A 120429-nucleotide genomic window follows, 5' to 3' on the forward strand; every position below is an offset into this window, starting at 1 on the left:
ATTTCGTTTTCCAAACTGGGAAAAATCACCCCGGTGGACAAAATCACTCCAGATAAACGGTATTCTCTTTGCGACTTGGACTTTTCAGCAGATATGGTGAAATCTGTTATAAAATTTTGTTTTTTAAAAGACGAAAAATTATGCATTGAAGACTTGTATAATGCAGCCTAAGTTTGCTTCATAAGCTACCTTCATCGCAAGTGATAAGTTTTCAGAATTTGATGTCAAGCATGATGTAGCCCGATGATTTTCAACCCGAGCTTACAGTAGTTTTCGCGGCGCAAAGGATTATGGGAGAGAAGGTCGGTGTCGACCACCAATCTACCCGAGAAAGATGGGATTTTTTTATGAGCTTCCCTCCCACCTTTTTTTCCCCTACGAGGGGAAAAAAGTTGCCATGCCGGTAATTATCACCAAAGCGACCCCTCCAATCTCGCACATGTGAATGGGGCTTTAGTGTCATTGTAATAACTGACAGTGTTCGGCTTCTTATTTGTGCTGTCATCTGCAGAAGCATTCGTGCGTATGGTGCTGAGAGAATCACAACATTATTTTTTCCTCCTGCACCTATATATCGTGTGATGTTTTGTTTACATTTCTCAGTGCAACAGTTAAATATTGTGGCGTTTAAATGTCACGTGCAAATTGTGGTTTCCTACGCAGAAAATTCGTCTTCAAGTTTTAAAGAAATAAAATGTCAGTTGTGACAATGATTAGGAATTTAACTATGGGTGCAGTAATTTCAGCACCACTCTCCCGAAAATATGCATTGATTAGCCACTGTTTATCCGTGCCCGAATATGGTTTGTCATTCAAGACATATTTAAATTTCCCAACAGTTGCTAACCAGAACTTGGTGACAAACTTGTCTGGTTTATTTGTCATGCATTGGATAAATCTGCATCGTTATTTGCATGCAGCAACTGTTCATCAACAGTTATTTCTGATCCGGGATTATGCGCTAATAAGATTTTTGTCAGTTTGTACCAAGTGTCTAAGGTGAGAACCAATGTATTAGTAGCCAGGCGTTCAGCTCTGATGCTTCGGACGTCAAGTCTCAGATACCGCATAGGTGGTCCCCAATTCTTATTTCACAAATCATTCTTTAGATAATTATTTACTTAAAAATCGGCCAGTTTCTTATGGGCATCAAAATGACACCCTGTTGCCTGGTATAGGTAATAAGGCTATAGTTATTTACTTTAATAATCAACATAGAAATATAAAAATTGGTCACAGCATATCCTGAAGTATTTTAAGAAAAGTCAGAAAATATCAGCTTCGACATTCCATTGTGTGTTGATATACTGCAGGAGAAATTGAGAAAAGGATAAAAATGACACCAACGGCACCGCTAACGCCAAACGTGTAAATCGTGGTAGAAGTCACGCCCCCGGAGGAAAAGCTATTCCATTTATTGACAACCCAATTAGAGGAAAAACTCCCTGTGACACCACAACTCGGAAGCTTCCCTTACTAAACGATACTGGTGTCCGCTTGTCTAAGTAGTTGATTGACGATATATTAATAACTCGTGGTAAATCCTATGCATTCCGTTGAAAATTTAGAACACTTCGATCTTATCCTCCGATGCTTGCGTTCCTCCAATGTAAATATAGCGCATACAAATTTGTAAATATGTGTTTCCAGGCGTAACATTGTTTTTTTTTCTTGTTTTACGTGCGCTAGATTCTTGCCAAGGGATGTAAACTTTGTAATACCCAGACAAAAAAAAGTTGTATTAAAATAATCTTCTCTGAGGCAGGGCGGGTTGGTTTTAGGAGAGTTAGATAAAGTGACTTGATTTCGGAAGATCACTTTTGTTGCGAGTTGTACCGGTGATCTCAAATTGACCCCTATTTGTTCAATCTAAAGACGCGAGTAGTACCTTCACCAAGCCTTTTGTGCTGGGTGCGACTGCTGTCGCAATTGTGGATCAATAGAATTTTCCCAGATGCCTCCAAGGTGGTCATGGTTGGTATCCAAACTTAACTAGCACCAATCCGTTTTTTCTTTTTCTTTTTTGAGCATGTTTCTCTTCTCCGTCCATAACATCCCTAAGCAAATTCGATTTTTATTTACTGCAATACAGTCAGTTTGGAAATTTGTGACACTTTCCTACATTGGATGGTTTTAAATTGAACCAACCATATTGCTACAACACAGAATGCTCATAATACTGTACCTCTATATATCGGACACCTCTCTAACTTGGATAAATTTTAAGTAGGTGTCAAACTCAGACAGATTTCGCTGTAAAATTGAATTAATTTCTCGACACGGCTTTCTTTTGTCTTAATAAATAGCAATCCGTTATTATTATTTATTTCGTTTATAATACGGATTGCTAATAATTAAGACAAAAGAAAGCCGTGTCGAGAAATTAATTTAATACAGACAGACAGACATGACCGCTGACCGCCCAGAGAGACCATCTTGGGAGCGCAAACCATCCCAAGATGGTGTCATTATATGCTGAAAATTATTCAGTGAAGGTCCCTAGCAGTTGTCTTACTGGCGCAAAAGCTTCGCGGGAGCACAAAATGTTAGGAGTCCCTGCTTTAAAGGGGCCATTTATGGTAATGAATTAAAAGAGGAAACATAGAAGGTCCCTTCAATAGGGGCCCACATAGAGCTGCCGAAAAAAAAACCAGATATGTGGAGGACCCGTCTCTATAAAATGTTTACACTAACTAAACTTACACATCAATTCATTAAGTTGGTAGTCCTCACTTCTGGATGTTGAGACCCTGGTTTAGAAAAGGGTTCACAAGCAGAAAATATGGCCTAAAGGGGAAAGGGGCATGTGTGAAAAAAAAATCTCAGAAACCACTGAATTTAAGAGCAAGACACATAACTCTTACGATATTAATAGCTATATAACATTCAGACGCTCGATATCCACGGAATTTTCATCGTTATTAGCCAGAGAGATAGCTGATGAAGATGTTTCCTTACAGCTCCATAAAGCGTCCAGGAAAAGAAAATAAGGGCTATACACCATGCAGAAGTACAGCTATGTCAGAAACTCTCCGAGATTCGAGAGCGTGACGTCAAAAAAGGGAGAGCCCAGTCATGTTAAGGCAGCCCCCACAAACAACACATTCCTAGCTGTTTTATTGCGACTCCGAAATGGTTAATGAAACTCCGGATCCTGATATTTCACAAGGAATCCTTCCGTAACTAAGATAATAAGACGATAGGAGAGAGAGAAAAGGAAAACGTGATACGGGACAAGAGTACGTAGGAAGAGAGTTGGGGGCGCATCGCCATAATCGAAATAGTATAGTTTGCTGTATGTGTGGGGACGCCCGTCATCCTTCTCCGCCTCTCTCTTGGGGATGCCCATATCCTTTCCCGGTACTGATGGGAATTCCCAGCTCAGTGAAATCTTTGTGATGACACCCTCTAATGAAGTTTTAGTCGTCGTCCGCGATGTTAGTAACCACCCCCTCCTCGTCTCCCGTCTAGATATTTCTTGCTTTTGGGTACCGTGAACGACTTCTTTATGTTGGTATAACAATATATGATGGGGGACCCAAGGAAGATTGAGAGATTTTGGGTAAGTTTTTTATTAGTATTAAGAGTCATGATTACTGTAGTCTTTTTTATGATTCGCTTAAAATATATACTATTTTTATGTTTGATCAGATACATACCGGGTGTATAAAACGTCTAATGATACTAATTAATGATAATAATGATTAATGGAATGTTCTGAGTTGTGGAATATATAATCTCTTAATTATATATTACAAAGGAATGATAAATAAATTTAGAGCACAAAACAGAGGTGACATACATCGCCAGAGGGCGTTTCTGTGCAAAATGTAGTGCGCATGCTAATTTTCTGAAAATGTGTGATCGCTAGGATACTTAAAAATTTCGTATTAACGAAATACGCGATAAATGCAAAATTCACGAAGTAAATGCGATAAATGCAAAATTCATCGATTTTTGACGAATAAATGCGGAATTCATCGATTTTTGACGAATAAATGCAAAATTCATCGATTTTTGACGAATAAATGCGGAATTCATCGATTTTTGACGAATAAATGCGGAATTCATCGATTTTTGACGAATAAATGCGGAATTCATCGATTTTTGACGAATAAATGCGGAATTCATCGATTTTTGACGAATAAATGCGGAATTCATCGATTTTTGACGAATAAATGTGGAATTCATTGATTTCTCACGAATAAATGCAAAATTCATCGATTTTCGACGAATAAATGCAAAATTTGATTTTTTACTACTTTTTCGCGAAATCTAGCTAATTTACACGTTTTTTTTTTTTTTTTTAAGTGGAAAAGTAATTTTGGTCAGTACTTGTGATCATGCTTGAAAAGGAAACCACAAGCGTCACTTTTTGCTCCTCTGACATTGTGTTAGATGTAAATACAGTCGAGTTCGGTTATAACATAGCCCCTAGATGATTCGAGAAGTGTATGTAATAACCGACGTGTGTGTTATAAGGGAAGCGTTGAAATTAGCTTATGTAGCAATAGCATATATGCATTATGAGATTGTCAAGGACAAAACAAGCTTATGCAGCACGTAATTGGAATATAGCATGAATATAGTTTTTGTCTGATATCTGGAAAGTTTAGAAACTTATTAGAAAACGAAGATATACAACAACATGCAGACATTTTTGGAAATGTTAATGATTTTTATTTTCAGTTTATACTAACAGTTTTCTTCCTTTGATGTTGAAAATATTGTACAATTTAAAAATTCAAAAAAAAAATCCCATTGACGTTTATGAATTTTATAAACACGTCACACCAATCAATAATACACTTGAATTTGCAGAGCTTTTCAACAGTGACTGAGTTGATTTGCAACAATTGTTCTTTCATCACCGCCACCAATGAAAAAATCACAGGGTAATAAAAGCAAGTAAAAATTCAATAATTCGAAAAACACAGAAGACATATTTTTGCACAGAAAGACAGGATTTTATTAAATGTCAAAAATATTATTGTAAAAACTACAGGTGACGCCAAAGTTCATTAGTTGTAATATCTGTTCATGAGAAATGTAACTATTCTAGCCGTGTAATTTCTCGTTTATTGAACAAATTCAGGGCTTTTTGTGAGAAAACGTCAAGATATCACCCGCATGCAATGAATGTTGCACATAAAAGGCTGTTTTTGACTATATTTTTTTAGGGGTTTCTTTTTGCAGTATGTTATATCCGTATTATTTTCTTGGTTAAGGAGGTTCGTGCACGCAAATTCTGCAAAAACTAATTTTCGACTTTCAATTTTCAAATACTACGAGATGTTTTTCGTCTAACCGTGCTCAAGGCTTAGTTCTACGTGAACTAAAACTATTTTAAAATTATTTTAATATAAACTCCTGGCAGGCTTGTACTGTACATGCCGTTTTCCACTAAACTGCTCTTTTATTAAAACTAAGTTTTTTGTCAGATAAGGAACATTTGTTTTCAAACGCCACTCATTCAATTGCCTTGAAACTCTGTGTGCATTTTAACACTAACGGTGTTACATATTTAACAAGCGAATTTTTTAATCAAAATTATTTTTTTGAAAATTATGGAACAAAATATGGGTAAATTTTGATGATTTTTAAAAAAAGTTGCATGTTGTTGCGAAATTGAAATTCTGTTCTATCCACGGTTTATGTTATATCCGGGTCATATTATAAGTGTACTCGACTGGAACTTTTGGAAATTTCGGAAAAAGTTTAGTCTTATTTTTCGAAAATAATTTGAAAAATAAGGTTAAATTAGGAGAATGTAGAGATTACCGCAATGTTAGCTTTCAACTAAGTACTTTTAAGTACTTTAGCATTTACCTGTAATACGGTAATACGGCCGGTTTTCTTTTAATGCGAAATTTTTGATTTGAAGTGTGTGTGTGTGTTTATTTTTTTATAATATGAACGAATATTAAATTTTTCATTTGAATTTCGTTATTGCGAATAAATACGAAATTTCTGATTTAAATTTTTTTTTTTTGCGCAAATTACTTATCTTTAGTGATCACGACGCTTGCTACTACGCATAATCGCAGATAAAAATAGTAAATTGTTTGAGGTTTATCAAACGTATTAAAATGTTCGGCGATTATGCATAGTAACGATTTAATGCATAATGGACCGGGTTTATCATATTTCCATAGCATATATGCTGAATAGTACTGCGCGACTAGGTGTTTATGTCGATACTGATTTTTGGAAAAATTTCCATCTCTGCCTGTTGTAGATGCTTCTATTTATGGTAGAATTCGTCCTGCATCCGAGGGACCCGGCTTCGAGTCCCGGTAGAGGCAGAGATGAAAGTTTTTGAAAAACCTGTACCTCTACAGTTTTCACTATATCTTGATTCAAATTATTGTTTTCCATTTTTAATGCATCGATTATTTTATGTGATTGACTCCTAAAACTGATTTACAGGTTACGCATAAATTACAGCCGATCCCTGTTCAGCACTCCATCCAGGTTCACGGGAGAAGTTCCGGATCCCCTCCATCCATCACGTTGACAAGCAATCACGGCTGCAATAAATCGATATCGGCATTTACATGAATTAGATATAGTTGCAAATGACTGTTTCGAAATAGAAATTACAAAAGGAAAACACAGGAATATATTCGTCATATTATTAACCACCATTCCTATCATTCACTGAGATAGCACAGCTCAACTGGACGGAGATCATTCATATTTTGGAGCACGTATACAACTTGCACTAAGCTTTTCTAGACGCTGACTTGACTATAAATACTGATTTCCACTGACACAACGCTTCAAGCTGAATGGTAATACCCTACCGGGGTAAAATGAAAAATTACCGGCACGCTCATGACCAAGTATCTTATCACGTGACTTCACGAAACGTATGACAAGAAAGACGTATACACGATGAAATATTCCACTGACTTCATCTCGGATAAACAGGCAGGTGATACGTTATGGTAAGAAATACAGATATTTCCCCAAAAAAGATAGAAAATAATAGAAAATAAACATAAACGGATACATTGTATGTTCAGGGAATTTGATTTCGAACATAAAATACAATTCTTCTATCCATATTTTCCATATTTCATACGTAAATAAATCTATTTGTTCAAATGCATAGAAACATGTCATCAATTTTACATCAGTTTTCATTTTATGCACCGTGTGTATGTACATATTTATTTAGACTATTTCAACTTTATATTTTGAATTATTTTCCGATTTGATAAAGTTTTATAGATATTGATGATTGTATTTTGATTTGTTTTTGTTATTTAAAAATAATTTAAATGGATTTCTATGACATGATGCGGATCTCCACTTGTTAATGCAAGATATACAGAAAACTGGATGTTGTGAAGATATTTATCTTTTTTGAGATGTTGTGTTTTTTTTTTAAGGAAGGAAAAAATCTCGTGTTAGCTTATAAACAATCCTTACATTTCTAGCTATATTGCAGAAATTTAGCGCATTGTGATTGGACATAATGAGTGACGAACCATTACGTCATTCCTGGTGGAAATTTTTCATGTCGACGTTTAACAGTAAATACATTTAATTGTGCGGGAAGCCAACATCCACCGTTGGAGTAATGGTTACATTCCGAGATTCACGTACAGAAGGTTGTGTGTTCGATTCGGTTTAAAAACAATCCGACTTTTTTTCCAATCTTTGCTGTCATTTATTGATTTACTCAAAACTGTCTTCACTTTTGTTTCTAATTTAATAAAATGTGGTTCACGTGCATTGGCGTACGCGAAGTGGGAGGGGGGTTGGGGTTCTAACCCCCCCCCCCCCTCTTGTGAAGGAAAAAAAACGGAACCCCCTTGAGAAAATTCTGCGTACGCCTATGTTCACGCGCATCGAAAAGACAATAATAACGGTTCGCGAAGCTGTTCCCAGTTATGATTTACTGATTCAATAAAAAAAAATGCTTTCATTTTCGTCTATGAACTTTGAAATCCAATGTTTCGTCCAAAACTCTGCCTCTCGTGACGGGTCTTACTAGTTTTTTTTTTGCTCGCAGTAACCAATCACCGGCGTGATAGTGCTCCCTGTGTTACTAAGAGAGTAGGGATTCTAAGAGATGGGGATCGGGACGCCTCCCGGTAGAGGCAGATATTACTTTTTCTCCTTCCTTAAAAAAATCACCATCTCAAAAAAAATAAATATATCATCACAACATCCAGTTTTCTATATATCTGGCATAAATAAAATTCATCTTTACAAAATCGTACCTTTCCACAATCCCAGCAATGTCCCGCGAGAGATCGACGTGATGACTATCAAATTATATAACAATACCATTTTGCACAATGATCTCTGTAACCAGCGTTATGAGCTCTCTAGTAGTTAATGCGATTAAATATCATTTTATATTCAACAAAAGAGCACCAACTCACAAATTTCGACATGACAGCACGTATCTAGACGATGAATAACCCAAATATGTTGTGTTTGCGCTTGGTTCCAGTATTACAATGGTTTGTTTTGAACAGCCGCTCTTTATTCGAACGGCTTTTATTAAATGCTTGTTGATCCTTACAAATCAATAAATACAAAAAGTAACTGTTATAAACATTGCTCAGGATGATATTGTACCAATTTTCCTGGCAATGAATGTTCCGTGATGAGTTTACGGATAACATGTACGTGATTAGAGTCTATTTCTTATCTATTGATTACTCATTTATTTCCCATATTTCATTCTATTGTGGATTTAGTAACAAACATAAGTATCTTCGCTGGGGGGGAAGTGCGTTTAGTTATACGTTTAAAAATTGAAATGAGTTGGCATCTACTAAACCGTACCTGCATCTCGTGCAAATTCCTCTAACGAAATGGTACATACCGGAATGTACGTGTATATGTGGTGGGTCTGACTTGAGGTTTGTTTCTGTATAATGCTTAATGTGTGTAGTGAAGTGAAATGATTGAATAATTGTACCGTTGTAGGCCTGTGACTCTCTTATGATAGACTGTTTAACGGTGAGATCGGATCGTACTTGCGTCTCGAGGAATAGTTTACACCAGAAATCAATTCCAGCCGACCGACACTATGGCGGTGGTGGGGTTCGAACCACTATACCACCTATAGAAGAAAACCACCGCACGAAGCTCGTGACGTCACTACTTAGCCACACATGCACCTCGTCCATATTCCTCTGCGAAACTTCTAACGATTGATGCATGTTGGATTGTGTGTGCACCCGACGTGAAGTTTTGTTTCTGTGTAATGCTAGTTATGTGCAGTGCTGCCATCAACGTTTCTCACTATGACTGAAGTGTAACGATTGCATGATTTTATCGTCTTAGGCCTGTTGCTCTTTGTGGCGAGTTTTTTTTTAACGGGAAGATCTCAGCTCACATTCACGCCTTGAAGTTGGGCACACTCGTGACGTCACTGAAGATAGCAGGCCATTTCACCTAGTGCCATTGGATAGAGGAGGCCGACGTGTGCGATATCTTTACCCCTTTTTGTATTATATTCAATGCACTATGCCGCTGTGCGGTCGTGTGGGCATCGTGCTGGCCTCTCGTCCTGAAGATCCAGGTTCGAACCTGGTGATCGTTCGGTGGTGGTCGGCGGAAGTTGGTTTTCTTTGGTTTTAATTATGTTGCTAAATGCTTAATAATTAGATTCTGACTACGCAGTTCTGGGTTCGAATCCCGGTTCGATCATAGATGTCTACTAACACTAACAAATTCCCTGGACAGATCGTAAGGATCTCTTGGGTATACGTGCTGATCATATATTTGAAAAAAAAATGTTGTCCATTGCTAAATAAGTCTTTTGCTAAATGTTAAATAAATCTGTTGCTAAATGTGCTAATTAATTCGGTTGCTAAAGGTTAAGTAATTCCATTCCTAAATGCTGAATAATTCTGCTGCTTAACATTAAACGATTCTGTTGCTAATTGCTAAATAATTCTGTTGCTAATTGCTAAATAATTCTGTTGCTAATTGCTAAATAATTCTGTTGCTAAATTGTAAATACTTCTGTTGCAAAATGCCAAATAATTCTGTTGCTAAACGCCGAATTATATTGATAAATGTTAAATTCTACTGATAAATGCTCAAGCCTATTGCTAAATGCTAAATAATTCTTTTGCCAAATGACAAATAAATCTATTGCTAAATGCTAAATAATTATGTTGCTAAATGCTTCTGTTGCTAAATGCTTCTGTTGCTAAATGCTAAATATTTCAGTTACTAAATGTTAAATAACTCTGTTGATAAATAATTATGTTGCTACATGCTAAATACTTCTGTTGCTAAATGGTAAATAATTCGGTTGCTAAATTATTATGTTTCAAAACGCCGAATTCTATTGATAAATGCCAAATAACTTCGTTGCTAAACGCCGAATTATATGGCTAAATGTTAAATTCCATTGATAAATGCTAAATTCTATTACTAAATGCTGAATTTTATAATTAAATTCTATATATTAGTGACTGCTATTTTTTAAACTTCTCCCATTCCGGAAACTTCGACTTAATAGAGGAAAACTTCGAGTTAAGCAAAAAATTTTAACTCTAAAAATATACAGAAAAAGTTCTGGGGCCGAGTGAAAACTTCGACTTAAACAATACATTCGAGTTATCGGAGTCCGACTTATCACGAATTCACTGTAAACCAATATACCATCAACCTTAGGCCTTTATTATTATTATTATTATTTTATTTTTCCGCCATCGTCAGGAAAGAGATGGCGCTGGACACCGGAATAAAGATCCCGCTACCAAACCTGGGATTTACTCGTTCTGAATCATTTCGAGCACTTGGTCCAGAGGGGAAATAACGTTCAGAGAATGAGGATCTCTCTCTGAATCTCTCTCTCTCTCTCTCTCTCTCTGTGTGTGTCTGAGTCTGTCACCGTGTTAGTCTACGTCTAAAAGAGAAAAAAAAAATACATTTCAATAGGAGAGGTTACAATACGCGCCTCATTAATTCATCGTACAATAAATTTCTCTATTTAAAAGAATGGATTTTCTTACTAAAATTTTTCGAGACGTGATATGATGGGAAAAAAAATCATGTGGAAAACTTTCCCGAATCGAAACAAAATCATGTATTAATATTTGGAAAATGCTTTGAGGGAAGTTCCATGATCAAGGTAAGTGTGTGGATTCATTTTTGTTTTTTTATTTCTGACAAAAATACGCAGCTATCTCGTGTATTTTTGTATTGTGTAATTGCTGGTGCTATATGCCGAAAGCTATATAATATCATTGGTATGAAAATGATTTGAATATAATTGTGAGAAATGGTGGAATTTCGAGTTGTGGATTAGCTCTACACAAAAAAAAATATATTGTGCTTTTTGGTCGTAGTGGAAAAATTGGGGATAACTAATAATGATTTCACATACTTTAGCACTAAAAAGTAATTTACACGTGATATATTAGGACTCTAGATACGAATTTTAGTTTTCAGTTCCTCAAATTTTAATTGAAAATTTATTTGAAATTGCTATGTATCTGAATTTTGCTCTAGAATTCATATAAAATAAATTCCTTCCATAATTTAGATAAATGATCTTAAAAGTAATTTATAATTAAATATATATATTTAAAAGACTTATGGCTTCGAAAATGTTGCAAGAAAATGATATTCCCATTATATTAAATGATACTGGTTTGAATTAAATATGCAGATAAATGTTTTCCTCAATGGAGTTTCCGAATCCTCACTTGTTTTCAATATTAAAATTTCAGAAATATATTAAGTATATTTGATCAAAAAATATATAACCTCCCTTATAATTCAATATATCTATTTCTTCTTTCTCTTCTCTTCCACGTGTAATATTATTACAATAATGAACAGTTAATGTAATAATTTTAAATAATTGATAAATATATTATTTTTATTCTCACTTTTTGAGTGACAACAAAATAACTGTCGAAATTCCTTTCAAATGGGAAATTAGAAACATTTGTTAATATGAAATTAAGAACTGAATATCTAAATGTTTAATGAAAATTTTAATGTTTTTAATATTGAAAATTTACATAATTATCCGGCGTTTATCTCAGTTTTTAATTCCATACGAATCAGACTTTATTTTCTATATGGATAAGAGTGCAATTGTTTTCTGTTCTGGGGCCAGTTGTGATAGAATTTCTGTCCGACTACTTGAGAACATTCATTTTATATTTCTACGCTGTTCGTATGCTTAGTGAGTGACTTTGGAATATTAAAATAGAAATGATTGAGAAATTCATTTATTTAATAAAACCTTGTTATCTTGACCCTCTGATATAGTGTCGAAATTCTGTGTACCATACTCATTTACATAATTTGATGAACATCAATGTTCATCAAATTATAATGGGTTTCCAGTGACATATTTTTAAGCGATTTTTGCTTTCAGTTTTTCGGAAAATTCGGGGAATTTAATTTCCACCATATTGATGAAATGCATCCCCGTCTTATATATAAATATCTACGGCAATAAAAACTGAATTATTTTAATGGTTGCCGATCTTTGTTCAGTTACCATCGCATCACTACAGGGTTTGGATTCCTAAACTTTGTGTATTCATGCATTATTTATCTTTGCGAACTTTGTCTTGTTTGGAGGAACTTCTGAAATTCACGTTGGAATCATTTTTGCCGATTTTTTGATCAAATAGTTTCGAAATTATTTTTTGCATATCTCTATACGACGATATCTGGTGATTTATATATTCCTACCTCATTAAATTACGGTAAATTGATAATGTCATAGTTGATTATGCGTATATTTTGAAGCAAAATATTAAAACTTTAACGTCGTTTTCAATCGTGAAAATATATTTCGATTGGAGAATGCAAGATTTTCAGTGACGTAGAAGTCAAAACACTACATCCTACTACATCCTACTTACAACTACTATTAAGAGAGATCCATACTTATTAATAAATTATTAATGTTTTTTATCTGCTTTTTATCGAAGTTTTACGTTTCATACGGCGCAGACCCCTATATTCTGCTTTTGATGTCAAATCAGAGCATATTGATTTGCCATATTGTTTTGCTCAGACTCTATATATTTTTATAACTTTCTATCTCTCTCTCTCTCTCCCACTTTTGGAAAAGATTAATTTTTTTCCTCAAGTTTGACATATTTAGTGAATGAAGTTTAATTTAAAATATAAATATAAAATTGGACTTTGTTATTTTTCAATAAAACTCGGTTGTCTAGACTCCTGATTTTTATTTCTATAATTTCTGAATTTCACCTATTCCCATAGAGAATAATTTTTTTGAACATTCGGCGCTTTCAACGCCAGCGAAATGCTACCTCAAATATAACACAGGACACGCATTTCAGTAATTTCTACTTTCATTTTTTTAGCGTGTTTCGAATAAATTTTTATAATTTTCAAGTTCACCCACACTAATGAATATTGCACTTAGGCCTTTCATATTAATGCATATGTGGCAATTAAAACTAAATTCTTTACAATGTTGCCAGTCATTTTTCAGTCTTCATGAATAGTTTCTGGAAGTCGTGATTCTCGTGTGCGTCAATACAGAGACGTGAATCATAAACTCTGTTTATTACAGGCATTATTCATACCTTTGGAATTTTTCTTTGTAAAATGAACATTTTAAGGCATACGCACGATAACAAGCTATCATTCTTGTTGATGGTGACTTGAATTCAAATTTCGAATTTTTTCTTGGCATTTCTATATGCGATGATCATATTCTTGTTTATTTCTACCTCATTTAAATTAGTGTGTAATAACGATTGCATTGATGTATCTGATAATATATGTAACTGAGAAAAATATTTTAACAAACCTCAACGTCCGTTGGTTTCAACAATATATCGGTTATTACGACAAAGTTTTACGGTCTCATAAATATTGCAAAAACCGAGTAACCATACCGTAAAACCATATGACGGCACATGTTGTGGTATTTTTATGAATTGTAGTATATTTTATCCTGTATATATATTTTTTTTTAGTTTTTACAAATTCATTTTTATTTGGGTTGTTGCATTTTAGAAATATGTGAAATCCATATTTGTTATGAGAATTTTTTTTCTCAGCTACCTCGTTGGGCATTGTCTGTTGTGGTTTCGTATTTGTATTTATACTTCACTGTATTAGAATACATTATGTTCCTGGTTATACCTATTTGGTGGTGGTTGCTATTCGTCGCAGATGTGTGACATTAGATTCTTCGATTATGTATTGATGGAAGACAATATGTATGAAACCCAAAAATTTTGATTTCGCGCGCAATTCTCATTGACGAGCGGCTTAGGTTTACTGAACATTATTCAGCCGTGATCAAAAAAATCGAACAGATGATCGGTTTCATTCTGAAAGAGGCTTATTCTCGTTCTCTTAAAGTGATCCTTCCCCTTTTCCGGGACTTAGTTCGTCTTGGACTGGAGTAGGTCTATGCCATAAAGTTCTGGGTACCATACCTCCAGAGGGACATAGACTTGGTTGACCGTGTTCAGAGAAGTGTTACGCGTTGCTCTTGCTGGCATACAAAGTCTTCTATGAAGAAAGACTTGATTTCATGAATACAGTAGAACACCCATTGAACCAAAACTTTTTTTGCTAATGGAGAGGTATGATATACAGCAGCACCTCGTATATACGACTTCCACATTTATGCGACGTTATTCTTCGATCGTAATTGGTTTCTATACTATATGTCACTATCTCTCAAATGATACACCGGTGGTTATGCATAATAGAACATCGTCTCGGTGTGTGTGAAGAAAAATCAATAAAATTCCTCTACATTTATAAATTTTACTGGTAATAATGCATAATTCTCAAATGAGGTTGGAAAGTCTGATAAATATGGAAAAACAATGTCTTCTCTTCATTATATAAACCAATTAATGATTTTTACCTGTACATGTTACGTGCACTACACGTATTTTGGAATAAAAATCAAGTTTAAATAAGTGTGATAAGGATAAAAAACATTCATAACAATATTATCAGTCCTGTAATGTTGGCTTTCTTCTCAAGGATCAACAAACACAATCTCAACATTACCATTCGAATTCGTCATCATGGACCATAGTTATGCTCAGTTAATTAAATAATTAATTGACGATTTATAATATTTACCAATACTAGCTTGGGATTAAGCATAATCTTGTTTATTAATTCTCGGTCCATGATCAAAACTTAATAAATTAGGGATTGGAAAAAAATAGCTTGATATTATTAGTTATATTTACATACAAATTAAAAAATATGTAGATATATATATATATCTATCTTGACTGCCATAATTTTGAACGCATCATTAAATAATGACAATTTTGAAACCCTAAAATTATAACTACATTGAAACAAAAAAACGATTTTAAATAAAGAAGAGATAAATTGAAATTTTCTTGGAATTAAATTGCAGAAGAAAACGAAGGAAAACGATTTTAATTAAATGCATTTAAATTCCAAAAAATATCATGAAATATATACTCATTCCCGAATAAAACATCTCTTTAATTACAAAAAATACTAAATTATTCCGACATTTTTTCCCTGTATTAATTTTCATTTTAAACTAAAAAATAATTACATAAAACCCCATTATGAAAGAAGGTGGTGTTTTTTGGGACAATAATATTGAGAGAGAATGATTCTTCAAGAATTTCTTCATTATTCTTAGAAAAGTATTTAATTGTAATTTAGGATTGTCTATCATCACTTCATATAATTGGAGGAGAAAAGTTAACGAGATGTTATTAAGGATGAATTAAATGTGATTTATAAATATTCGTATAAATTATTTCATCTCAATATTCCTTCTTGCAATTGATTTTTGTCCATTCATATCGAATAATAATAAAAAACCATTAATTATTTTTTACAACTATTTTTTATAAATATCACACCCTGTATAATTTTTGAAGCTGATTTTACATTAATGATTTGAATCGATTGAAAATTATAATGACGTAATAATATACGTTTATTTTGTCTTACATTTTTATCTTTTTGCCGTATAAATCTCACTGAATCCGGGTAATTCTTGTATTTCTGAGAGAGAAATCAGAGAAAATCTCATTATTTGTATTAAACCAGAATGTTTTCGTTCTACTGATACTCGAATTCTGCTAAATGAATGATTCCAGTTCCCTTAACATTGGCTAATTCTAGTACTGATCACATTAAAAATTGAAACGAACCAATTTTATATGATATTCTTCCGGTCCAATTCACATCTTTTACTGAATGCGATGGTCAGTGATGCGATTTTATATCTTCGTTGTTCTACCTTTTTTCGTATTATAAGCATAACAATGTTAAGTGGTATATAATTATTAAAAAAATAGGTTTTTTGTTGAGGGAGACAATAATTTTGAAATTGATTCTTTACTAATCTCTTAATTATCCTTGGAAAAATACTTAATTGTTATTTAGGACTGTATAGCACTTGATGTAGTTGAAGAAAAAAGTTAATGAGGTGTTATTACGAATCAATTGAATGTATTTTTCAAGTATTTTTATGATTTTTTCACTTCAAATATTCCATCTCACAATTTATTTTTGTTCATTCATATAGAATAATAGTAAAATTCATTAATTATTTTCGAAAAATGGTCATTATATTTTATAAATATCAAGTCCAGGAGAATTTTGTGAAGCTGATTTACATTAATGATTGAAACAGATTCAAAATTATCAAGAGGTTATTAAATACTACAGTATTATTGTCCGATATTTTTATTTCTCACCGTAATGACTGCCGTAAGATCTTATTTTACGTAAGAGAAATCAGATAATCAGAAATATTTTCATATTTGAACTCAACCAGAATGTCTTCGGGCTACTGATGCTGGAATTCTCCTATAAATAAATTATTCTGGTTCTCTTAACATATTGGCTCTTTGTGGAATTGATCCCGGTTCAATTATTCTCATTCACATCGTTTATTGAATATGATGGGCAGAGAGAGTGATGCGATTCTATGTCTTCGTTATTCTATCGTTTTGATAACATAAGCATAACAATGTTGACTAATATAAAATGATATAAGATAAATGTTTTTGTAGGGCACAATAACTTTTTAATCGATTTTTCAAGAATCTCTTCATTATTCTTAGAAAAATAATCATAATTTAAGGATTGCATATCACTTGATATATAATTCTACGAAACAATTGGATGCGTCAGCTCTAATCATTCGGAAATATTTGTATCAATTATTTCATCTCCATCCGATATTCTGTCTTCTAATTGATTTTCGCGTTTATTCTTATTGAATAATAATATACCCATTAATTATTTTGAAAAATGACTTATCTTTCTTTTAAAATAAATACGTCAAATCGGGGAGATTTCAGGAAAAAAAATGAGACTGATTCACGCGAATGATTGAAATTGATTCCAAATTATCAAGAAGTTATTGAATAATATACGCTTATTGTCGAATATTTTTATTTTTCATCGTAACAATTGCCGTGAAATTCCTATTAATTTTGGATAAGTCTTGTGTTTCTCTCTGAGAAAGAAATCACAGATAATCTCATTATTTCGAGCTAAACCAGAATGTATCCTTACTACTGACTGTGGAATTATCCTAAATAAATGATTCTCTTAACATTGGCTATTTCTAGCATTGATCCCAATAAAAATTTAAAATAAATCAATTTTATATGATTCTTCCGGTTCAGTTATTCCCATTCTCATATTTTATTGAATGTCATTACAGTGGCATGATTTTACATCTTCGTTATATATTCTATCCTTGTGCTATCACAAGCATAACAATGTTAATTGATATATAATTATTCAAAAAATGTGCTTTGTAGGACAATAATTTTAAAACTGTTTTTTCAAGAATCTAATCAATATCTTGGGAAAAATAAATGAACTTAATTATAATTTAGGATTGTATACCACTTAATATAACCCTTTTGGACAGTAATGCCACAAATGTGTGACTTCATTTTTCTCACTGTAGAATTTTTTTCTTTTGACCTCATGGAGTTAAACCCTAACCAAAAGAATTGTGTAATTTTTGAGTCGGAAATATGGTGTTTATAAACTTTGGTGGTTTCCATCAGGGGGCAGCACTTGAAGTTTTAAGGAAGACTTCAAGGAGAAAGTGCCTCCGGGAAAAGTGTGATTTATTACATAAACTGCAGATTGTATCACAAAAAAAATTGTATGTGAAGATTAATATACCATGCATCATTATGTTCAAAAGTTAATTGTTTACTCGCAAAAAGGAATGAAAAATTGAAAATTTGAAAGAATAAAAAGAATGTTTATTGACATTTATGTTTTTAATGCATTTTTGGGAATCAAAAATGGAAAAACATTTTGAAGATTCGAAAAAAAAATGAATGTTCGGGTTTGAAGGAGATAACTGGACAAGAAAAAAGTTGATGAGAAGTAATTACGAATCAATTGAATGCATAAACTTTAGTCATTTTTACCGTCAGAGCGTTCCCATCGTCCACAGACGATGAGCATAGTAGACTGCTCAATCATCCTGTGATGATTCTGGTTTTTTTCTACATGAAATTCTTTAAATTACGTATATACAGGTTGATTATAAAAAAACTATCCCGACATATGGGCCCCTAACTATCATACCATTCACAGACACTGAATGAAATTTTGGCATAAGGTATTTTGATGTATGCGCTCAAGAATGATATGGAAAACAACAGTGTCACTCTAACAGTTACGGTTACAGTGACAAAATTTCGAAAATATCAAATGGCAACACCAAGTTTTTTGTATTGGAATGTGATCTCCATTGTGAAAAACCCTAAATAGCGTTCGAACGGCAACTGTAGCATGAAAATCACCGGCGGTAGATAGGCTAAAAGTGAGGACAACCAATAAGGACAGAGAAGCAGCATAAAATAAAGCATTTTATTGTGTTTCACAAATTTTCCACATGACCTTGTGGAGGACTAATCAGGCTGGGATCTCAGCCGAATGAAATGAACATTAATGCTCTGGTGCAGGGCAAAGTCCTTTTTACTTTTTCCTTGCCTAGCTCCGGGGATTTTCGTGCTACAGGTGCCATTCCAACGCTACTTAGTGTTTTTCAGTATGGAGATCACATTCCAATACAAAAAACTTGGTGTTGCCATTTGATATTTTCGAAATTTTCTCATTGTAACCGTAACTGTTAGAGTGACACTGTTGTTTTCCATATCATTCTTGAGCGCATACCTCAAAATACCTTATGCCAAAATTTCATTCAGTTTCTGTGAATGGTATGATAGTTAGGGGCCCATATGTCGGGATAGTTTTTTTATAATCACCCCGTATTCGAATTCTTTTATATTGTCTCTATTCCGTGGTAGGTTTTCTTGTATTATGTATAATGGGATGTATATCGGGTTGAGTAGTGGTAGAGTGTCAGGCTTCAATCTCCAATGTGTAGGTGAATATGGGTAACAACCCTGATTTTGCGTTTGTATCACACTTTCTTGTGATTGTATTCAATTTGCAATGTTTGAGTTTGATAGCTATTTATGTTTCATGAAAGAAAACGGAAAAAATGTAATTTTTTTTTTACTCCCGTAAAGAGAAACATTTTTTCTGAACGTTTCGGACTATTCCCGCAACCAAAGGGTTAAATACCCGCATCACTTATTTTCAAATCAAATCAAATTTATTCATTTTCACAGATTTAAAATTAGTTTTGTAATACGTATTTATCATCCAGAGTCTGTGATGCCTGTACCGATGATTGAAAATTTACATTAAAAAATCTCTATTAATTAATTGAAAAAAGTCTATTATCTTCATTAGATACGTCAAATCGGATATCGTATAGAGAAAAGTGAATCTGGATTCACAGAAAATATTGAAATTTATTCAAAATTAGCAAGAGATTATTGAATAATATACACTTATTTTTGATTATTTTTATTTTCTGCCGTAATGTTAGCGTCAAAAATCTTATTAAATCTAGATAAGTCTTATTTCTCTGAGATATAAATCGGAGATAATCTTATTATTTGAATTGAACCAGAATACATTTTTGCTACTGAATTCGTCCAGGTGACTGGAATTCCCATAAATAAATGATTCTGGTTCTCTAAACATCGGCTATTTCTAGTATTGATCACATTAAAAATGGATAAAGGACCAATTCTTCTTATATGAATCATCCGCTTCAATTATTCTCGCTCGCTTCTTTTATTGAACGTGATTGGCAGTAATGCGATTTTATACATCATCGTTATTCTATCCTATTTGTATAAATGTAAACTGATTATTGCCTGAATGCGTAATATGAATATTATTGCGTAATCATTCGATATTATTATGAGCATTGGAAGAAAACAGTTGCAGTAATTTCTGGAAGAAGAGACATGTTTAAAAATTCTAGCTGCACAGTATGCGACGCTTGTGAGCAATTTCTTGTTCGAAAAATTTTCCGCGATAATATTTTGATATATTAATATTGTTAATATTAATTAAACACTACTAGTCAAAAGAGAAAAGTTTATCACTCTAACATTTTGTTGATGTATATTATTTTAACTATTCTTTATTTTAATATAACTATTATTATCAAATGCTTTGCATTATTGAAATTATATTGTTATTATTTTATGGTAAGTAAGAAAAGATTTCTGAGCTTCAATTATGAAAATATAAAAATAACTCTGTCTGGAGTTATAGCTAGTGAAGGACAAGTTTATATTTGATTGTCCAGGGTTCATCCAAAACATGGGGGCGGGGAATACAAAAATATTTGCTCCGGGTGCGTTTTTTTCTCTAGTTGTTGGCCAAAGAGACCCAGGGCTCAAAATCCAACCGTTGGGTCGGGGTGGTAATTTATTGAAGGAATTCTGGAGTTATTTATTTGATTTATTATGTTGTTTTCATCGATTTTGGGAATGTTCCTCTCATTATATATTACTACATTTTCATCAATTTTTAAATTATTTCTATTATTCATTCTGAATTACCATAGGTGCATGAAATGCTTCTACCATTAATTCTGTATTTTCATCCATTCTGAAACTATTCCTTCGATCAATTCTGAAATTGATTGCATCGAAATTCCACCAGTTCCGAATTTTCACCAACTCTGAAACTTCCCTTCATTTACTCTGAATTGTCATCAGTTCCGAAACTATTCCTGTCATTAATTTTGGAGATATGCATTGATTCTCGAATTATTTCTTCCATTTTGAATTTTCTTGATTGTAGAAATTATTTATTCAGTTATCAATTTTCATAGGTTAACTTGACCTAAATCAGAAATCTTTTTTTTCCATCAATTCTGAAATTTTGCCAAAAACGGAATTATTTATTTCGTCAATTATGGAATTATTTATTTCGTCAATTATGCAATTATTTCTTCGATTAATTTTAAATTTATCAGGTGCTGAATATACTTCTTTCGATATCCTATAACATAGTTTCCAAACCTTTACTGTCCCATCTCGCCCCTTCTTCAGAAATTTTTTTCTCCCCAGCGCCCCACAACGCAATCTAACCCATAGAATCCTATGCTATACCCATAGAATCTTATGCTATAATCCATAGATTCCTATGCTATACCCGTAGCTCCTACCGCTTCCCTGGAACATTCCATCGCCCCCAGGGGGCGTTAACACCCACGTTGGGAATCACTGTCCTATAATAACTGTACTTTTTAAATTATTTTCAATTCATTAATTCTACATTTTCATTAGTTCTCAGAATTCTTCTTTCACTAGGTCCTAATTTTCATTTGTTTTGGAGTTATTTCATCGATTTAAAATTTTCTTCATTACTCAACTTCCCACAATTCAAAATTTTGATAAATTTGCGTAATTGTACTACAATTTCTTATGGATATTCTTCAGAATTCTTGTATATCCCACACCCGGACTTTATTTTATACGATAAAACAATAAAAATTTTCCTTTTTCATTCGTTATAACAACGAAAAACAAATATGAACTTTAAAACAACTTCTAGCAAATAAAAACAATTAAATTTGCATTGTTACAAAAATTTGATGAAATTTGATCTTTTATTTAATGATTTTTATCTATTTTTATTAAATAAATAGATAAAAAAAATCATTTAATCATAAAATCATAATTTAATTTGATTGCTTTCGTCTTTTATTTGATTTTGGAAACAAAATAAAATTAAAAACTATTCTAAATTTATTCACGACCTCATTTCAATCATTTCCAATAACGATTTTTTTCCCGAAAAAAAAAATTTAAAACAATTTTCTTGAAAAACAAAATGTTTTTGAAGGAAAAAAAAAAAGCCTTTTGTAAAAAAAAAAATTCTAAAAATTTTTTTTTGCATATAAAAAATTGACATATGCAAATTATTTTTGATAAATATCGTTTTAGAAAGGAAAAGTTTGAGATGATATTGATGACTATTATTTTTTAAATATCCAAATATTGATCAGTGCATGCAGTTTCTTTGTCATGTTTATGATATGCTTTTCTTTACGTGAAATATTCTATCAGATAATTGCGTTCTTTCAAATCCCTGAATTTGATACGGAAAATGTAATAATAAGGCACAATTTTGATAAGCTTATTTTACTATTTATTTATTCAATATTGCTAGGCTGGCAGTCAGGCCAGAGGCCTATACAAGGAAACCTATGCGGTGGTGAAGTTTGACAGAGGAAGCGGTTGATGTTTCAAAATAGATCGGAAATTGTTGTATAATCAAATAATGTTTAATGGAGATGTTGTACTAAACGGTTATTGTGTGTTCTAGGAAAGGAAACTAAATTTGAACCAATCTGTGGATGGTTTTAATAAATTTCACTAAATTTATCACTTTTACCCGCCATCATGCATAATAATTACCCAAGCGCCACTGGCGAGTTTGATAAAAACTGAAAAAAATATTAGTTTTTCAGGCGATTATGATATAATACCCAAGCGTCATTGGTAAGCATGATAAACTGTATTAAATCCACACATTGGCTGGATATTATGCATAACCCGCATTTCGTATTGGTAAATGTGACAGATCGGTATCATTGCCGTTACGAGATTCATTATTTAGCTGACCGTACTTATAAAACGTTCCCCTGAATCCTTATATGACAAAATCTGCAATCGGACCCTCGATATAGCGAACACCTAATTAACAAATTTGGCGAACGCTTCCCGATAAAATAAACTTCTATTTAACTAATTTTACGATTGCACCCCGATATAACGACTTACATTTAAAAACATTTTCTGATTCAACGAATTTGTATATAATCACCATTTTAGTCCTTAAATCATAAAATTCATAAGGGAAAGTTCGTTACATCGGGGTCCAAGTATTTTTATCAAACATATTTTACTCATCTGGGTATTTGTTTTCATATATTTCAAATTAACCAATGACACTATGGTATTTTAAGCATAATCACGGGTATAAACGATGAATATGTTTAAGACCGGTATTATGCTATAAAAGTTTCATTAAAATTATTTTATAAAACTTGAAAATATCCAATCGATTAGCGTATTGGTTACATCCGAGCGAATGTAACCAACAGGATTATTTGTTGTTTTATTCAACTTTTGTAAAAGATCTTTTATCGGACTTTTATTGTGTAAATCCCGGCTTAAAAATAAAAAGGATAAAATAAGTTTATAAGTATAAAGATATGAAAGTATGCATCAAAAATTAACAAGTTACGCTTGGGTATTATGTATAATCACCGGTAAAAGTAATAACTCGTCTTAGTGATAATCAAATTTAGCAACAACTACTTGGGTATTTTGCATAATAGCCGTTAAAGTGATAAATAAAAACGCTATATGCAACATGAACAAAAGGAAATTTCTACAAAAATGCGCCACTTATTTACCTGGCGGTCAAAAATTGAAAAATTTTTTATTGCATAAATCTCTCTCTCGTGGTTTCATTAATACATCGTGAACATTTGGCTGTATTCGGATAAGCAGTTTTTGAGAAATATTACTCAGAGTGCGCGGGAACTTTAATTATAATCACCCTGTTTAATCCAAAAACATAGAAAAGTATATGAAATGTACCGCGGGCGGGTTTTGGATGCTTACGGATAAATCTCATTCAGAAAAATCCAATGGTATCTCCCTGATGTGCATACGCCATCTGGATTTTGTATCATTATCATAACGAAATCACTCAAGATATACAGCAAGGGTGCTCAATCTTCACCAAAGTGCGAGCCACTTCACTGGTTCGAAAACCTGTCGTGGTATACCGTAGTCATCTGGAACAGCGCTGCAGGTCCATTGCGGGATCTGGCATTTCGCAGACGTTTGCAGCTGCGACGGAGATTCTTGCGACGATTTTTCAATTGTACCAAACACAATGTCCGCCATTTCGGATTTCGTAAACTATTGTATGCTCTCCGTACGCAATCGAATTTTAAACGACTAGCGCGACATTTCAACCGCAGCGCTGGCGAACAGCGCCCTCCAGCGGATAACAGCGCCGTCAAGCGTGCATAACTGTTAATGTTAAGAACTGAGCACTTGTTGTGAAACTTAACGTGCACACGTATTGTTCTCGTGTAAAGTATCGCTAAACAAAGCGTTTTTCCCACCCATTATTGGATTGTCATTTCTGCGTCTTCGTTTATCCTCCAGTTGATCAGGTTGGGCTTTCCGTGCAAAGGTTCCGGATTTCAATACATTCCTATGTGATTCTATTTTGTTCTTTTGTGTTTTCTACCTCCCCTAAAGGTTTGTGTGTGGGTGGAATAGAAGTCAGTGATTTACAGTTACATGAATATCTAGTTCTAATTCAACTTCATTAACGTGAATTATTACTTCAAGTTTTGGTTACTAGATCAGCCACATTGCCGTATCCAAGGATGATGCCACTCTCCCCTATCTATACGAAAATACGAAGGTTTTTATCAGTTGACTGTTGTGAAATGAATTTAGGAAAATGACAAAATTAAACTGCACATAGATTTTTAGAATATAGATATTCAAGAAATTTCCAGATATCTGATCCAGTTTTCCGGAATGCTGTTTTCTCTCGCTATTTCTCGGCATGCCTGCTAATTCGAGGGAACGCCACATACCAAAAAAAGACACAAAGGATTTCTCACAACGAAACAACAATTTTAAGCGGAAATGATTTTTATTGTACGTTTCAAATTGGATGATTGCGATGTATTTTGACGTCCCGTTCAAAAACAATGAGGATTTCCGTTGTTTTGAACTTGACCTATTATTAGACGGAGTCTCAAGTATATTATCAGTACATGAATAGAGCACAAATGACAATTGCATTTTCTGGTCATGTTTCACAGGCACTTACTCCTTTAAGGTTCCTCGTTAACTTTTGCCTAAAAAAATACCACAATCTCTTCAAGAATAGACTATATGAAATTCAAATATCACCAAAAACCATAGCGTATATATATATATAGCGTATATATAAGTAAGCAGATTTTCAGTCATTTTTGACCCACCCCCCTCCTTGTCAGCAAAAGTAAGCAAAACACTGACCACAGTGAGTATGTAGTGTAGTGTTTGATTTTTCAGTGCTGCAATCTATATTTTAGAAGTGAAGTGAGTGATGTGTTATGATTGAATTACATTTGTACTGTTTGTAGGTCTATTGCTCTCTGCGGTAAGACAAAAACGATCTTGCGAATGAAGTTGGGAACCGCAGAAAACCAATTTGAGCCGACCACCACTATGGCGACGGGGGGGGGGGGGGGGTTCGGACCCGGGACCTCCCTCACTATGACCACTCGCCCACCAACAGGGCGAGCTTAGTTAAAATGTGAATTTGATAACTTTATTTCTGGTGCCCCTTTTTTCCCTGGTGTCTTAAGCACGTGCTTATTTTGCTTAATGGTTAATCCGGCCCTGTGTGTGGGTCACGTACAAACTTAGTTCTATCGCGAGAAAGATATTGGCTACTTTATACCCAGTGTACAGCATACTGCATAGCTAATTGCAGGCACCGCAAATTACTAGCAAACCGTTTTAGCCATTTTTGACCCCCACCCCTTGTCAGCAAAATTTCGTCAGCAGCTTAGAATATTTCATATCTTCCAAAAGGGTTGGTTGATGACGTAAGCAACCTTCAACCCCTCCCCCCTTGTCATCAAAAGTCAGCAAATCCGAAACCCCCTCCCCTTCTCGATGCTGACGTAATACTTGAATGAACCCTTATGCTGTGCTTATTTTTGGGCTTTTATTTTTTGACGTTCTTTTTCTGACAGTCACACTTAAGCCCATTCATTGGACAGACCAATACGGTGTAATAAAATGTAAAAAAAAATAATAATTAACATTCGCATTATCAATAGTAAAAGAAAAATTGCAAAAAATAATATTTACGGTACTCCATAAAAGATTTCAAAAAATAAATAAATTCCATTCCCAATCCGTGTTGTTTTATTCATAAACAATTTCAGGTAATAAAAAAAAAGCCAAAAAATAGGAGAAAAGCATATAATCCAAGATATACAAGGAAACTTCTGTGGTATTTCCAGAAAAGTAGATATATATATACAAAATTCCTTCAAATGTTTTTCCAATAGTTTCAAGACGGAAAAAAGAAATGAATCCCAAATACCGTTCTTATATATTTTTATTTTTAGATTCCAAAAGAAATATTTGTACGAAACGTACGAAAAAAAAGAGACTAGAAAAGCATTGAGAATCGAAGTTATTATGAAAGAAAATAGTAATAATAAAGCACGTATATGGTATAGGACCGTAGGAAAATTAATTACTTTCGGAATTATTTTATTAAAGCAACGACTTTTGTTGGAAAAGAATAGGATGGTTGGATTTGTGGTGGGGGAAATAACTGTGTATCGTATTTGTCAGAGCTAGAATGTTATATTAATTTAGTTTTCGACCTCTGTATACGCCCGTGTATAACACACTAGGGTTTCTTCTTAGCGAAAAATTCTCCTTGTTTGAATGGCTTTTATGGAGTGCTTTCGAGCCGTGGAAATGAAAAAAAAACCCATATTTTATATTAAAAATTGTGTTTGTGAGTATATCTTCTTCATTGATCGATACTCACTAAATATGCTTTAATATAAATAATAAGAATAATATTATGCTAAATTTCTGGCAATCGATGGCGGTACATTTTTAGTACTGGCAGCAAATACAATTGGACATTGAAGGACCGGACGCACCCCGCTTCCCATCTCAAGGAGATATCAAAGCGTTCCCGAAAGATGGGTGCATCCGGAATTTTATGTCACTAGTCGTGTAGGCCGTACAACGACGAATCGATGTCATGTTTGCGTCACATGTCATGGTCCAAGTGTCCAAGTCAGCCAATGTTCGGACACCCAGATGTTTTAGCTCATTCTAGGCACACATTCCTGTTCCATAAGCATCCTACGTCTTAATTCTCCTGGGCAATTAGGAGATTTTCATCATTCCCGAAGCTACATCGGCTGGCTAGCTGGATTATGGGTGGCATTGATTCAGCTCATTAGCATGTTAAGTGTTTGTAGTTTCTCCAATGAAGTTCGCCGTTCAACGACGTATCAGTTTCGTGAATTTCCAGTACCCCTACGTGGCCGCAAGTTGTAGACTCTCCCTGGTATCAGCTTTACTGGTTTGGAAGGCTGAAATTCATCCTGCTTCTCCCGTAGTCCACCCTTCTTGTCGTGCAGCAAATATAGGTTACGGTCTAAAAATTGAATCAAATTTTGAATGCGCGAGAAGTTCATCGGAAGCAATACAATTGCTGGAAAAAACAGAGTAGTCAAAAGATAGATAAAAAATAGTAGTCAAAGATAATTGCTGGGAATTAAGAAGATCCTACCCGGATCTTCTTAATTCGGACTTTTTTTAATGTAATTTACTTCGCTCTTACAGTAAAACCTCGTTAAGTCGTCACTCTGATTAAGTCATCGTTTTTGTTCAGGCCTGTCCAGCTTTCATAGACAGCAATGTTATTAAACCCCCTCGTTTGCTCGTCGCTAATTTCGATTAACTCTTCACAATGAAAAAGTTTGAGAGAGAGGAACATACGATTTATATTTCTTCCTTTATAAAAAATAGCTTGTTTACAGCATTGCCATATGTTTTAAAGTCACCATAAAAGCATTATGTACCGAAACGGAACAGTTCTAGTAACGAAAATTACGCTGGGGAAGTTCATTTGCCGACTAAAGTTTTTGAAACATTAGGGACTGTTCGAGCTAGACCTGATTTCTGTGCATGGGCCCCCATTAATCTAGGACTTCAAATTTAAACAAATTATCTTTGTTTAAAAACCAGCCATTAGGACTTCTAATGTGCACTTTTCTCTGTTCAGGGCCCTCCACAAGTCCTTCAAAGTGGACCCTGTGTTCAAGATTACATTGTAGTTAGTATGTGAAAGATTGCCTTATAGTCAGTGCGTGAAAGATTATCGTGATAAATTTTACCAAGATTACATTGTAGTTGTTTCATGAACTACTGATAAAGAACTAAAACACTGAAACTAAATTTCATGTATATGGGGTAAAATTGATGTGCAGTAGTTCTGATGTGAAAAAAAGCTAACTATTCTAAATGTTGCTCTAATTAGTCTGAATTAAAAATTACTGTATAAATCAAAGTGTACCAGTACATTTTAACACAATAAGTTAAGTATTAAGAACTCTGAAAAAGTGAAACTTACACAGTTTTTCTTTTACAATCATTTATTAATATATATTGTAATTTTATTTCATATTTTAATAAATGTTATATTACTTTAATTTTATACGATTTTCACAATAAACATTGAAACTGACGGCACTCCGCTTAAGCCGTCATAATTTTCCGATAACATGACGTGAAGACTTTTCGAGGTTTTACTGTATTTCGAAAGTGCATATCCGCGTATAATGAGATATTTATCTAATAATTACCCTTTAGATTCAAAATGCAACACACATACGTAATTAATTTCGCAATATAATTCTACGGGGTGCACTAAGTGACACTGCAGCAACATTCTAATTGAATTTTTGAGCACAGGGTGTTCATATATAACTGTACAACCTATTGAAACGTGAATGACGCATCTGTGAGATCTACACGTTATTTGGATTTTTTTTTTTAATTAGAAGTATGCATCTAGGATCAACTGTTCGCCAGTAAAAGGGGGCAAGGGGAATTATAGAACCACACTGTATGTTATTTCAATAACTCGTCATTTTTTCAGATTTTCCTCACACAAGCTCACTATCAGTACCAATTCGGGCTGAAAGTAACTTACACTGCAGTGATAAAACGTACATGTATCATAAAATATTGATTCACCTACGATTTGTACGTTACTTCAATGCAATAAACAGTTGCGGCTTCAGAGTATTTGTGACAGTGGAGACCACATTGTTGTCATGAATATTTCAGAAAAAGCGATCCAATCGTGTATGAGAAAGATGACGATCTTGGCAAGAAAACGTCATTCTCGCAACAACGCCATTTTACGCATTAGCTGAACAGGACCAGTGCTGGGAGGTGTTATGAAAATGGGATCTGGTTAACATTTTTGAGTACAAGCACGTGAAATGGTAAGCTGGCCAGGTGTGGGCCTCAGACAAATCCCTTTGTCAAAAGGGGCCCAATACGCTCTTATAAAGGTATTCCTGTCTGTCAATTGGTTCCTCGAGCTCATAAAAGCGATCAAAGATACAGAGACTTATGAAAGACAATGGAAATGATGCTCGAATACCCCTCACATTCAAGTTATTTAGTCCATTGGAAACCTATTTACATGTCTGGGTATTAGAAATAACCGCTGTGGTGATCGAGTGGTCATAGTAACGGACTTGCATTGCGGGGACCCGAAATCGACCATGACTCCTGCTCTGTTCCCATAGGGGATATAAGCTACTTCACCAAATACCAGCTCTGGCCTATCCATATTGCAATATCACTATATTGTAATTTGCTATCATTAATGAGTTGGGTTGGAAATGAAGGGACAATCTATCGGTGGTCGCCACAAGGTCGCTAAGGAATCTTATGAATATTCAATATTATGTATATTTTTTCCTGCTAAAATCTATTAATTGAGACAGAGTGGCGGACCATGATCTCTGGTTAGGAGAAGAAGGAGGAGATATGACAGGTCTGAGCTAAAAAGAATGGGCTAGACTTGTTAGATACGTTTTCAACGGAAGACCTACCCATGCCTGCGGGATGATTTGAACATAGTTCTTACGAATAATATTTCTTCAGGTGAAATCCAATCTTGTACAAGAAGCATAGTGTATCCTGTTTTAAAAAAACGGAATTTTTTCAATCACTCCTTGAGCTCGTAAAAGTGATCAAAGATTCAGATACGCATAAAAGACATAGGAATGATATTCGAATGCGCCTCTCATTCAGGTAATTTAGTCTATTTGGACGCGGATTTTTTGTTTTTGTTTTGGGGGTCTCGGGAGAGACAGGACAACAACTTTCTAATTGGGTTTCTGAGCGCAGGGTGTGCTCATTTCAGTAAATGTACCACAACTTCCAACATGTATGACGTATCTGCATTCTACACGCTATTTGGATAATTTTCTTTTTATAATTGCGAGTATGCCTCTAGGATGATGTTTCCCAACGTGGGGCCCACGCTCCACAAGGGGGCAGTTTGACTTTTTTTGGTGCGGGGGCAATATGAGAATGATTTTTTGTGTTATGACTGGGAACTTTTCAGAACCCCTACCATTTTTTATATCAGTTCAAATTCGTACGTTTTAAACAATTTTCCTTCAAATGACTTTTAATTTTTCTCTCAATGTGTTCTTTGGAAGTGGTTTAATCAGAGACGCTTAACGTTTTGTGCTCCACGGACGATTTGAGCCAGTGATATGAAGTCCACGAACCCCCCGCGCCAATAAAAATAATAAATATACAAGCTTCGGACCCCACCCCTTTACAAACTAATATTCAGTATGTAGCGATGTAAAACCGATGAATTCATTGTTATCTCATCCAAGCTGATGAACCCAGTGAAGTCTCTCCAAGGACCCGTGATGAAGAACCGCTACTTTTTTAACTATGTAAATAGGTTTTAGGCTCCCTAAACGTGAATGGGACTACTTTTTGAATAATAAGGATTACAAGAAATGCGGGAAAGAGAGGGAACTCGGGGGGGGGGGAGGGGTAAAGCCTGCAAATGAGGATGTAAAGCAATGTTATGTGAGCGTGGTAGCCCAGGGCGATCAGATACTCGCCTAAATTACCAAAGGATGTGCAGAGGTGTCGCGAGTTCGACACCCGGTTCGTCCTTGTCAGAAAACTTTCCTAAGACAGGGGTACAACAAAAACGGCCACATGACCACAGAAAAAAGTACTACCGCAGGTACCCCCATCGAGGGGTTAGCGCACCAACACCTCGACGAGTATAAAAAACAAACCTGCCGTTCGGAATCGGCAATAAATTGCAGGTCCCGGTCTAATTAGCCCTCGCGTGCAGAAAATGACCGTGGTGCGACAAAAATGATCAAATGAGGGGAAAGGGTTAAATCAGGATTTGAGAGAAGCTTTGGTGGGGAATGTCCTAAAAAAGGTTGGGAACAAGTGCTCTGGGATCAATGGTTCGCGAGTAAAATGCGATAAGGGGAATTATGGAATCATCCCGTATAACTAAGTGCGAAATTAGTAACGTATGTATTACATTTTTTTAAATCTGAAAGTTAATTCTACGATAAATATCTCATTGTACACGGGAATATGGACTTTCGAAAGATTAATGGAATGTATTACAATGAAAATCTGAATTATGGACAACTAGGAGACTTCTTTGTTTTTTTAGCAATCGTAGCTGTTCCCAAAAACCAAAAAGGAGCCGCAATAGATTGCCAGAAACTAATCCTAATATTACTGTTAATTATAATAAAACATGGTCAGTAATTTAATTAATTGGAGACCTATAAATTAGAACTATCCTGGATATGGGAGATCTAAGATGGGGTGGGGGGGGGTGTACACTAGAATCATCATTTATATCGTCATTAGAAGTGGGGGAGTTTGATTTGATTGATCTTTCTAAAATCGTTGGGAAAAGGACAGGATAAATTTTCATACACTATTGATGCAGGTTTGTGTAAAAATAAGCTATAGATTTGAAGTCTTAATCCCGACCGTCCACTGGAAGTGACAACATGCGGATAGCTATGCGAGTAGGAACAGCCGACATTAAGAGTCCAACGACAAAGGGCGTCTGACATCGACCAATGGAAGTGACCTTAACACGCCACTCAGTACGCTACTCCACTCCATGAAGACGAGCGTGTTCATTTTAAATAATTATATTGAAGAACTGAAACTTATGAGAAAATTTATATCAAGAGACTGAAATAATACTTCGTTTTAGACAAATTTTCGTTTTATAAAGTTGCAAACCAAAGCACTAATCATTGAACGGACTATATTTTTAAACAGGTTTAAACAGGTTTCCGTCTCATACAGTGTCCGTCTTAGGGCGGTATTACACTGTAAAAGTTTTGTAAAAGTGCTTTGATAAAACTTGAAAAATACAACCAATAAACTGATCGGTTGGATAAGCTTGAATGTAACCCATCAGCTTATTCGTTGTATTTTTCAATTTTTATACAAGCACTTTTATAAAACTTGTATAGTGTAATACCGGCCTTAGACAGGTTTCACTGTATACTCACTTTTGAATCACTTTACCTTTCCTTTCGTGAATTTATTAGTCTTCACAGTTTTCGAGTTCCAAAAAATGGCCTTTCACCGTCACATTTCGTCTTCATAGGGACCAATAATTCGTTCTGAGCAAATCTATTGAGAAAGGTTTTGAAAATCACACTGAAATTTGATACTAAATCGTTTCAGTATCTATTCGTTTTTGTAAAGATAGTTTCCTAAACCATAACAAAAAACGATTTTATTATCAAAAGAACACGCGTTTTCTAATAACACTTTGGAAAAACACGACTTCAATCTTAACTGAAGTTCACGCATCGATAAGTTCACGTGCATGGGTTGAGAAGAAGAAGAATCCACAAGAAATGGGGTCTGTTGGACCTCATGCATACGCTGTTTATGGATTCAATAGTCTTGAATACTAGTTTTTATGTTGCAATAACCATTAAGGTCACGCTAAGACACAAATTGGTCTCTGGTGTAGTAGCTTATGTCAGTCTCATATTGAATTTAATGGTTGATAAATTTCATTTTTCTCAAGTATCATCCACCTTAATGAGCTTTACGTCTATTGTGACCTTCCTTATTTTTGCTAAATCATATCAAAGATGGAGAGAGATTATCTATATATTTTCATAGAAACCTTCAGCGTCATAATGAAATACGCGATCAATAAAACACTTCAACAGCAAGCAATCGGATTAGGGAATTTATAGTCGCTGTTTCTCCGATAGGATATATAGGCAGCTTTTGAATAAATATTAATAAATAATAATAGTATGTCATATACAGAGGGGTCATAAAATACCTTTTCCGGTTTGTGAGCCTCTAGCTGCCGCAAACGAATGCAAATGAAACCCGATGCATGGGTGTTTCAGAGTAGGCGTTCGAGAATGAAAAGAGAAACAAATCCCTAGCTCAGTTGCGGTTAATTTCGAAAAATTCAAATGGCAACATTCACTTTTATGCATCGCAAAGTGATCGGCGCAGTAAAATACGACGAATATCGGTGGAACGGAACCAGTAGCATGACAAAGGCCGTCGTCAGACGCAGACAAAGAAACATGTTGAAACAATTAATGCAGATCATATTACTACCACATTAAGGCCCCCCCCCCTACAGAGAGTTTAAAGCACCCTGTGATGAGATGTTCTTTCTTTGCCTGCGTCATGCGCTGATGCTTATGGTGCTGTAGCTACCGTTCTAACGCCATTCATGGTTTTCCACTGCGCCGACGACTTAGCAATGCATAGAAACTGTGTGAGTCACGTTTGAATTTTCTTTTTTTTTAAATTTTGTAGCTGCGATCGCATGGGCAATTTACTACCAAGTGAGTCGCGTAGTAAGTGTATGTACGTGTGTACCTAAGAGTCTGAGGATTTAGGTCCGGGTCTTCGATGACGACCTGCTTATATCTCTTCGTTGAGACAGAGCAGAGGGCCATGATCTGGTTAGGTGGAGGAGCTCACTCACTCATACATTTGGCGTATATAGTGTTGTGTCTGATTTTTCAGTGCTGTCATCTATATTTCAGTGAAGTGAGGTGAGTGAAGAGTAATGACTGTGAATACGTATACTGTTTGTCGGCCTGTTGTTCTCTGTTACGAGACTTTTTAACGGGGAGATCAGCTCACATTTGCACCTCGAAGTTGGGAACCACTGAAAATCAACTTCGGCCGACCAACACTGTGGCAACGGTGGGGGTGCAATATTATTCTGAGGATCTGGTATTTCTGAATAGCACCTATAGGGTGGTGATGAAATAACTTTGCCGATATACGAGTCCCTCGCTGCCGCAAAAATCAAACAATGCGAGGCGTGTTTCGGAGTATACGTTCGAGAATGAGGAGAAAAGCAAACCAATAGCTTTTGTGGTTGCCGCTGTGGCGATCGAGTAGCCGTAGTGACGGACTGGTAATCGTGGGGAACCCCGAGTCCCCACGATAACGAGTCGTGAGGAATGACCCCCATTTCTCTTGTGACTCCTCACACCTCGCATTGTTTGATTTTTGCGGCAGCAAGGGTCTCGTATATCGGCAAAGTTATTTCATCACCACCCTGTATGTGCAATTCAGAAATACCAGATCCTCAGAATAATATTGCACCCCTTCAATACCAACAATAATTCTAGGAAAGGCATTCCAACATCGATATACTACATACAAGGTAGATATGAGCTATCCCCGCAATTACCTCGATATACACACAACCTGTCGAGAAACATTCTTCACCCGAACGAAAAGGGAAAAAAAATGACCATAACAACACAAATAATAATAATAATGAACCTCGAAATGGATCCGCTAATGAGAAAGTACCGGGGGACCAGAAATGACGTCATCAAAACAAATCGCTGTAATGAAAACTTCGTTATCAGCCTCTCGGATCAATAGCCTATCATATCTCGTACTGCTGATGAGGATTAATGCTTCCAGCAATTACTGGCGCTCCGAGTTATAGAATTACTGCTGAGATACGAAGGAGAAATATCACACGGGAAAAGGAAAAAAAAATCGGAATGAACAAGAGAACAAATGCGAGAAAACTGTAGTTTTTGCTGTCATTTTTCTTCCGGGATCTCGAATCAGTGATAACATTTTTTTATTATTATTATTCGGTCGAAAAATAACGAAGCACAGCTTCACAAGCTCCTCGATCCAATAAAGGCTTCGCATCAATCCAAAGGGAACCAATACCTGCTCTTAATATAACGTCGACGAAGTTATCGGTCGTCGCAACACCGACATTTTTCCCTATCTCCGCATATTTCTTTTTCGTATATATATTCCCTATATCATTACTTTCTAAGTTTTTCTTTTACGTTATTTATTAATATTTTTCTTTCGGGCGAAAAATTTTTTTTCGGAGAGCCGTATTTTATGTATTAAAAGGGATAGGAAACCGACATTTGTCGATAAATGTCGATGTCTGGATTTTTTTTTTGGCTATTGCAGTATGTCTGTTCGAAATATCTCGAGTATATTTATTATCTCGAGTATTTCATTTTTGAGAAGTACCGATATTTTCCAAAAAATTTGGGTACATGGGATATAGCAATTTTGAAATATATTTTTTGAAGGTATGAAGTTTCGAACTTGATCGATGTTTTTACTTAAGTATATATGCAATTTAATACATTTCAAACTTTCTCGAATCGATCCTACTTCGATGTCTTACCGAAGGTAACTAAAACTTCATGTAGCATCGGATATGCCACTCTTTTCGTCATTTACATGCTTGCCGAACATCTGGGCTACTCCCATGCTCACACACACATTTTTTCTAACGCTTTTGGGCACTATTATTCTTGCACACACTCTAGCTCACCCTTTTGGTCGCTCACTGACCTCACCCTTAAAGGACATTGCCGTGCATACACTCTATCTCACTCTCTTGATATATCACTGGCCTGCTTCCGCACTCTATATGTCACTGTTTTGGTAACTCACATGCTTGCAAACACTGTAGATCAGTTTTGGGTTGTTAATAATACTCACAGACTTCAGGTCACTATTTAGGTTATTCGCATGCTTGCACAAGCCCTAGGTAAATCCTATGCACCGACACTCCCGAGGTCATTCTTTTGGTCACAGGGTGTTTCTAAAAGAATCACCCGATTTGAAATGCGTATATTACGAAAAATATTGAACACACACATAGACACTTAAGATTAATTTTATATTACATGGTTAATCAAAGTTTTTTTACAAACCAAATTAAAGGTGCTCAATATGTCCACCTTGGGATGCACGGCATATGTCTACACGGTAGTCAAATTTGTCCCAAACTTTTGCGAGCATGTTTGTATCCCCTGCGGCTGTTATGCGTATCTTCAGTTCGGCTAATGTAACTGAAGGGGAGGAACATAAACGTGGTCTTTTATAACCCCCCCCCCCTCACACAAGAAGAAATCTCACACGGTCTTGGAAGCCAGTGATGTTTAACTGAATCGTGAGGTCCCGTACAGCCGATCCATCGTTTAGGAAGGCGATTGTTCAAAAATTCTCAAACGTCCAAACTTCGGTGTGGTGGTGCACCGGAAAATGGTGCTGCTGGAAAATGAAGTCATCCAAATCGGTTTCTAACTGTGGGAAAAGCCAGTGTTGTCAAACGCTTAAGTGGCGGCCGAATGGAGAGCGTTAGCGCTATCTGTCGGCATTTGCGTAAAATTCGAGATCTCCCCTCTTTTTACCTATACATTATTCGATCAAAATGGATTGAAAGTTAAATAGTTATGATTTTTTTAAATCCGATGATTCTGAAACACCCTGTATATTTTTACAAGATGACTATGGACCGCCGAAGACATTACCTCGTCGCAACTAAAGATGCCTACAGTAGATATAGATCGACAGTGGATGTAGAACTGTGTATTTCTCCCACAGGCGATAATGCATAGCTTTTGTGTTGAAATTTTTTTTTTTTTTTGATTTTCATTCGTCATTTTAAATTTTATATTGCCATCCTGGTGCCTAAAATTAAAAAGAAATGAAAATAAAAATGAATATCGTATAAAAATTATACGATTCAGTACGACTAGAGATTAAAGCAGAATGACGCAAAGAATAAATGATAAAAATAGTTCTTAAATATGAAATCAAATGTTAAACACAAGAAAGCCAAAACGATAACTCTTTTTACCTTTAAAGACTTTTACGGTCAACAGAAATTTTGGAATATTACATCTACGAATAAGTGACATGCCTTTCAAGTTTTCTGAAAGCCTTATTTAAGAGGTTTGCATTCTTTAGGAAATGCCCTACATCATACATGCTCAACACGCAACCCGGGAGCAAATCTGGCCCCTCAGAGTCATTTGATATGCTCTATGACTTAGATCCTAATTTTGTGAAATGTGATCGGTTTCACAATATTTTGCCTTTCCCAATATTCCTAAATCACTCAAAGTAGGCATTTTCCGCTAGATTTCCCAGATCATTATCAGATCACTTGAGTGAAGTATATACTCGCGGCATATTTGCAGCCCACTTCAGTGACCTGGGTTGAAGTTCCAGAACACTTTAGTGACCCCACGACTTATTTATAGATCAATTCAGTGTCTCGCTGCACATTCTTAGAAATTTTAACTGACCAGCTCCACACATATGCATTACGGATAACCAGAGCACTCAAGCGACCGCGGCAGATTTAAAGATCTCTTTAATGACCCGCGGCGAATTTACAGATGACTTAAGTATTCTGCAGCGCTGTTCTAGACCACCCAATTAAGTCGTCCGTAAAACGTTTTGAAATCAATGCACTGGCCCGCAATCTCCTAAAGATTGAATAGCCTTATCCTACATGCAATTGGTTTCCATTTCTGGAAATATAAAGTTATGGAAATAGAAAAAAATACAAAAAACGAATGCATCATAATCTTATCAATTAGCTTAAAATGAGGAGAGAGAGAGAGATAAATTGAATTATTGAACTCTCTGCAGAATTTTTCATCAATGTTTGACGATTATTTACTATCAAAAGATAAGATTATATGTAGAAGTCAATCCTGGAAAAAGTGCAGTTCAAACGTTAAGCTCACGTTTTCCCTCTCACTGTGGTTCTTTATTCCGAAAAATATGGTACGTAAAATAATCCCTAATGCTCTAAAAATTAGAAATTCGAGAGTGTCGGTTAACTGCGATCGTTATAAAGCAATAACCATATGCGTCAGAATTTGTATAGAATGGTTTATTTCTATTTATAAACTAGAAGAGCAAGTCGGACAGGAACTAATACTTCAATGAGAATTCCGAATGATTTCGTAATTGGGATCGTTATCCCCGGAATCCCGACTTAAGCCTGTTGAGCGTCATTAATGTATTTAGCAGCAGATTAATTTGCTGATTTGAAATTAAATTGGGTTGTACTGGTACATGTCGGGATGGTTAGTCGTCCTGTTTGAAGTACCAGTATTTCGGCTGATTTTCGAGTTGATGTGACTTACAATAATCCATACAAATGAAATTACAAAGGCCATAATAGGTAAAGTGCCCAACGAGGAGGCTGAAAAACAGATGGCCATACAAATATGAATGTCAAGCATATAAATTACTAGCGCAAATACCCGGTGGTTCCCAGGTTTATTCAATTACTGGGAGGATTGAAAAAGTGACAAACCATTATAAATGAATACTGGCCCCATCAAAGAGAAGTGACAAACCATTGTAAAAGTGTGCATGTCTATAACGCATTGATAGGGAACCACGGTAACTGAAGTAAACATTCCGAAAGTGACTGTTTGGGCCCAGTAACCATTGTTGCCCGACGGGTTTTTCGCCGATTTCGGACATTTGCCTAGCTCTGACGAACGGTTAAAGTAGTCTATGGTTCAATCCCGGTCCTATTTGGTGTATTGCAAATTTTGGCGACGATCGGTCCAAAATTGTAGATTTGTGTAAAGAACATGCATGCATACTTTAGCATTTATATATTAGATATCAAAGTGCATCAACCCAATGATAGCAATAAGGTGAAATATGATACACTGCCCATAAAAAAATATGGTTGCCTTATCTAAGTATGGATGGCTACTCGATTAATTGTAGCATGTTTATTGTATTCCATTTTGCACCCAGGGGGCCGTGTCAATTCGCGGACCCCTGGGCAGGGCTGGACCTTGAATATTGCAAACTACGCTGCTGCAGAATGTACTAGTGGAAGAGGCCGATATTTTATGGTTCTAACAGAACTGGGGTGATTTTCTATTACCAAAATATAATTTGCTTAGACTTGAAAAATGTCTAGAACACTGTCCCCCAGGGTAACTTTTATTCACAACGCTATAAAAAAGAACATCCCTATAATACCATAACCTACTTTACCAAACACCAACTCCGGCCATGTCGCTATGTTGCAATTTACTTCCATTAATGAGATGGGTTGGAAATGAAGGCGCTGTCTATTGGTGGTCGCGTCAAGTTTATCCTGCCTCGTGCTCGAACCCGGGACCGTGACAGTATCTTACCACAACGCCACTCGGGCATAGAACCATAACCTTGAGTTGGTGGCCCTCCTTGTCGAAGCAGTCGATTGACGGTGTATTAATATCCCAAGGTTCGTCCCGTCCATCTCGTTGAAAAATTTTAACATTTCAATCATATCTGCTGAAACCTGCGTTTCCTTGAGGGACTCCATTCTTCCCACCTGTCCAATCCGAAACTGTCCCGTTCACTATAATCCGTTGCGACCTATCTCTTAACCACGATTCTATCCAATTTAACAAGTTGCCCGCAACCCAATCTCATGTAGTCGCTTCAAGAGTTAACCAGACCCGATCGAATGTCTTCTGGAAATCAAAGTAAACAATATCGACAGTTTCTGCCTTTTCCCAAAGCTGTGATCATAGCAGGAAAGGAGGTTGGTTAAGCATGGTTCATCCGACAATACATAATTCTCGTCTATCCACTTCACAAACTGCCTTCTGATGATAATTTCCAAAATTTTCGAGAGGGAACTCGTCAAACTCACTGGACGATAATTGGACACCACTTCTCGACTACCCTTCTTAAATATCGGAACAACATTAGCAAGTTCCCAATCCCTTGGGACGATACCCTCAGCAACACTGCTCCTATATATCTGTGCGACTGGCCCCAACAATTCATTAGCACATTCCCTGAGGACCCTGGGATAGATATCATCTGGTCCTGGTGCTTTGCTTGCACATACATTTCTTAGAAGATTCGGGACCTCCACGTCTTCCACTTCCCCTTTCTAGACAGATGCTGGTTTTCCGGCAATATATTATTCTGTTCTATCCGCTTCACCACTTACCTTTCAATAATAATTAGCAAAATCTACTATACTACTGGTCTGCAGACAAACACGTTTATGGTGATAACAAATATTCCGTGACATTCTATCGTTATAACAGAAGTTGGTTTTATCAAAGAATTTTTGTTCCATGTAAATATAATCAGATGCAATCGAATACTGTCCATGAAGCTATTATTCCGTTCTGTGATTAAGATTATCATACCCGAGCGAGGAAAATACGAGAAAAATTAGTATCGTAATTACGGCACATCGCCAATACTCGCAAAAAATGTTGCCAATAATTGGCGAAATCAAATATTTCTGATAAATCCTTAGAGTAAAATGCAACAACACGTCTGCACTGATTTAAAATGTGCTTCACGGAAAAACAAATGGAGCACTTAGCAAATATGTGAGAGAAATATATACAGTGGAGTGTGAATAAAAAAGAATACCTCGTTGAAAACCGGGACCTGAAAGAAAAAATGTCGGGAAAGGCAAAATCACCGGAAAATACGGGATTGTCCCGTATATGGGTGATGTCGAAGCGTCTCCCATACATTTTTTTTTAGTGAGAGGTGTCAATAGAGCAACAGATAAACATTGATCAATCACATGAGCTGTGATTTTACGAATTTATTAGGAAAAAAAGTCATAAACACAGAAGAAAATGCGTCGCTATATCCGAGGTCGTCGCGTTCATAAAACGGCATTACATCATCACGTAATCTGTTAAACAAATTAAACAAATAATTAAACACTAATTAAACAAATAATCGGGGGTGAGCTTTCTACATTCATAATATCGCATTCAAGACACCAATTTCCATGACTAAGCCCCAAACAAAATTGATTAAACAGATATTTAGTAGATTTCGTCAGCCCAAATCAAATCATGCCTAATGTTCGTAAGCACTAAATCAGCAGATTCTATTTTACTTGGTACTGTATAATGTATGAAAGATAGATGTATACTCTTCAAACCCTTGTCATACGCTCAGCAAAACATGAATATTAACACAGAAAAAGGAAAATTGTTCAAAACGGAAAACGATGTATAATCCGTGCATGTTTAACCAATATCAGGCCGAGAGAAAAACCAATTTATATGTAAATGAAATTCTTTAGGCATACATACTTACATATTTATGCATTTATTTACCAGTAGGAGGAGGGAAAAAAGCCATCGTACAATTACGGCTTGTTGGAGACGGACATGCACTCAAGACATGTTTTCCTGTTTCCATGAAGGTGTTCGCTGGTATATGAAAACGGGGTCGTAGTCTAATCCTTCCTCATCATTCACGTTGTCATTATCGATCTTTTCCCATGCATTATGAGTGCACATTTATTCCTTGCCCACTTCTAAAACCCCTCCACCTGGTCTTGATAAGCACTACTACATCATGCACTCACAGACACACAGCCCTATTAATAATTCAATACTTTTCCTAGGCGTTGTCGACGCAAACATCGCCAGGAACCGATGGTTATCCAAAAAGGTGGAAAAGCCGGAAGGTGCAATAAAGGAGCTAGAGCTAGAGCTCTCTTGCGCCTGAGCTCGTTTGAGCGATGACCTTGCCTATCGCTTCCCTTTAGGAGAATGAATCCAGTTTCTGTAATTAGTTTGTGGCAGATGTTTAAATACACAATTGCGTCTCCTGTTGTTATCTTCTTTTATTTTAAATATCATTGAATTTTGGCGTCTGATATTAAACTGTACGTGACTGAAGTAATTTTGACACCTTTTGTTTTACGTCAGTAACTTAATTATGTTCTCTCTATTTTTCCGCCTCCACCACTGCCGAGTTTCAATTAACGTGGTGTATTTTTACGTGATATTCATTCTCTTCCACGTGCTCAACTCTTTTGCTGTCTTTTCGTTTCAAGTTGAGAATACGATATGATAGCTAATGAGCTCTTGCACCAGGGTGCTCAAACTCCGGCCCGCGGGACAAGCAGACAAACTGCAACCAAAAGATTGTCAAAAGAAAGGACTTGTAAACAACAGCCAAAACATGTTGTCAAAATCAAATAAAGTTTTCGATTACAAAAATATGCATATATAGAGTGTATAGCAAACAGCGGGTATGGCGTTTTACTTGCAAACAGTTGATCCTAGAATGTACTCCCAATTAGAAAAAAGTTTCCTAATAACGTGTATTATCAGATATATCATTCATGTTTCGAAGGGCTGTATAGTTATTAAAATAATAATAATAACTTTTCATATAGTCCCCGTGTGCCCCAAAACCCCATTAGAAAGCTGCTACCCTGCCTCTTCTGATGCCCACAGAAAATTCCATGTCTTCAAATGCTATAGTCACTGAGGTATGCGAATTCTAAAAACGGAGAAATCGGGGACGGGGGAATAGCGTTAAATGTTGTTAAAACGAGTTTTCCGTATTTTGAGTTGTTTTTTTTTTCTCCTAAATTACCTCGTTTTTGGAATTGGAACATCTCAGTGACTATTGCACTTAGAAACATCTTTTTGTTGGTATCAGGAGAGACAGAGCAACACCTTTTTAGTTGGGTTTTGTGGAACTCTGGGACTGTATAAAAATATTGTTTGAGATATCTCACACAGAAATAAAACTATTGATGCTCGACGTCTCTCATCAATGTTTTTGCTCTTTATTTACTTTCAAGTTTAGAATACTATACGACAGCCAATAAGCTCTAGTACAGACGTGAATGACATACGGCTTGCGAAAAGAATCCATCCTGCCCGCGAAAGTTGTACGTATTGATACTTTTCTATCGAAACAACACGATAAATCCCTAGCATAACGATACTTCCTAAATAAAAACGCGACACATTGTGATCCATACGAGACGTCAATAACCGCTAAATAAATGTCAAAAACAAGTGAAGTTTTCAATTACGTAGGGAAAAAAAATTGTAAAATTCAAATAGAGTTGCGAATTATATCCAGAAAAATTATCAAAAGGAATTAGTGTTGTCAATTACTGTCAGAAAATTTGTCAAAAAGGCAAGTAAATTGCCAAAGGGAAGTAAATTTCCCTATGAAAGCAAGAAAAAACTAGTCAAAAGCAAGTGCAGTTGTGGAATCCTTAAATAAATTGTCAAAGCGAAATAAACTTGGCAATGACACCAAAAATAAAATAAAATAATATATTAACTCTCAAATACAGATAATGTTACCAATTTCATCCAAAAAATTGCAAAAGCAAGTAGAGTTGTCAATAATAGCTGCAAAAGTTGTCAAGCTTCCTTGCTGTCTATTAGTTTGAGTTTGAGAATAAGATACGATAGCTAATTAAGCTCTAGTATCTTCTAGATCTGCGTATTTATTTAGTCGTGGTTGGTCAGTTCTTGTCACTATCAGGGCTTTATGCTAACTATATTGACAACATGGAATTGCCATAGATTCTTACTGATCAATCTTAAATATCAAAATAATATTTGGAAATTTACACTTCCACAAAACTCACACTGGGTTTCCAAAAGTTGCGCACGCGAAGACATGTATTTGACATAACACCAACACTTTTATCTTGCCCCTCTAATCGAGCGGTTAATTGCCCTCAAATAAGTATTACTCGGGCGTAATATTCCTTCACGTGGAGCCTTCGACGCACAGTACTTGTAACTATTGTCTTACCAAGTAACGCTGCAGACATGGATGCAATAGTTGTGTAGGTCGCTCGTGGATTCCACGTGAACCTTCTGATGATCTGTGTGTAAACCCGTCAAATGAAGGGACTGTACGCCTGAGTACCACGTGTTTGTGTTCCACTTACAGTACGATCAAAGCAGCAACATTAAAGTAGTGTCGTCGTGTTGAATAATCCCGTCACGTGCTCAACTTTTGGAAGCCACAGTGTAAGAGTTGAATTTCTCTCTCATTTGCAATTATGCTCATTTGCATAATTGCTACAGATTTGAATTCCGAATATACCCGGTTTTTGCTTAACCCATTTGCATCCACAAGCGGAATATTCCGCGAAATTTCATTGTTTCCCCCTATCACGAAGTCCACAAAATGATAATTGCTCCTTATCATCGAAACGGAATAATCTGCTCACGTCGACTGTCGTTTTGCGCCAAATGCGGAACAATTTTCGATTGCTTCTGAAAGTGAACAAATATACTTTGAAGTAATAATTCGAATGGTTTTAACGACAGCCTCCTAAAATATCAGGCTGATTCATTGGCGATCTTTGAGCAACTAAGTTTCAAAACTCTTTGAGCGAAAGTTTATAATCATAATACGCGATTTGTCTGACTTAAAAAGAGAAGGGAGGCTTCCACGGAAGGAATTTATAACAAAGTTCATACTTTTCGCGCTGTCATGCCGTGTTCCGGCAACACCTATTAGAGATAGAAGCCATCCGCAGTCTGCTTGTGACGTCAGCAAGTAGTCCATTTTCCCTCAAAATATTCAGGGAAAAGAATTCCCTGCTCATGCCAGTATTATCGTTGTGCGGAAAAGAAATGATCGGGCTCAGAATCGGCGATTTCTATGCCCCACATCCAATCACCATGCGGTATTTGAAAGGCAATTAGGAAGATTCTTCGCCAAAATAAGAAGAAGAAATAAGAAAGAATAAAAAATAAATAAGAAGAAATAGGATGCTGTGTTTCAAAATGTTGCACACTTGCTAAATAGCCTGAATGACGTTTATGGCAATCCGTGCGGAGGCCTTCTGTCTCTAGCAGGTGCTGGTTCCCGGCTTCTTTGACGCAGATGTTTCGTCTAATACGGCCGGCGGTGGACATCTTCAGCGCAGTTTTCGACAAGCGAGTAAACGAAACGACTCATTTTGGATGACTGTTATCCAATGACGTTTAGCTGGAGATGCGGCAATATTAACCTCGTCGTTGTGACGTCGAACAAGTGGCGTGTCGATGTTGATGGAACTTCGCGGCATCTGATTGGGTAGCTGGGAATCGAAGTCTCCAAATTTGAATGGGGGGGGGCGAAATTTGAAAGAGTTGATTTCCTTACCATTCTAATTTCTGGTCCGAATTGCGATCCCCGTCCCATTCAAATTCAAAGAGTATGACTCGAACCAACCAAACCAGAAGCCGGCGCGGCCATCAACATCAGCACGTCCTAATCGTTAATCTTTCCGCGTTTCCAGCAAAAGCGTCAGTTGTTAACGGGCGTCCAAATAAAGTCATTTCGTCTCCTCGCTTGTCGGAAACTGCACTGAAGACGGTCACCGCAGTAGTGGACGAAACATCAGCTTCAGACAAGCCCGGAACATGGCATGAGAGCCCGAAAAAGTATAAACTTTATTAGTGTTGACTTAGCATAAGGTTCAACTAATTCGTGTACTTCACGTTTATCACTATTACTTGAACTCGGCACCATTGTATTAGTTCATGTAAAGAAACTCCAATATAAACTGATTTCTTTGTACCCAGAATTCTAGCGTAAGTCAAGTTTAAAAATAAAATGATCTGTCTATTGAGTGAGTTTTTTCACTCGTGCATCAAATCAATTCTAGGGGGGAAAAAAAGGAGTAAAACTCAAAACAAAAATGAACTTCCACAATGAATAATTACAACCCCCCAATATTCGTGTCAACCTTTCATCAAATCATGAATAACAATCGAGCGCATTCATTAATCGTTCCGAGCATCCAAAGTCCTTATTAATAGTTAACTTAGGGTAAAATGATGGCAGGCACGCGAAATTATGCATACATACAATATTCAAATATGTATATTTGTATATATTGTATGTTATATATGCATATACATACAAATTTTTCGCTGTACCTCGAATATATTTCGAAACAACGCATTCGGTATAAATACTGTACATTCGGAATCCATTCTGACAATCCTGACGGGGTTCATCCACAATGGCACACGGTGCATATAATTTGCATAAGTGTCACGAGATTATTTCCTCCAACTCGATTTTGACAAGTGTGTTCTGCTTTATTTTCCAGATATACTTAGTATGTTACGTCTATATACTCTGAATATACCTAATAATAAATACACTTGTGGTACCGTTTCCCTTTCCGTTTTTTTTTTTCCTGTATACTCTCTGGGAACTCGTTGGAGCGTATGGTTATGGAAAATAGCCTGTCAAAGTTATGGGTAATCTAAAACGAGTGCTTTTCCCAATAATATATATATTTTTTTTGCTTCTCTTTCTCCTGTATTTCTTTCCAGTTCCATGCTTAGGTGAGTATTTGTTGGAAGTTTGTTTCTATACCAACGATATCAGAATAAAAAACGGAACCGGGTGAGAAAAAAGGAGACGGGAGAAGGATTTCCTCTGGTGTGTTTTTTTTTATGGGATATACTTTGGGGTCGATCATAAATTGCGGTCAATATTTCTGGATATTTTTGTTTGAGAAGGATAGTGACCTGGACATATATCAGCTTCGAAGGGCATTCCCCGGTGTCCCCGGGGTAATTTTTGATTTTTCTCAGTCGAACATAATCACGGTCAGATGTTTCCTCTAGATAATTTTATCGTGACTAATTTTTATCCAGGTTTTTTTTCTGATTCTGATGTCTCCATACTTAAAGAAGGGGCTCGATTGATATAGGTGCCACTTGAGTGTTTTGAAGTGTTTTAGACAGTATAGACTTCCATATGCAAGACTGCATATGGAAGCCTTAAATGAGCGTTGTCATGGCAAGGGAGCCACGTGGGTCAAAAGTTTGAGGACCACTGAGTTTTCATCGTTTGCCGTGAAATATATTGACCAATCTTCGGCATCTTGGACTGTGAATTTGTTTTAAGTGTATGTATGCTACATCATTCAGACAGTTGGGATAGTCACCACTAAGTACCGTCCAAAATCAATTTGAGACCCTCAATGACGTGCTAGAAGAGAATTGGGTCGTTTAGGGTGACATGTCTCTATCAAAGTCCCATGGTAAACAACTAATGCGAATCTATCATAAAGTGTTGAATCTTTCATGAAACATACTTTGTCAATGCGTGTTGTATTTCGAGCTGCAGGTGGTCCCGTATTTGGCCAGTCGGTGTATATCAGGGGGGTGCACAACTTATTCAGTCCGCGGGCCAGATCCCTGGTATGTATGAGGTGGCCATGTGACTCGTATTTTGCGGGACAAATCCGTAAAATGTATTGTTTTTTCCATATTTTCAACGAAGCTTGAATGTTTATTTTTACTGAAACAAAAGATTGAGATTATTTTCATAACTTATATAATTTATATGATAATAATTATGACTCGAAGTATCATAACTAATTACAATCAATTTTTTGTTAATCACAATTTTTTGTTTCTCAGAAATATACATTTTTTGTAAATAACATTTTAACCCCTTATACGATCAGGAACGTAATATTGCGTCCAAACGTCAGTGGAATAAATTCAATCGAGCTGACTGTGTTCAACCACTTTTCACCTCATCGTGAAGCTTTATCATTACCCTATGGAACAAAGTTGTGCGTGTGTGGTTCATCCCTCTCTGTTCTCTCACCACCACCATCGTGATGCCACAATGAAATAACGAGCAACTGGGATAACGGTGGTGGCGGCTCTTTCCAGCTTTTCGCCCTGCTCGTTCTCCTCGTTTCATTACGCTCGCTCCACACATACATATAACGCGCACGCGCGTATTCTTCTCAGAAATAATCCTTCTATTATATACTGTGCATAGTAGTGAGAAAGAGAAAAAAGTTAAAAAGAAAACCAACAAAACAAGTTTGTAGGTGAGGGCGAGAAAACAAGGCATTGTACTAATGCTCTCTTATCCAATTATCACTGTACTGTTCCTGTCCACCCCCCTTATTTATTTTTCCTTTCTTTCTTTTTTTCCTTTTGTTAACGCGAACAAGGCTACCACATTTATCACCTATACGTCAAATACAGATCATTCAAATTTATCACAAGCAACTTATACGCGTAGGGGTCTATCATGACTTGCAGTAACCCCTCTTCTCCTCCTACTTATTTCTTGCTATTGGCGATTTTTCAGCCATGTTAGCGTCAGTTGGCACCTTTGCTTACTTACCTTTCACAGTTTTTTGGCGATAATTGACGATGTGGATCCCGATTTCCCGTAATTTTATGAGGGGAAATATGATAAGATTTCACTACTGGTACTTTTCTCTACGGAACGCCTTTCGCGGACCAGATGAAACTCCTTCGCGGGCCCCTTTTGGTTGAATGGGTTGAGTGTACCTCCTCTGTTGTGGTCCAGTACCGCGACTTATAAGAATCACGCATTTGGTTCCTACATTTTGATTCTTCTAAGCGGTTGATTCTGATAGTCAATGATCTCAGATTTAAGCAGTGTTTTTTTTTTTTTGCCGATATGATTCTTATCAGTGGTCTATTCCTATAACCAGTGTTATTATACGTGATGGGTAATCTATATGGTGTTTAAAAGATGCAGATACAGAGTCAAATCTCGATAAGTCGAATGTGCAGCTGCCGTCGAGATATTGTTAGTCCGACTTATCGAAAATTCCGATTTCAGAGTAGGAAAAAGAAAGATGTATTAAAATAACAGCGATATTTACAAAGATTGCATCAGTAAAACATCTCAAACTTCTGGAGATGAAGAAATTCGGAAGGATAAGTTGCCCTAATGTGATCATAATCAATTATTCAATGAGAATATTTACAAATGAACTATAGAGACGTACATAATGTATTATGCATACGGACGCATAACTCGTATAAATGAAACGAATTATAAATAAAGTGTATACAAGATTATTTTCTGCAAAAAAATTGCAATTTTTTTTGTCATTCTTTTGTGAAACAGTCATTGACTTTTTCGCAAGCAGACAAACGAATCCCCTAAATCAATCGGCTAAATTCGATTGCTAAATGCTAATGTTTAATCAGTACTCTCAAATGACAATTCTATTTCTAGATGCTAATGTATTCAGTACTCTCAAATGCTGAATTATATTGTTAAACGCTGAATTATATTGCTAAATGCTGAATTATATTGCTAAATGCGCATTCTATTGATAAATGTGAACTCTATTGCTAAATGCTGAATTCTATTGCTAAATGCGAATTCTATTGCTAAATGCGAATTCTATTGCTAAATGGTGAATGATTTTGTTGATAAATGCTAAATAATGCTGAATGATTTTGTTGATAAATGCTAAATAATGCTGAATGATTTTGTTGATAAATGCTAAATAATGCTGAATGATTTTGTTGATAAATGCTAAATAATGCTAAATAATTCTGTTGATAAATGCTAAATAATTATGTTGCTAAATGCTGAATAATTCTGTTGCTAAATGCTGAATAATTCTGTTGCTAAATGCTGAATAATTCTGTTGCTAAATGCTGAATAATTCTGTTGTTAAATGCCGAATAATTCTGTTGCTAAATGCTTAATAATTCTGTTGCTAAATGCTGAATAATTCTGTTGCTAAATGTTAAATAATGCTGAATAATTCTGATGCTAAATGCTGGATTCTATTGCTAAATGCTGGATTCTATTGCTAAATGTTGAATAATTATGCTGCTAAATGCTGAATAATTATGTTGCTAAATATGAAATAATTATGTTGATAAATTTAAAATAATTATTTTGCTAAATATGAAATTATTATTTTGCTAAATATTAAATAATTATTTTGCTAAATATTAAATAATTATTTTGCTAAATTTTAAATAATTATGTTTCTAAATTTTAAATAATTATGTTTCTGAATTTTAAATAATTATGTTGCTAAATATTAAATAATTCTATAGCTAAATTCTAAAAAAAAAAAAATTATTGCTAAATGCCACTTTTTTAAATTTATCTCGCTTCCGAAAACTTCGAATTAAGGGGAAAATTTTAACACTAAAATTCAGAAAAAGTCCTTGGGCTGAGTGAAAACTTAAGCACAGATAATTGGAGTTATCGGAGTGTGAATTCTCGGGAATTGACTTTATTTCGCCTGTTGAAAGCGCGATGCGGGATCTGACAGGACGATCAAAACTCAGACCGTCTGCACTAACTACAGACGTCTGGGGGTAACTCCACAATTTTATCAGTGAATTGGAAAGATGCTTCTTTCATTCAAAACACGTATTTTTAGACCTTTTTGAAATCACATATACAGAAGTTACGAAATTGCGGGGAAAAAGTCGTGCTATCTTCGAATTTAAATATTCATTCTAACTCCTGTATATAGTCAAAAATAGCGCTCTTATAATTTAGCCATTTCTTTTCCTTTCTACTACCGTCTGTTAGTTGTACCGTGAATATCAATGTACTACGTGAATAAATTGAAGAACGAATTTTACTGAATGAATAATGCAAAGTTACGAAAGTAACGATGAAGATATTGTCTCTGTGCCCTAAAACTCCAGTTAGACATATTTCTGTTTGATTTCCGTAGGGATATGTTTGTCGTAGACATTATAGATGCGAATAGAACTGTGATCATCTCGGTTTAAACCAGTTGCTTTCAACAGTTGCTACAGAGTGGGCCACATTTGACATTTTGATGTAGTCCGCCGGCCGCTAAACTAGCTATAGCGCGCTGGTTATCAAAAAGTTCACCACGGCACGGATGGACTATGCGTTGAAGACTTCTGGTCTGTAAAATCCAGCTGCTGTGGTGGTCGAGTGGTCATGGAGGTGGACTCGCATCGCGAGGTCCAGGGTTCGAATCCCCACCGTCGCCGCAGTGATGGTTGGCTAATGTTGGTTTCCTGTGGTTACCAACTTCGTGGTGCGAATGCAATTGCCGTTCTCCCCATTAAAAAGTCTCGCCGCAGAGAGCAACATGCCTACAACTGTAAAATCATCAAACATTACACTTCATTCAGAGTTCGAAAAATATGTGGTAGATGGCGGCACTATAACAAGCATTACACAGAAACAAGCTTAACGTTAGGCTCATTACACAGAAACAAGCTTAACGTTAGGCTCATTACACGGACACGCACATTCCAACATGTATCAGTCGTTAGAAGTTCCGTAGAGGAATATGGACGTGGTACATGTGTGGTTCAGTAGTAGTGGGCTGAAAAATCCTCATAAAATTCATTTTAATTGTTTCGGATGTCGATGATTTTGGATATTCGAGGTTATGCTGCAACAATTTTTTTTTTCTCCTACGCATTAAAAATAAAAAGCATACCCTAACATGTACAGGGTGTTCCATAAATTCGTAAATTGTTAGAAAAATCATAAAAAAATAAAGGAATTAAAAATTTTAATGCCGTTTGCCTAAAAGTTATAATCACGACGGGGAGTTTTTTTTAAAACAGTGCAAATTTTTAACGTTAGAGGACACTGCAGTCCATTCTGGCAAGAGTGATTGTACCTGAACCTTTCTTGAATCTTTTCCGTGTCCGATGCGTCCGTAAAACTACAGCCGGTGATTCGAGAGGTAGACGTAAAACATCTTCAACTATAGTTCTTAATCAATACCAATGTCGACAATACAATGAAATTTAACACAATGCCTTTCTTTGTAATTAATGTGAATTTTTTATTGCTATTGTTTATTGTAGAAGTATTACGTTATCGTATTGTAATACTTACATTGAAGTATTACGTTATCGTCTATGAGGGTGAGGGGGTTCCGGGTTTGCTGACTGTTGATGACAAGGGGGAGGGGGGGGTTTGAATAATGCTTACGTCATCAACCACCTTTTACAAAAATATGAGATAATCTTAATGGCATCTTACTGGGTCTACCAAAAACGAGAAGAACCATTCGCAAGTTTGTGGGCACCTGAACTAACATTCTCCCTATTGATAAGTCCGCTCGAATGTTCGAGAAGTTTGTAGCGGGCCGATTAAAGTGCTGTGAAACTGTGTCGCTCGTCATTCAAATGATCCGTGACTATGCCGTTGATCACTTAAATAATCTGGATCACTTGAATAACTTCAGTCATGTAGAACTGCACTGCGTGCCACTTAAATGCTCCAAAACTGTGCCACATTCCACATAAGAGATCTCTAAATATGCCATAGACAACTTAAGTGTTCTGGAACTGTGCCGTGGGTCATTCAAGTGATCTGTAGATGTGTCGCGGGTCACTTAAGCGATACGTGAACGTGCCACAGCCCTATTTAAGTGATCCGTGAATGTGCCACAGGCTTACTTGAGTGATCTGAAAATGTATCACTGGCCACTCAAATACTTTGGAAATGTGCCACGAATCACTTAAGCGATCTGTGAATGTGTCACTTGGTTAATTTTCAGCAAAATTAGGTTTGAGGTGGAGGACCACATCGGATATCTCCGAGGGCCACATTTGGCCCGTGAGCCAAAAGTTTGGCATTTGTGGCTTAGAGCGTGGGTCACAATGGATTTATTAAAGAAAAAAATGTTGTATTCTTCGCCTTCAGATAGCATTAAAGTTAACAGAAATTGATTATAATGACATATAAACATGTTTTCTTCCCAAATTAAATTTGCTTTTAAATATTTTTTATGCAAAATTTTTGTTTTTTGTTTTATCATCGGGTGGGTGTCATGAGCCCCACTATGCTCCCCTTCGCAGCGCGTACGTATCTGAATCCAATGTGCGTTTGGAGTGGAGGGTGGGGAGTACTGACGAGAGAAAATTTCTTGACGGGGGTGGAGGGGCTAATTTTGCTGACTTTCTCTGACAAGGGGGGAAGGCGTCGAAAATGGCTGAAATTCTGCTGACGTAATACTTCAATGGCCCCCATGAAAGAGTCGAAAATGTTTTTTCATTTGCTTGCGTTTTGACTGAAGTTAAATATTAACTTCTTATTAAATATTAATCGTCTTATTAGACGATTTTCTTTTCGGTACGGGAGAAAAATCCCTGTATGTGGGTATTGTTTCTCTGTGGTGTTTGATCAAAAAAATATCTCCAAAAAATGGCTGTTAGATCTAAAAATAAGTCTTGCTAATTATAACTAATTAGAAGTGAGATACAGGGTGATCACCGAATAAGCCCTTATTTCAAAATTAAATATCTCTACAACAAAGATCAATAGAATTATGCGGTAAACGGTATGTTTATTAGCAAAACTGTAAGAATGTTGTACAGAAATTTCTAAAGTTTAGTTTTTTTTTAATTTTTTAAAATTTAAAAAAAAAGAAAACAAAACTGGAGATTTTGGGGTTCCGAAAATCCTCATTTGTGTGAAGAGAAACCACTGCATTCGCCTAAAGTAACTGCATGGGCTGCGGTATGCGCCAGAGGCATTATCGGTCCCTTCTTCGTGCAAGAAACGATTACTACTGAACGTTACGTTACAATTTTGGAACAATTTGTCAGCCCATACCGCAGCCCATACAGTAACTTTAGGCGAATGCAGTGGTTTCTCTTCACACAAATGAGGATTTTCGGAACCCCAAAATCTCCAGTTTTGTTTTCTTTTTTTTAAATTTAAAAAAATTTAAAAAAAAACTAAATTTTCGAAATTTCTGTACAGTTTTGCTAATAAACATACCGTTTATCGCATAATTCTATTGATCTTTATTGTAGAGATATTTAATTTTGAAATAAGGGCTTATTCGCTGATCACCCTGTAAATGCACAAATACGTGCGTACGGTTAAACAACATGCCGATGTATGATATTTTCATTTGTATTGTATATGCTTTATTTTTTATTTTTAAATAACAATGGAAATGCATAAGTGTCAAAAATGTATTTTTGGAGTAATGTTCTGACCAAACACCACAGATTTCTTTGAGAATCGCAATCAAATATCCCATATTTTGTTTTGAATTTTTATACATTTCTAAACTACGGTATTAATAAATTTATGGCACGCTCTTTATTACAGATTGTACTGTAATGATATTTGTTTTCTTCACATTGATAACGCAACAGCTTATAAATTAACACGGATAATGCCAATTACTCACTAAACGTCGAGTAGATATATTGTTTCTTGAATAACGGAATTATATCATTTCGAAATTATTCAATGTTAATAATACAGGGGTTTTTCCAAATTAACTGACACTACCGAGACATATGTAATGCCCACTCTGATGGAGGTATTTTGATGAAACTTGATAATTTTGGGATACACGGGGACCATGGGGAGGTAAGAACGATTATTATGAACTGCCTTTATAACGGACTTCTTCTGTATTTCATTGAAACTTGGTTTAAATATATATTATTTGGGCCATGGGGAAAATATAACTTCGATAAAAAAGGCGATTCTTATCACCTGGTGGTCAAAATTTAACTTTTTTTATTGAATTTTCCATATTTTCTATGTATGCCAAGTTCTATCAAAATGCACGCTGCATGTGTCTAATTAGTGCTGGTCTGTTTGTAACCACCCTGTAATAACAATGAGTCAAACTTTTGTTGAGCTTCTAAATCGGTTAGAACTGACTTAATATGAATTCTAAGCAATGTGAACGGAATTTAATGATCTATGAATATTTTTTGAAAATAAATTCACATATTTTTGCACTTATTCCTCTTCAAAAACTCCTAATGACGCTTCTAATAATTAACCCGTACCGCGAAAAACCAGCCATTCCACGATTATTGCACATTGTTCTTCCTCTTACTATTACATTCGTTCAAAAGGGTGTAGTATTTCCTGGAGGAAATGAAAAAAGAAAGACGAAAAGAGTCGTGTGCTGGCGTATTGTAGTTCGATCGATTTTTCTAAATGAGTAACAGGAAAATTGATGTGAGCAGCACATGCAATAATGGGTGATGTGAAAAAGTCAGCAGCAGCACCACCGTCGAGGAAAAAAAAAAACCTCCCACAGGGGAACAGCTTCAATTTTAATTCGTGTGAAGCAGGCAGTACAAGTCCGCCTACAACATCCGTATAATAAATCATTCGCCCTGACATCTAAATGTACAGCCCTCCGGGTCCTACATGGAAACTCCGGGTCACGCGACAACATGGTGTCAAAATTAGGTCCTCTGGTTCTCTCTCTCTCTCTTTTTTTATGTGTGTGTGTGGCTTTCATCGTTCGCGCAATTTTTATTTTCATGGTAGATTTGAAGAGCGTGGCTCCATTTGGTACTCATTGTAGAACGCACAGACACACACACACACACACGGCTTTCATTTGCCATGCGATTCGTTTTCTGTGACTGCGGTTGAAAACTTTGGCACACACACACGCCATACAAAATCGCCTTTTCACACGTATAAATCTAGTCGATGCCGGAGAAAGAAATAAGATAATTTAATGCCGGAATTTCGTTGTTTTTCTCCAAGAAATATTCATAGAGAATTTCAATAACTGTCCTAATTTTTCTTTAAAAATGCATTTCACATATTTAATGATAATTCATTTTTCTTTTTAAAATACTGAAGCTGGATTTTTCATCAGAAATTGGTTTTTGTCTCTTCAAATTAACCCTCTATGGTCCCGTATACAGGGTGTCTTCTGAGTGCTAATGCGATCTTTATCTCATCAACCGTCCGTCGTAGACGGAGAAATAACACCCAAAAGGTGTTGTTTATTAACCGCGTATCAGTTTTGAGAGTGGAAATACAGCGTGTAAGAAAATAAATTTAAATTTTTCATACGACCGCCGTCTTCTAATTTCTAATTGAAAAGTAGTTGCCCTGTGTGTCCTGAGGCCAACAGAAAATAATTCCAAGATTCTAAGTGCAATATTCGCTGAGATATTCGAATTCGAATATTGGAGAAACGTTGAGAAAGGACAGCGTAATGAGAGAAAGAAGTTTTGTGTCCGTTTATGCTGTTATTTCATAACTTTTGAAGGATTTTTGAATTTAAATATCTCAGTGAATGTTGCACTTGTTTTATTTATTTATTTTTTTTTTGTTGTTTTGGCCTCTGGAGACACAAAACAACCACTTTCTCATTGGAAGATACAGGACGGGGGCCGTATAAAAACCTTAGATTTTTTTATTTTATTTTGTGACACACTGTATTTTCACTCTCAAAACTGAAAACTGGTACAAGGTGATTCCTGAGCGCCTTTTGAGCATTTTTTGAATTATAATTATAGATTTACGATGGGACAGTTAATGTCCTCAAAAATCACATTTAGAAAGTCGTTTCCTTCCCTCTGACGAGGCCAACAAAAGAACCTCCACATTTCTAAGTGCGATGTTCGCAGAGGTATTAGAATTCAAAAATTGGGGAAAAGAAGTGGGAATGAACAGCATAAAAAAAAGGGGAAGGAATCGTTGTCCGTTGGTTTTGCAGGCTGATCAGGCTGAAGAACGAATAGCAGCTGCATGACGGGTCCTCCGAAAAGTGATATTCCATGCACTCAAGGGAAAGCGCCCTCTCGTGACTCGAGGTTTGTTTTCACGAGTTCTATCACCTCTTACAGTGCTGACCACTACCTTCTTTGTGATTCAACCTATACTAAGACAGAATATTTGGGTTGCAAACTTCAAGGTCAAAAAGAAAAAAAAAACATGCGGAGAACATTTTGACAAATTAGTAAATCCACTGCCACAAATGCCTTTCAACGAACAAAGATTGTTTGTCGTTAATTAGGACATCTATCAGCAAATTAAAAAAATATAAAATGGAAAGAATATCATAATCTCACATAATAAATTTCATACCTTTCGGTCTTCTATGAAGCAGACGTTCGGTCTATTTCTGCGGTGGACATTCTCAGTGCAGTTTTCGACAAGCAAGTACGCGTAATGACCTCCTTGGATAACCGTTATGCACTGACGCTTTTGCTGGAGATGCGGAAGGATCAACCTCACCGTTGTGACGTCAAGGAAGTCACGTGTCGATGTTGATTAGACATGGCGCTTAGACACATGCAAAGCTACACATTTAATTGTTAAGTCAAAACGAACTTCATCTCCTCTCTCTCTCTACTCTTCGTCTTATTTCTCGATTAACATTGGAACATGGAAAATTTTATATAGCATTCTACATTCGTCTTGAACACTCATGTTCCATCAATAATGTAACGTTATCCCAAGTTTCTCAAATCAAATACCTCGGTGTCATAATCTCAGGTGACCTACGTTGGAGCAAACATGTTTACTACGTTTATCAGAAGTGTCTTAAGAAACTTTTCTTCAACAGCCGCAACCTTAAACACTCCACTCGGGATATCAGACTACTGTTACCAAACTAATTATATCTCCCCGTTCTTTCCTACGCCGCTGAAATCTGGGACCCCTACACCTGTGATCAAAATCGAATTAGACTGAGTGTATTGAACTGCCCGAGCGCAATGGGGCGCTCTGCCGTTCCATCATACAATCCTTGAGCTATCAAATTTCTGATTGCGCCTTTTGCGATATAATTTTATACATCTTTCTATGATTATTTATTATCCGTGCCCGTTGCACTTTGATTTGAACTTGATTAATTTGATTCTTCGATTTGCATAATTTTTGATTTCCTTGCACTATATGTAATCTTTGACATAACAATAAATTTTGGTTTTACCGGAGATGCCCTGGTCCCCCTCCCGTGGGTGGGGGGGGGGCGAAGTGCTTACGTTGCTTCTTGCGACAGAGCCTGGGTGTCTCGCTGTTTCTCAAGTTTCCTTGTCCGAAGTAAAAAACGAACTTCATCTCCTCCCTCTCTCTACTCTTGATCGCATTTCTAGACTAACATTGCTATGTAAAACTTCCCATGGTCAATTCAACATAGATACTTCTGGTATCTTAGCCAAAGCATCCTACATCTCTAGAAGACTCGACCATTCCCTTAATATAAAACCTATTTCTACACCCACTGACTGTCTTAAATACAGCTTCTTTCCTCATAACATTGGCGAATGGAACAAACTCCCAAGCTCTATTGCCGAATCACCCCCACTATCACTAGCTTTTTGTCCAATATCAAACAATATCTTAGTCATTTTCAATCGTATCCTCTTGTATAGGCCCCCCATTGCCAACAATATTGCATAAATGAATAAAATAATAACTCATAGATCCATCACTCACCTTCGTTGTATGCCACATCCATTCAAGGTGTCTCTTGAAAAACCCAACGCTATCAGAATCGGTTAAATTCTCCGGTTAAATACCTGCATTTGAAAATTCGGAAGCTCCTCTATTGTAATACTTCAGTCGAACTAAACGTGGAATCGGATACCAGTAAATTTCCTTTCAGTCGAATCGGACAGAAAAGAAGACTTTTTAATTACTTTTATTATTGATTTTTTTTCCCGCTTCTCTTTTAACTCGACTTTTATTGTTTTCTTTTTATTTCTTTTCTTTCCCTACTAATGAGTCCTGATTGCACTTCTTTTGATTATCTGAATTCGACTTTTCCATTTTTCACTCTTTTTTTTTTTCCTTTTATATTCTTTTCTCGCTTTCCCTTTTTCCAGTTTTCTACTGAATTTTTCCTATTAGTTCTTATTTTTCGCGAACTAAAAGTTCGATCGTTACCTTGTAATTACTTAAATACCGGAAAAAGGATAGAAGTTAAAACATATATAAAAAAAAAAAAAAATTAGGAGAAGAAAAGTACAGTGAAGTGCACCTCCCATTCAGTTAAAACCCTAAGGAACAGAAAAAAATAAGGGGGTGCTTGGCTTTGTGCTTCTATAATGGTCTTGTAATGGAAAGTCCCTTTTGTCTCTTTAGTGCCGTTTTTTTTTTATCCTATTTTTTTTTCATTATTATTATTATTTCTTTTTCCCAAATCCCATTTTCTCCTCTAGGAAAACTGATGGCTTTGCAAATGAGCTTCTAAACTGTAAACCGCACCTACCGCGCCGTGAATGGGCATACAATATATTTTCTGTGTAATTTGTGTAATATCTTGGGATGTTATAACAAAGGGGATTTTTCTTCCAGCAATAAATCAATTTGGATCTTACACTTTTAGGTGATTATGATGTTATTAAAGAAAATAAAATTGAATAAACGTAATAATTATGACAATAATTTTTTTTCTCTTGAAATCTCATCGAGAAAATGAATATTTTAGTATACTTATTAATTTCATGTGTTTTTTTTTTTTAAGATCATTCAGGCTATTTAGTACAGAAAATATTAATGAAATTATAGTTTATTGCTTGCATTGCTGTTCTGAAAGTGTTATTTTACGATCATTTTTGAAAGATAATCAACCAATTATTAATGATTTAGAAAACTCTAGCGAAAAATAGAATGAATAATCCAATGAAACATGAATATTGATATATTATTACAGCAACAGAGAAACAAAGAAACATTAAATGATATACAACACTAACAATACTTCATTGACGTTACTCTTATGGTAAAATCTCTCATCAGAGATGAATGAATTTTTAGTGTTATAAATTTATTTTACGTAGCTTTTTGGTTATTTAGACTTGAATGAATTCAGTTTTCACTAATTATTTTCAATTCAAGCTCATTAATTCAGATTTGGTTATTCATTGGGAACAAAAATCCAAAAAAATTTAGTTCATTGTTTGAAATAATGATGTTTAGAAAGGGTAATTTTCCAATCATTTTCGGAAATTAGTAATTCAGTTATTACATATTATCCTCTGGAGTAAAAGACGTATTTCGTGCATAATAATTTATCTTAGTAATGTAGAAGCAGAGTTATGAATAAGTATTGGTGTCATCAGGTGCCATGAAATCAGGAAAAAGACCTGAAAATTTAAAAAGAGCATTTATTCATACAGGGTGTTCTGTTAATGGAGCGGAAAACTCAGAGTTAGTTAACTCCGGTTGTTAGTTGTCACCAACAGGAACGCAAATTGCAATGGCACATGGTGTCGCAAACCACGTTGAGAGGGTGGAAATCGCGAAAAATGCGACTGCGACTGCAATTCCCATCGTTGAACAGATGCCAACCATAAAGTTTCACGTACACCAGAAAATTTTAGTTCTACGACCAAGAAAGTGCTTTTAATCATTCTCGTGGTGCGCATAATGTCAAATGTGTTTCAGTCGCCAGCATGAAGGAATTTACCATCGATATTGATTGAACAGCTCTAACGTTAACACTGCAAATTTTCCAACTCTGTAGAAAGTTCCAAATCTAGGAGAAAGGACATTCTCATCAACGACATGCAAACCTTTCCGGTAAAACCACTAGGTCTCCGGTTCTACAAGCGATCGATGAATTGGACAAAAAAACAATATGTAAGAGATTCGTCAGCCTATACAAGGTGTTCTGTTAATGGGCCGACAAACTTAAAGGGTTATTAGTAGGCATCAAGAGGAATAAAAATTGCAATGGAACCTGGTGTCGCAAACCACGTTGAAACGCATGCAGGCTTGCAAACGAGTCCAGAAGAGACGAAAAGTGGATGTCAGATGATCGCTGAATGCGTTCGTGGTTTCGCTCGCTCACCATATCTGACGTAAGCAGCGTCGCGAAAAGCATGCGCTGGGGATAAGGATCACGCTCTACGGACGACGTAAATTAGCGCTATTGCAGTAGTAAGCATGTGTAGCACTGAGTTGTCTGTTTCAATGAGTATAATAATGGCTGACTACACGGACGAGGAATACGCTGATATGCATCTGATTTGCCGTCAAGCAGATGGCAATGGGTGCTTAGCACAGCGGAAGTACCAACAGCAATATCCGATGAGGCGTTGTCTGCACCATACTACCTTCACCACAATGGACTACTGCGGGAGACTGGGACCTTCCACCCAGCACGGCTTGATGCAGGGAAACCGCGCAATGTACGCACTCCTCAAATGAAAGAAACCGTGCTATAAACGTTTTGCCGATTCCCCGTCGACAAGTACACGAGCGGTTGCAGCTGAACTCGATGTTCAGCACACGGCGGTCTGGAATGTTCTGTGCAGTGGAAAGATGTCGAGCGCGTCCGGAAATCATTTTCACGTCGTTGTAAACAACTGTGCCATGACGTAAGCGGCCGCCACTTTCAACTCTTGTAATAATTAACCAAGCAAATATTTTTGTAGTTATTATTGTACTTTTTGTCAGAAAACCTGCATGCGTTTTTCGCGATTTTCACCCTCTCATCGTGGTTTGCGACACTATGTTCCGTTGCAATTTTTGTTCTTCCCGATGTCTACTAACAACCCTATGAGTTTGTTTGTCCATTAACAGACACCCTGTATGCATCATTTTAAATGTAGCTAATCTACGTCTGAGAAACAAAAATTGTGAATATTTTTTGTTGAAAAATGACGCATTCCTATAAGAAGCATTTTACAAAAAAAAAGTCAAAACACAATGTAATTTGGCTGTTACAGAACATTGCTGAATTTACAATTCGAACAAGATTTTAAGGCCAATAATAATATGATTTAAATCACTTGAGGTTTCAGCACCCCTGGTTGCCATTTTCAAAGGTATCGGAGGTTCACTTAAATAGCGTAACAGCCAATCTACAACAACTTTTGCTTTTAAGGAATAGCAATCAGAGATCGAATATTATAATAGGAATATACCAACCCTTAGTGAAATTCATACAGGAGCTGTACAAAGCAATATACACGAGATATGAATAGAATTCAATTGAAACTTGATTATTATTGGTAAATAATTCGTTTATGCATTGATAAATATTGATATACAATTAAAAATACATAATAATACAGTTTTTCAGTCTGTACATAAAATTAATTCTTTTTTTTTCGTTTTTCCATCTTTGAAAACGCAATTTCCAAACTCGTTTTTTGTTATCTCATTGCGCGTAAAATTTCTCAGAAAATATCAAAACCTATTTCTATGAAACTATTATATACTATTTCTACTTCCACAATATTTCCAGAAATACAGGGTTGGGAAAAGAATTTGAAACTTTCGTGTATGTGTGTTCAGAATTTGTTTTTTTAAAGTAAATAGGCTTCAAGGAAATTTACATATTTCTTGAAATATTCAGTGCATCTCAAAATCCTTTGATTTATTGCGCTCTTCCTATATACACATTGCATTTCCGTGTACACACGCAGTTGTTGCAGCAACAAATATTGTGAACATCATTCCAATACCATATATTCAGTGCTTTTTAGCACAGGCACTACTACTGCTACTTGACCGTACATGCACATCGTAAACATTCCTCTGGGAAATTTCTAACAAAATGGTACAAGCAGGAACGTGTGTGCGTGTATACAGGGTGATTCAGAAAAAAAATGGGAAAAAATTTAAGAGGTGGTAGTACACAGTGTGTACTATACACCAATACAAATAATTGTTATCAAAGACTTATGTCTAACATGAAACGCAAACGTACTAGCACGTTCCGAAAAGCCCGCTCCGCAAATGTTAAAACAGCATTCCCGTTTAAATTTATCGGAGGAGAAAAAGAACACCATGCATGCATGCAAATGTAACCTGGGAAATAAAGTTTTTTCATACTTAAATGAATGTCTGCTTTTTCAGTATTACTTAAGTGTACGTTGCAATTGTTAGAACTGTGGCACGCTGGAATAACTTCACAGGGCTAGCGTCCGAGCCTTTTATTCACTGCGACGCATAATTGCGTTTCTTCCTCTTTCTTTCCCAGGTTACATTTGAATGCATGTGGAGTTCATTTTCTCCGGATAAATTTCAACAGGAATGCCGTTTCAACGTTTGCAGGGTGGCCGTTTCGAAACACGCTAGCACGTTTGCGTTTCATGTTAGACCATGCAGTCTTAGATGCCATTTGTTTGTATTGGTCTGTACTATCTTGAAGTTTTTCCCCATCTTTTCTGAATCACCCTGAATACAGTGATTCCGTAATTGCTCGTTGCGGCATTTTACTGGCGAACCGTGGATCCCAGAGACATACATCCAATTATAAAACGTATCCAAATAACGAGTAGAACTCAGATACGTCATTCATGTTGCAGGATGTACTATAGTTATTAAAATACAAAACTAATTTTTCATACAGACACCTTCACTTCAAATGCCCAATTGGAAAGATATCACCATGTCTGTCCTGATGCCAACAAAGAAAATTGCCAAGTATAAGTATTCACTGGATTATTTGAATTCATAAATTGGCAGAAAATTGGGGAAAAACAGTATAAAAAAATAAGGGAAAGAAGCGTTGTCCGTTAGTTTTTGCTGTTCTTTGCCAACTTTCCTCCGTTTTTTGACTCAAATTATCTCAGCGAATACTGCACTGAGAAACGGGGATTATTTTTGTTTGCCTTAGGTGAAACAGGTCAGAAACTTTCAATTTTTTTTTATTCATTTTAATAACTATACAACCCATTGTAACAAGAATAATCTATTTTAGAGTCTACACGTTTTATTTGGGTATTTTTTCCCAATTGCATGTCTCTAAGATCCACTATTTGTCAATTAAATTCGTCGAAGGGCATTAAGTAAAATCCCCTTGTATAATTATCTAACGTATATGGGTTCATGGGTTGATTTATTAATCGGGATAACACTTCTGTAGCGACATCGTAAACGGTGCCAGACAATGTCGTTAACACCATAAGTAGGCTATATATATGAATACCCTCCCTAACAACAAATCTACTTTCACCTTCCCCTCTATGCGCGTGCGCAGAAATAAGAGGGAAAGAACAATTGTGAATGAGCCGACGCGGAATACGATTGAATGATTTCGAAGCAAGTGCAGAGACGGTTGTGAAAATTGAATGTGCTAGAGGTCACTATGCGCGACCGACAATGTCATGAACGACTTCAAGAGGCATTGCCTTACCTAACAGTAAGGGCTTTTAGAGATGAACGCAGAAATGTGTCAGCATCATCAAGATCGACCATGACCCCGCTCTATCTCTCCAGAGGAGATAAGCGATGATTATTAGGGATGCCTAAATTTCGCAAAAAAAGAAATTTCAATCATAAATTACGCATTTATTCGCAAAAAAATTCAGGTCAGAAATTTCGTATTTGTTCGCAAAAAAAAATTTGTTTTTCACCAAAAATGAAAATTTCAAAAATAAATAAAATTAGCATATCATAGGCCCTCGGCTAAAATTAGTTTTCTCAGGCCTAAAATGATTTTGCTGATTTTTGATGACGGGGGGGGGGGGGTGGTTTGAAGGTTGCTTACGTCATGAATCACTCTTTCTGATGATATGAAATATTCTAAGCTGCTGATGAAATTTCGCTGACAAGAGGGGGGGGGGGAGAATCAGTGTTTTGCTGACTTTTGTTGACAAAGGGGAGGAGGGGGTCAAAAATCTGCTTACATAATACTTGAATGGTGCCTTGCTAGAAATGCTTAGGGGCCGTGCAAGTATTACGTCATCATCGATGGTGGGGGGGGGGGGTGGAGTGGGTTTCCGATTTGCTGACTTTTGATGACAAGGCGGGAGGGGGTGGGTTGGATAATGCTTACGTCATCAACCACCTTTTATGAAAATATTAAATATTTTTAATGACATCTTACTCGGTGCGCCAAAAACGAGAGAAACCTTTCGATAGTTTGTGGGCAATTGAAGTAACATCCCTCCTATTGATAAGTGCTCTACAGAGCCACTTTAGTGATCTCTAAATGTTTCTCGGATCAAAGTGCTCTGGAAATGTGTCCGGGCCGCTTAAGTGCTCTGAAAATGTGTCTCGGGTCATTTAAGTGATCTGAAAATATGCCACGGGCCGCTTAAATGCTCTGGAATTGTACCACGGGACACTTAAGCGATCTGTAAATGTGCCGTTTAGTTCATTTTTACAAAATTAGGTTTGAAGAAGGCAGGCCGCATCAAGTAACCTCCAGGGCCATATTTGGTCCGCGGGCCAAGGAACTTTATGTGATTTATCATTATATGGCTTAGAGGGTGGGTCGCGATGAATTTATTAAAGATAAAGTTTGAGCTCATAGCCTTCAAATAACATTGAAATTCACAGATATTGATTATAATAACATATAAAGGTATTTTCTTCCGAAATTTCAATTAAAGAAAAATATTTTTTTTGCATTAAAAAAAAAAAAATTGATCGTGGAAAGGGGCCACGAGAGAACCCCCCTGTGCCCCCTCCCCCGTGTACGTCTCTGATCCCACCAATATGCGTTAGGTTTCAGAGGGGCAGAGCTGATGACGGAATTTTGCTGACAAGGGGGCGGGAGGGGATCAAAAATGGCTAAAAATTTGCTTACTGGAACGGCCTTGGCTAATACTTGAACGGCCCCCTACTCTCGATAATTTGAACCATATCTCATTTTCTTGAGGCCCCTCTGCACTTCGGGTTTCTGGGCCGTGCTCGATCGGACCCATGCATTAAGACGACACTGGTTCCTAGATGGCATGTGTAAAGTAAATTTATTTCAACTCTTTTCTGCTGCTGTGTCTTCAGCAGAATACTATGCCGTTCATCAATTCCTTTACTCGTTTACCCGTTCTTCCGTATTATCCGATGTCCCACCGAAAAAAAAAAATGACCAATTACCAACTGTTGGGATTTTAGAATTTGACATAACGACGGAGTTAAGGATCTAGAAACTGCAATTAAATACATTGAGCAGCAACAAAAAGAAGCTACAGGTATCAACATAATGATGCTGCAAAGATGGCGCGATTTGGCGAAACGGCACTCGTCAGAAAAGCAGACTACGATCAATTTTTTTTAAACCATCGCAGGACTGAACTTTTTAAGTACTGTGTATTTAACTTCAAAATATTCTGTAACTGTAAGTTCATTTTCTCACTTAATTTCTTCTGTTGTTTTGCTGTGTAAAATTACAACATAGTTTGACGTTTAATAGGCTTATCCTTAACACCTCCGTATTATCCGACGTTCTGCCGGCCCGTTTATGTCGGATAAGCGAGACTCTACTCTGTACTCATTTGTAAATTTTTTTTCTCGTAAAAATGCACTTGAAATTTGAGCCCAAATGATTTCAAATTCACTAACTTACTCCACAAAACATGCGCAAATGGAAAGTTTGATCATTTCAAAATTGTCGATTAGCATAATTTTTCTACAGAGCTCGGAAACGAAAGTCAACTTAACCCGTATTTTAGGAGATAGAATTTCATTGTCAAAACTTATTTTTAAGAAACTTATGCTGTTTCACTAATCGTCTTCATGTTTATTGAGAAAAGCAGCAATATATGATATTCGCTCAGATGAATGACACCTTTGAACCACGACTTACACAGAGTGATTTTTGGTAGCTTAAATACGCACTGCTCATTTTTCTTGAGTGCAAAAAAGGTTATCTTCGTCATGGCCACAACAGAACTAAATTCCTTGAATTATTGAATAAATGCGTCACCCACAAGATTCACTTTATGCGCCCAGCATTGGTTAGTGCAAAATGTTGCCACCAAGAATTGTTTTTTAATAATTTGAAGCACGCAGACATGTCACACGCGGAATCTGATACTAGATCCTTTATTTTCGTATTTAGTTTCGTATTCTTTTAAGGTGTCAGTTATAGCTTGGAAATATACGGGGGAATTAACGATAAAATTTAAATTATCGAGATTTCGCAGAAAAGTAGTAAAAATTCAAATTTTTTGCATTTATTTGTCAAAATTGGCAAATTTCGTATTTATCGCATTTATTTCGGGAATGTAGCATTTATCGCGGTTATTTCGTAAATACGAAATTTACTTATCCCTAGCGATGATAAAAAAAATTGTGTCAGGCATGACTCGGTCTGGTCATCCGTCAGTGAGTGACGAAGACATGATTGGAAGTCCACGATAGAGGATTGGCTCACATCAACTCTGCTTAACAGCCTGAAAGACTTAGAATTTCCGCAGAGGAATATGGATGAGGTGCATGTCTGGTTTAGTAGCCTGAAGGACCGCCTGACAAGGAAACGACAGCCGTGCCGGATTTGGTTAGTCTCGGACGCTAAGAAATGTTCTACCACTCCTCATATACCCTCTGGGTTTAAATTTCTGCCATTTCGACTTAACCTTCTAAAATGAAGGAAACACTTCGCGGGATTCGCTTCCAATCAGTTGAAGACGCTCTTCAGGCATAACGTAGATTAATTGTATTCTTCACACCAGCCAGAGATGATCAGAACCTTATATGAATGTCACGTATGTAGAAAATAAAGGGAAATATATAAGTCCACTTTCATAAAAACGGATACTTTACACTTTATACATAGAATTATAATTCGGGTACATAACACTTCAAAACGGGTACTTTCTGCACTTTCTGCTTTGAGAATTCCAAGTCAACGAAGTATTTGCTACACGAAAAAAATGCATCGGTTGCAGTGAGATCCAAAAATATGGCACCCGAAATTTCAGCTTCCCTGACCGTATGAGTGACCAAATGAGTGATCCATGAGTGAGTGGGTGAATGGCAGTATGGGTAACCAAGTGCGTGATCGCGTGAGTGACGAAGTGTATGTTTGTGTGTGGGTGTGTGAGTGGTCATTTTACACGCTCATAATGTCTCTCAGAAACTCATACGGTCACTTACGCATACTGTCACTCATAGACTACTATGGTTACTTATACGGTGAGGGCAGGAGAAATGTCGCAACGAAGTTTCTGGATCTCACTGCAACTAATGCAACGGTGACGGCTGCAAAAAACTACGTTGAATTATTCTAAAAGTGAGAAATATCCATTTTATTTGGAAAGCAACTAATACAAATGGTAATATATATTTTTTTTTGTGCATCATATTTTCTTGTAGAAATTGTTTTTCTTTATGCTCAATAATTTTAATTATAGGATTAGTTTTCTTTTTCCGTGCTATGTATTAACAAATTGTTTAAGGCAAATTGTTTTTTCCCCCTTTCAAATTGGATATGATCCAAACTAAAGTGGGAGGTTAATTCCATCCCGAAAATAAATAGCTGCCATTATATTAAAAAATAAACTTATGTGCTTTATGTTAGAGCTATGTTTGTTGTGTGTTTATACCAGTGCCATCTGTCATTACCATTTTAAACTGATAAAGGCAAATGACTGAATCCATCATAGCGACCGAATGAATCATAGCGACTAAGAAGTTGGCGTATTTGAAGAGCGCAATATTCGAAAAATCCCTTGAAAATTCATCAGTGTATTTGAAATTATGTTGTTTAATGTTGCAAAACGTTATTTTAATTCATATTATAATATTTATTAAAAATGGCGTAGTGAAGGAATACATTTGTATTGAATATGTAACCACATCGTTTTCGACAGTGGTTCGAATCCTAATGTGTGGAATTTTCCCAATACCTTTCTTACAATGTCCGTTTGCTAAGATAGAAATGTTTTATTTTGCTTTCTTCTTCCAACTGATTGCTTCGAAGAATTTCATGTTCACTTCACGTACTCTGACATTCGCTCTCGTGACTTCTAGAAATAATCGGATCTTTCCGGTTGCTTTTGTGCTTACCATGACTTCCACTCAAGCTTCCCCTAATAAAAGACCACTGTACTTATCCACGGAAAGTCCAATCGCTCTTCTCGGTGGTGTTCCATTAACAAGTTAAGAACATCGAAAAAAAAAAAGGAACGGGGAAATATATAGAGTGCTGTTCTGAATAGATGGTATTACCGGCATCCATCCTCTAATAGATAGTTTCTCGTGATGAAGGTAGTAGACGAGTAATGTAGTTGAAGTGGATCACGTCAGTTTATGTCAAGTGCGTGTCCAATCGGAAACACTTCGTTCTTTCTCGTTGATGTGTCACATTCCAGTCTGGTAAAGGTTGGCGAATGTCTGTTTCATTGGCGATGCTGTGTCGTTTAGGTCCATACGTGTTAATCCGTTCAGAGTTTTGGTTAGGGATTTGATGTGATGATGTATAGTTCTGATCCCAGATGAAAAAAAAAAAAATTAACAGGATTGTGACAGAGTAGTGCGCTACAAGTCTTAAAGGACGTAAAATACGCATCTTGTAGTATTTATTGTCACAATAAAGTATCTAATATGCTTTGAAAATTTGAACATGAGAAACATTTGACATTGAATTCTGGAAACTACGGAACTATTTATGTTAGTTGTTGTCCATGGCTGATTTTTTTTTCTCATCTTGTATTTGTAATATTCAAAATAAATTAATAATGTGAAACTGAAATCTTGGCACAGTTGGGGATATAAGGGTGTTGGAAGTTTTTAGAACTACAGGTTCTCAACTATAGAATTTCACGTGAGATATTTTGATTTGGGAATCAATTCTGAGGTGCCTGCTTCAAGCCACTAATTACGGTAGCATAAATATATTTTTTGCATTGATTCTGGAGTGCTCGACTACGTGCTGCGATGACACTGATGAAGAGGAGCATTCATGGACCCTCCTGACGCCTACGACACTGATAGAAACCAGCATCCAAAGAATCTCAACACAACCAAATATATCTGTGCCACTGCTGAAAACGGACACCACTGCTGAGGATGATGATCCACAGCCACGTTACTCTCCCCCCCCCCCCGGGATATTAGACACTGCTGAGTATGAGCACTTTCATCCGCTACTTTCTATCGATCTTCCACCACTGGTAAGAAAGATAAAAGATCGCTGAAGGGAATTATAAAAAAAAAATTATAAGGATAATAGCCCTCTCTGTGTATATAATAATAATATCACCCTGTGATTGCTAAGTAACGGAAGTCTATTTATAAATCTCCAAAATAGAACAAGAAGAGTTGAGTTGCCTTTTTCAGGAAAGCAGTTGATGGCTCATTTTTAGTTAAATAATAAATAAAAATGCTGCTGCAAATCAACATTGCAATGGAAATCGGTCCAGTCAGAATATTTAACTATATCCACACTTTTTATTGTCACAGTTCTTGGTGTCAGAAAAACTCGCCAATTCTGTCTCTGCATGTGAATGGGTTGATTTCCTATTCACAGACCTCATCACCTCTCTACAGACATGAATTATTTGGATCAGCTTCTTATCTATCTCGAAATTGAAATACGAAACCATTTATGTTCGTGAAACAAACAGCTAGAAAACAAAATATTCTTCAGTATTTCTCTTCTTTTCTTATATATATATATACATTCTGTCTCCTAACAACATATCACGTGACGTATCAAAATTACAATCTTGTTTTTTTTACTCTCTCTACTCTGTCTTTTTCTCAGGAAACTCAGTACGTGCTCTCAACGTGTCACACGTTTAATAACACCTTATCCCTGTATATTTTTTTCTTTCCTTTTAACCTTTTATTCATAAATTCCGCCTAGCGTGACAAGTAGTAGTTATAGCAGATACGCACAAGGGGGCAACATTTTTACTCTTCGCTTTCAACTGCAACGGCCATGAGGGAAAGAAAAACAAAAATGGGGAATAAAAACAGATCGAAACCTGGAATTGAGTGATTCAGGAAAAAGGTTCAGGGAATTTCCTCTTGTTATCTTCCTACGTATATATCAATGTTATCTCTTTTTTTTTTTGCTGTGTTTCAAAACACATGAGAATCGAAAATAAAAGAAAGAACGAACTGATAGTTAATGTATTTCTTATCATGGGAAAATATCCGATTTGTTATCCAGTTTCATTAGTTTTGTGTTTTTTTTCAGCTGACTTAGTTGATGAATTTTCCGTCGATGATTTTAATGGTAGGCATCTTCAAGACTGAGTTCAAATGACGTTTTTGTCTTCCGCACTCTTAAAATCTAGTTGTTAATTCTAGTTTCGTTGTTTCTCCTCTTCCGTTGTAGCTGTAGTTATGATTTCTACGAATTTCTATAACTTCCCTGAAAATCAGTTCATAACTGCTGCATTTGCAGTTGTCAACATTGCATTCGGTATATTTGTATGGGATTTGGTGGTGGAGAGATGAGCAGAATTTTGTTGTCTTTAGTGAAAGCATATTTCTACATTCGCTGATTTCTACGTTCGCCAATTCGTCATTGTCTTTACCAAGAGAGAGATAGATATGACCACTACTAAACCAGACGCGCAACCTCGTATATATCCCCCTACAGAATTTCTAACGAATTGGTACATACCGGGATATGTGTGTACGTGTTGCGAACATAACGGGAAGTTTGTTTCTGTGTAACGTTTGTGATGTGTAGTGCTGCAATCTGCCATAAATTTTTCTAACTATGCATGAGGTGAACATGACCTCTTACGAACCGAATAGAGACCACATAGAAATGCAAAAAATGTATTGATAACTAGCTGCGAAGCGAAATTGAATAATTGGAAGGTCCTATTTCTTTTGTTGCCTTATTTACTTACTTTTTGCCGGTCCTAGAAATTTTTCAATTATATTCATCGGTCGAATATTGTAGAAAGGTTCAGGGACATCCTTCTACTGCAAAGCTATCGAAGCTATCGTGATAACCACGCTGCAAATGCATATAAGTATGTAGATAGTAGCATTTGTGAATTCTGATATTTGTTCGATTGCTCGAAACTCGTCATTGCACGAACCATTTTGAAAAAAAAAAAAAAAAGAACCATAATTCTCTGCCTGCTACATTCTCGTCTCCTGTGCAGATTCCTGCGATGAAATGCTTGGAAATCAAACCTCAAAATCACGGTTCTTTAGCCTGAAATCCATTTATTGTGTTGAACTTTTATAATACTGTAGATTTTATCCTTAAAATATATGTTTTTTATCCATTTATATGGAATCATGCGCTTGCCCGGCCTATCCAGTAACCCTTGCCTTTCACAAACTCCTACGCCTTTCTATCTGCTCTTTCTCAAAGCACAGCAGATTTTTGATAATCCGACCATGCGCTTGTCCGGCATTTCCAGTAATCCGGAGTGTTTAGGCATGTTTTCTTCAAGTATTGGAGAGGAAAACATGATGTAACACTGCATATCTGTGCGATGTAGTCTATATTGTTTCAATGGAAGTTTTTCAACTAACTTTAAGTAATCCGGCGATTTCGGTAATCTGGCACACTCTGTTCTGATATTCGCTGAATTAGCGGGGGTTTACACTGTATTATGTTGTTTTCTATAATTCTGCTCTCACCGAGAGAGAGAGAGAGAGAGAGGTGGGGGGTGATAGTGTAACCCGAATTTCAAGGAAGAAGTGGGACCATCTCAGGAAATTCTATCAATGCCGGATACATCGCCAATCTCGATGTTCTTATTCTTTTTTTCAGTGTCACTGATGGAAAATTTGGTGTTTCGAACAAATTTATACGCCATCAAGAGGAAAAACTTGCACTGCCATCTCATGTACCAGCTATCAATATGCTTAAGTTGATGATTACGGCCTACGAAATCTGTGCAAAGGGAATGTTTTGGAACAAAATGTTGCTTTTCTTGCATCACACCCCAGGAAAGGTTTCAGTGTTCTACGTGGGCGGTGTTCCCGCTGTACAAACCACCTGTTGTTCGCTGGATTTTCATAAAAATATAAGAATAGTTACATAATATATTTATATATATATAAGTAGTATGTACCGAGTATATGACTTAGTTTTGCCATTTTTTTTATACAGGGCCCTTCAAAGGATTAACTCTTTTACGAACAGGGGCGCAATATTGCGTCCAAACGCCAGTGGAATAAATTCAATCTAGCTGACTTTCCTCAACCTCTTTTTTCCTCATGGCGAGGGTTTATTGTAAAGATATGAAATAAGGTTGTGTGTGCATGTTTTGCCCCCACCCCCCCCCCCTCTCTCTCTCTGTTCTCCCACCACAATCGTGACATCTCAACGAGATAACGATGGTGGCGGTTCTCCTCAGCTTTATCTCCCTCTCTCTACGGCATTGCCCCTCCCACACACACATACACATATAATGTACTTATCTTTCTCAGAACTAATCCTTCTAATAGACACTGTACATAGACGTGAGAAAGAGAACACAAGTGAAACAGCTGTTAACTACCCGAGTGCAGTTGCTCATGAGTGAACTTGAAACTTCCTATAGTATAAGTAGAGCTACCCGCATATTTAGCGGGTTTTGATGCGAATGTAATTACTCTTGAAACCCGTCTAATGACTCCAACGGAAGTAAGGTGCTTTGCATCAGTCCGGGGCTGTGAGCGGTTCTATCTAATGACTCCGCAAGTCATAATAAAAGACAGAAAAAGGGTGGCGGCCATATGTTAATTTTTTTTCTTCTCATTACTAGTTGGTAAAATAAAAAGTTCGGGGGAGGGGGGTCTTCTCTGCACGCAAGAAAACCTGGTATCAAGCAAAAAGTATGGGTTAAAATAAAAATAATTTAATACAAAAATCCAGACACAATAGAGCTGGAATGTTCCAGGGGCCGGTAGAAGCTACAGGTATAACATAGGATCCTACGGGCTAGATGGCGTGTATATATATATATATATATATACACACAAACACCCTATTTTAAAGGACTTCATCTTCATGAAGTGATGGGAATTTGTTTCAGGGAGAAAAAATTAGTTGCACATATCGCCGCCAGAGGGCGTTTCACTTTGAATACCTTTAGTGAACATGTAAATTTATGTGATGTCACGCAACAGCTGTTATAAAACCTAGACACATTCGCGGAAATCTTGTTTCTCAATGTGTTTGCTGCTCACAATTGACCATAAGTTTACGAGATCGCGCTTTCTTGGTCAAATTGTTTTACCAAAACAGCAATTCCACAGTAAATGTTCTACGGAAATATCGGACTTGGAAGAGGATTCGAAAAAGTCCAACGAATGTTAAAAACCTCCGGGGTATGATACGGAAATTCGAAAACACAGGACCGTTGGCTGTTCGTCCAGGAAGTGGAAGAAAACCCGTTTCTATAGACGCAATACAGGACGTTTCGCTTCAGGTGGAAGAGGACAGAGCTTCAAATTCTCGAGGTAGTGTCAGGCGTGCAGCAGAGGCGTTGGGTAGGCCACGTTGAACAACGCTTTGCCCATAAGATCATGCGGAATATCCTCCGATATTATCCGTACAAACTTTCACTTGGGCAGCGGATGCTTCCACATGACGCTCGACTCCGGCTCTCACTGCAATTTCTAGCTCGCGTTGAGGTCGATTCGGAATGGCCTTGAAATATCCTCTGGACAGAGGAAGTAAATTTTCAATTGGATGGCGCAGTCAATACTCACAACTGCCGAATTTGGGAACCAGAAAATCCGCACGTTATCTTAGAGGTCCCGTTGCATTTACCAAAAAGTGACGGTATGGTGTGGATTTACTGCATCATTTATTCTCGGTGCCTACTTCTACGAGGAGTTACGTTCTACAGGTCCAGTGACAGGATGGATCACCGGGAAGCGATATGTATTGCTGTTACAGAACGAAATTGTTCTGGCTCTGAAAGCACGTTACTGCCTTGCAGACACAATATTTATGCAAGACGGAGCTCCTCCACACATTTCCTCGTGTTTGTTAAGAATGTTCTTAAAACACATTTTACAAATGAACGTGTCATCAGCCGGCACTTCCCTAATATATGGTCTTCCCCGATTCTCCCGGACCTTGATCCACGCGATTTTTGGCTATTCTTTCTTTTGAAACGTCTGGTAAGTCATGACAATCCAAGAACTTTACCCGACCTTAAAGGCAGCAGTTCACGCCACGTGCTGAGCATTTCCCCGCACACAGTTCCGTCAGTTGTGGAACACGCCATCTTGCGATTTCACATGGTATCTGAAAATGATGGCCATCATGAGGAACATGTTTTGTTGCAGTAACAATTGTAAAAGTGTTTAACAATTGTTAAAATTGTAAACGTTTGCCTAAATGTGTCATTTCTTAATAAATCGCCCTCTGTTGGCAATATGTGCAACTAATTTTTTCATGTGCAACAGTATTTTTGCAATTTCACAATTTTCTGATGACCGGTTTCGCCTGTAGGTTATTTTAAAATAGGGTCTGTTAACTAACTGACGCCCTGTATATTGATATTTATATATAAAATATGATTATATATATATATATATATATATATATACACACACAATAGAGACAATATAGGACTTCATATTCAATCCGAGGTACATCGTGAGCAAATATACATACAGTAAAACCTCGATAAATCGTCATTCAATTTATCGAGAAATGATGGTTTAAGCGAAGTGTGACTTAACCTAAGTGTCGTCAGTTTCAATGTTTATAAACTTAGAATATTACACCATTTATATATCAAAATATGAATTAAAATTACAATATTTATAAAATTTATAGATAAAATAAAAGAAAAAATGAATTTTTGAACATTTCAAAAGCGTTTAGTATTCAACTTACTGTATTATCGTTAAACACACTGGTAAACTTACGATTTATTCCAGTATTTTTATAATTTACACTAATCAGTGCAAATGTGAGAATATCGTTAGACTTTCTGTACAACACAATTTCCAATGCACATTAATTTTATACGTACATTTGATTTTTTGATTTTTAATAATTTTAGATTTTTATCAGTCCATATGGTACAAATATGAAGTAATCTCGAACGCGGGGCCAAATTTTCAGTTGGGGGGAGGTGTCTGGGCAGAACAAAATAAACTGGGGCAATCATATCAACAAAGACACTTTGTTTAAATTTGAAGTCCCGAATTGATGGCAGCCCATATAAGAATTAAGCCCAGCTCAAACAGGCCCTATCGATGCCTTTTTAGTCGCAAAATTACCTGCGTCATTTTCTTCATTTCAGCTGGAACAGCTCAATTTTAGTATATAAAGCGTTTATGGTCACTTTCGAACACATAGCTGTGTTTTTATCAAGCGTTTTCTTCTAGGGAAGCCATATAAATTATTTCTGTTCCGCTTTCTCAAACTTTTCCATAGCAACGAGTTAACCAAAATTAGCGACGAGTAGCAGAGAGTTTAATAACATTGTTATCTATGGAAGCTGGACGGGAGTTGAGAGGAGAGTTGAGAATTATCCACGAAAGTTGGACGAGACCGAAGAAAAATGATGACTTAACCGGGGTGACGACTTACCGAGGTTTCGGTGTGTTCCTGCTGGCTTTTATTCTATGCAGTCAGAATTAAGATTGTGATGTGTCCTTCAGCGTTAGCACATCCAAAGCGTTTTAAAATTCGTAGGGTACCGTATGATATTCGCCATTGGAATATCAACAGACGGTACCCTTCCTTTTTTATTTGCGTTGTGAACACCGGAGATATACCGTGAAACAATTTCGTTACGAGAGCAGGCCGCGAGCTTGGTACCCAGACAAAAAGATGTATAAAAACTGGAGTGGTATTATTGGATTTGCTTTAACAAGTTCTACCCGCAGACATCAAAAGCAATGGTATATTCTGAATAATTCTTGGGATATCGGCGTTTAAAGAATTTCTTCTCGCACCTGTTTGCGAATGCTCCCAGTATTTGCAGGTGATTTAAAAGAAAGGTATTCACGTCAAACATGGTTTTTTTTGCACATATTAAAAGAAATCATTGAGATGAGTTTAGTCATAGAATTTACGTAAGCTTATATTAAATAGAAAAAAAATGGCACTGCCATCTAGAACTAAAATAGAAATAAATAGATAAATACACTGAAACACGAATCGATTTTTTCGCCCGACAGCTAACAAAACCAACTTAGTGTAACATTAACCGGGGAAATAGGTCACATCATAATCCGAAAGAGGATTACACGAACAACTTCGACAACGCAGAAGTTTACAGAAAACGTAGCGCACACATACACATCGTAAAAATCTCCACCCGGAAAAATCAATCAAAGAACCAGAGGAAATCGGAGGAAAATCCTCTTAACTAGGATCTATACGTCTAGTAAAATTTCACCCATGCTTTGGTAGAGAGAACGAAACAAGGGTAGGTAAAGAGGAGAATGAGATAGAAATCCTATTATGAATTGTAGAGAGAGAGAGAGAGAGAGAAAAATCCCTAATAGAAACTTTCTTTCTCTTGAAACACAATGGTTTAGCAACGTAAGAAAGACTATTGGAGAAGAGAGAGAGAGAGAGAGAGAGAGAGATCCCCCTTCATAACTGAAAATCGCTCACGAAGATGTTAACTTGATATATTGTCAGTCACTCTACTCTCAAGAACTGAAAAAAAAAAAGAAAAGAAAAGTTATATAGGAGATAAGATTCGTCGAAATCGAAAATTCGGTCTCGAGCACTCGATATCCTATTTTAGACAGAGATGGAGAGGGTTAGAATGGTGAGAGGCAAACGAGTATGGGTAGCAGCAGCAGCAGCCAGGAACCCTCTTAAATTCATCGATCCCACGAGAATCACCAGATACACGGAAGGGTCTTCTCATTCTCCCACTAAAATTGAATTTCTTGGCAATACCTATGTTGGTCATAACCAGGGTTACCAAGAAAGAGGAAAAGGGGTAAAATGGAAATGGTTGCGGGAAGAGTAGAAAAAAAATAAAAAAAATCCAATAACCACAACCCAAACTCACTCTCTCTCTCTCTCTCCGAGATTCCGACACGATCCTGGTTAAGTACCGTATTGACTGACATCGGATTCTCGATACTCCTCTGGCTTGTGTATCCGAGAACCGCTTCCATAATTCGACTTTTTGCCTTCTTTTTTTTTTTTCCTGCCCTGTATATTGTATATATATATCTGGGGTTTCTTCCTATCTTTTCTTCCGTATATGCAATTGGAAATTGTTAACCTTTGTCGAGAAAGTCTGGAACAGCGTGGCACGCACTTGAGGTCATTCGGATATTTGTTTTAGGGAATTTTGATACGGATTTCTTTTACTGGATAAATGTACCTGAGTTTATCTAAACATTTTTCAGCAACCCCCCCGTATTGACTTTTATTAATTTTTACGCTGCCAAGCTTGAAAATATCTGATTTACTTCAAGGATTCGTGCAATCGATTGGGTTATAACTTTGCTACGACTTTACCATTGGACTTGCTATTATCAAGAGCATGTTGTGTAAATTTTGTTAGCAATTTAGCTCTTTCACGGATAATGTTGCTCTCAGCTATCCATAATGAAATTCATCTTCGCATCAGCCAACTGTTAAAAACCTTCTTAATTCAGCTCTCTCTCTTACGTGCAGCAGGTGAATATCTCATAAGATATTTCTTAAAAACTTCTCTGGCAATACTATAGAAAAATAGAAATATAAAAAGTTCCAAAGAGTATTATTGGATAATAGAACGAGAAAACTAAAGTGTGACGAAACGTTCATTACAAACTAGTCAATGATTAAAGTGTTACGTAGGGAAATGTACCGAATTATTCATTTTCTTGGGGAAAAAGTATGTAACCGTGAATTTTCTAGGAATACCTAAGAATACCTAATAGTGAATTTCTTGGAAGAATCTAACACGAAATTTTATTAGAAGTAGCTAATAGCGCATTTTCTTAGAAAAGTTTCGAATGTGATTTTTATCGATAAAGTATCTAATAGTGAACTTTCTTTGATGGGGTATCTAATAGTGAATTTTCTTTGAAAAATTATTTAATATGGAATTGTGTGTGTGTGCGCGCACGCTTTGGAAGTATTTAATGATGATTTTTCTTGGAAAAGTATCTAATAGTGCATTTTATTAGAAAAGTATCGAATGTGAATATTCTTGGAAAAGTATCGAATGTGAATATTCTTGAAAAAGTATCGAATGTGAATATTCTTGGAAAAGTATCGAATGTGAATATTCACATTCCAAGAATATTCACATTCGATACTTTTCCAAATCTATTCACATTCGGTACTTTTCCAAATCTATTCACATTCGATACTTTTCTAATAGAAAAGGCATATTAGATCGTTTAGAATAGTATGTAAATTTTCTTGGAAATATTTCATAGTGTACTTTCTTAGAAAAATGTCGAAGGTGAATGTTTTCGGAAAATGTACCTGATAGAAAAAATTGCTTGTGACAAGTATCTAAAAAAGTCAATAAATTTTTTTGTAAAAATTTTCTAATCGTGAATTGCCTTGGAGAAAGAAACAATGCAATTTTTTTTTCAAATGGCGTTTATTTTCTTGGAAAACGATCTAATGTGCCTTTTTCTTTACAAAATTGTACCTAATCATCCAATGCTACTTCGGAAAGACGGGGGAGAGAATTGCTGCCTCTATCTTTCTGTAATCAAACTTTCAACAAGAACTAACAACTCCCACTGGCAACTGATTTTACAGGTTGTCGTGATGGAAAACATTATTAGGCAAAGATAGTCATACAGAGTTAGCTGACCTGACATTGCCGGAATGGGAGGGTTTCAATGACGCAGATACGTTGAAATTGCTGAAATAAAGGGCGTCAAGTTAGGTGAGATATTTCATCATTGCCACTGTAAGGGCTCGTTTAAGTATTACGTCAGTAGATTTGTATCCATTGTTGACACCCCGTTAGCAAAAGTCAGCAAAACTCTGAAGCCCTCTTTCCCTTGTCAGCTAAATTTCGTCAGCTCTGCCCCCACCCCACGTCCTAACGCATAATGGGATCAGAGATGGTTTGTGGGGGGGGGGGGCGGCGTCCCCATTCGCCCCCCCCCCCAGTCGATCAAAAATTTATTTTTCAGATGCAAAAAATATTTTTTTTAATTATAAAGGTATTTTCTTAAGCGATTTCATGTTATTTCATTATTTCATTTATTTCAATATCTGTTAATTTCATTGATATTTGAAAGCTAAGAACTCAAATTTTATCTTTAAGAAATTCATTGCAACCCACACTTTGACAGCCATCTTCAACTTGCGTGCACCATAGTACTCTTCGAAGCACCAACAGTGCTCTATACCTATTAGTGTAGGAGCATTTGTATTTTAATAAAAAAAAAAATCCTTCGTTAATTTTTTTACAACCATGTCATATTGGTCCTTTATGACAAGTGGAATTTGAAAATGTTTGATGTAAATTTTCATTTTCATTTTGTCGCTCACAAAGCTAAATGAAAGTTCAAATTGGTTAATTTTTATAGATTTTTGACTGTTGGGCATGTGTAATTTAGTAAAAATTTCTGTAAATGTCTTACACCAAGGTTATATTAGTTGTTTAGGGCAAGAGGAAGATTAAAATGTTTGGTGTACATTTCCAATTTCTCATTTCCCAGGTCACGAAATAAAATGAAATAAAAAGAACTGGTTAATTTTTAAAGTTTCAGATAAAGTTTATTTCTAACCAACCAATATTTTTACACTTTTGGTAGCACAAGATATAATATTTTCGTTTTATTTGGCGTCTTGATGGAAGAATTCATTGATATATCGGATCAAAAGCCTACACTTCTGGAATCAGAGAAACAAGTTCAATGTTCGTTTCCAGTGCAAGATCCCCAGATTATCCAATTAGCTCATAAAAATGTAATCAGTAAACTTGAAGATTGTGAATTCAGTGAGCATTTTCGGCGTCTTTTGCAAAATCAGATCAGAAAAGTCTCCAACTTTTAAATTCAGCCAATAGTATATGATAATGAGTTTAAATGTTCCGATTTCTATAATGGCAACTTGGCTTGGATAGTGGCGTCTTCATTTGACTGCCCTTGAAGAACTTTACCTATTACTCCTCACTGTAAACATAATAAAATATGCCCAGCTCGTCCCTGAGTATCTTGCTAAAATACGTTCTTTGTAAACAACAGAACCAGAAGAGTATGGAAGAAATTTGAAAATGGAACTTTCCACGTTAAAAAAAAATGTTTTTTCCGAGCTTCTAGCTACTACTTCATCAAACACCAACTCTGGCCATATCGCTATATTGCAATTTACTGCCATTAATGAGATGGAAATGAAAGCACTATTTATTGGTGGGTCACCGCAAGTTCGTTAGGGAAAATATCTTATTGATATCCCCCTTCGGGTTCGAACCCAGGATCGTAACAGCAACCTTCGCGGGGGTAGACGAGCATTTTACCACTCGGGCGTCTAGCTTTAAGCTGTGGCTCGCCGACCACTTTCCGAAAATAGCTACTTTACATAGAAAAACGATTCAATTCCAAAAAAAAAATCGTTAAAGTACTCTGTGGCTACAGAAATCTGCTTTGCTGTATTTAGAACTGGGAGATACTTTCCAGATTATAATAGTAATGTTCTGCATGTGATACGTTAAAAAGGGCTGTCGTAACGAATTCTGGGGACTTTCTGCCAAATCAGTTTTTGAGGTCCATGGTTTTGTTAATCTCGGGGTGTCGTATTCTCCTTAGCCAACATATAAATAACGAGAAGAGAAATACGTATGTGAAACTCCTTTTACTTCTTTTAGGAATAACGTAGTGTGTGTGTGGGCTACTTTGTTTTTATTCTATTCAACTAGATTATACATGACATTTTGACACAGGCTAACACCTGCTTCTTCAATAGTTTTACGGTACCACAAATTTATAATGCCGCTACAGTTTAAATAACTTTTTACAGGGTGCAGGGTGTCCTTTAAGTGCTAATGCGGCCTATATCTCATCAACCCCAAGGCCATCATTTCAACTTTTTCCGGGGGGGGGGGGGCAATGAACATGTACTCAATGTGTTTATAATTATATATATGTGAGGAAGATGGCGCCACATGCCATATTCGAGTTGGCGAGTGTGTGTGGTGCGCGTGCGCAGAGAGTGGACAAGGAGAAGGATTGACGACGCGGTGGACGAAAGACGTATAGGATGATGTCTGTAACTGTATGTAAATATTAATTATAGTTTATGATTAAATCTCACAAATATATATATATATTCCATTTTTAGTGTATTTTCAAAAGCCCTCCCAAATGACGGGCCTGTCGTCAACCGTCCGTCCTAGAGGTATGATTCCAATTTAAAAAATGTTCAAAAGCCGTTCAAAAATTACCCTGTACTAAGTTTTATAGTGACGATACAGTGAGTCACAAAATAAAAAAAAAGCCAGAGGACAACAGGATCGTGTAAAAATTTCGATTTTTTTTTCATTTTGGCACACACTGTATTTTTCATTCTCAAAACTGGTACAGGGTAGTTTTTCAATGCCTTTTGAGGATTTTTTTAATTTTTGAAATCTCACCTCTACAACGGACGGTTGATGAGATAAAGGCACTTACAGGACACCCGGTATTATTATTGTGTTGTATTGTTGATCAAATGCCGTTTCTAAAAGTCATTTTTATGACAATGAACAATTATGGAAAAAATTATATCCGAGTTTCAACTATTTTCTATTGTTAAGTTTGAAACGATATACGAGTGATTGGATCACCAGCACGCTCGCGGAACGATTGAGCTCTTCAACAGAATTCCACCAAAACTAAAAATAGTAGAATTTTGTGTGACTATAATGGCGATCACTATAACAACTCGGGCTAAAACTATACGGTTAATGTGATCAAGTAACCAGCGCTTGATTTCCAAGAACTGCAATTTCCATACTTATAATTCGTTTTAAAACTTTTAAGGTGGATTAATTCGTGATCTTTCTCTTCGATTTAATATCAGGTGCCTTTCATTACTAGCTTCCGGGCTAGAGGATGAGACGATTTAATTATATCGATCCAGGGGGTGAAAATTAGCGGTTTTCGATACTTTCTGCTATAATTAATTAAAAGGGATTTGATGTTTCACTCACTCCCCCTTCACCTTTTCCACTTCATCAGCCATCGCGGAATAACTTGCCTTCGAAACTGATTAACCAATAGTATTAAAGTAAGAAGCCATTAGCTTTCACCTGGTCGATACCCTCGAAGTCAAAATTGCAAATTCCATCCACTTTCCCCTCATTCCTAGCCATTTTGTAATATTTGACGAATCTCTTTTGAACACGGTGTACGTCCAAGAGACTTGGGTTGAATGAAATTGGTTTCACTTGCGAATGCTTGTTTGGTTTAAATGAAGCATTGTCGATAACTTAATCTAATGTCTCTTTCATGTCTCAGTTGAGCTTAATTAAGCAGACAGTTATCATAAGCTGCCCTGCAAATCAGGATCAGTCAGATTTAAAAACGGGGAGGAAATTACAAGAATAGTGATGCAGTTAAAAAAAATGCACGATAAAGGGTAAACTATATGCCTATGCAAGCTAAGTGAGCAGTATATTGTTGTATGAAGCTACTAAACGTAAGCAGTATAACGTTGTATGAAGCTACTAAGCGTGAGCAGTATAATGTTGTATGAAGCTACTAAGCGTGAGCAGTATAATGTTGTATGAACCTACTAAGCGTGAGCAGTATAATGTTGTATGAAGCTACTAAGCGTCAGCAGTATAATGTTGTATGAAGCTACTAAGGGTCAGCAGTATGATAGAAGTATAGTAAAGCTACTAAGCTCCAGCAGTATGATAGAAGTATAGTAAAGCTGCTAAGAGTCAGCAGTATGATAGAAGTATAGTAAAGCTACTAAGCGTCAGCAGTATGATAGAAGTATAGTATACAGAAGCTACTAAGCGTCAGCAGTATAACGTTGTATGAAGCTACTTAGCGTGAGCAGTATCTATATATATAAAATTGATTTTATGTCTCTGTGTGTGTGTGTGTGTGTTCTATATACAAATCTACAATTTTAGATCGATCGTCGCCAAATTTTGCATATATACCAAATGATATTTTGCATATACCGACTTGAACGATAGGCTACTTGAAAAGTTTTTCGGAGGAGGACAAAGGCCCACAAACGGGCAACAATGGTTTTTGGGCCTCAACAATCACTTTCGGAACGTTTACTTTGGTTACCGTGGTTCCCTAGCAATGCGTTTCAGATGTGTATAAGCCTTTACAATGGTTTGTCACTTATTTAACGCTGACAGTATATGTATAATTGTTTATGCCTTTATAATGGTTTGTCACATTTTCAATACTCCCAGTAATGAGAGATTTTTTAATAGACGTCAGATTCATCATCAGCATCATTTTGAGGGACAGGCAAAGGATGATCCCCATAGAAATCAGTGTTAAAATTGCCGAATATAATGTAGCAATGCGGAAATTCAGTGGCATTTTCCACCACATCAATAATTTTAAAAATTGTATTGAATTATCGGTTTAGGAAATATTGAGTTCGCTTAGAGATATACGAAGCCCGGGAGATTAAATATTAAGTAATTAGCTGGACCTACTTTTGAGTTAGACATCCTTTCAATAACATTGATTTCAACTTTTTATTTACATCTTCTCAATCATGAAAATTAATGCCTCTGTAATGTGTATTTTAATATTCAACTGCATAAATTCATATAGTTTATAGGACGTTGTAAAATTAATCATGGGCCCATAAAGTACATCGAAGAAATTTCACAGCTTTAAATAATCATTTTTGGAAACTGAAATATGCAGATGCATAACTTGAAGTTCGGTGGGGGGGGGGGGAGTTAGAATCGAAATACTTAGCACCCTTAAAAAAGGGGGGGGGAAATATATTCATCTCTACGTTTCTTTAAATCTAGATTTCTTTCTTTCATGAGTAGCGCTGGAAGTCGCCATATTGGTTAACTTAGACACGGTTTGCATGTCCCTCAAAGAAAGAGGGAGATATCGCATGATCCAAGAAGCCTCATTGAAGAAAACCCGGGCAACGCCGGGCATTGTAGCTAGTAATGTATAAAGCTGCTAAGCGTGAGCAGTGTAAGGGTATGAACATAGTGCGTTGGTGTTTTCAATTCTGGAAACCCTCGTCGTCTCCCATTGGTTAAAAACCCGAACTTCAAGCTAAAACAAAAGTTGAAATTTGAGTTTTTAACCAATCGGAGACGACGCGGGTTTCTACAATCAGAAATACGGACGCACTATGTTCACATTCTAATGCTGTAACTCCCACTGCGGTGACTTGGTCTCAAGCTCCAGCGGAAGGGGGGGGGTCTAGATAAACCAATTAGGCGTAAAAATATCAATATTCATTGAAACTTCGATGTAACGAAAATCTGTGGACCAAGGAAAAATATCGTTCTAGAGGAATAATCATTATATCGGGATACAGCATTATCACCACATGCCATGAAATTTATGCTGGTGCTGGAATCCTTTCTGAATCGGCTTTGTTAGCACCACCAAAAACTGCGATTTCGAGTATTTATTCTCCTCGGGGCCGGCCCTTGAAATTCTGCCGACCGAGGTGAATGATATTTTGCCACCCTTAAGATGAGACTATCCGAAAAGAGTTTTTTTGAGAAGTTTTCCTGATTCCCAAAGTGTTGGCCACGATCCCCTGTGGAGTGGGGGGAACGTTGGTGATTTGAGATGTCACGAGAGAATTCCCTAAATAAAATCGTCTTGACGGGAATAAATATATCAAATCAATATAACAAATCTCGTTTGAAGGGGGGTGGGGGGGGGGAAGATCTAATTCAATCGAGCAGCACAAATGTGCGTTTGCGCACTTTTATGAGAAAACTTGAAAATTAATGTTTATTTTCTGAATCCAAAGAAAAAATTAATTTCTTAAAAATCAAACAAACGATTTCCTCATGTCCTAATTTTTAAAATCGTGATTCTCCGCGTTGTGTTGCCTACATAAGCGTACCATAAAGATAAGTTTTTCCTACCTTTTTCTACTACGTTGCTGTGAAATTTTCTAGCGAAGTAACATCTGTGAGTTCATACGTTTGTGAACAGTGGCGTAGAAGGCAGGATAGAAAAAAAATTATGATATATCGAAAGAAAATACCTTTATACTGTAGGTTATGCTTATCCATTTCTGTTAACTTGAAATGCTTTTTGAAGGATAGTAGATCAAGATATCCCTGGCAGAGATTTCCTTGTGCTGCCGCAAACTCAATGTGCCTCCTTCTAAACATCGATCTTGCGTACTCAAATTCTCGTGACCAGGGTGCAGGGTATTGTAATGAGGTAGGTCTTCTCATGGTGAAACTTGGGTAACGCCAATTTTACTACCACTCATTTTACCGATTGATCACTGATTGGCGAAGCATAACCTTGATGCTCCTTGCACCATTCAAAAACAAACTCCAATCCAAGCCGAAGGTACATATGCTGCTCCCTTGCAGGGTTGATAGCAAATAATAACTCAGCAAATCCGTCGCGAAAATATATTAGTTTTTGGTTTGTGCACGCTCCGAAAACGCCCTCCACCTCCCTTTGCTATAGCGATTCGACAACATATTCTATGATCAGAAATGCTCGTTTTTAGGTGTCTTATATCGCTTCTTGAAGTTTGCCCCATGAATTCACAATCCCCCTGTATTGTATATTAGAAAGACATCAATGAACTAGAACCTCTTTCGCCATCTATCAAATAAAACTGTTACAATTCTTCGATCGAAATTAGCAACCAAATTTTGATTAATGTATCGTATAAAAAAACAATGTATGATATTATTTAATATTTTATGAACAATAATATTTATAAAATTATCAACTTTACTTCGAAATTTTAATAGTTGTTGTTTGGTTTGTGTTCGGTAAATTAATATTAGTAAAATTTACGTCAATTAATGTTATCAAATTTATTTCATTGATCGTTTCTATCGCACCACGGTCAATTTCAGCACACGAGGGCTAATTTGACCGATTCCGAACGGCGGGCTAGTTTTTTAAACTCATCGAGAGGTTGGTGCGCTAATCCCTCGATGAGGGATTCCTTGCGGTAGCAATGTTGTCTGCGTCCATATCGCTGTTTCTGTTGTACCCCTGTGTCATGAAAGTCTTCTGACAAGGACGAACTGGGTATCGAACTCGCGACACCTCTAAACATTCTTTGGTACTTCTGGCGAGTATCTTATCGACATGGGCTACCGCGCCCTTATCTTATTCTATATTGTTTATTTTGCAAATATGTAAAACTCAGGTATCGACTGACTGACTGAGGTGGATATATTTTCTCAGGGCGTATCTAGTATTTCAGACTCCCATAAGCTTCCCTGTTCGATGATCCTCCGTACGAGCTGGATGAAGAAGTTAAGAAACTGTTTGTATGCGATAGTTGGGTGAGTGAGTGTACGTGTATAAGAGCCGTGTCACTAAAAGATAATAATATTTACAGCCTATGCTGTACTCAGAGAGTAAGTATATGTGAAATTAATCGAGATTATTTTAGAAAAAATTAATTCGATAAGTTGTGGCTTACTTGTCACAGAAATTTGGAATTTGTAGAGCAATGTCCGAAGGAGAAGTATCAAAATCTAAGAACGCATTTCACATGCAATTACAAAATCTAACTGTCAATTATCTCAGCAAATAATTTAAAAAATAAGAGTGGAATCTTCCACCTAATGGTTACAACAGAGTATATACTCGTATATATGTTCATTCTAATGAATTGCGTGATTAAATACAATATATATATATATATGATTACATGTGGATAGAAGATTAAGTGCGATAAATATGGGTAGGCGTTCAGTATATATGTAACACTATGCCTCCAATCAATTAATATATAATCATTGTCATTTAAAAATCCAAAATAAAGCATACACACAAATACAAATGAAAATATCATACCTCAGTATGTTGTTTAGCCGTACGCACGTATTTGTGCATTCATCTCACTTGTAATTAGTTATAATTAGCACGACTTACTTTTAGATCAAGAAGCCATTTTTTTGCAGATATCATGTTCTGAACAAACACCACAACTATTATGATCCGTGTAATTGTTTTCAAAATTTTCTATAAATCATATTTTCGCTAAAGAAATTTTATTTTTACCCGTTTCTTGGTGCCTGACCTGGTGCCTGAGCAAGGCACCATTTTCTCATGGTAAATAAGTCTACAAAATATGGATGTATTGAGTCTGAGAATGACTAAAATTGCTCTATGTACACAGAGTACTTTTGCTGTGCAGAAAAAATGTGCTGTATTGTATGAAGCAGCATGTTATTTCGTCATTCCACACAGATATCGAAATTCTGTGATCACAGAAATAGGCCTGTGCCGGTGAAAGTAAAGACAATGTGCCCTCAATCTGGGAAAAAAAGTTAAAAGACACACATTTCATGTAAGAATATTTTTTTTCCTTTTTACTGCCAGCATCTTGATGCTCCCTCCCCGTCCATCCTGAAGCTAGTCCCCTCTAAGACTGAGATCTTTGGTGGGGCCTCCTATATAGTGAATTTATATTGTACAAAAAAAACAATGAGGTTTGTCCTGGGGCCCCGTGCTAGATCCCTGCCAGTCATATCGGTGTAGTGTGGTCACAATACTCACTCAAACCATTGAGAATAGATGCTTGAATCCATACACACGAGATATTCACCGTCAACTCAGATTAACATCATGATTATTTCAGCTAAAGCATATGTCAGAGTTCTTGTATGGGTGTTTTTCCCCTGGTGATGGTTATAATCCAAGCTCTTCGTTCCTACCTCCCAATTTGCCTACAGGGCTCGTGAGTACCAACCATGGGTTCAACCGGGAAGGGCGTCGATACCCATGGCGCCACGTCCAGCAGCAAGGGTTCCCTAGGCTCAGATCTTTGGTGGGTCCTCAGGTCAGTCTCTTGACGGGTCCCTTTATTATGAATTTTTAGTGGGGAAAACAAATATAGAATCACATCTAATGAGAATCATTTCAGGCTTCCGGGCAGGATCCCTGCCAGAACCTGCCAGAGCCCTATTTATACAAGGACCTCAATTGAATAAGAACTTCCACAATAAAGTATGACAATAAATATGTAAATTAAGAGTTCCTCTTTACTTTTTACTCTGGGGCTATGATGCTGTTGAGACGGCAGGAGGGTCACATTATTTTATAGATAAATATATTGAATAATGTGTTTCAGTTCTGTAGAACAGCATCCAGGGTTTCGTGGAGAGAGAGAGAAATAGCATTATCACTTTCAAGGTTTCCGCGAGAAACTTTACGCTGTAGAAACCCCTGATATATAGAAATGATATATGTATACGGAAATGGGCAGTCAAAACATTTCGTAGCCAAACAGCACCGCATTAGAGATACTTCTAGTTACGGTGTTGGCTGAAAGAGGCATTTATCGAAAGGATGAACAAGGAATCCAAACTTGTTTCAAGGGATTCGACTAAACAAATTAAAATCAATTGGAAAAATTTTCATAAAGAGTGAAAAGATACTTAACAAAAAAATGAGGAAAGGAACCTAGTTTTTTCAGAAACCAGCTTCTTTAGCGAAGATTTTGGAAGGGCAAGAAAGGACGTGTTTTGAGACGAATTAGGCATTGAATAGCAATTCAACACTGAAAATTATTGTATTTACCTGTGATTATTACGCTTCTTACCTTCAAAATTGTTTTGTCTCAAAAAATGCCGCCCCTGTAATCATGCCACCCTAGGCGGCCATCTCATTCCTGGTCCCGGCTCTGGTTCTCCTCTCAAAAAAATTTAAATTATTAGTTGATAAACAGACTTTAGAGTTAGATGCGTGTTGCTCCTGTAAAGGGATTTATCGTGATACACTATGGTGTATCACACAAAAAATATCGATACCAAAAACCTCATCAACAATGTCGTTGATCAGGTAGTACCAAATACCGATGTTAAAAGAAGTCCTCAGAACAACAATAATATGTGATGAGTTAAAAAATATATTGAAGGATATTCCGATCAATATATATATATAAAAAGATCGTTGTAGCGTTTCCAAAATCTTCTAAAAAATATTGTTATAGAGTGGGGGGGGGGGAGGGCGGGTTTGTCGTAGTAAAAGGTACTGTTGTATGTTTACTTTTGGTGCTGTTGTTCTGTCGTGCACTCTGTAAAAACGCCCGGTATCACATTTGCTATTGCCACTGCACCATACACCGACTCCGGCCCCAATTTACTACCATCAACGATTAGGTTTGGAAATGAAGGCGCCATCTATCAGTGATCGCCTCAAGCTCGTTAGGGAAAATATATTGTTCTAAGTTATATTCCTCCTCTCGTTCGAACCCGGGACCTTTGCTATTGCGATTCGACCACACATCCTATGACAAACAATGTCTTTTTATTTGTCTTATATTACCATTTAAAATTTCCCTCATGAATTTAGACAATCACCCTGCATTTATACGTAAAAAGAAGAGATATATAGACTCCAGTACTATTCGCGCAACTATATTTACGTGGTTGTTTGCGAATACGGTTAATTATACAAATTTACAATATTAATACGGTTCCGAGTGAAAATGTATGATCTCGAAGAAATTGACAACAGTTTCGGTAGATTATCGAAATGGAATTCACGCCCTTGAAATATTAATTCCTTACAAGTCAATTACAATAATTCGATCTCTCGCGTATCTCTCTCTCTCTCTCTCACAAGCGAATCGCTTGTCCATTCTAAACACGATAATTAAACCGCACTCGCGAGAAAATGAGAGCACTAAGTTCGTAATTACGTTCTCGCAACTTTTCAGAAAAGCAAACCTCCCCTGTTGCGAACAAATACTCTCGCATGTACACCGATATGACATAAAAGTCCAAAGTAATCAAATAAAATTAGTAATTTCTCTTAGAGTTTCTCCGAAATTAGGAGACAGAAATGGGTGGTGGGGGGAAATGGAATATGTACGCGTGTTATATGTATATATATTTATATCTAATTACTAACTTTCTATACGATCCACAGTCCCCTCCCTCCACCTAAACTAATCTAGTTATAGCAACTTGGTGCGTGCGTGTGTGTGTGTGTGTGTGAAGTTTATCGAATGGAATTGCTTATGGAGTTTGCGCTTGCACCTAATATGTTACTACTCTGTGAAGTGAATCCCAGGAATTGTCTGACTGGAGTTTTGTTTCGTATTCGTTCGTTTCTGGCATACAAATAGCCGTCATTCGAGAATGATAACAAGTATAACGGAACGATAGTTCCATCGAATCGTCGTATCCAATTTAGAACCCGAATACTAATGTTCGATATCAATTTTTGCTAATGATCTGCAATTGGAAGCGTTTGGATAAGTTCGAATTCGATTTATACGTACTGTTATCAGAATTTTGTTTTGAATGCTCTTTTATGAATTGTATTACTATCTAAATACGCGTGCATTGTAAATTTTTAACGGGAGTTTAATGTGGGTATATCGTATTTGTTTAAAGATGTTTTGGAATCCTTTGGAATCCTCAGAAACTGCTCGTCTTGTGATTCGGATCGGATTGAATCATTGAATCTTGTTATATTCGGTTTCTGAGAAGATTGAATATTCAAACTGTAGAGATTCGAACATAGAGCAAACGCTAATGTTTAACTTCACCAAGTAGCGTACTGGCGAGGAAAAGAAACGATCGGGCTCAGAATTGCGGATTTCAATTCCCCCCACATCCAATCACTATGAGGCATTTGTGAGCCATTCAGGAAGATTATACGCCAAAATAAGGATTAGCTTCGAACTTGTTGTTTTGGTTGAATCCTCTGGCTGGTTATATTCATAAAAAATGAATACAGTGAAACCTGTCTAAGAGACGGACACTGTATGAGACAGAAACCTGTCTTAAACGGAATCAAAATATAGTCTGTTCAATGACTAACGCTTTTATTTTCACCTTTATAACACGGAATATTATTTCAGTCTGTTGAGACGTTCCGTTTCGTACAGGTTTCACTGTGTATACAAAATAAAAACTACATGTAATGGTTATTATGAAGCCATCCGCGCCCTCCCGAAGTTTAACCCACTGTTATTATGAGTTAGAATTCAAGAGCTCAGCATAATCACGACACATTTTCGCATTGGAAAAAAAAAAGAGGTAAATAATGAAGATTTCACGAAAAAGTGGTAATGCATTTATTCATGAAAAATGGCAAATTTCGCATGTATTTCATAAATAAGAAAATTACGTATCCCTGACAATCATGGAAATAAAATTGGGGCGAACCAGTGGTTTTTAAAAATCACCTAGAAAATAAGTATGAGATCCACTTTCAACAAAGGAGTTTTTTTCCTATAAGACGGATAGATAAAAATCTCATTGGTATCGCTAATTGCTTGTTCACACAGACCCTCACGCATGCACTACTTACTCCACGGCGGGTGCATTAACAAATTAACATACAAAGTCAATCAGGTTAGTACTACATACTGAAAAATATGCAGATACTGCATGTACACGGAGAGACAGGGATAATGATAAATACAAGGAGGGGAAAAAAAAAAAAAAATTCCCCGATTTTCGATTAAGTGCGGGTGAGAACGCAAAAATAGTCTCGTTTTACTCTTTATTTTTTCAGGGGTTCGAGGATAATTGCTGTCGCGTCAGGGCCGTAATTTTCGGCGACAGGATCTCCACTAATGGCTGCGCCCACGGCAGGAAATGATTGGAGTAAAAATTTGCCCTGCTCGGGAAATTCCCAATGGACTATTCTAACATGTCTACCAAAAAAGTAAAATAAAAATTCTGGACCGGGATCATCAGTTATATCATCATTGGATGGAAAATGTATTTTTGTTCTGTAATATATGACATGAAATTTTGATATTTCTCCCCCCCCCCCCTCCTCCTTGTTGGTGTGGGGAGAGTTGATTAGGTTATTGCAATTTTTCTTTTTTTGATTATTTGTCGTGGAAATCGTTTTACAATTTTTCCAGTGTAATCTGCGACGAGTAATCTTTTTCCGATTTGGCTCGCGGGGATTTATAGGGAAATTGTTCGGATGTGTGTGTGTGGGAAATCATTTTGTGTGTGAGTGTGTGTTGCGATGATGATTGAGACCTGACCGACCTGCGCAGTCATCAGTTGATGAATTCTGACGACGCTGCATTTTTTTTTTTTTTAGGTTTAGCTGGAGTTAATTGGTTTTCAATTGATTAGTTTCCTCTCTTTGTAACTTTTCAGCAGTTCTAATTCGGGAAATTCGTTTGGAATTGAATGCTTATCTGATGTTGCGGGGGAGGAGGGATTCTCGTCGTTCATTTGAACACCACATACAGTCGAGTATACTTTAACATACCCTGGAATGGACCAAATTTCGGCCCATTCACTTTTATATAAAACTAGATATATTACCCGGCGCTGCCTGGGTTTTCTGTAATGAGGCTTTTTAGATCACGTGATTTCTCCCTCTTTCTTTGAGGGACATGCAAACCGTGTCTAAGTTAACCAATATGGCGACTTCCTGCGCTAGATATAAACAAATCTAGATTTAAAGAAACGTAGAAATGATTTTTTTTTCCTTTTTTAAGTGGCGCTGGGTATTTCGATCCCCCCCCCCCCTGAACTTCAAGTTATCTATTTCTGCCTGTTTCAGCTTTCAAAAATGCTTAATTACAGCTGTGGAATTTTTTCGATGCACTTTTTAGGGGCCCATAAATAATTTTAAAATATCCTAACCCACATAAATTTATGCAGTTGAATATTAAAAGATAATACGCGGAGACATTAATTTTCATGCTTGAGAAGATATAAATAAAAAGTTTAAATCAATGTTATGCATGGATATCCAACTCAAAAGTAGATCCGGATAATTACTTCATAGTCAGTCTACTGGGCTTCGTATATCTCTAAGCGAACTCAATATTCCAAACATCGAGAATTCTATACAATTTTTAAAATTATTGATGTGACCGAAAACCCCACCAAATTTCCGCATTTCTACACTAAAATCGGCAATTTTAACACTGATTTCTATGAGGATCACCCTTTTCCTGACCCTCAAAGCGATGCTGATGATGATTATGAGGTCTATTCAGAAATCCTCATCACTGGGAGTATTGAAAATGTGGCAAATTAAAATTACACATATACTGGCAGCGTTAAAAAAGTGACAAACCATTAAAAAGGCATATGCACGTGTGAAACGCATTGCTAGGGAACCACGGTAACCGAAGTGAAGGTTCGGAAAGTGATTGTTGAGGCCCAAAAATCATTGTTGCCGAACAGTTTTTTGCCCGTTTGGGGCATTTGCCCTGCTCTGACGAAATTTTAAAGTAACCTATCGTTCAAGTCTTGTCCCATTTGGTATATATGCAAAATTTAGTGACCATCGATATAAAATTGTAGATTTGCTTAGAGAACATACAGACACACAGAAAATCAATTATATACATATAGATTAAACCACTGATATTACATAATCAACTTAAAACTTTCACAGTGGATAATAACATGACCTAAAACACTCTCTTAACCTAGAAAATGATTAAATTGATTCGGATATAACATTCTCCAAACAAAAATTTGGGAAAATGAAGCCCCAAAATCTGACTTATTCAACATGTATTGCATGCAAGTGATAACTTGGATTTTTATCACAGAAAGTTGTGAAAATTTTTAAACTAATTAGGAATTTATTGCCGAAATAATTACATGACGCACATAGCTTATTAATGTAATTGCATAGTGAACGTGTGCATAAATGGCTACCCCCCCCCCCCACTTCCCCTCTACGGCTAAAAATGAGCGTCATCTGTTAGTGACAAATATAACTATCCTAACAGTGTAATGTGTTATTTTTAAAATATAATTCAGCCTTAAAATTATTGAATATTCACTTTTTCTGCTACTTTTGAATCACTTGGTAGATGTCAGTGATAAATGATTGTTGTATATTATTCCTAATATAACACCCTTTGATTGTGGAAAATATTTTAATTTTCTCACCGACAAGGATGCTAGTGTTCCTACACATATGCGTGAATTTTCACAGAAATTGTTTCTTTGGTGGCAACGATGCAAATGTCAACGTATTTGCATCAACTTTCCTCGTCCTAATGTTAAGCATCCACATAACTCATTGATCTCGGTTGGATCATGGGCCCTCATATACTGTAACTGGGTTCAAAACAGAACCCGTTTTTTTTTTGAGGAATTCAATTTTCTGGGTGCCGAAACAGATATTTATATATAGAAAAAAAAGTGATTTCTGCCCTTGAATACAATGGAATTTCGCTAACCAATGCACCATAGATACACTTTTTCAGTTCCTTATAAAACACATTCTTAGCGTGAAGCGCTGAGTGGAGACATTGCAGACTTCCTTAAACTACAGCAATTTTCACACCAGGTGGCGTTTTGTATTTTTTGTTCCTTTGTGTGCTTTTTTTTTTATTTTTTATTATTCTATTCCTATGTCTATGATTAGGAATAACATACGATTACAGAAAATCGTGTACTTAATTTTTTTACTTAAACAATCCTAAAATTTTGATTCACTTATTACTTTTCATTGAAATTGAATTTTTATTGAAAAACTCTTATTTTAATACAAATAATCTAGTTTTCGATAGATTACGTGACTGAGCTAGATTATGTATCTATGTAGTTGGATTACAAGATTATGTGTCTAGATATTATATTACTGTTGCATGAAGCCATATCATTTGGGAATTTGATACTTGAACGGCCCCTAAGAGATGAGAAATTTTTTAGTCCTCCCTTTTCGCCCTCGTAACCTACGTGCTCTCTTTCTCTCTTATATGTATAGAAAGCTGCATTATATGACTGGAGGAAAAATCAGAAAGGAAAGGAGGAAGGAAAAAACGGAAGAGTTACTATAAAAAGCTTCGCGATGATGAAGAGAGAGAGAGAGGAAAGAAAACAGAGAAAAAACTGGTTTGAATTTCTTCCACTAGTGTTCGTGGACGTAATATCACGCCCGTGATCGTGAAGAAGTTAACATTATCTCCATAGGAGAAATTCTGATTATAAAGAATTTTATCCGTTTGAGCATTGTACCTGTTATCCTTTTAAGTTAGCCGACTATGTAAGATATTCCATTAATATTAAGATTAAATATTAATCACGCAATATTTTCCCCCTTCCATTCAGCCCAAAAAAAAAACAAGCGAAGAAACAAAAGGAATGGCGGAAACTCAGCCGAAGCAATACAATAATAAGCTTATTCAGTCATTCGGAAATGTCTGAATGCTCTTGCATGAACGATCGACCCTTTATACCTGACTGAATGCCCCCGTTGAATATAATGGCGTGACTCGCATCTCGTAACCAGCAATTGTGTTGGGGGGGGGGGGGGGAGGAAATTTCATTATCGGTTATAAGACCATAATGTCAACGGGGACGATAGCGAATACCCCCCGGCCGTTAATAAATCATAAGAGTGCATGTACATTGGCGTAATAACTAAAGCGTAAGCCTGTATATAACAAGTACCCATATACAGTATATGTATTTCTTTCCCGCTGTGCCCACACAAAAGAGAAACATCGCGTGACTGTCTGTCCGCCATCACGGGGGAAAAACAAAGCATGAAAGAATGTACAACATGCGCATGCAGGTGTACATAAAATCGTTGAGAAGACGAACGAGAGATCATCGGTGAAATAAATATAATCGACGCGATTGGTACCAGGTTCTCGGTATGGCAGGAAATTTTCTAAAAAAAGTAACAGGAGCTACTGTAGTGAATAATCTTCCCCTGTCTCCATCCATATTTATTGTGATGTTGCATGACAAAATATACTTCACATACATGTTTAGAATGCACTTGAAAAATACTCATGTCATTATGATACTGTATACTGTATAATATCTACCTACGTACTATGACAGTGATTGAGCGTTCCTGGTGAACATTCAGAATGATTCTAAAACATCGATATGACATTTGAGATTCAGATACTTATGTACTTTTAGGATATTTATAGCAATTATACGTTGTCACGAGACGTATTTTATCTGTGCACATTTTTGCTATTATATCACCGTATATACTCGTGTATAAGCCGACCCCCCACACTTCAGGACAACCAAAATCGCAATAAATTGAAAACCCGTGTATAAGCCGACCCCAAAAAATGACTACTGATTGCGGGGGTCGATATTTTCTCATCAAAAACTGACCCGAGTATAAGCCGACCCCTCCCCCCACTTGGGGAACGAATTTTCCCACAAAAAAACTCGGCTTATACACGAGTATATACGGTAATCAAAAAATTAAAGTACATTTCTTAGTGTTACTAAATATATTGCACTAAAAAGAAGCAACAGTCAAACACACAAAATGACTGCCACCGGCTCTTTTAGGTCCAGCCCTTCTAGTACTTCACGACAATAAATCTGGTGACCTTGTCCTAAGTAATTCAAATGTGAATGCCCAGCACTGTCAACGGAGGCTGTTTGATTATTCCCGTCACAGTGGAGGCTCTGTGTATTTTCTGTGTGCGGATATTGCATATTACGTAAATGGAAAGGGAAACAAAACTGCCCAGCACTGTGCTCGAAGGTTTTGTTTCTTCGTTTCCCGTCACAGAGGAGGCACTGTATACATTTATGTATACATTGTGTATTTAGACCATTCTCAAATCTCTCCCACTTCAACATGCCAACTTCTTCTTCTACTGGCCCACAAGTCGTTTCCATATTGTTTTCGAAATCCCTCGGTCTCCGGCCCTTATGTGCCACTGGGCGAACGTGTAATTTTCTCCCTAGTCATAGGGTTCAGCTATACATTTCAGTCAAATGGCTTGTACGTTGCATCGAGTTGATGGCTGTCTCCATGGGAAGAACGTCGCGAGTGATTCGATACTTGCGAGTACGGGGCAAGGGAAGTCCACTACTAAATCTTTGCTAACTTTTCTGACGCAGCTCTGCCTGTTTTGAGGTAACGGCAGTAAGGTGCTTTGCATCAGTCTGAGGTTGTCAATAAAAGCTGTCACAATCTGCTGCTGGGTTGATCTAATCGCTGCACCGTGTGGTTTGATTTGGTCCAAAGACATTCGTCAGTAATTGCTGCCTGTATCCAGCTTTTCGATAAGCCAGCGTGGATCAAACTATTCTCGACTACTCAGGCTCCTCTTCTTCTTCCTCTTCCCTAAACAGATGTACGAGATCGCTGTCTGGGTGTAGTTGACGTCGTAGTCTAGTGGATCTCCTAACTGGCGTAGGTGGCTCTCTTTCTCGTTGTGGCTCCGGGACTGTAGTTCTGATATCCTCAGGGTGCTGCTCTAGAAAGCGGACCAGTTTACGTATTTTACTTTTCGAATCTTCCCGCTTCGGGATGACTCAAGCCAAGGTATTCGCAGATGTTCAGCTGGCTCTCTGAAGTGGAAAGCCGTTGTCATGGGGCATAGAGTTGCATAGTGAAGAAGCGTGGACATGGCCGAACATGCACATTTATCACTGGGGATTGATTTGAACCTATGAAGGTTAGCCGGAAACGGACCATGGCTCGTTACGAACATTATCATCTCACGAGGCCATTTATGGTTCCGAGGCATCACATGTCGCAGGATACTATGAGTTGATCGACCGGGTTCTGTGTTGTCATCCCACCTCTGTTGCCATTTGTTCATTAGATCCTTCCATAGGATTGCTTTGGTGTGTGATGCAGGAAGCAGCAGATCACCTGTAATGATTCCGACTTCGGTAGCTTCCTTAGCCGTGGTATCCGCCAATTCATTGCCCCATTGGCCTATATGTGCTTTTATCCAAGAGAGGCTTATTCTGGTATGATGGCAGAGAAGCTTTCTTATTGTCCTAGTCATTTCATGAGTTGACTGAGGATTAGAGACCGCTTGTATGCTGGAGAGAGACTGTCAGATCTAATTAGGGTAGCTTCTTGATGTAAAGAAGCATCCAAGACTGCGTTGTAGATGGCAAATAGCTCAGCCTGAAACACTAAGTCATCATCCTTTAGCTTGACCGACCATCGGGCTATTACTTGTTTACCTTTAGTCTCAACATATGCTGCTCCAGTCCCTTTTTCCGACTTTGATCCATCCGTGTAGTATATAAGTGTGGATGATTGAAGCAGCTCACGTTCGTTTTCTGGTTCGTCAAACGTATGAGTTCAGAGAAATACCCTGGAAAACGTTTTCATCCCCCTTTAAGTTTAATATACGATAGGTATACGTACGGAGAAATGCTCATTTTGCCTTAACCCTCGGAGCGTTTCCATCATCTACAAATGATGGGCGTAGTTGCCTGCTAAATCATCGTCCTTTGGTGGTCTCTGTTGCTGTATAGATGTGTGGTGCGTATATTATATGCATGTTCTAGTTCTATATTTTTATCTCATTTCCCTATTCTCCGACAGGTTTTTATTCTACTGTGTATATAGCCTCCTAGATACTACACGCCTAAAACATATCTTCGTGACGTCACAGTCCGTCTTAACCCGTGGGATAGTGTAGTGTTAGTGTGTCTGTGACTCCAATCACATGAGTGTGTGTGTTGGTGACAATGGGTTCAAACCTAGATTTTGTGTTTGCATCACCCTTTTTTTTCGATGTTATTGAATTTGCAACGTTTGATTCAATTGTCATCTATCTCTCACAAGGGAAACGAAGAAAATGGGAGTTTTTTTCGCCCCCGCAGAGAGAGAAGCATTACTTCTACTATTTGAGCAGCTCCAAGGGTTAAAAAATGATTTATTCACTCTTTCCTTATTCAGAATGGTTGTGACTAACAGAAAACTAAATTCAAGACAATTAACATTGATAAAAAAAAATACAGTCCGGCCCAAATATAACGAAGTCACGCAGAGATTTGATAAACATTCGCTATTATGGGATATTCGTTATAACCGATAACACCATAAATACTCGAGTTTAATGAGAGAAATAAATTTGAAGCAGTATTTCTTTCATGATGTTTTTTTTTTTCACACACTTTAGTTTTTCTAAAATCATGACATGTTTTTTTTTGGCAAGGAAATGGACAGAAGATAGCAATCTATTCACGACATGCAGCAGTGATGGTTTTCCGAGTGCAATTTTGCAATTTGTGATCAAACTAGAAGGGAGGTGCGGGCTGCACTATAGAATAGTTGATTTGTCGAAATCATTATTTCAAGTATTCACATATTAATAATTAGTTCTTTAATCACAATATATGGTGTTCGAAGTCGAGCGCTACATCAGGCGGCTCCGCAGGGCACATTTGGTTCGACTACTACAGATTCTGTGTGCGTGCGTGTGCGTTTCACAGAGGCGGCACCTGAAAAAATGCGCGCCTCCCTAAAAAATTTTAGTCATTATTAATTCGATTCAAATACTAAACCATTGAATTAATTTTCAATGATTTCAAAAAAAAAAAAATTTAAAATCAAAAAATACTTATTTTTGGAAGTCCTGAAAAAAAAGTGCCCCCGTAAAATACGGGTCACATGGTTACCCCATACGTATCTAAGGGGCCGTTCAAGTATTACGTAAGCAATTTTTCAGCCATTTTTGACCCCCTTCCCCCCCCCCCCCCCTGTCAGCAAAATTTCGTCATCAGCTCTGCCCTTCTTAATCCAACTCATATTTTCATAAAGGGTGGTTGATGACGTAAGCATTATCCAAACTCCCCCTCCCCCTTGTCATTAAAAGTCAGCAAATCGGAAACCCCCCCCCCCATCAATGATGACGTAATACTTGAACGGCCCCTAACTACCAGCATTTTTCGGAAAGCACCTTCAATACCAGAGCTTTAACTACAGATGGCGCTGCTTTGGCTTGGCACGGTGTCCATCCCGTACCTTCACGAGATAGCTTTGGTAGTAAGAAACACAGGAAGGGAAAAAAGAGGATTGTTGATGAACAGTTTGTTATGTTTCTTCTGGCCGCGCGGAAAATATGGAATAGGGGATACTGATGTGTGCTGTCTATCTTCTATCTCTTAAATGTATTGTATCTTTTAAATCAATTCTGATACAAATAGAAATACAAACGCAAATGCCACACAAAAGACAAAATGTCCGTGTAGTTTGTCTAACGTTGTCAACTAATAATATTATTTACATTTATTTGTAATCGTTAACCTTCTTTTCCTTTATATATTAGAATATAATACAACTTTTTTGAATAAGAATATATAGGGTGTTGTCTTGAGTGGCGACAAACTCAGAGGGGGTGATATTAGGCAAAAAAAACTCAGAAAATTTGCCGCAAGTATCACAAACCACGTTTAGTCGGTGAAAATCGTCAAAATACTTATGAAGCGGCAGACATTGCCAGCACGCCAGGAGAAGCCACGTGCGTCCGACAATCGTTACTCCGTCGCTGTCAGCTGTGTAATGACCTTGGCGGCCGCAACTTCAAACATAATCATTCCTCTTCGTCTACTTTCTGACATTGAACTTTGCTGCACAGGATGTATCGTGATCATGTTGTCGAGTTAATGGTTTTTGTACTTATTTATTTTACTTTTTTTGTACTTACCATTGCACTTTATTTTTACCACCACAAAATGTGCTATAATGATGCTGTAAAATAAATGTTTTCTCTACTTATTATTGGCCTTTTCGTCCCACTCGACGCCCCATCCTACATTAGAATTTTTTGCAATTTTCATGGACTAAACGTGGTTAGCGATACCATAATACACTTGAATAATCGACGTTAGATTTACCCAAAATTCCAAAAACGAGCACGGCTATATGCGTTTTGGAACTGTATGAAGTTCCTTCATCAGTAGCAGAAATAAAGAAGAAAGAAAATATTTAAAAACTCCTTATAGCGGGAGTTACTCGCTGTTGTGTAGACAAGAGTCAAATTCAAAATGAACCGGCAACAAAAGAGTCTTGTCTACAACAGCGAGTAACTCCCGCTATAAGGAGGTTTTCAATATTTTCTTTCTTTATTTCTGCTACTGATGAAGGAACTTCATACAGTTCCAAAACGCGTATAGCCGTGTTCGTTTTTGGAATTTTGGGTAAATCTAACGTCGATTATTCAATTGTATTATCAAACCCAAAAGGTAATTCATTTCTAGCGATACCATATTCTATGACAATTTTTGTTCCTCCTGATCTCTAATATCACCCCTCTGAATCTGTTGCCATTTCAAGGCAGCACCCTGTATATAAAAAGACGAGTATGATTTTTTTTTCTTTTATAATTTGCAAAAAAACGATTGTCAAGAGCAACTGCTGAACCAACCTAAAATGATGATTTTGAGTGTTGTTGAGAAATCACTTTTTTTTTTAAGCTCACTGCACAAATTCGTTAATGTAGCGTTATCAGAGCATTGTTATTGTTGTACCGCATACTGATACCGCGCGATAATGTGAAAAATAATTTTAAAACAATTGTAAAAAAATAAACTAGCACGTTTGTCCTAAGCAATGTCCGAAATTCGGGCTTTCGCCGGCCCTTATACGTCGTCGATCCCTATATACATCTCTGTATATGTATCACTAAGATATCGATGTTCAGATTTCTTTGGTCGTTAGAGCTGCTATATCTAATCATAATAATTCTGTGGTCAGACGGCAAAATGTCACTTTTCCCAAAAAATTGAGTTGCTTGAATTCTCGTGTGTCTTTCGTCAAAATTTTTGAATGTGACACAATTTCGTCCATCTCTTTCGGTTTATGAGAAACCAATGGGGGCAAATTGCAATAAGTTGAAAAGCCACAGTATCAAATTGTTGCAAAATTTTGTTTACAAATTTGCCCTCGTGAAATTTTGACAAAGTCACTTATTACATTTTGCCATCTGAGCACAGAATTAGGGTTGGATGTGGCTAATTATAAATTTACATAATTATCATAAAAAATGCGCCATCGCGGTGAGGCCCTGAATCATAGGATCAATATAGTGATGTTCAGGAATCGATTTATGGGGTCTGGCAAGAGCCCGAATTTCGGACATTGGCCGAAATTCATCATCTGGGCTGGCCACTTCGCGCTTTGGCAGCAACATATAAATAAATTAATAAAAAATAATAATATGTATGTGTGTGTGCGTACGTGGCACTAAAATATTTAGGTTTCAGAATTATGTTTTTTGTCGTGTTATACTTTCTCGGCCATTTGTTTTCCCACACACACTCAAGTAAAAATGCCAACATCTCAATACTCCAAATTGTGCATGTGGCAACAATAAAATCGAATGCGCTCATTTACTTTGAATCGTTGTTCCTATTCAATTGTCAATATCTGATTTTTGAAAATACATATTCGCATTGAATTGAGAAATAAACATGAAAAAATACTGCAATTACATATCTTTAATCCGTTGATTTATCATGAAACATTTGAATTACTTATTGCTAAAATAATTTGAAAAACATATTCATTTTCATCATATATATATATATATATATATTTTCATTTTCAGATTGCAATGAGTATTCCTGTTCCTATCGTCAGAGCAATAAAGTGTGCGTCAAGTAATGAGAGCCATGGATATTTTCGAAAATCACAAAACGCACTTTCATCATGTTTTGAAGCTTTTACGCAGCGCGTATAATGTGATCTTTCTACACGAAATTAATCATGGTTGAGATGGTGTACCGGTGAGAACATCCTCAAATATGCTCTTGTACCAGATTTTATAGAGGTAATATGAAAGTGATGACAAGATATCCGACTTTCTGCGGTTTCAACGACCGTGCAATGTCGCTCACGAGGCTATATTTTGAAATAGTGATAGCGTCAGTAGTGTTTTTCGCGCATTTTAGTGCGGCGGACGACATGCAAATATTCACCAACGAGTGCCACTGGCCGTTAGACAATAACGGCGAGCCCGACGGCGTGATGACTTGTAGGGTCCGGACGATACAAGAAGCTACGATTCGGGAGAGTTCAGGCACGCACCAAGTCAAGAGCTTAAACATCGCCTGCGACGACGCGTCGGAAGTGAACGTCGTCACCAACGCCACGTTCCAGAAGTTCAACCACGTGCAGTCGCTGAAAATCGAGAACTGCAACGTGCCGACCCTACCGGACTACGCTTTCTTTGGCCTTAGCAACTTGAAGAACCTGTCTATCAGATCCAGGCACATAAACCTACCGAACGTCGGTTTCAGCCCCGACACGTTCTCCGAGTTGGTCGAGTTGGAACAACTGGAGCTAGGACACAACAACATAGTCACCCTACCGGGCGACATCTTCTGTGACCTGCACAAGCTCAAGCTGCTCAATTTGACAAATAACGACCTAGATGACGCGCGAAATCTCGGGATCAGGCCTCGTGAAGGGCACGCATGCCTACCCGAACTCGTAATATTAGATTTATCCCACAATATATTAAAAAGTATCCCGGACAATGTTTTTTCATCCCTTCAGACCCTCAGAGTGCTGATACTCAACGATAATCAGCTGTCGGAGCTCTACCCTTACGCTTTCAGTGGTTTACAGAGATTACAGAGTCTGGATTTATCGAACAATAGGATCAGCCATTTACCAGAACAGATCTTCCAACAGTCCAATGACATATTAGACTTGTATCTGCAGAACAACTCTTTCAACGCCCTAACGCCTAAGTTATTTCAAGGCCTAAAGCAGTTGGTAGGCCTGAATCTCAGTCACAACTTCCTGGAATCGATCGCCGCCTCCGAGACGTTGGCTGATTTGAGCCGCTTGGCTGTCCTCGACTTGAACCACAACCGCCTGCGATCAATCAACGCTAGTTTCTTTCACTCAATTAGGAGTTTGCAGATTATGTATCTGAGTTATAATGAGATACAGGACATTAGCGATAATTCCTTCGCAACTTTGCATAATCTCCACACGCTCACGCTCGCCGGAAACAAACTCCGCCGACTCGGGTCCCGGACTCTGAGGGGTCTGGAGTCTCTGAACTACATTTCTCTGAATGACAATGATATCCTCGAGATCGATCCGGAGGCGTTTGAAGGATGTACCTCGGTTCAGAATTTGAAATTGCGGTCTAATAACCTGGCGAGTTTCCCCAAAGCCATTAGCAGCCTCAATCTTCTCAGGCATTTGGACCTGACGAACAATAACATACAGGCTCTGGGGAACTTAACGTTCGAGGGACTCAAGAAAATCGTCAGCATCCATTTGTCAAAAAACAAAATCGGTAATTTGACAAAAGGTTGCTTCAAGGATTTGAAATCTTTGAAGACATTAGATCTCTCTCACAACAGGATCCAGTCGTTGGGCCACGGCTCGTTCGACGACGTACCGGAGCTCAGGGTAGCTAGAATTAATGACAATCGCCTCGTGGACATTAATGGCCTGTTCATGAACCTGCGCCATCTCCACACTTTGAACGTTTCCAGGAACGTTATAACATGGTTCGATTACGCCCTCGTGCCGAGGGTGCTCAAAATTTTGGATATACATGACAATGAGATAGATGGACTCGGTAACTATTTTGAGCTGGAATCTCTGATGCAGTTGCACACTCTAGACGCGTCGTATAATCTCATACGGGAACTCAACCCGTCGTCCCTGCCGAACAGTATAGAGGTGCTGTCGTTCAGGAACAACAGGATCACATTGATCGCACCTTTCACGTTCATGGCGAAGACAAATCTCACTTTTGTTGACTTGACGGGGAATTCCATGCGCACTTTGGACATGAATTCCCTCCGGCTTAGGGACATTCCGATCGATCAAGAAATCCCCGAGTTCTTGCTCTCGAATAACACTCTGAAATGTGACTGCAATATGGAGTGGTTGCAGAGAATGAACAGTTTCGAAGACAGCAGGCGCTATCCGAAAATACCTGACCTCGGAGACGTCATCTGCAGGATCACGTTCCCAAGACAGAGTGCCGTGTTGCCACTCTCCAGAATAAAATCATCCGACTTCCTGTGTCGATACACCAGCCACTGCTTCGCTTTGTGTCACTGCTGTGAGTTCGACGCGTGTGATTGTAAAATGGTTTGCCCCGAGAACTGTACCTGCTTTTCTGATCAGACCTGGAACGTCAACATGGTTGATTGTAGCAGCCAGAGCTATACGAACATTCCGCAGAGGATACCCATGGACGTGACTGATCTGCACCTTGACGGTAATGACATGAGTAAGGTAAGTGGCCATGGCTTCATCGGGAGGAAGAACATGAGGGTTTTGTTCATGAATCACAGTAACATCCATGCCATACGTAACCATACTTTCAACGGGCTACAGAACTTGCTGATTCTTCACTTGGAAGGGAATCACATATCCGTTATAGAAGGCCATGAGTTCTCCAATGTAACTAAACTGCAGGAGCTCTACTTGTCACACAATCGCTTGTCGTCAGTCAACAATTCGTCATTCTCACATCTCAAATACCTCCAGGTACTTTATTTAGATCACAACCATTTGTCGGTGTTCCAGCTCTGGAACCTACAATACAATCGCCAACTCGTGCGCGTCAAGATCGGCCACAACAGATGGACGTGCCAGTGCAGCTTCGTTACGAAATTCAGGACATGGTTCGTCAGGCACAAATCCGTTATCGTCGACAGGGGTAGGGTGCGATGCTCATTCAACAATTCCAGGACAGTGTCGATGCTAGAATTCAGCAACACTACGTGCTCCAACTATTCGGTTGTCCCATTCACGTCGGCCGAACTCGTCGGTGATTACATGCCCGCGGTTATAGTCACCCCGATGCTGATATTCCTGCTGATCCTCGCCGCGGTGATAATCTGGAAACAGCGCAATGAGATGAGGATGTGGCTGTACAGTAAGTACGGGGTGCGACTGTTCGAGAAGGACCCGTTCTCGGATGACGGGGCCAAGTTGTTCGACGCGTTCCTTTCGTATTGCAAGAAAGACGAGGCCTTCGTGTCCCAGATGCTGGCGCCGGAGCTGGAATGCGGCGAGCCGCCACACAGATTGTGCCTGCGGTACAGGGACCTTCCGGTTTCGGGATACGTCGCCGAAGCCATATCCGAAGCGGTGGAGTGCAGCCACTGCTCCATAGCTGTGATCTCCGAACAGTATCTGAAGAGTGAGTGGTGCCTGTATGAACTGAAGGCGTGCCACCACGAGGCGCAGTGCAACCGGCGGCACAAGGTGATCATCGTGCTGCTGGACAAGGTGAATTTCAAGGACCTAGAACAGGACGTTAGGATTTGTTTCAAATGTTCCGTGGTTGTCTACTGGGGCGACAGGAGATTCTGGGAGAAGTTGCGGTTCATTCTGCCTGACGGACGATATAGGAACAATCACGTCAACTGCTCCGAAACTAAACTGACCTCGTCATTAAGGAGATCTTCCTTATCAAACTCTGTGAAATTGGTATGAATTCATGACGTTGAATTCTAAGATTTATCTATATTGGTTTGATATTTATAAATGAATATTTCAGTTCCGAATAAGTAATACATAAGTGTGGATCAAATGAAAACGGAGCAGGAACCACAGAATGAAATGACATGCAGGTATCAATCTCTTTACGCGATTTAGCTGTAATGCGGGTTTGAAAATTTAATTTTAGAAACTTCAACCAGCCAAAATCGGTCTGTAGTTTGGTTTTAATCCTGAAAATGGGTTTGCAAATTAGATTATTCATTTTGTTGCATAATATAATTTACGTAACAAAATCGGTTGGATTTGTTGATGTCGATGAGATAAATACCCTGTATTGAAGAAAGGCTCAAATCCATCTCACCAGATCCCATTAATCAATATCTTTTGGTAACAAATCAGCAATATAGCATCGGTACTCAAATCGGATCCCAATGAATCTAGAATTGTCCTATTTGCGAGGAATATCCACAGTTCTCTACTTTTGCTTTTAAAAGTTTTTATAAAGAGACGAAGAACGCTGCATGTCAGTTGTGAATCTGGACTGCTTTCACTAAACATGTTATCAGCCTACCATATCAGGATCTTCAGGAAAGAAAACATCTACACTCACTACAATCATAGAATCAATACGCGATAGTGAACACAGAAGCAAAAAATATTAATCAAATTTATTCATATATCCTAAATTGACGAGATTTATTTATAAGTTTGGGTAATTAGTTAATTCAAAAATTTTATTTTGCTTCTGGAAATTGAGTTAACTTTTTTTTTATCATCCTAAATAAAAGCACTATTTATATTTTACCCATGCTACGTTCAACTCAATTTACGCGATTATTTTGTGGAACCAATTAATCGCGTAAAGCGAGGGCCGCCTGTAGTTCAGTTAAAACGTAATCTCAAAATCTGAAAAATCACTTGTCCTACATTCCTACATACCCTGTCCTTTGCCTGGCATCGAACATTGCCCATGACTTCGCTGTTCGATTAAAAACGGCGACCCTTCAATGTCTCTTTTAGCGGACCAAAAATGGTGAAAGCCACAGAATAGTGGCAAAGCCATGATGCGGAGACGTGTTTTCACAATCAGGAAGAGCATAGGCGGAGATAGACTTGGAAGTCTGGGGGGGGGCGCGGTCATTATTGCTGGGGGGGGGGCACGATGATGATGATGTCAATTCATATATACATTTATACATTAGATCAGTCGACTCCGCCTTTGAAACTGGTAGGGGGAGCAATGCCTCCCCACGCTCCCCGTATCTCCGCCCATGAGGAAGAGCCGTTTCTCCATGAGTTGCTAGACCGTAGTGAAGCAATCAACACTGCTCAGTTATGTAATACCCTGCAGCATCTGCGTGCAGCAATAAACGCCAAATGTCTTCTCTCGTTGTCCTCTGGAGTGGTTTAGCTGCATGACAACGTGCGCCCTCATACGGCTGCTTCTGCACAAAAACGTTGGCGAAGATTCGGTGGACAGTGTTAAATTCCACAGAGGAATGTGTACGAGGTGGATGTACGGTTAAAAGAAGTGGACAGTGTTGGCACACCAACCGTACAGCCCGGATCTATCGCCATGTTACTTTCGCATTTTGCGTTCGCTGAAAAGGCATTAAAAGGTCGCTTTCTTTACTCGGACAGGGAAGTCATGGCCAATGTTCGAAACTGGTTCCGATCTCGGGCAAGGAACTTCTACGAACAGGATGTTCACCGTTTGTTGAAACAGTACGACAAGTATTTTCTGTACCTTTGAGGATTATGTTGGAAATAAACCCTAAGTCATTTCATTCTGTGGCTCATGTTCCGTTTTAATTTGATCCAACCTTATTAAATGAAGACAAAAGTTATTGGAAATTTATATTGTGATTATAAGCGATTGTGTCGTTAAATTTATTAAATTCTCAATTTTGATGTCATATATAGTCTGATTAAACACGTGAGGCTCATACATTTCAGGTTTGATCAAATGAAAAGGTGACGAGAGTCCTTGGTGATTAATGTTTATGAATCATTCAGTAATAGCTACTTCGGACCCAAAGTCAAAGAACCTAATGATACGTAAGCTAGCACAGTGTAACCTCCCATAACGGGACAGTCTCTTTTGCGGACACCTCTCGTTAACAAACACTTTTAAAGCCCGTTGGATAGGGTTTCAGATTTGTTTTTCACTATGTATAAACAGACATCCTTCGTTAGCGAACAAAAATTTTGGTACCATGTGTGCCTGTTATGAAGAGGTTCCATTATATATATGTGGTACTCGGAGAATTCTTTGGGCTGAGACAGTACCTACTCTGTACACTTTCGGGTGTTTTTCACCAGGAGAGAGCGGGAAAAAAAGTTAGAAACACAGAATGAAAGGTTCGGACAGCGTTGTAACTGTTCCAGCACTTCCTTATGAAATTTCGACAGAAGATCGGCTGTTTGCAGTAGCATATATATGAGTGGGAATTATGCGTAATAACAAGTTTGTTCGTTATAGAACCACGCAGAAATCATAATGTCTTACAGTTTGCTTAATTACTTACGATATAGCGTAACGTTCAAATAACTTTGCCAACAGTGGTTCGTAGTAATCGAAGAGGATGGCGAAGAGCCACGTTGCCTGAGTTTTTTAGCCATGGAAGAAAATGAGCTGAAGCTTTGAGAGCGATTGTCACGGCTATCTTGCTCGTATCGGTGCTTGGCAAATACAACTCTGTTTCTTAATCCGTGATACCGTGCTGCACACGAAATCGCGCTGACAACTTTGCACGGCACCAAAATTGCTCCATGCAAATTCAACATTCTGCTTCAGCAATTTTTGTTTTGTCTTTTTTTTTACAACCCTCTTCACCTTTTCGTTCGGTCACACTTAATGTTTTTTTTAAACAGAAAGTAGAACACACACTTACAATTTAACAACATGAATTTGAACATGAATGGACTATAATTTAATTTACACATTTTTTTCATTTAATCATACGCATAAAGATATACAGTGGGTAAAAGTACGAACTCGCAAACATATTATTTTCCTTTGAAGAACTTTATCAACTCGCAAATACTGTTTGTTAGGTCGGGAAGAAAGTAACGTCCTGAAATGAGACGCACTTAGAATATAAACTTTTTGCTGCCTATGAAAGTAACTGACAATAAGGTGCTAGAAATATTCTCCTTGATTATAATAGACCCATTGTCCACCGCGTATGTGTGTGTAAAAGGTTTTGTTCTACTTTTCTTACTGAATAAACTCTGCTCGGACGCTTGGAACTCAGTCAGAGCTGAGCCATGCAGATGATTGCTTATCATGTTGGTTCTTGAGAAAGTTCTAATATATACAGGAAAAATTTGTTATAAGTAGCGGCGATTCGTAGACAGCATACATTCGTGTTCAAAAATTCATATGGTACCGTTTTTTGTAGTTATAAATGCTAAATACCGACACGGAAGCTTCTCGTTCACTGCTCACTTACATTGTAAAGTTGAACTCAATCAACAGGCCTGGGGCCCGGTATCGGATCCAGTCATTTATTTAAGGATGGGGGCAGGCAGACTTTTAACACGGTGGTTACATAACATGGAAGTTCAGGCATTTGTCATTTTCACTTCAAATTTTGAAGACATGGCAACATCATTTGACCTTTGAAGACCGGACGCGCCCCGCTTACCATCTCAGAGCGATGTCGAAGCGTTTCCGGAAGATGGGTGTATCCGGAAAGTTTTGTTATAAAGAACAAAACATTGTCGCCTCAGAAGAATGCAACAAAAAATTCGTCAGTCTGAAATCATCTAACAGATAATTAAAATCGAAAAAACAAAAGCCAATAGGCAATCATAATTATAAACAATATTACACGATGATGGCATATAGTCCCCCTCTTCCATAAGAATCTAGCAATCGTCATTTAATCGAATGATTTTCAATAATGAATATGAAATTTCGAATCGCAGTGAATCAACTAACTACAGTTATCTATGTTTTTACATGGTCCAGCTCCCACATATCAGTTCGATTGTGGGTATCGGTCTTCAGTAGTTATAGGTCTGCCGTCGTCTAGGCCGCAAGCTGTATATCCTCGCCTCACTGCTGCAATCTAACCAGGGCCGGTATGTGACGTCAGTAACTCCTCTCAGTCTTGGCCGCAAGTCGTACTCAATCACCTGACTGCTGCACTGCCTTGATGGCACATAAGTCTGGTCAGTACCTTCTCTCGGTTCGCGTGGTCCTCTGGTTTTATCCTGCATATGGTGTATGTTCTGCTCCAGAAACCTGGCAAGACCTATGAGGGGGCGGAAGTTCGTAGGACTACGAGGGTCTTTATCTTCCAGGCTAAGGTATAAGACTCTGGCATCTTACCAAAGTGTAACTGAGCCGTCTTTGGAATATGACAGCATCAGCAAGATAGGACCTGAATGGTGTGTTTGGTAAGATACTCGTCCACCACCCGAGGGAGGGTATAGCTAAGATATTTTCCCTAACGAACCTGAGGTGACCATGGATAGATAGCGCCTTTATTTCCGACCCATATCATTAATAGCAGCGATATGGGCAGAGTTGGTGTTTGGTGAGGTAGCATCAGCAAGTACACGAAACGAGTACAATTCTAACAACATGAGTAAGTTAGGACCATTGATATACACACACACACACCAAACAGTTTTCGGCAGGTACCAGTTCGTTGAGTAACAAGTTTCGCAGAGTAGAAATAATGAAAGAGCAAATTAAAAAGCAACAAAGTTCATTTAAACCTCTCCCGGTATAACCACCTCGTAAAATATTTAAATGAACTTTGTTGCTTTTTCATTTGCTCTCTCATTATTTCTACCCGAAAAACTGTCCAGTTGACTCTGTCACGACCTTGATGGCACTCTGGTGAGCTCGGAGAGTGCTTGACAGTTAGCTCATTGACGTTTTCAAAACTTCCGCATCCATCGTTCGCGTTCTGGTAATATTCAAAGTTTGTGAAAATCCAGAATCTCGAATTCCTTGAAACCACCTGGGTAATATCATATGGTGCCATTGTGATAATGACGTCGGAGTAGACGGACGCTTCTCACAGAATCACCACACTGATACTTTCATTGAAAGCATTGAAAAAACTGACTCTTCGTTACTCCCATTTTAGCAGCGAAGAAAATCAACATTTTTCCTAAAGCAAGTGTACTTATTTCGTTCAACAGTTAATTGGCACATGCAAAATAGTATACTCCTGCAGTGATCAATCGCTCTGTCGACGAGGGAAAAATGTCGGGGTTTCATTTCGGACATTGCGTTCTTTCGTATATCACACTGTGTATTAATATTATACGAACATTAACTCGCCATACTGTATAACCTCATTATAACGGACTAGACCATAGTTTCCCAACCTTTTTTGTCCCATCGCCCCCTTCTTCAGAAAATTTTTCTCCCATCGCCCCCTTCTTCAGAAATTTTTTCTCCCATCGCCCCCAACGCAATCTAACCCATAGGATCCTATGTTATACCTATAGCTTCTACTGCCCCCTGGAACTTTCCATCGCCCTAAGGGGACTTCAAAGCTGAAGTTGGGAATCCCTGCTATAGATGTTTGTTATTGAAAAATGGCCCCCTTGGGGACCACTAGACGGTCACTTTTTGGTGAAGACAGGTTAATAAGAAATAATTCTTATAGGATGCGTAATGCAACAAGGCGTACATCAATGAAAGCACCATATTATATATCAAATACAAAACAGCCTTCAACATAGGTTGAATTATAAAAAGATGTATGCGTAAACACAGCATTAATCTGACTAGCGAGTGGTATGATTCACGCAGCGCATCCATGTTCACGCAAAACAACACAGCGATTGATATTTAATCGCCTGATTGGAAATATAAAACTCACCCGGTAAAAACACGTACCCTTCATTATTATTACATATTTAACTGTCCGTTACAAGCGACGTCCGATATGACGAAATTATACTATTTGAATGGCAACATGAAAATTGCATTAATATGCAATATGCTAACACAAACTACGAATATTCACAGATTCAATTCATTTGTTACCTTTGTGTGAACCAATAAGGTGTATTTGATTACAACAAACTCATTAAATAGTGTTGCAAAATCTCGAGTTTTCACATTCGTTAAATGCAAACATTTTTCTTCTGGTTGCGAAATGAATAGAATCAATATTCGAAAAGGCGCTTCAGGTAGTAAATTACTAACAGCAAGAGGAAAACATAACAATTTCTCAAAATATTTCACAAACTGTCGAATATATTTCTTTTTGCTGTAAACAAAATTTTCCATTGATTAATGATTATATACTCGAAGATTTTATTTGAAAATCTCTTGTGTGAGATTTTTCATTAATCAAAGATATCGCACAGTTTTGAAATAGATCCATTGAGAAAATGCTGCCACTATATCTTGCTCAATAGCCAAGCGTGTGGATGTTCAAAATATATCATATACCTCCAGTTTGTTTCCCGTAGACCATTTTCCCCCCATTTTATAAGAATACATTAATGTACTGTGTGTCATAAAAAAAATGCATGCTCATTCAGATCACGATTAATTCTAACTAACTTTTATGTCAAATCATTATATCGAAGGAATCTAACAATAAAAAAATAGCGGTCGATATTTTAATTATAAAATACAGTAAAACCCCTCTTAACGGACACCCCTTAGATACGGCCACCCCTCTTTTACGGCCAAATAATTATTTCCAGTTATACAACAATAGTATGTATTCCAAACCCCTGATTAACGGCCACACCCTCTTTTACGGACGGATTTTTTTTTGTCTCGTCGGTGTCCGCAAAAGATAGCTTTCACTGTATTAATTGAAAGAAGAAATGCATATAAAATGATTTTATTTCATGCAGAATTTTCGACATCGTATAATTTCACTTAATAATGCACGAGACAGAAATTTCACAATTGAATAAGAGGAATTTACAAGTACTTTCAATTGAATTGATAATTATAAATGGGAGTGACCAAACTAAATCAAATATATATATATCAGAAAGAGTTTGTTTCTATCCGAATGTTTTAGAAATAAATTGATTTGTGTTTTCTAATGATTGAATTTAAAATGATGATAATGTAAATCTACAGTATTGTCAGTTTTATATTTAAAACGAAACCTGTGAATATAATGTGATTTACAATATTGTTGAATGAAACAATCCTCTTTTTTCGTATTTCATATTAAATTTGTATTTGTTTCTAAATAAAATGAAATATATTGATTATGTATCTATATGAGCCTATAGGATTATAACCTGGTGCACTATGTGTACTATTATATTCAGAAAATATAAATTATCTAGATGTTGATTGAAATAAATCTCATATAAAAGTTTTCATGTTTTTCGTCGTTATTTAATGTTATTTATTTTCCTGTGCTATTTGATGTTTTTCCATCGTATAAGCTCTTTAGTATTGAAGATTTTAAATTGTAATATCAGTTATAATATGGGTGTAATACGAAAGTGTATCATACGTGCGTCTGGGTTGGAATACATTTCTAAAATAAATTATACATCAACGAGATTATTACATGTGACGTATAATTATAGATAATCATATTACACTAGCTGTTGCTATCATAACTTTTCTCTCACAACAAAATTTTACCTCCAGCTGTAGTTCGCAATTTCGAAACAAAGTTCGGTTTAAATTCGGCACCCGGCGCCCGAGGTGACTCTGTGCGGGCCCCCGACAAGGGAAAAATACTGCTTCTTGAATTAAATGTGTGATCATTTACTGGAGCTATCGGTTCCGACAGCTGACTTCCTGAGCAGCAAAATAATTATGGTACCTTTCGCGTTTCAGCACATCGGTAGGATAAGAAAAATTCGTCTGTAAAAAAGAGGTGAGCGTTAATCAGGGGTTTGAAAACCATATTTTCATTATGCAGGGTGAGCAAAAAGTCAGTAGAAACGTTAAAAATGAATAAAAACTGAAATAAAACACGGTTTGCAGGGTTAGCATTGCTAAGTCACGGAAATTTTTTAAGACTGAAAAAACAGCCGATAGGTGGCGCTGATATGAGGGACTTCGGCGGAAATATGCAAATGAGACGGTCATAAGAACTTGCCCACTAAGTTTTTATTCTTACCACACACACATTATCAGCCAATCAGAATCAGGCTACTGTGACGTTGTAAAGTGTACCTCCTACTGCTACATTTGGAAACTTATCGCCAAAGACGACCGTCTATTAACGATTTCGCTATTATTTTGTCATTACGTCTCATTTGCTTACACTATAATATTACAATGACATAATTTAACAATACTATAATATAACGATCATAATAATAATGATATATATTATATAATAATGATTATATTCACATGCAATAAATACAGTCTCTTGCCGAAACACAAGTTTTATGTTTGGTTTCCTAATGAATCTATTCTCATTATGAACCAATAACAAAGGAATGGGTCGGCACTCTATGAATCAATAAATAATAACAGGGCCTAGCTTCGCGAGCCGTTATTATTGTCAACTTGATGCAACTGAACCACATTTGGATTAAATCAGAAAAAAATGAAAACATTTTTTAGCGATTCAATAAACGATAACTTATTGCACGGGGGTGGCCGCCATTCACCTGTATCACCAAGGTCGCTGTTTGGGAACAACCCCCCCCCCCATTCCCGTGCATCTGACAATTTGTGGTGAATTATAATATAATATACCATATTTATCCTGTGCAACGGTTAAAAGAAATTAAATGTAATAAGAAATTAAATTTTTCAAACGAAGATGCTAGCAAAAACAAATTGGACGGACTGGAACTCATAACCTTCATTTTATGCGTCCCGTGAACTTCCCACTGTACCAATGGTGGTTGCCGAGCTGAAGTTGCATTTAGTACATCCATTATAAAATGTCGCCAGGAAATACGGTGGCGCCAAATTGATCCAAAGTTGCGGTAGCCTCGCGGTCTACTATGACGTTTCTATGACGTCCCAGTTGTTTGACTCTGATTGGCTGGTAACGTGGAGATCTCAGAATTTCTAAGCGCTACAGAACTAGCTCTCCTAATCCATAAGCAGTTCACCGTCGTAATAAAGAAATTATTACAACGTTGTATTAAAGAAATAGTGAATTACGGCATAGGGATCCGAAAGAAGTATAGGAGACCCAGGCAGATAATGCACTTAGACTGAGAATTGCTATAAGTCATGTTTATTCTTCTCTGATATGGGAAATTTTGTAAATATTGTATATATACTATAAATTGAAAATACCTGCGAATTTTAGTTGATAGAACTTTTATCAGCATTTAGCCATATTTAACCGCATATTCTGTTGTCCTTAACCACATATAATTACATATTGATGGAACTTTTAAGAGGAAAAAAAATTAATGATGAGAGTTGAGGTTTTCCCCTTTCCATCCGAATTGAGTGTTATGAGTGAATGGACTTTCTCCCTTGGTTAATTGCATTTTTAATTGGGTTGCTGTATTTTTGTTAGCCACCATGTTTTTCTCAGCCACCTCGTTGGGCATTTTGCCTGTTGTGGCGTTGTATTTGTATTAGTATTTGTGATGTGTGTGATGATATTGTGTGTCATGTGGTGGTATTGAGTATGTTGTAGCGGCATTGAATGTGTTAAGGGAGACAGACAGACCATGACCGATTGGATTTCTTTCTATCAAACACATACACATGGATGCACAACACAATTCTATACACAACAATATATACTTTCCATTCTTCATAGGCCTTCTTGGCTAGTTTGTATGCTGACAGGCAGGCCCATAGGGCTGGGAATCAGCCAAAATTCAATTCTGGTCTGGTTTGGTAGTTCACCGTTGTAAACCGTGTATATACTTTGCCGTTGTTGGAATTGTGACTCGCCTGCAATATGTTATTGTCTGTGGTGGTGGTGGTCATGTGGAACACATACTGCTACAATAAACAATTTGGAGGCATTCTGTTCGTTATTTGGGTATCTTTTCTTTGACTTGTGTAAGTCAGCGCCACCCATCGGTTGTTTGAGTTATTTCCCCTTTAAAAAAAAAATCCCATGACCTCGCGATGCTAACCCTACAAACCGTTTTTCATTCTGGTTATTTTTCCGGTTTCTATGAATTTTTAAAGTTTCTACCGACTTTTTGCCCACCTTGTATGTATAAATGTCCTCCGCACTTGTTAACATAAGAATCCTGGAAAGACTGGTTATATTTTTTTGGAGATGATGATTACAAGGAAGAAAATTCGTCTCTGCCCCCACGGGGACACGAACTCCAGTCTCTCGTTTGCCGGACGAGCGCTCTACCAACTAAGCTACGGAAACAGATCGAATATTTCTCCCTTGGAACGTCTATAATACTTGTTGAAAAGCCCCGTACATGAACGGCGGCAGCAATCAACTAATAGCTCGTGGATGACATTGGCCACCGGACGGCGACATATATGTAGAAATGTCCTCCACACTTGTAAATGCAAGATTTCTCTAAAGACTGGTTATATTTTTGGAAATATATTTTTAAATATATGTCACCATATGGTGACCTATGTCATCCACGAGCTATTAGTTGATTGCGTCAGACGTCCATGTACGGAGCCTTTCAAAAAATATATATATATATACGCTCTGAAGGAAAATGGTTTCCCTGTTTCCATAGCTTAGTTGGTAGAGCACTCGTCCGGCAAACGAGAGACCGGGTTCGAGTCCCCGGGGTGGGTGAGGGGGCGGATATGTATATATTGCTCATTGTAATGAACATCTCCAAACTATAACCAGTCTCTCACGAGGAATCTTGTATACTTTTATTATACAAGGGGAAATAATTATTTGGCAGTAAAAGGGGGGGGGACCGTTAAGAGGGAGTTTTACTATACTACGTTTTCAACACATGCATTGCTCACTGAGTTTGATGGACATTGTATTTTCGGCCCTCTCGTTAGGCAAGTTGTCTGCTGTGGCCGCTGTATTTGCAGCTCAATGCATATGTGGTTTTCTGCTCACTGTGATGAAACTTGACAAAATGTGACGAAATCTCCGAACTGGATGCAAACTCACAATGACACCTCGAAACTTCCACCGACTAAGCTACAGAGACCCAAGTAATTCCTAATTACTTGGTCGCTATCAAACACGACAAAAATGTATCATATTTGATAAAGAGTTGATACTCACCGGCAGAGTGAGTTTCCACACACGGATTATATATAATCATCGGCACAAATAATCCCATTTGTGCATTCATCTTTAAATTTTGCCGTGGAGGGTTGGTGACATTCCTCGTTTCACCAGACTGGCACTTCATCAAACTGGGTCACCGATATTCTAGTTGAAAGTAGTAGCTCACGTAATATGATTATGCGCATCGCAAATCTGGTTCCGTGTAATTTTATGCATGTACAGGATCATCAGGAAATATTCCGCGTGAGTCTTTACACATCTACGCGTCTGCCTCGTCCTAAGAGAATCTGGTCCACCTCGTGTTCGCAACATCATGTGTTTACCTATTCCAGGCACACTCGGAGCATGGTAAATACGATTCCCGTGTGAATGACATTTTAACACAGTTTTCATTCCGATTATAAAACTCCTCTCGAAGTCTAGCGCTGCGTGAACCAATTCTACGTGAAGGTCATTATCAGGTTATATGAGGAGTTCCAAATCTCAGGGGTAAGAAAAAAAAATAATTGCACAGGGATTTAGAAAAATGTTTGTCCGTAAAATTAAAATTGAATTAATTGGGTGGAATAATAAGCAGTATAACTGTACTTTTTGACGCATTGCATCTAGCTGGAACTGTAACCAGATAAACAGTGAATATGTGTGAGTTTATGAAGAAGTAGAGATAAGGGGGCAATTTTAATGACTGAATTGCCCAAGTTTTCCTCATTACTTATGGCGTACGCAAATCTGAGAGTTTCGTTTCCAGTTTTTTATTTTATTTGTTTCCAAAGTCAAATAATACATAAAACAATCAAATCTCAATGTTTGTCGTATACAGGCCTGAGCCTGTACAGAGCAACTACTGTGTAATTGAACGTAAAGACGAAAGAAACAAAAAGTTTCCCGAAAGAATTCAGTTGTGTGGCTTATACGCTGGACATTGTGGCCCACGACGCTGCATCTGACCATTATGTTGACCCGGAAATAAAAATAAGTTGGCCACCCCTGTGCTATTACACGACAGAAATTTTTTTATTACCGATAATTTAAAAAAAAAAGGGATGTTGCATGCACTTCAGGAGACACGCAGTCAAAAAATGTCATTTATTCTGGTTCCGGTGCAGACCAGATGCCTTTTATTTCCGAGTTCACTTCGGCATAATATCCAAACAATGTATGTTTCTTTGATGCCATTTATTGTTCGGCAAGTTACTTTTCTATCATTGTTGAAGGATGCACAGTAATATGTCTCCTCCGCACCTGGTAGTTAAATGCAAGAGCTAAAAGTTATTCATGCTTGGACTGTCGGGAAATAGAAGACGTGCACTATTAAGTCATTCTGCTGGTCATTATGGAAACTCCATGATCAGCTCACAAGTAAAAGTCGAATGCTCAGAAATCACGTGAAAGCATCGATGCCGAAACGACCTCAAAATTTTGTGGTGTTTGGTCAGAACATGATATCCCAATGAAATGACTTCTTGATCTAAAAGTAAGTCTTGCTAATTATAACTAATTAGAAATGGGATAAATGCACAAATACGTGCGTACAACATGGTGATGTATGAAATTTAAATTTGTATTTGTGTGTATGCTTTATTTGGGATTTTTAAATGACAATGAAAATGCTTATATCTCAAAAATGTGATTTTTGGATTTGTCATGTTCTGACCAAACACCACATAATTATAAAATGCGTTTACTTGAAAAATATAGGAAAACTATGTTACTTTTATGAGAGCGCACACAAAATTGACAAATACAAAGGTTCAAAAGAACCGTCAGTAGATAAAGGGCTTAAGTTTTTGGCTAACATTTTCGAACAACCCTACAGATACCGTAGTACCAATCTTTAATATAGACACACATAATTTAATATATTTTTTAAACCACACAAGCACGGAAAGATAACAGTTCAAAAAATAGTTGATTCAGTCGCAAAGAGAAAAATATATATTTTTTTACTGTCGTATCAGAATTCACTCGTATGTGGAAGATTGGGAATATCAAAGTATAACAAGAGTTTTTCCTCTACGGTTCCTTTTTAATACTATTTTTTTATTTTTAGACCGTAGGATGTCGACGTCCAATTTATCGTTCGGTGACAGGTCTGACGAACAGGAGCAGTTATTGCATCCAATTTTTGTATCTCTCTCTCTCTCCTTTTATACGAACTCTGAGCTGCTGTTCCGCAGAAATAATAATAATAAAACATCGAACTCTCTCTCTCTCTCTATGTCTGAGGTCCCCGTTGATAACTAAGCTCCAAACACCCTAGAACTTCGTTGTATATTTCACTTTTTTTGTTGTTGTTCTTGTTATTTCCCAAAAAATAAAAGCTTCTTGTAATTTCTAGAAGCTTTAAAAGTTTCTTGTTTTATCGCCCCTGAAAATGCTAGTCTCGCCATTTTTCTCTCTCGCGCAGTTGGTTTTTTTTTTTGAAGGAATCTGACATTTTCTTCGGAAATAATTCTGGGTAATTTCTTTTTGACATTGGACTGAAAGCTACTTTCATTTCTTGGAAGTTCAATGACAAGTTCTCCTAGTGAAGTATTTCCCACATTTGATGGGCATGAAGAATTCAAAAGAAGAATGGCGCGAGGGAACGTTATTTACGGAGGCCTGCGATTTATATATTTTAGTTTTTAGGATAAATGAAATTTCACTGTCGGATTAATTTTAGCGGACCAGAAATATTGGACGAGCTGAAATCGTCTTAGACCAGCGGTTCTTAACCTTTTCGAGCCACGATCCGAAATCAACAAGATCAGCTTTGCGACCCATTGGAG

The 120429-nt window shown here is 37.1% G+C and overlaps 1 pseudogene across 1 annotated transcript; it reads left to right on the plus strand.

Moving 5' to 3' along the window:
* The first annotated feature begins 10783 nt into the window (after nucleotides 1–10783).
* LOC149079116 (toll-like receptor Tollo pseudogene) lies at nucleotides 10784–107661 on the plus strand (annotated as a pseudogene). The gene is made up of 2 exons (XR_016193662.1): nucleotides 10784–11116; nucleotides 102643–107661. The product of XR_016193662.1 is annotated as a toll-like receptor Tollo pseudogene (transcript).
* Nucleotides 107662–120429: the final 12768 nt, after the last annotated feature.

This window comes from Pholcus phalangioides, unplaced genomic scaffold (genome assembly GCF_987345545.1).
Source record: "Pholcus phalangioides strain wild (caught in Gottingen) unplaced genomic scaffold, Ppha-v1.0 ptg000012l_1, whole genome shotgun sequence".
In the NCBI taxonomy this organism is placed as follows: domain Eukaryota; kingdom Metazoa; phylum Arthropoda; class Arachnida; order Araneae; family Pholcidae; genus Pholcus; species Pholcus phalangioides.